Below are 144,179 nucleotides of genomic sequence, written 5' to 3' on the forward strand. Positions count from 1 at the left end.
TTTAAATCAGTGAGGAACTCATCAACTTTCCCGAATGGAAATGGGGAGGAGAAACCAGCCTGAAGCACCTTTCAATTGGCAGCTCTGTCATGACAATTGACCTTCAAACCCTCATACAACTTACCCCGCCCTTCACTGTCACTACCAGCACATACAACTGAAAGAGACCATAAAAACGAAAATTCATATCCATAACTTTCATGACACTCCTCCCTACTACTAAAAGAACATGTTAATTTTGATCCCAAAAAATTACTATGAAAGATTTACACAATATTTTCTTACTATGACAATACTCAGTACTTAATACCAACACCGAACTTTAGCTGATCTGAAATACTGCAGCACAAGTACTGACAGGAACTAGGTAAAGAGATCATATCTCTCATGTATTAACAACACTGCATTGGCTCCCTGTAAAATCCAGAATAGAATTTAAAATCCTCCTCCTCACCTATGAAGCATATCTTAAAGAGCTTATATGACCCTATTAACCCCCTAGAACACCGCGCTCCCAGGGTGCCGGCTTACTTGTTGTTCCCATGGTCTCCACAAATAGAATGGGAGACAGATGCCCTCTCTACATTCAAAACTTTCCTTTTTGATATAGCTTAAAGTAAGGGCCGGCTCAGGCTTGCCTGAACCATCCCTTAGTTATACTGCTATAGGCCTAGACTGCTGGGGGACTTCCTGTGATGCACTGAGCTCCTTTCTCCTCCTCTCCCTCTCCATCTGTACGCATTCATATCACATTAATAATTATTACTAACTTGGCTTAACTTGTGCTTTCTCTTCTTTCGCTCTCCACTGCTACAATTAGTTTTACAAGTCTCATTATTTGTCTCCTTATTATCATTATCATTATTATTATCATTATTATTATGATAATTATCATTTCTACCTATTAAAAGGGAGTTTTTCTTTGTCACTGCCACCAAGTGCTTTCTCATGGGGCAGTGTTAGGTAAATAATGTATTAAAGAGCACAGTCTAGACCTGCTTTATATGAAAAGGGCCCTGGGACTTCTCAAACCTCTATTATTATTCAATTATTCAAAGCTATATCAATAAAACTGAACTGAATTGAATTGACAAATGGGCACCAGACTTCTAAGAAGTTAATCACACTAAATAACTACATAATAATTATTATAGCTTCATCTTAATTGCACCAAGATTCTTTGATTCCTGGCAGTGTTGATGCTTTACACTCTTATTCCATCACTGCAGCTCAGAATAAGAGACTATGAGACTATGTGACAATAAATGGAAATAAAAACTACACCTCTGATGTCTTTAATGGAAATATTATCCACACACTCTTAAATATTTCTCATGATTATAAATGAACATTTCTGTCAGATAGGCCTCAGCAGACATGAGCTGCTTCTCTCTTCAACAGTCTGACATGACTTTAACTTTTTTTTATCTGCATCATATTACTCAGTAAGACACTTAATAATAATTTGTGTACTTGTTTAGAGTATAGCCTTAGCCTGACTTTATTCATTTGAAAATATTCATTTTCAATTCCAGTTATGTGATCACATTTAGTTTACGTTCCACCTTGTTGAATATGACTTTTGTCTGTGACTAGAACCAAATTTACCAGCAGGTATCACATTTCTTCTCATATCATATTAGGTGCTTTATTCGTGGTTCTGACGATGCTGCTTGTAATTAATAACTCCACCTCTTTCACGTGAACAACCTCGTAGCTGGACAGGTAAACCAGGGTAAACAGAGCCAGTTGATAACCAGCTTCATATAGAACAGGTTATCCAGGACAGCCAACGTTAGGTTCAGTGAAGCCAGATAATGAAAAGTTATCCTGGGAATGTTGAACCTGTTTCACAGTACAGGCCTCTGGTCTCCTTCCCTGCAGCTCATCCATAGCTGATTCCTTCCTACACTGCCTCACTCACTCAGATCTTCACAAGCCTAATATGGCAACTCAAAACAACAAATGAACCCACAATGTGCTCAACATTGCTCATCCTGACTGGCAACCGTGTCTTATTGTCTTTGTGTTTCTGTTGTTGTATTTGTTAGTACTTTTGATTTGTAAATAATACTTCTATACACTTCTGTTATCCATCTATAGTAAAGAATAAATGAAATAAAAAATGAATATGGTGTGATTTAAAATTTAATTTTTTTAAAAAAAAGTTTACTCATTATAAATACATTTGATTATTGTTAGTTCCCCATGTTAATTATTCAGAGATTTAAAGATTTCCCACAAATGAAATTAACTTTTCAAGGAATTATAACTATGTATGTTTTTTGTACAGTGTGCAGATTTAGGCTCAAGCTATAACTCTGATTGGTTATTCAGTCTGTGAACATATGATTAATCATGTGATCACTAAGTAGCTCTTAAAAGTTGTTTTTACACTTTGCTGTAAGCACACTCAACTTTTTACTCTTAAGCTTTACAGCATTCTCAGGCGTCATTCTCAGAAGTTTGATAAATGCAGGCCCTGTTTAAAGAACAAGCCTGTAAAGTCATATTTGTGTTTGTTTGAGACTGCTACCTGTAGAGTTGTCTGGCTTGACTTCACACAAGGAACACATTTAGAGGCCAAGCTGGGGCGTGAGGCTGCCTCGCACAGGACTGAGAAAGGTGCAGTGACTTGGATGTACACAGCTCAACAGCTTATTAGATCCAGGTGGCAAAACTTGGCTGTCTGTCATTACCTCAGTCTTATCTTTTCTGTCTCTTATAATTTTTTGTCTCACCAAACAGGAACACCATGCCAGAGTCTCACTTTAAAAAACTCTTTCTGGGGGTGTTTTTTTTTTACGTTGCATGTATCATCTGTAACAGCTGTCAGGGGGCCCATAACAAATGGTTATGTACCTTTTTAGTTCCTTAGGTTTGCTATAATGCTGTGAATTACTTTAGTGTTAGTGAATGCTTTAGACCTCCGTTCCTGATAAGTTATGGTTACCTTATTTTCTTATGGCTTTAATACATATCATTCTGATAGATGTAAAACAAAATGTCTTAACTTTGACCAGTTTAATAGCAATATCTTCAATGAAAGGTGACGAAAACTAAAAAATTGACTTGTAAGTGTATTTTACATGCCTTAATGGTTATAGTAGACTATACCATCAGATTTTGTAATCATTTATTAGTGGGCTTTTAAATAGGCTCAAATGGACTTTTTAACCAACGTATTATCAAATCCAGATACACACACCCGTTAAAAATGTCAGTGACCATTGTTTGTCTTATATGACCTTTTACAGTCCCAACAATTCCGTTGCAGTACCTGCTTAACACATTCCCTCCCACTTTTAACTGAGTTATCAAAGTATTTGCGCCCCGACAGTAAATTGACAGATCCAAATTTTCATCATTTCCATTGATCCCCTAGAAAACTTAACACCAGTATAATAATAACTTGGTGACAGCTAATGGTTTCCAATTGTACCAGCAAGAACAGAATTAGATGTGCATTGCTTAGATATAATAAGATGATGATATATTTCTTGGTAATAACATTATGATTTATTGCAACTTCCAAAGAGAATTGAAGCTCTTTGGAAAGTCTCTGTTGGAAAAAGAAAACCCTGGACAATTTGTGTGCTTGGACTAGACATGTGTTCGACTCACCTCTTTTACTTTCATTTTGATGTCTTATTTTTGTTGTGACTTTGTTTATCCTTTCTTCAAGCTCCTCAGGTGTCATGGTTTGCTATGGCAGACGCCTTTTGTTAGTTTTGTTTGGACTTTTCTCACTTCCTGTTTTATTTTGTAATTGGTTTCCTTGTGTGTCAGTGTTTTTGCTTCCTGTCTTGGTCCTGTTTCTGTGTGGTGATTGTCTGCCCCGCCCTAATGTGTTTCACCTGTGTGCAGTCACCCTTGCCTCCTGTGTCTATATAGTCTTTGTGCTCCCCTTTGTCTGTGTCGGTTCGGCTGTTTATCTCTGGGTCTGTCATCATCTGGTCGCGTTGCCTGTTCATGTCTGGTTTGTCCTTAGTCTGTTCATGTTGCCTGTTGTCATCCCCTGTGCTTCTCGTGTTTTGGCCTGCTGTTCCTTGTGGTTCCCTGTGCTTGTTTTTAAGTTCTTTTGTTTAATAAACCTGTCTGCATCGTCTCCCATGCGTTGGCTGCATTTTGGGTCCAACCCTACTTACCCCTCAAACCCTGACATCAGGTGGCTCCTCATCCCTCACTCCTCGTCTCCTCTGTGGAACAAATGGAGAATGGACCTCAGCTCACAGACAGGAGGAAAAAAGTGCTCATGGATGTATAACTTGGAAACTGAGCAGAACCCTTATGGGGCTTGGGGGAGCACTCGGGAACGGGATCAAACACACTTCATGTGAAGAAGAGTGATGAAACTATGCTATGCTCAGAACTGCATGGAGAGACCATGTGTTCTGATTCACCAACAGCACTGATCACAAATAATTTACCTTTCACTGTTTCCAAACAATAAAGGCCACACCTTTTCTCCTCTCACGCATTCTTTCATTGTGTCACTGCACATTTATGTAAATCTAAGTCATTGCCTCTGAGTTTGAGGATTGTCCCTCTGTGACATGAAGCAGCTGGAATTCCTTATTTTCCACTTTTTGTGTCAAGTATCTATCAAATCTGAACTTGGGTTAGACTTGGCACTGAGCACGAGTTCAGCTCTATCTGTGTCCAGACTGTGCTCAGTGAAATGATTTAGGAAGAGCAGATGTTCTGTGCACACTTTGATCATACTGAGCCTACGGAGAACCCTCTGTTCCTCTGTACCAGATCTTTATAATTCAAGTGGCTTCATTGAATAATGTAGAAAAACATTTTCCTTTTAATTACTAATTCTGTTCATTGTATTGTAGCGTGACCTCCTTGACTGAGGTATGCTCACATAATTCAACCACCATAGTGACACAATAGGGCATCTATGTCTGTTAAGATCACTGGGAAATCAATACAAATACTTTCTGTTTTCATCTTTGAAGCTCAGGTTCTGGCGGAGAGCAGACACCCTCCAGCTTTACAAGCCACAGGTTCTAGACGGCCACACACACACTACAGTGTGATGTCAAAAAACACTTAGTTACACATAAGGAGCCGTGTCACTGAGATCCAGATGAGGTAAAATCATTCACATTTATGGCCATGAGAAGTAGGGCTACTTCTCATGGCCATAAATGTAAATAACAGCTCTGTGATACTGTCTGCTGAGTGAAGCTTCAGCAGACATTCAGCAGGTTGGTGGTCTTGAACTGTACACATACCACAGTGTGACATAACATACAGCCTGTCAGACGTGGTGAAGACGAGCAGCACGTTTACAAGAGAAAAAACAAGCATGTGCAGTGTGTGTGTGTGTGCGTGTTTGTTTAAACAGGTGTAAGGTCAGGAAAAGTTAAGATTTTTCACAGACAGGGTGTGATGACACTGGGTGAATATTGTGCACACATCTGATTATATCTGCATTAACAAAATCACACCACATAATCTTATGAAGAATTCTCTATTTCTGTCCATCTCAGACACATGGATTCAATTTCCTCACTACTGGTTAAAAAAAATAATCCATAGTGATTGTAGGAGCCAAAATGTGCACTTTGCCTCCGTTGTTTATTTGTTTAAGTTGCAAACCACAATTATATCATCACCTCCGGCAGAGGACACAGGGGTGCTGTCCCTGTCTACCCTCTCCTGCTGGTCTTTGACTCCAACTTCGTCAGTACCTGTCACATTTGTATGGGTTCCCTGACCCTTCAGGTAATCAGTCTGGTTGAGGGTCCACAACCTGTCAATCACAAAGAAACATTTCTGAGGCCCTGTGTCTTCACTGTGCAGCAGTCTGCTCCTCCGCTTTACTCTGACAGAGCTGATGAAAATCAAAGCTTCATGGTTATATAACATTCAGGAAAGTTGCATTTGAGTTGCTTTTAATGATAAGAATATAATTAGCAGAGTAGCAGGGAAATAGAAACACAACAGTTTTCCAAACCAACAGCAGCACACCATACGTTTTCTTTTTCCCCACTATTACACATTTATAACCTTTGAACGCTTTTACTGTTCATAATACTTGAGAGATGATTCGATTCACCGCTCAAAACTGGACATCTGAAGCATAGTTGTGCTTTTGGAGGGACTGGAGCTGTCGTTTTATTGTGATTAGTATATTAAGGACTCACAGACTTACAGACCTAGAACATTTGGTTTCTGACTTTTTCTACTGAAGACTTGACATGTAAAAAACCTTTTAATTATTAAAGGAAGTGTAAAAAAACATTATTAATTTATTTTCGTTCATTTTAATTCCTTATACTTTATATACAAAAGGAAATTAAGGTCATTTTTAATTAAAAGTATACAGGCATTTTCTCACATTTTAAGAAGGTTCAAGTTGAAAATAACTAAAGTTCCCCAGCCGCCTTAAAATTAATCTGACGTTCCAGATGGTTTGTTGCACAGAACCATCTGGGAAGGCTTAGCTGGCAACTGTTTGGAAAAGGGCAGGCGCTTTAAAAAAAAAAAGAAATTGGAAAATGATTGGATAAATCTGTCTATGCATGTTTATCATGAGGTAACGTCGACCAATCGGATTCTGCATCCTTCCCATTTTTTTCTCTATTGGCGGAGCCAGTTGGTAAATCAAACTCTTTCCGAAGACCGTCGGGAGAAAAGAGAAAACATCTTTTCCTGCCCTTCTTTCAAAGAAAACATATTCTCCAGTTCCCAGTACAGTATAACAGTATCAATGCTAACCTCTTTAGAAGCCTCCATGCTTCTTGCTGTCATCACTCCTAGGACACGCCCCCCATGCCAGTACTCCCCCCCCCCCCCCCTCCATAGGACACTGATTGGTCCGAACCACTGTACTTAAGCCACAACCAAATAGCTTCAGGCTTCAAGAAATCCAGTTTCCTCGCAAGGTTTCTTAAAAATGTGTGTCAATTGAACTTAAATAATTAGTTCAACGTTGACTCATGAGTTGTGAAAATGTAAAGCCAGCTTAGCTAGAAGTCCTTCAAATGATTAGATTACAAAATATGTTGTTTGTCCTTCAGAATGACAAGCAGAAGTGTTTTCTGATGTGATGTCTCTATTGGCAGGAAAATTAAACAGTTTTATGATGTGACAAAGAAACGCTAGATCTGTTTTAGATCTTCATTGCCATGGTTACAATAATAAACACTTGGATAAAGTTCGATAATGATTGTGCCTGTGCTTAAAAAACACAAAAAAACAAACTGACTGTTGTGGGAACAGGAAACAAACAATTGTCTCCCATGTCAAAGTCTGACATGTTGTTGCTCTATAACAATAAGTGTGTTTCCATCCAAACAAATGTAGTGGACATTCTAACTGAATTTTGAGAGAATCTGCAAAAGAAAATGCAAATGAACAAGTGTGTTTCCATCCACTTCCGTGGTGCAAATATCAGGAGTTGGTTTGTGAAGAGAAGTAGCTGGTGGTGCTAATTCTCCAGCTGGAGAAAAGTTTATTCACTACGTCTTTTTAATGACACTTTGTATCATTTTGCTTTTATGGATAAACCAACTTTTTGTTGTTCACTGAAGCTGAGAAAACAATTCAGTACACAATACAGTTGAGATATCAAGCTCAGTCAACAGCTGTTTCGTCTCTCTGGCAGATTTGCTCATATTTTCGCAGTTTGAAGTCAGTTCTTCATACGACAGAAAGACCTAACAACACTGTACCAGAATTAGTACAAATACAACATGTATGGTTATTTCCACTGAACTTGTTAAATGAATTGGCATCATTGGAGCATTGGAGACTGAATTAACCGTGGTTCACATTGTTTTCATTAACATCAGGAGAAACAACCGTGCCTTATAGTCCCACAGCAAGTTTCCATCATGTCTGTGGTCTTTAAACTACAAAATCTGTTGAGAGTTTTAACTCTATGCATTGAACTTTTCAACTTGTCCCAATGGGAAATTGCAGTGAAGTTCAGTTAAAGATAAAGGGTAAAGTGCAGTTACATATAGATAACCTATAACACATTAATATGCAAAATATGTAAAAACAGATGCTAACCCACTTGAGAAGTTTAAACTCTCCACACAGAGGACAAGGAGGGCTCTCTAACACGATTGAATGAAACAGCTCTGTCTCTCTCTCTCTGAAGACGTGAGGCAGATCAGCCAGTCAGACGCCAGTGATCTTCCTGGCCAATGGAACTATAATGTGCAGCCTGTTGCCAAACCAAGTAATAACAGCAAAGTTGACAACTGACTCTGTCATGAAGGAAGAGTTTTCCACACACCGCAAACCAACGCATCCTCTGAAGAAAGTAGAGTTGTTGCTGAGCTTTTTCTTTTTTTTTTCTTTTTTTACAGATTGCAGTGGTGTTGTCAGTGAATGTCAGCTGATGATCAACTGAAGTACCCGGATATTAGCGGCAGTGAACCTGTTCAATGAGCTGTCCCTTGGTGACAGTCTCAAAAAGAGTGTTAGGCTTCCTTCTCAAATCAACACACATATTTCATTTTGGGAGGTAATATGCAAACGATGTTTCTGTAGACATTTGATCTAAATGAATGCACTACTAAGTGATCATTCAGCCCATTAAATCATCATTTCGAGTCACTGACTTCAAGTCAGAAGAACTCGTGTTTATCAGTGGTGACGGCCTGAAAATGAAAAGCAGAAAATTTAAGTTGAATTACCCTCAGATTAATAAAACATTTACAATGACTTAATGATAAAACATTAGTCGATTCCACTGAGTTGGTGTACAAGGTTTTACACTGCTGCAGCTGAGATTACTCAATTTGTCAGCAAAGCAGAGATTTAGATTGATCTTTTCATATTATAGAAATGTATGGCTTTGCTCAGTCTCAGTGTGAGGAGGTAATAACTAGAAAAAATGATAAGTCCTTATAAATGAAACAGAGGGAGCTTGAAGCAACATAATTCAGGTATGTAAGTCTGGTGGTGGTTCTTTCTTATGACACTACAAGCAGATATGTGTAATTACGCGTTGAAACGAGGGTGCAAAGGCACTGAAATGCTCTCGGTGGCCCACTGAAAACTGAAATGTGCTTGATGTATGGGTGAAGGCCACACAATACACTGTATACTGTATTCTTATGGATGCGATGTGTGTGATGACGGCCACATGGTGGCAATAATATACCATCATATACCATGATCATCTGCAGCAGCAATCATATACCATATCTCTTCACGACTACTTGGAGTTTGAGCTTATATGTTCACACAATGTTAAATTGATATCCTAAATAATTTTAATATGGGTAGGCCTAGTGGCCATGTAGTCGATATAATATCTTACTTCATTCAGTACTGGGATAACAAAGTCAGACATATCCTATAGCATCATTTGACACTCCAAAAATCTTCCCCATATGGCTATGAAGTCATTGCGCTGCTCACTTCTGCACATCCTGTAAGCAGCTGAAGGAGACCTGCTGAAGCGTGACGGGAACTGATTTTCCTGTATGCATATTTGCATTTGAACAGAACACTTGTGCATGAAAGCCAAAGAGGGCGTTAAGCACAGAAGGTTCCTGTGAGTCACCAGTGCAATACATCACCCACTTAGCCATCATTCATTCAACACGCTTCTTGCTATGCAGGGAACAATAAGACCATTTTTCTTAATGCGAAGAGATGAGTGAAAGACGCACTTCTACATGTGTCTGAATGTAAGACATGTCAGGAGTTAAAGCTAGTTGAATGTGTTATCAAACAGATGTTATGTTGGCTTAGGGAGCTCTATTGTAGCACAATCAAACAGGAAATGGACATTCATCAGAAAATGCCACAACTGGCCTCACATAAAATAATATGCGTCTCCTTTAACAATATGCCTTTTTCTCTATTTGTATCCTGTCCTACTCTGACAGGACTGACCTCCATTAGTGCAGGGGCTAAAGCCAGGAGACCCCTTTCACTCTCTTTCATTCTCTGTTGTGTTTAAGCTTGCTTTACATCACATCTTCTTTAGGCCCCAATCTACCATTATGTCAGCAACTATAAATAAAACTTTCTGTTAGTGCAAAGTCAAGAGCATTAATTTGCAATTAATGATGTCAAATGCACTTTTAATTTGGACTTTTAGTAACTGACAGGTGCATAAATGACATTTGAGGGCTTTCAGACACAGAGAGGCTGCAGGATCGTTCCTTGCTAAAAAAAACTCTGGAGCAGCAGCTCAGCAGCTCTGAGGATGTGGACACTTGAATTGTAACGTAGGTCTATGATTACACATGAAACTGATTAGATAAGAAATTGACAATCATGAAATGAAGTAGCAATTCAGGAGACGATATCTATTCAATCAAATTCTGTATCGAATAAATTACAATGAGCCTAATTAAAAGTGGGTTTAAATCTGTTCAGCTGAAACCAGGCTGCAGGTCTCTTTCTTTTTGTCAGATGCCATAAGTGCTCTACACTGTGCTCTAAAGATGACCCGAAAATCAGTAAAGCCAGTGAGGGAAGACGCTGCGTGTCATAAGCGGGAGCGGTCCTCACACATCACGCACGACGTTAGGAGTTCCCCCGCTTTCACCGTGAAAACGCCCCTCTACTCTCCTCCTAGCCCTTCCCGACCGTAAGCCATCCCTGCCGGCTTGTGCCTGTCTGTTGTCCCAGCCTGCAGGGCTACATCTCCCGTGGCAGAGTGAGGGGCTGCTCTGGGGCGGTGGCGGCGTCCGTCTTCCAGGTTCCTGCAATCTCAATGATCAGAATCTGGACTGAAGCCTGACACCCGGACCTGACAGGACAGGTATGCGTTTTATTTGTTTGTCTCATTGGGCGCCGATGAGAGCGGAACAGGTGCATGCTGCATTTGCCGGTTGCTACGAAATGACATTGTAGGTGAGGGGATGGGAAGCATCTTCGTGCCGGTGACAGGCTTTGCACAAAACCGCGCTGTGCATGCTCCGCAAAGACACTGCTTTGTGCCTCAAGTGTCATGGACGGATGGAGAGGGTGTTGCCACGGAGCTTTAATCCGACCAATATGGTCGGCAGGCTGCTTTAATAAGCTGCACACAATCAGGGCATCCTTTATTTCATGGTAATCAAGGCCCAGGCGGCAGAGTCAGCAGGTGCACCTTTCTTAGCATAGCGCCTCATCAGCTCGTTACTGTACACATCCAACCCACGTAGAATTATTAGACCTATTCTTGGACATGCAAGTGTCTGCGGAGATTGTGATTTCTCTATGTGGAGCTATAGGCTAACAGCTGATGCTCAAGATAATGAGCTAATTGAAGACGGCGTGTATTGTCGCGGGTGTGGCAGAGGGGGCAGGCGTGGGCGCCTCCACAACCACAAGGTCTCACAACTGTCTGAATTGCACTGTGAGAAAGTGAGCTATTAAACTGGAAATGCCCTGAAACTGGCACTAGATGAGTTTATTCAAAAAAAACAAACAAAAGAAAGCTACATTCATCTCACTGGATAATGAAAAGGGGCAAATGGGAATTGATCCAATTTATTCACTTGCTTTTTACTTGGAATACAGGTTTTAAAGGGAATAAGTAGCCAATGGGTAAAGGAGATTTCCTATTCAGAAAACATTACTGTGATGGTTTTGATTTGATTTGATTTCCTCAGCAACTCAAAACTGTGACCACAATCACAATGAGTAAATTAAGGATGTATTTCTTTTATGAATTATATTCTCATGTATTATAATGACTTAATTAAATTTAGATTCAGATGTGTAAACTGTGAACAAAGAAACATTTAGAGTGACATTTTGACATTTATAACAGATACGGTAATCTGCAAGAAACATACAAATATGAAGCTTACTAATACATTTTTGGAGACAGAAACAAATACCAGCTATTTTACAGCAATAAAAGTTCAGCAAAGAATGAAATGACAAAGAGAGTTTCTGAACAAATGATGTGGAATATATGAGAAATCTACATAGTTGCATCATTCAGCAAGTTTTACCTCCAGACAAGTCAGACTGCAGAAGTTACAGTTATCAGTAATGCATCCCACCGTTCACCCTCTTCCTACTCACACAGACTGTCACTCCATGTATATTTGGCTCCTTTGCAACCTCGCCACAGGCTACAGTAACTCCCAGACTCTGAATTTGTGGAGGCAGAGTCAGGGAGGGGGTAAATTAGATCTAAAATCCATCCATCTGTTTATCCATGCCTCTGTCCCTCCATGCATCCCCCAGTCTCATTTTCCTTTCTTTCACCTGCTCCACTTTCAGCCTCCCCGGTGTGCATTACAATGGTGCAACTATGAGCAGTGTGCTGCTCCTCTGTTACACCCATTTGCTAGTTCACATTAAAGGGCAAAGCCTCTTTGTGTGGATGCATGTTGTGTTAAACACCTACAGGAAAAAATATTGAATACCTGTTTTCAAGGCTGTTGAATGTGGTTCAAAGAGTCTCACTGCAGGTGATACAATAATGGAATTACATGCTAAATTTGCCACTGAGCAGTTTCTTCTTATCTTGGACATTTAAGATGTAACAGACACTCAAGCAAAGCCCTCAGTTAAAACAGGGAGGTATTAGCAAAAGTATATGGCAGATGTGCACATAGTGTTCACAGGCAGGTGATTCTGCAGTCCGTCACCAGTGCACATGTCACAAGGGCAGGGGTTAGTCTTGTGCTGTACAGCCACAGGATGCACTTTTATGTGTGTGTTTTTGTGCATGTAGATTCAGCATGCATGCTTGTTTAAGGCGGCACAGTTCGATACTATTTTCCCTTGAGTGCTATTTCAAGTCATCCCATTATTGATTTGTAATAGCTCATTGAAGCAGGGCCAGTGATCTGTTCACAGCCAAATTGGAATTCTCCACAAGATAAACTTGCGTCACTTAGAAGTGAAAGGAGCTTTCAAAGGCATATCAAAGATAACAGCCGGTATTAACCGACACTCTTTGCATTAGCATAACAGACAATATGTTGTAGGATACAATGCCTGACTCAGGAAGCTATGACTGGTAACACAGGTGTTAATCTTTTGATACGCTAAACCACATAAGATGAGCGCATTTTCTCAAGACAGTGTGTGATTGCTTACAGCTAAAGGTCATTACTTGAGAACATATAAATGTGTGAATTTATTGAGTCTGCCTGAGATTGAAAACAAGTGTCAAGGCAGTTTAAGATGTACTGTAATTTGAAAGTTCAGCTGTGGTGACCTGTTTAGTTTGAATGAGTGAAATGAATGAAAGTATGGTTAAGTCCTCAAAGCTCAAAGATGAATAGGTCTGAAGAAATAACTGAATGTTTCATTAAAGTACAAAAGTTGATTTCTTACTTATTACTTGGAAATTCTATGCTCAGTAATTTATGTTGAAGCTGTAAAAGTTTGCATCCTCCTGATTGATTTCCATAAGACCAGTAAAGGCAGACTCTTATTCTAAAATATGAGCGGATGAGAAAGTAGAGAAAGTGGTGAATTTTCCATTTACAAGTCCTACATTAGAAGACTTTTGGCTTAATCTCACATGACATTATCTGCAATCAGACTATATTGTAATCTTTTATAGTGCACTAAATAAGATTGATCTCTGTCATATATTGCAGCTAGCCTGTATTGCATATTTGATTTGAACAGTCTGGTCAGATTTTTGAGCAACAAATGATCCTCCCCAGGGTGTAAAACTAAACCTCACATAGTAAATACCGTATAATCTTTCATATTCTTGTCCCTCCACAGTGACATACACATACGTACCGCAGATCTACATCTTGTTTCTCTGACCTTTTGTGTTCGTGGCAAACCATTTTAATGGAGACTAGAAGATGGCATCCTACTTGAAACTGTTGGTCACCCTCTTCCTCCCACCACCACTGTCTCCACAGTGTCACGTCAGTGTGCTAACCTCTACATGAGCTGTCACATTCTTCAGTACAGTTCCATGTGATGCTTCACCTCTTCCTCCATCTCATGAATGTGTCAACTAGCAAAATAATGCCTACAGGCCCTCCTTTTTTTCTTTTTCTTTATCTTATTTTGATATGCTTGACAGACGATGTTAGGCAAGGGTTCCCATGGCAACTGCATTTTAAAGAGGCGCGCTTGTTGTTTCTGTGTTAACTATCGTTAGTGGCAACACTCTCCTCTGTGGTCAAATAACAAAAAATTTGAATTCTTCTGTAGGCACAGCATGGTGTCTGCCATTTTCTTGTGATTGGGGTGAGGAGTGAAGATATATATTGTGTTTTCTATTTGTCTGCCAGTAAAAATCTGCAAAAATTCATCATCATTGTGTACAGTACACTATTAGAGGAAGAATGGGAACAAGGTTTTTGTCTTTTGTTTACACGGTGTGATCACTCTGATAAAGTCTAATATAATCTTGGAGATGTAGGGCTGTATGATTATGGATCAATTACACTTGATAGGTTTTTTTCCTACCTAATTAATTATCACATAAAAAAAAAAAGTGACCAAAAATGCTTTAATGCATTGTATTGTGTTCTTCGTAACTTCCAATGAGAAACCTGGACAATGTTGTTTTACTGGAGGTCCTTTCCATACTTTCCTCTAACTCACTTTGCCCAGCTGAAGTCATGATGTTTACCAGGCTCTTTAAATACACAGGAGGTGCACACTGTAACAGCAGTGGCTATATGATGTTATGCAATCAGTGAAATAGCTTAGCAGGAAATATTCACTTTGAGAAACTCATTTCTATCGAGGCTGCGTCAAGGAGGAGGAGGGGGAGGAGGGAGTAGATTGTGATGTTGTGTTAAATTACTAGACACAACTACTAGAGAACCTTGTATAAAAACAAAGATATATATGGCCTGCAGTCTGCACTTTGCCTCACTCTGTCTCCCTGAAGTCCTGCAGCATGTGTGTCTGCCTGGACTGTACTTGTCAGAGAGTGTATCAACAGTATGTCAACATGTCTACATTTTTAGTCACCCACACTGTGGGTGTCTGTACAGTAATGGTTCTTAAAATATTCATGTTTTTTGATAGAAAAATCTAAATAGGTTAGCAGTCTGCATATTCCAATCTTGTCCTAGGAATTCCAGTTGCTTTAGACCTTTAATGTAATCGTCCCATGCCTTGTTACATATCCCAACATGACCTCCTTCACTAAATGGAAGATTACTTTGTGGCGTAGAATGGATGAGGCTGGCTCTTCCACTCGCGTAAACTGATTCATATTTAACATATTCATCTCATAAATCAAACGAAGCATTTTGACAGCTCATTTTGAGACTTTTCACTGCCTGATTTGTTCTAATCAGTGAGGATTAACTTTACAATGACCCATCCCCCTGCTCTAATAATTTTGATACGCACATTTGCCACCTTCTTTGACTCTAAGCGACAATGAAGCAGACACAGATAAATTTGCAATCACACAATCTGTCTTTTCATATCAGCTCAAAAGGTGGAATTTAACACTTCAGATGTTTAAGTGTAGAAACTGTATGAACCCCTGTAATTCCCCGTGCTGTTGTGCAGACCCTTCCCACGAGTCAGAGCTTATACTATGTCGGACATATAGCACAAGTCCCTCTGGGCTTGCTTCCTCTTGGGGAGGATGAACTTGCAGCCTCATTGGTTCGAAAGCCGTATCATTTATCTCGGTTGTAGTGTGACGTGATTTGCAGCAGACTTAACAGTGGTGCTACACAATCTGCTTCCAAGACTGCTGCGTGCCAATGGTTTGGAGAATGTGTGTATATGGCTTTCCCTGAACAAGGACATCTTGCCACTCCCTCTTCCCCAACCCCCATCGTCCTGTACCTGGTTTCTCAGAGCCAGCCTCAGCCCAGCAAGGATTGATGGACTAGCTGTGTATGCCATTAGAAGGGAAGCACTGATTACAAAGCCGAGATGTGGAGGGAGCTGCATGATGAAATGGCAAAGCTCAGAGAGGAATGTTCAGTGATTGGCTGATGCAGTGGGTGGCTTCTGAGTGTAGATACACTAAATTAGCATATACCATATAATACAATTGCCTTTTAGCAAAAGTAGCTGATTTAGATATGTCTAGATACACATTAACAACATAAAAATCATAGCTGTTTATGCTAGTTGTCATGGTAACCATTACAATGTGTGGGTGTTCGATTTAAAATGCTGCTTATTTTAACAGAAAAACTGCTCACAAAAAGTAAACAATATTACCATGTTTAACAGCCATGCTAACGGCTCTGTGATGTATTTGGTATTTTGGGCTACCATCAGCAAGCTAACATGGCTACAGTGACAATGCTAACATGCAGATGTTTTAGCAGGTTTAATGTTTACCTACTTTCATCTTAGTTTAGTGTGTTAGCATGCTGCAGGTGAGGCTGATGGCGATGTCAGTAGTGTTGGAAGTATGTCATAAACCAAAGTGTTGGCCAAATGAAAAACCAGCACTGCTATCCACTAAGCTAGCATGGTTACAAAAATTTTAAATTACAAACAATCCCCCTTACTGCAGATTCCTTTAGAATTAGTTTTTTCTTGCAACTTCCCATGAGATTTATGGATTTTATTTTCAACTAAAATGGTAAAAACAACTCACTGGTGTGTGATTCCAGTGACAACAACATCTCAGTTATTTTAAAATTAGATGTAGGGATTTGAGCCGCCGTCTGAAGACCTTCTCTTTGTGCTTGTGAATGACGTTTTTCAGATAAATGTCTAGACTTTTGTCTTCTGATGGCCACACTTTTAACAGGGACGCCATTTAAATAAGAGTACCTGAAAAATAGACAGGCAGATTTTTTTTCAATATTACCTTGAAATAATCATGTGGGCTATGACAAATTTTTTTCCCAAGAATCCTTGTGTTACTAGATGCTGGAGTATTGCCATGGCAGATCATCAGTCCTTCTGCACTGGTGCCATCAAATGATGAACACTGAGATTGCTGTTTGTGCTAGTCAAAGGCACCATGGAGAGGGATTAACCTCCAAAAAGTGCCAAAAATCCATTAGGGCAGCCAACCTGTCCAGTTTACTCTTTCCACACTTTGGAAAAAAAGAAGAGCCTTGGATCCATGTCTATTGTTAGAATTATCTCTTAAAATGTCCTGAAACAGACAGATGGTTTAGTTTGAGCAAAGTGTCTTTGTGTCTGAATGAAAGTAACATCCCTTTAAATCTCCAAATTAATTATTGGCCTAATTAACAGGAGTACAGTTCGGGGCATGCTTTGTTCATTTTTGTAAATGATGTAGTCACAAAAGACATTCTGGCAAAGGAAGAACACTCACCTGGAGATCACAGTAAGGCACATTATCTTACACAGGGAGCCCCTCTCTACAGCACACTGCACATGACTACTGCCACTACCACTACTATTGCTACCTCTACTATTACCATTGCTTTGTGAATGTAACAAAAGATTATTTATTTAGAAATAAATTTTTTTTAGGTTTGTATGAGAAAAACTGAGTTTCATAAAACCCTGTCTATAAAAATAAGCATGAAACGTATTCACCGTATTATATCCCAAATCTAAGCCTGTAAGTGAGGTTGTTGCACTCTTATGTCAAAAGACCTGATGGCCAGCTTCTTCAGTCAGAACAAGACGGTCAGAGAGCCATTGCTGGATGATAATAACTTAAAATCCAACAAGCTGAACAAAACCATTGTCTTCATTCAAAGGTCAGTTGATTAATTCCAAAAAAAAAAACCAACAAACAAACAACCTAAAAAATATTACGCCTCTTACATTTTTTTGTCCCTCTTGGCATATAGCCATGCAAATAATTAGTATTTTATTCAAATTTTATTTTATTTTTTGATATCTGCCACTGTTTCAAGTGAGGCCTTTGAATGGTTGTGATTATTATAATAAAAGCACTTTAACAATGAGAGATTCTGCTGGAATCACTGGTTTGTGTGGAAGCACATATTGCATTTGCAAATAAAGCAAACAAGAGGAAACAATAATGAAATGCAGTATGGGGTCTAAAACTCTGGGGGGGATGTTGTGAGAAATGCTTGGGGGGATGATGCTTTTCTTCCAACAACAGCAGCCTAGAATTTGTCAGAAATCAGCAGCACCAACATGCCTCTTTTACGCATTCAAGTTCAGGTCTGATCTACAGAGTTAAATACAATCAGAGGCATCCACAGTGACGGCTCAGCTCTGCTGTACTGATGACGGCTCTGAAACCTAAAACAATAGATGTGAGACGTCTTTAAAATCTCAGGGGATTATTATTTTGTAGAAATAATGCAGGTTTTCAACCTAAATTTAGGTGGGGTTAGAATGAGGATTTCCTGCAAGTTATTGTTTTTGTTTTAAACAGCAAGAGCTCAGCACAGCATCAGTTCCTCCAACCTAAACAACCATACACTGTCTGTTGTCTATCCCTATTCCCACTGGAGCATCAGGTTAAAATGGTGACACATGCGATTGCTTATGGAACGGCCATAGTTCACTTAAGTTTAGACACAAAAACAACTTGGTTAGGTGGAGGAAAAGATCATGGTTTTGGTTGAAATAAGCACTTCCTTAAAGTTAGAAAGCCATGGTTACTGTAATAAACATGCAGTTAAGAGTAGCTCACCTGGTGCCAAGGCTGAGTGCTTGCCGCGGCAGCTTAGGTTCCCTCTCCCTCTCTCCCCTGATTTTTTTGTCTATCTCCACTGTTGCTATAGAAATAAAAAAAGAAAATCAAATCAGAATTTGGATCCTGACATTTGTCTTTTTGTGAAATAATTCCACAGCAGCACACAGCTTTCTTACAAAGCTTTGATATTGTGACCAGTGGAAGTGTTGATAACACTGTCACTCTTACTTTCGTCACTGTTCTGCTCTCACACTTTTTTGTACGCGCCTTTTTTCCCCCTCCAATATACTCTGGAGGGAGGCTAACACTTTATGCTGTTAGCACATGTACAATTTCTTGACAGCATACTGTGTTTGAGGAGTTAGAGGAATCCACAAGCTGTTGTCCCTGTCTTCCTCCTGCTCTACTGTGACATATTTTGAGATGCTATATTTGACAGATTTCTCCTGCCCACCGCTGATGAAGGATGGGCCTGTGGGCAACTGACGCCTGCCTGAAGACACATCAATTTTTGTCAATTAAATTGACAGAGTATTTGTTTGACAGATGGCATGAAGACAAGGCACAGGCAGGCCATGGTGAATGGTGCACTACGGACATCATTCTGCCCTAGATGATCAGCCATTATGTCCATTACTATCTAGCAATTTATCTGAGCTGTCCAGCTGCAGACGATGAGTGTTTTGCTGTGTCACATTGTCTGCATTTTGCCTCCTTGTTGGAGAGGAGTTGATGTTCTACAGTTTGAGATTGAGTGCAGTTTTTCAGTGGATCCAAGCTTACATCGGATCAGGGCCACCGCAATGCTCCGTAATGATTACTGTGTATCTGGACGGACTCTGAAATGTAGAGCACAGAGGAGGTCATCTCCAGAGATAGGCTGACATGACGAGGCTGAGTCCTGAATGAGAGGATTCAGTGATAAGGAAGTCTGTGTGCTCATGACGACAGTGTGTCACTGAATTTTCCTTATCTGTGTTTTGTCTTAAAAGATTTTCAATAACTGTGACTGATCATCGAAACACAGCTTATCTTATTAATGCCTGCAGTGTTTTGTAACACACTTGAATAGGCAACGCTTCTCATGGCAACAAAGCACATTCATTTGAAGATACGATCTGTTCTTTTTGACAGTCAGAGATACCGCACATCACAGGCATTAGATTTATCATCTTTACTTTTCACCCAAACAGAGCAAATATATGAGACAAAGAGCCATGTGATAAAAAAAATGTTTGAAATGTGGAGGCAAATACTTTGCTGCGGAAAAATACAAGTTTACAGATGTCTCATATTTAAACACAGTCGTTGGACCATCTGTAGTCTTTTCTTGTGTTGTGACAGACAGCATACAAGCTGTAAATAAATCATGGCTCCATCCAATCCTGAATGAATTACAGGATTTGCACTGGTATTTGCTGCTTTGTTGTGTGTTTTGTGTCACAACAGCTATGATGAGGTACAGTGCACTCAGAAAGTATTCATCAATCTACACTCAGTACCCCATAATGACAAGCAAAAATCCAATTTTAGAAAGTTCTGCAAAATTATTACAAAGGAAAAACTGAAGTATCACATTGACATAAGTTTTCAGACCCTTTACTCGGGACATTGTTGACGCACCTTTGGCAGCGATTACAGCCTTTAGTTTTCTTGGGTGTGACGCAACAAGCAACAAGCTACGCACACCTGGATGTGCATATTTTCTGCTATTGTTCTCTGCAGATCCTCTCAGGTTCTGTCAGGTCACATGAGGACTGTTGGTGAACAGCCATTTTCAGTTGACTCCAGAGATGATGCATTGGGGTCAAGTCAGGGCTCTGGTTGGGCCACTCAGGGGGATTCACAGGGTTGTCCTGAAGCCACATCTGCGTTGTTTTGGCTGTGTGCTTAGGGTCATTTTCCTTTGGGAAGGTGATCCTTCCACCCCAGGTCCTGAGAACTCTGGGTCAGGTTTTCATTAAGGATCTCTCTGTACTTTGCTCCATTCAGCTTTCGATCAACCCTGACCAATCTCCCAGTCCCTGCTGCTGAAAAACACCTCCACAGCCTCCAAAGCTGCCAACCCCTTGCTTCACCAGTAGGATGTTATTATATCCACACTCGATCTCTGGAGCTCAGCTGGTGTGAACATCAGGTTCTTTGTCACCTCTCTTACCAAAGCCCTTCTCCTTCTTCTTCGCCTGCCAGTTAGAGTCCTGGTTGTTCCAAACTTCTTCCATTTAAGAATTAAGGAGACCACTGTGCTCTTGGGAACCTTCAGTGCAGCAGACATTTTTTGTAGCCTTCCCCAGATCTGTGCCTGAACACATTCCTGTCTCAGAGCTCTGCAGTCAGTTCCTTCCATCTCATGGCTTTGGTTTTTCAGAGAACATCTTCATGAATTTGACAACAGGTGCTGCAAATAATCACAACACAACAGAAGTGTTTCCAGCGGACACAAGCATGGGGGGAGGCATAATCCTAACCACAGCATCCTGGGTTCGACCTCAACCCATGGCCCAACCTGAGGCATATCATCCCACCTCTGTCTCTCTCTCTCCCTGACTTTCCTGTCTCTCTCTCACTCTTGCTATCGGAATTAAGGCAAACACCTTAAAAAGAAAAAAAGTGATGAACCTGGCTTGGATGCACTTGTTAAAAAAATTGAAGATATTTTCTGAAGTTTGTGTATTTGCATGTTTTCGTAAGTTGCATTGAGCTCTCAGGGCAACGGTAATTATCAGCTGTGAGATCAGGTCTGTCACTTTCCAAACAAACTTATGTGAAAGTTATATTTAAATATTTCCTTTTTAATAATTTTTCAAAAAAATTCAAACATTCTGTTTTTGCTTTGTATTGAGTGTAGATTAATGAGGTAAAAATTAATTCAAATGATTTTAGGCTGCAACATAACAAAAGTGAAGGGGGTCTGAATACTTTCTGGATGCACTGTAGGCCTATATAACCAGGTGAGGTCAAGTCTTCTGTATTTTGGGGGGAGTTTGAATGCTTTTCTACAATTTAAAGTTAAACGTGGAGAGATTTAAAGACTAATTCTTGTGCAATTACCTCCTATTCCAAATCCGTAAGCCTGTAAGTGAGGTTTTTGTACTCTTGTGTCAGAAGTCCTGATGGCCAGCTTCTTCAGTCAGAACATCGAGATGGTCAGAGAGCCGTTGATGGATAATAATAACTTAGAATCTAACAAGATGAACAAAAGCAGTGTCTTCATTGAAAAGTTCACTTGGTTAATACAAAAAAACATTACAAAATCCGTGTCTTACATCTTCCTCACCACCCTTGGTATCTAGCCATGCAGATAATTAGAATTTTATTTTAATATCTGCCACTGTTTCAAGTGAGGCCTGGTCTTCAGCACCACAAATGAAATTCTGTTCACATCGAGATTCTGTGTAGAATGTGTTAGAAGGTGTAGAGGGGAATTTTTTTCTTTTCTTTTTTAATTTAGGTGAACTGACCCAAAGGGTCAGTGGAGGCCAGTACTTCCCTGTGGAAAAATACAAGTTTACAGATGTCTCATATTTAAACACAGTGTTGGACTGTCTGTAGTCTCTTATTGTGTTGTGACAGTTAGCCAAGGAGTTGTAAATAAGTCAAGGCCCCATTCAATCCTGAATGAATTACAGGATTTGCACTGTTATTTGTTGTGTTGGTGCATGTTGTGTGTCACCAACAGCTAAGATGATCTATATAACTAAGCTGTAGCAGTGTGGGAAAAGCTGTGAAAAAGAATATTAGCCCTCAAGTAGCAAACTAATATCTAGAGAAAAAGGAGGGGGGAAGACTTGGTATCTCTAAAATATGTAGCGTTAACGCCATAATTTAGATTTTTCTCTCGTTGAAATGGGGCACCAGTCCTCTGGGAGGACAACAATGAATTGCTTCACTGATAAATTTATCAGTCTCATCTCAGAAGCCATGACTTCTCGATTCAATGGATCTCTAGTCTCTAGGTCAAAGGAATACAACAGGACAACAGCTGGGTGTAAATAAAGACGTTTGCCAGGAGACTTTCTGTCTCGAGCGCTTTTGATTTCTGATCGACTTCTCTGCAGGCGGTCGTGCAGATGTGTTATCTGCTGGCATCTGTTGCAGGCTCTTGCACGTGGCAAAGAAAGAATAAAGGACACGGACAAAACGATCAAGTGCAAAAATGGCTAAGAGCATGAGTTTGTGGCTAGCAGCTTAGAGCTAAGAGTTTTACATAGCTACAGAGCCGGGCTTTTGAGCCAGGACTTTTGAGCTTTGAGCAGAGTTTTTAGCAAAGTGTGAATTGATCACAACTGTTTTATCCCCTGAGGGCTGGCGCACGTTTCAGGGGCGTCATCCATCTTCTCCTGTGTTTCAATTTGGAGAAGAGAGTAATTTTCCACTGAACTTTTGAATTGTTTAATTCTACAGTTTACCTATAAACTTGCACATCCATCTTTCACCATGACCATAAAACATTAAGTGAAATAACATATAAACGTAATGGCCCTAATAATGACAGACAGGAGTATTACAAGTGTGGATTTCATATTACATCCTTCAAACCTGGAATCAATCATGATACAAGTGGTTAACTGATCAAACAACAATATAAACATTTCCCAAAGCTAATAGTCTATACATGTGGATTACACAGCAGTTCTTTGACTGTAATAATAATAATATGGACATTCTGGATGTCATGTAGTGTGTTACCTTGTGTGAAGGATGCTGACAGTATGGTCACAGGAAGGACATTGTCTTAAAATCTACATGTTACATGTCAAACATTCTATGGGATAGAAGCTTGGGGTTAAACTATTGCATAGGAACATCTCATGAGTTACAGAACAGTTAGATATTTAATTTTACATTCTTCCTCAGATCTGTGTCTGTGAAGAGAGTTCTGCTGGTCACTACCCAGGACTGGAATGTGGGTCGTAGTTTATGACTCTTATCTAGAGAGGGGCAGAGGAAGGGAGGTTGGTGTGTGTGTGTGCGTGTGTGTGTGTGTTCATGCGTGACATAGAGAGGCCAGGATTCACACCTTCCTGATAATCAGTCCTTTTGTTGTTACTTGTCCTATATAAGAAACAGTCAAATATCATTAGAGAGAGTCTTATTGTTACCAACTGGAGATTTTGCCCATGTTCTCCAGTTGCCTGGTGTCCATTGGGTTGATCCTCTGGAGCTGACCCTTTGACTCTTGGTCACATTCTCTGCCTCTCTGACATGCTAAAAAAGCATAAAAAGCATGGTCTGTTTGTGAGAGAAGGGTCCTTTGTCTCTGTTTCCTATCAATTTGTTAGTTTGATGGTGGGAAGAGTCACAAAGTGTCAATTTTGGGTCCTTAACTCTGCATGTCCTTACAATGAACTTCTTTATTGGCTTTTGACTGATGCCAGGCCAGGGATGTACGCTACATGTATATCACATCGACTTCTGTCTCTTGATACAGTTTTCTATCAGCGGTAGTTTTGTACTGCCACGACCTTTACTTTAGCTGTAGATCGGTTTTCATCAAGACAGAAACACACCTACTTACACGTACACATACACACATGCACCACAGTGCCTACACAGTTTGAGATTAATGGACTAGAGTGGAAGTAGAGTGGAAACTGTCTGGGATTATTTTGGTTGTCTATGACTCAAGCAAATGTCAAAACCTGTTGTGCACAATCACAGTGCTGTCTGAGAGTAATGGAATTTAGTTAGATAACCGTGCTAATATAAGCACTTTCCTAAATCTAGACTGAGACTGTTTTAATTTGGTCCATAGACTTCTGAAGTATTTCTGTCCTATTCAAGGAAAGAAAAGTAACTATTTTTGGAAGTCTTCAGTCCCGCACATTGTTTTCTGAACTTCACCTACAGCGATGGAGTCATACTTCAGAGACTTTCCTTACCGCTGGTTCTTTGAAATTCAAGAACCAAAGCAAGACCTTTAATGGGAGTCTGTTTGAAGACAGTGAGTGTTATAGGAATTTTGAGTCTAAGCAGCTGTAGCGCCTCATACATCTCAGTCTCCATCATCTCTCTCACACAGATGATTAGGTGTGCAGAGACCATGTGGAGCTGGAGTGATTGAATCACAAAGTGACCCAAATGAAAGAATTGATTGGCCTCACGATCATGATGTGTGTGAAATGAGTGGCCTATAGTCAGTGACACTGATCTATTAGGATTCTTCTCGAGTTTGCTTCTGATTCGCTGACACATTGTTCTGACAGCTGCTTCATGGGCTTGGCATTCACACTCTTATTACAGTGGACCGATCTGATTGTCTCATGTGAGTGTTCAGGAGAACTGATATTTACGAGAGGAATGAGATCAGATAAAAGATAGATGTAAGGGTAAAAGAATCGACTTAGACTTTGAGTCATCTTTTCTGTGCTCAGTATATACCAGTAATTGCACGAAATGTGCTTTCATAAGAATTTTAAGGCAGAAGGGAATAATTGTGGCCAAGGGGTCTAAGAAGCATACCATATAACCACAATGACCCCTATTTGAGTCGTGCACCTTTGTTGGATGTCATCCCACTTTCACTCCCCTTATGTGCCGTCTGCCTCTTTACTGTACAAATCAGTTAAATAAAATAGAAATGTAAAAAACAAAATGTAGGGCTCAGTCATATGCTTGAAATCAATATCATATTGATTTAAAAAAAAAAAAAAAAAACTCCCTCTCACCCCTGCATGGGGGTGGGGTGGGTCATCCTCAAACTCGGCTCCATCAGAAGCCTTAGAGTATCTTAGCCAGTCCTAGGATTGTACTTTTCTGGACACTGACCTCAGATGTTGTACCTGGAATCTACTGGAGCCACTCTCCAAAGTTGGGGGTCACAGTCTCTAATGCTCCTATTACCACTGGGACATTGGTATATTGCTATCAGGCTGGTGAGAAAAAGGCAAGTAACAAAGGATGACAGACTGGTTGGTCAGGGGTTCATCCTACAGCAAGATAATGACCCATACATTAGAAGAAAACTAGACAGAGGCTTCACATGATAGAAGAGCAGCACAGCCTTCAGACTCAAAGCCCATGGAGCTGGTTTAGAATGAACTGGACAGAAGGCGACAGAAAAACAAAATACAAGTTTAACAGATTTGTTGGAATTTCTGCAAAAGGGGACAAACTTTATGAACAAAGTTTAATTTCCATTGTAGAAAGAGCGTCACAGGTGTGTTCGGCTGCTGTATGAGTCAAAAATGTGGTTTAAATTTAGTTCTACTACTAGATTCCATGATTTCTTTCTTTTAAGTATCTCCAATTGTTTCTTTTTTTCTATGCTTTATTTTCAGAAACACTGAGACATTGAATTATGTGAATTTAAGAAACAGATGGAGGTGCTCTAAAACTTTTGACTGGCAGCGTCTGCCCTGATTGTTTGGTGAACTGTGTCACTGTTATGTTTTACATCAGACAAAACTCCTAACACATGTGAAACAAAAACTTTCATATCTGTGTCAAGTTCTAATCATGAATCATTCATTTTGGAGAACAGAATTAAAATTTTCTCATTAATAACATTACATGATCATATCATTAGTGGACAATTCCACCAAAAGTCAGTAAATATTAACACTGAATAATTTCCCAACCTAAACGAAATGTGCTTCGTAACTAAAGTTTGATTGTTGTTAGCATTGAACTTACACTATGACTTTGATGGCATTTTTCACTGCTTCACTAATCAGTAAGGTCCATGCAGTGTTAAAGTTTTATTTGACAGAGATTCTGCTTCTTCACACAGTACTGTGCACGTAGGCATTCATGTAAATTGGCTGCTTCCCTTGTCTGACTTTGACATTGTCTCATTGCATAAACATGAATCAGGCAAATTTACACATGGAAATTTTTTGGGAAACATATAAATCTCAATAAGTTTTTACCAGTTTAACCTGGAACACCACAAAATGTCATTACTGTCTATAATATAAGTTATAATGAGAATATCTTTTGTAATCAATTGTATTTTTATTCATTAATTAGATGAATGAAACACCTCACAGCCTCCTCAGAGTTGTAGAGGAACACTGCACGGTGTGTGACATCTGTAGCCTTCTCAGAGCCAGACTGCACTCCTCTTTGATCTGGCTTCATTATGCAGAGTGAGGCCGACCTATTATGAAAGCTGAGAGGTGCTGTCTTCCAGCATATCAAGCTGTAAACACAGAGAGGTCCTCCGACAACTGGTTGAGGAAAAAATTGTTAATTGTGGCCTCTTCTTTAAGAGAAAATACTACCATATCTTTTCCTGGTTTACAAACACTTCCATTGGTCGTTATTAGACCAAATTAGGCTAGTGTTTTGCTCGTCCCTAATGACAGTTTTCCCCAGAAGCTTTATACTTTTTATCGAAGCTTTCCATGTCCCCTCCTTACTAATCCCTTCCTCTCATTAATCTGATGCCTTAGTTTATGCTTCTTCACATTTCTCACTTTCAAGCTTCAAGGTTTGCATTACAAATGTCCTCACAAGCATGTGATGAAGTACATACTGAGGTGTTAATTATGCATTTTCAAACCTTCAAATCAACAACTTCAGAGTCTAGTATACTACTCAATGACACTTTGCTTTGAAGCAAAAATCACATTCTCTTTATGGCTGTAGTCATTAATGTAGTTGTCTAGTTCTTACACAATATTACACACGCTGTAGGCTAACACATTTCCTGGAGTTTCTTAAGAAATGATACATTCAAATGATGTGCTGGCAACAAGTGGCAGCAAATCCACATAGCTCATAGTTTTTTGCAATATATTTGTATATATTCGTAAAAAAAATTTCCGATTGATATTTTTTATTCTATGTCGTTGTTTCGTCTGACGATGAAGAAAATAATGTACACAAAAGAAGAACTCCTGGCCTTAAAGTTTACCAGATATGGAGTTAAACATCCCATACCGGCTGAGCAGAAGAAGCCATACTGTGGATGCAGAGCTAGGGCTAAGCTAAAGGCTAGGAGGTGGAGATATAAGCCTTTTCTACCGTCGATCCTCATGGTTTTCACGGAGACCTGGTTAAAGATTTACCCGGCTTCACTGCAGTACGAGCGGACAGAGATGCCAGAGCAAGTGGGAAGAATAAAGGTGGAGGACTGGTTTTGCTTGTGAACAATAGATGGTGCAACCCCGGCCACATCACAGTGAAGGAGAAGATCTGCTGTCGGGATATTGAACTGTTGGCAGTTGGTCTTAGACCATCCTATGTACCCAGGGAGTTCTCACACATCATCGCCATTGTTGTTTACATTCAACCATGAGCTGAGCCTGCAGTCGCCTGTGATGTCATTCAGGAGTCTGTTGCGAGTACAGACGCAGCACCCTGATGCATTCATTGCAATATTGGGGGATTTTAACCATGTCATTCTCACCTCTCACCTGACTGGCTTCACTCAGTATGTTGACTGTCCCACATGGGAAAATAAGACACGGGATCTGTTGTATGCAAATGTCAAGGAGGCCTACACTGCTTCAGCTCTACCACCACTTGGCAGATCAGATCATAATCTGGTTTTTCTTCAGCTTTCCTACAAGCCCTGTGTACTGAGGCAGGCTGAAACCACCCGCTCATTCAGGAACTGGACCCCGGAGGCCAGTGAACAGGACAGGCAACAGGCCTGGACGGTGTGTGTCCAAGGCTGTTAAAAAGGACTGTGCAGCCCAGCTGGCTGAGCCTCTCAAGAGGATCTTTAACTTAAACCTACAAACAGGGAGAATCCCGGTCCTGTGGAAAACACCATGTCTTGTTCCGGTACCTAAAGTAGGATGACCAGCTGAGATAAATGACTACAAATGACTGGTGGCCCTCACGTCACACATCATGAAGACCCTGGAGCGGCTGCTTCTTCACCCTCTGAGGCCACAGGTTGAACATGCACTAGACCCCCTACAGTTCACCTACAAAGAACATATTGGAGTGGATGATCACACTTATAAATACCTAGGTGTGCACCTGGACAGTAAACTGGACTGGTCCCTGAACACGGATGCCATCTACTGGAAGGGGCAGAGCCGGCTCTTTTTCCTCAGGAGGCTGAGATTCTTTGAAGTCTGCAGTGAAATGTTGCACATGTTTTATCAGTCAGCGGTGGCCAGTGTACTCTTTTAGCAGCATGTCTGACATGAACACAAAGAGACTGGAAAAGCTGGTCAAAAAGGCTGGGTCTGTGCTTGGCAGGAGTCTGGACTCACCCAGGACTGTTGTGGAGAGATGCATGCAATGTAAGATGAAAGCCATCTTGGACAATACCAACCATCCTCTCCACAACATTCTGGCAGGACAGAGAAGCAGCTACAGCTGCAGCAAACGTCTCATCTCACTGCGCTGCAGAACAGAGAGGTTCAGGAGATCCTTTGTTCCCACTGCCATCAGGCTAAACAACACCTCAGCCAAAGGAAGTGGACTATTCTAATTATTATTGTTTATTTATTATTAACTGTTTTTATTATTATTATTATCATCAACAATGAGCTAATGGACACATGAATTTGCCCTAAGGGATAAATAAAGTATGTATCTATCTATCTATCTATCTATCTATCTATCTATCTATCTATCTATCTATCTATCTATCTATCTATCTATCTATCATACACTAGAGTATGCATTTCTTGCTCACCACCTTTCTCTTGAGACTGAAAAATGGGAATATTTTAAGATAAACAATATACTCGAGGAAAGAAGGAACCTGAAAGTGTACCACTTTTTATTTTTACCACACTGGAAAAAGGAAGTATCTACTTAAAATTCTAATACTGCCCTGTCATAATGCAATATTTCTCAAAAATGGCTTCAGTAAAGAATTTCAGCAGTGGTTAAAAATTCCTCATTTTATCTTAGAAAATTTCAGCTGACATATAAGGCGTGTTAAACCTGTGACCCCGTGCTGACTTTTCATAATAAAGCTAAAGATTGACTCTGGGCTTTATCTCGGACAGTTCGTTTCTCTTAGCTGTTACACCTCCTCTGAATATCAACTACTTTACTGTATGTCACTGTGCAACAGTCCAGCTTGGTAATAGCAGTGGTCACCTTCAGATGACAAGCCTCTTCTGTCTCCAGCTCACCTTAACGTTGTATCAGCATAGCTGTATATCTCTCTCTCCAGCCCCTCTCTTTTCCTCTCCGTGGTGTCTCTCTCCTCGTAACCTCTGCCTTTTACTCTGTGCTGCTCTTTCCTTCCCCCTGTCTCATCCTCAGATTGTTGTCACGTTCCCGGTGCCCTCTCCCTCCTTGTCGTCTCCCTCCCTCTCTCATCCTCTATCTCGGTGTGTCTGCTGTCCTGTGCTGTGCCGCAGGGCTCTCTGGCTGATGTAATTTATGCTATCTCCTTTGCTAGTGTGAGAAGAGAGCGTCCTGAAGCCAACACTCTTCATGCAGAGTGCTCCTGTGGGAGGCTGTGAGCCAGCACTGACTGAGCTACTCTCTTTCTCCCTTTCACCATCCTCCTATACACAATGATCAGTCTGCATAGTGGTAGAGAATGATTAAAAATACCATAGTAGCTGTCAGCTGCAAAGGAAATTGGATGCAATGTCACCACAGGTATCAGTTCTGCGGCAGGTCATTACACCACAATGTCAGTTTAAGTGATGATTTGGTATGCTGTGTACGGACAGGGAAGTGTTCCACAGGCGAATTGGACTTTTAGCTGCAGTAAACACTCCACACTGGTTTTTGGAACAGGAAAAGATTTGATGTTGACTGAATATGTTTATGTGTGGTTGCAGGACTGCAATCCATTTCTATGACAACAGAGACGGCTTTGGCTGGGGAGATGAAGAGCGCAATGGAGGGTGACGCCAGGAGGACCAATCAGGTGGGAGCTCTGTGGAACTCACAGCAGCTGTAGATCATTTTACTCAGGGCCCTCAATCACTCAGGCACCTTCCGGTTTTCTGCTTGATATGCAAGGCAACTAGTCGCCTCTGCCTCTGCCAGCAACTTAACATCTTAACATCTTAGAGCGACAGCTCACACTACATCATGCATTTGATGATTGCTTTATGTGATCAAAGATTTTGGATTTAAATCACTTAGCAAGACAAGTACATACGGCCTCTAGAGACTCAGAATTCCACTGTTTAAATGAAGGACAAAGTACAGTGATTTGAGGCTCACTCACTTAGAAGAAGGATTTTCTCTCTCGCAGGTTCCTGAGGACCATGGGGATATGGATGATAGCTCAGAGAAGACCCCCAGCAAAGCCTCCAAATCCCCCCAGAAAAGCACCAAGCGGCCCAAGACTGTCCCTGTCAAAGTCACTCTACTCGACGGCTCAGACTATGAGACTGCAGTTGAGGTACACTACTCACTGTTTGTCAGCAAGCATGAAGAAAATGGCTTATTGAGCCATTCAGAAGAATTTGACTGTGAACTTGTTTTTAAAATTATTACAACATTTTATAGTTTTGGCCATCACTGATATCAGTAATAACAATATTTTGCTTGGCAATTTTTTTGCTGATACCTGAGACACTAAAAAGAAGCCCAACAGAGCAACATGGGAGCAGTGAGGAGTTTAATCAAAGTTATTCAGTAGAGGAAACAGGCTAACAGACTAACTTGCTGTGGTTGTGCTGTTGTGGAATTACATGAATATCAATATTAAACACATAAAGCATTGTAGTAGAGTGAGCAAAGAAGTGCCCTACAAGAATTAGATTTCCACACCTATACAACCATAAGCTGTTCAAACTCTAACATACAGTAAGAGGGCATCTCAGTGTGACAACATCTGGTTACACTTTAACATGACATCTTCACGTTCTTAAGTTACATAAATTCCAACAAGGCATAAAAATAAAGTGATGGAAGGTACATAGTAACATAACAGAGGGAACTAGAATGGCACACCTCTGCCACTGTACAAACTAGCAAACTTCCCAACACAATAAATGTCCAATTTTTTACATTGAGATCAAAACATTGTTTCCTGAAAAATTCCTGTTTCTGCCTCTTTAACGAGATCAGCAACAAATGTGTTTAATGCGTCTTCCTTGGCCCATGCCCCGTATCCTCCACCAAGTTTGGTGCAAATCATTTCAGTCATTTTTGTGTAATCCTGCTGACAAACAAACAAACAAACCAAACCTGTTTTCATTTGCAATTTCAATTTGCATAAAAGAAAACCTGAGTTGAGATGTTGGAAATTCGAAAAGAAGTCACAAAAGAATTTTTATGTTTGGTTGTTGTATCGATTAAAACAAAATGCTTTAAGACTTAAAAATGGAAACTGAATAAATTGTGACATGCACGAAGCATGTGACCTACACATTAGTCAGGCTTTCGCTTTGCTGAAGAAATGAAAAAGATGAAAAATAAATAAATAAAAATAGTCACACCATTACTGAGTGATGAGGAGACTGTGATGATGAAAATTTCACAAATAACAGTAGTGGATGGAAACATGTTTTTTTTAACCTCCAAATAAAATGATTTAGATATTTTGGCTAAAAGTTCTGCTTCCTCAGAACTCCCGAACGTTGAAGTGATAATTGGGTCATTTGACGTGGTGTTGTGTGATGTAGTCATGCATAGTCGGTGTGTTACCTGCAGTAGGATCAGATCAGCGCACTGCCAGCTGGGAGAGCCACAGGAGCACCCAGCACACCAGCAGAGCTATGTGTTGCTGTGCATGGGGCCAGCAGGAAAAACATGTTTAAGACAAATGCCCAACAAAACAATCCGATATTCGTTTAAATGTATGCTTCATGTGGAATATTTTCAGCGGTTTATCTTTTTCAACTGCTGAACTACCGTATTCCTATGCACAAGGGCACCTACAGAACAGTGCACTCTGCTAGTGTGATGGTGTTGCCTGCTACCTCTCCAAACCGGCACCGACTATGCATGACTACCTCATACAACCCCACGTCAAATAACCCAAACTATCACTTTAAAGGACTTGCTTATTGCTCTGTCAGACTTTATGGCAGGGATACTGCCATGTTCCCAGATCTCAGTTTGGTGGTTGCAAAGTTATCATTACTGATAGAAATGATTGACATAACTGCTAAAGTCAGACCCTTTCCTTTAAAGCTGCTTCCAGCTAACAGCTTACAGCTAAGCACACAGCTTCCTTCCCAAAGAGTTATCCTTTAGTAATTGATTCACCATTTGCAATTCTGCAAACATACAGAACATAATCAGAAAAAAATTACATCAAAAGGTTGTTTTGCAGGGCTATTTATCCACGGTAACATGCCCACATACTGAAAATTCATATCTTGCCATGCAGGTGACAAAAAACACAGCATTTTAACAAGGTGGTGTACGTCTCCCCTGTTTGAATGGAGTACTTGACTCAGCACAGTCCACCACAGTACACCTCAGTGGGATTTAGTCTCTCTGGGTAATACATGAGTCAGGAGATGCAGCTGTGTTGCTATTCTCACTGAGAGGGGAAGTGACGGGTAGAGGGAGGTGAGACAAGCTCTGCATTGTGGGGGATGGAAGGCTCAGATGAGCAATCCCCAGCTTTCATGAATCGTGACTCTATAGCCTTTTGTGTTTGTAAACAGACGGGTGTAGCTCTGTGAATTCCTACTGCCCCTGGTTATTTGAATTTCATAGTAGCCTACGCGCTCATCATGATTGAATACTGCGGAAAATCAATTTGCTCTCGGTCATGAAATGACTTCTGAGGTAGAGTAAGGGGTGTCGAAGGGGATGTTCCACACCAGAGGGAGATCCTGTGCAGGACTTCCATGAGCTGCCATGAAGCATATTAAAGCCAGCAGTGGAGCCCCATTGGATGCTGCTGATGATGGATTGTGATGGGAACGATCTTGTTGGCTGCTTGGCCTCATTCATGTCAACTGAATTGTTTTATGACTTACTGCCTCCCACCTGACCTCACATATTTTACTTACACTGGAGGAATATCTCGGGAGTCCAGACTGAGGCGTCACACACACATTCACCTTCAACTCCACCCCCAATCTGTCCTTCTGTCTTGGTTATGTGTATTCCCACACACATGCATACACATTTCTTCATGTCACCTGGGCAGTGACAGTAAAGATATTGGGCTTTGACAGGAAATCCATACAGCTGACAGATGAGTGCTCTCATGTTTGACCGGGTAGAAAATAGAATGGGAGAAGGAAAGGGGAGGAGGAGAGAGGAGGAGAAGATGAAAAGAGTAGGGGAGGAGGTGGAGAGTCAGACAGAGAGGAGGTAGATACCAGGAGTTGTTTGTGCACTTTACAGGAGTGTGCATATCAGTGTGTTTGCAAATGGAAAAAGGCAAGTGGGGACACAATGATGAATGCAGTGAAATCATCACTTTAATTACAGTGATGATGTGCACTGAACAAGCAGACTGTGATGATAAAAACACAGGGAAGCAGTCTGAGCGTCCTATTGATGTTTGGCTCGTGACATTATAGATATTGATTAAATTGCCCAGTGGTTAACCTAAAGCCATAACTGCAAATTCACCACCTGCTGACATTACTTTAAGCCTTCAAGCTGACACAGAAAACTGTTTATTACTGTTTTTAAGAGACATTTTGAATGAAACATCTGACTTTTTAAACAGAAATCCTGCAGAAACCATTCTACCCTTATTTTAACCACTTAAACTTTGGCTGAATGGAGGTCCAATTCATGAAATACTAATGGCCATTGTCACAGTTAACCACAGGCCCATGCGATTGTTGACTTCACTATAGAGACGGAGCTGCTTGGGTTTTTCCTGAATTCAGTGCTTTCAGTGCTACTGATATGTCAGCGCTCAGCTGCTGGTCAGCCAGATTACTGAAGAGGCACCTTGAAAAGGTGACAGAATTGATTAAAAAAACAAAATACCTTTCATATGTATCATATACTGGCCCTTTTGAAATGTGTTACTTTTTCACATTACGAGCATGAATTGTAACACAAAACTTAAATATCGTAACTTGGAGGCCACAGTAGCAGCAAGCATAGAGTAAAAAGTGGGACAACAGATACATCTACAGTATGCATGCACAGGATTAAACTTAGAGTCTGGAGTGCACAACATAATTAAATTTAAAGGGCCTCCTCAAAGAAAACCACCAGCTCCATAAAGCTGAGGTTCATGTGATCATGTTAAAACCAAATGAAAGATACATGACACTTGAAAAAGCTGAAAGGATGATAAAATCAGTTCATCTATAATCGCTATCATTCCCTCCTGTTCTAGCAAGACCAATCTAAAATGCATCCCCACACAACCCCTCTCTGCCTCCTCTGCACAGTCAGCTGCAAAAGCTCTGAGGGTTCAGCATTTTGCTCAAGGGAACCTCGGAACATATACCTACCAATACTGTAGCTCAACCTGAAGGGCAGTTTTTCCATGTTCTACAGTGCTTGACATCTTAAGAAGCAGCCTGTCTACACTGTGCTTTGAGCCACTACAGGGAAAAATTCACAGATAAATAGGTACATGTTGGAAATCTGGGGTTCTTCACTCCAAATATCAAATCATTTTGCCAGTGCTTGAAATGTTTAGGAACTCGAACAAATCTAACATATTTTTGAAGCTTTTGGAGCAGCTGTGGCTCAGGAGGTAGAGTGGCTCATCCAGGGTGAATGAGAGGCAAATTGTTAAGCAATGTGGATAAAACCGCTGTATTTGTGCAGCCATTTACTTTTTTTCCGTCACAAATGTTCATGAGTAAAACTTGGTAAAGCGTTTACTAAAATGACTCTGGAACTAGACGACATTTGATATATACCTTCAAGTGTTTCAGTTTTAATGATTTTTGCATTCCACCATATGGAAGCCCTGGATGTGATGCTGCTATATTCAGTGTGAAGTACAACACTCTCATGTTTGTTTACTTCAGCTCAACTGTACTTAAAAAAGCGCCATAATTGTGGAATCAAGAACATCTCTCGATTGATTCTTGATTTACATTACTCATCATGAGTCCGACTACTCAGCCTGGGAAAACAGTATAGTCATCTGTGGCTCCGCAGGGAGCTAAAAAAATAACCTGCTGATGTAATAGGCGTTTCTCAATGAAAGCTTTTTAAAGCATTTTAGAGGATATAGGTTTTAAATTTTTTCAAGCTTCAACCATAATAGGGATTAAAAGTCAGGAAATTTTGCTCCCTACTTGACCATTTATAAAAAATCTCTCCACCAGAGGTGGAAACCAGAGTTCACTAATGGGTGGACCATCGTCCAGATCTGGATCCAGACGCAGTCCTGTTCGACCCCGGAGATATAACTTATGAATTATTGAGAATTATTAAATTTTGACAGAGCGTTTCTATTTTGAGCAGCACAGATTTTCTAGCCTTTACAGCACTGGTCACATGATGCTACTCAGCTAATCACTACACCTGGAGTAAGAGAGTAAGATACACACATCGGGAGAGACAAGATGATAGACAACGACAAATAATGGGGAAAGTGGGAGGGAGGGAAAGGGGGAGAAAATGGAGTATTAAAGCTGTTCAATCGTAAAGATGTGTTGAAATAGTTGCACTTTTTAGGCCTATTTCACTTTTGTGAAACGAAGCACTTTATTTTAGCCCTAAACTTTATGGACACCCAATATCAAATCGCTATGTTAGTACTCTTTAACTGCTCCTGTGGTAGGATTGTTTGTCAAAATTTGTTAACATAGAACATAATTTTGACATTGATTTGTGCAGGTAAATGAAGTTGTACAATTCATTTATCTTTCACGCAGGTCCAGAATGCAGAGGCCACTGAGCACAAAATCGTGGAGGCTCCCACAGCCCCTCATTCTCCACACACGCAGCAATCCAAGTTTTCAATTATAGGTTCTCAGCAGAGGCCACTATCTGTTTGAAACACCTGTAGCTTATACAGGATTTACTCTGACAGTCTACAGCCTATGATCACAACCTGAAGGACAATATCAACACCTGTACATATATTCTATCATACACGATTTACACCACACGATTGCAACAATACTTTCCGGGTCCAGCAGCAACAATATCAACACATTAGCCTCGAGTGTGTAGCTGAATGCCTTACACAAGCACATACTGTCCCACCTTCACCAATACAGCTCTATGATTCTGATTCTTCCATCAATCTCTCTCTCTCTCTCTCTCTCACACACACACACACACATACACACACACAGTGCATTAATCATACTGCAATGTTACAATAGCAAAATAAATAATAATAGCGAAATACAAAAATGCTTTTCTGCCAGAGAAAAGCTATATGGACATTGTGTTGTTGTTATTTAGCCATGCCATTAAATCAGTGAACTTCATTTTGTGAGGAAAAATGCCCCCTATCAATTTTACCACCTCCCTCAGTCACTTCATCCTGGGCCCTGGCCTGAATGGTTGAAATAGTTAGCTAAAAGTAAGTTGTGACTGAAATAGGTAAAAAGTAATAGACTGTGGGCAAAACTGCTAACATACCCATAAACGGGTCTTTGTGGTCTGCATTGGTGTGGGGCTCCAGTGGAAATGAGGGTTGGGCAGTCGAACAGGTGAGTGTGGCAGGGCTGTGGCTCTCTGTTTCCTGCTGAGCGGAACTGACGTCAGTGGCTGCTGCGCGTGTCCTCCTCTTAGACGTTAGCATTTTCCTCTCCAGGCTCTTTTCTAATGCTAGCAAGTCCACTTTTCAAAAAAGTCGATAGAGGGTATGTTGTTTTTCCGAATGTCTGTTTATTTCCTCCTTCGCCTTTCTCTTTGCTACACCACTGTTCCCGCGTTAGTTTTGCATGAAGTTTTAAAAAGCTCTTTCTCATCCACCGGCTTTGCTTTGCCGCTAAATTCGCACGGCCATCACCTGACCTGACACGTCATCATCACGTCACAGGCCGGAAACAAAGATTTGCCAAATTAACTCCTAAATTTTCCTCTTTATCCGATAACTATATTTTCTTATCAAATCAATCGGTCTAATAAACAACAATAAAGTAATAAATGTTTGACAATTATATAATCTTTTTCGGTTTTACCTCAGACTTACTATTTATGTATCTATTCATGTACTCCTGTGTTATTTTTTATTTATTTAATTTTTTCTTTAAAAATGATTTATGATTTTTATGTGCTGTGGTATGTTGTAAAGTCAAGACTAGAAACTAAAAGAGCTACATTGCATTTTAGAAGCTACACCAATTTTGCCACATCTTTACAGTGTTTGTATAGCTGTTTGATTCTAGTGATAGCTTTCCACTTGAATTAGTTAAAGTGACTAAGTTCAATAGATTTACTTTCCCCTCGGCCTGCCATTAACCCATTCACTGGCACGCTGTCTCTCCTCATCTTGTTTGCATGGGTGAGGCTATCAGCAAAATGGATTTCTAGGATTACACCAAATGGCTGCTAACACAATCAGACCACAGAACTAGTTACAGAAATGTGATTGGAGCCAGTTGGAGCGACAACAGAATCTCATCAGCAGCTCCTGAATTGGTTGCCATGCTTGGGGGACCACCTGCGATGTGTGTTGCAATTTCATTTTGTTGGAAAATCGAATAAATGCGCCACTCCCCAAAAAATCTCTGACTGCAGGCTCTGCCTGTTAGTCAGCAATATTCTGTCATATACTTTGCCTATCACAGCCTCAGTACAGCAGGGTATAAATTATTATTTATTTGATTGAGAGACAGATGACTTTATAATGGTTAATTAATTAGCCCTTCTTAAATTTTTTAAAGATATGCTGACTGTACTGCCAGCTTTTCTTACAAGGGCTGAACAAAGCTGTGTGATGGCCTTGTAGAAACCAGTGATAAAGAAGTGAGATGGCACACGCACACACAGAAGGGACCTATTACTTCTGTTTCCATGGTAACAGTTGCTTGGTTGCTTTGTCGCTATAGGGGCCAGGTTTCCCTTGGAGATGAAGCTGCCGTGTGTGCCTGTGTGTCTGAGCATGTTTGTGTGTGTGGAAACAGCATTTTGCCAAGGCCGTCTGTGCAACCCACAGAGGCCTGTGTTCAGCCCTGAAGGGCAGGGTAGAAAATAGGTGTGGTCTGCTGAAACGCCACTGATGTGAAATGCAATTCCTCCCCTTATATAGGCATACAGAGTGTAGCTCCTCCTACTCAACAGGGGCGAGGGCAGGCTGGAAGCATCTCTCAGACCACAGTTGGGCTGGATTTTTGTGTGTCACTGATATTTTTGTCTCCTTTGTGTTGAGAAATATGAATAAAGAAAAGATTTTATTGTCCAATAATAAAGCAATTATTTTTACTAGATAACCAACCACTTAATTATATAATAAATGCAATATCTTTTCAGTTTCACAAATCTTTTTTTTTTTTTTCAAGATTATTTTTTGCATTTTGTGTTCGTGCCAGCTGATCGTATAGATGCAGACAGGAAGAAGTGTATGACATGCAACCAAGGTTCCTGGCTGGAATCAAACCAGGTGTGTTGCAGTTATATGGTATGGGTTTCAAGCATTAGGCTAGCAGATGCCCCACAGTCACACACATCTTTGTAAATGTGCATTATTGCACTCGCATCTGTCCTCTTCTTTCGTCTTTTACAATACCTATTACAACCTGAACCTGTCACCTGCCCACTTGCTGTGTGTTCTTATGCTACATATTTGTGTGTGTGTGTGTGTGTGTGTGTGTGTGTGTGTGTGTGTGTGTGTGTGTGTGCGCGCGTGTGTGTGAGAAACAGAAATTTGCCAAGGGCCAGACCCTGCTGGACATGGTGTGTGGCCATCTGAACCTGCTGGAAAGGGACTACTTTGGCTTGACTTTCCAGGACACGGACAACTCCAAGGTCAGAAACACAAACACACATACATTAAGATAGCTTACATTTACTTTTTTTCATTTTAAAATCTGTGACTGACTAATATAACTCTGCAATTAAAGCTAACATAGGACACCCAGTCAGAAACTATCCTGGGTCTTAGTTACACTAGATTTTATGTTTTTCCCTTAACCTTTACCCTTATTACCCTTAAAACAATTTACAGTTTTTATTTATAGCTGCTAATTAATAGATTATTTTGGTATTGTTTTGGTTGGATTATGTCAGCGATTTCAGAGCAAATATCAGACCACAGTTTTTCCTGCTGTTATAAAGCATTGAGTCCCTGGTTGCCCTTCAAACTGCTCAACCACTTACAGCTTGAGACTGGCATACATGGCCTTTAACCTTCTAAAATGTGATTAGACAGTATGGCCTTTTAAAAATGGTACACAGGGTCTGCAGTGCACCATGAAAGCTTTAGTGACATTAGGTGGACGGAGTGGGATCCATCTGGCATTTATATGCCCAATATTGATGCTTTCAGTGTTTGAAGAAGCTTTCATCCATTTTCTTGTAGTATGAATATATTTGCAGCCAGCGAGGTACAGTACTTAAAAGGGGCTCTTAAAAATGGATGATTTTGCTGAGGTTGAATTTCTCCAAAGGGTTGTGTCTTTCTTTCTTTGTCAGAATTGGTTGGATCCCTCCAAAGAGATTAAGAAGCAAATTCGGGGTAAGTGAAGCAGACACACACACAGGCACACACACACACACACACACACACACACACACACACACACACACACACACACACACACACACACACACACGCACACACACACACACATACACTCACACAGTCCACAGTATTTTCCTCCACAAAACCTTGCTGGTGGTTTGTTCACAGTTGGTTCCTGGATTTTTGGATTTTCTGTCAAGTTCTACCCCCCAGACCCATCTGTGCTCATTGAAGACATCACCAGGTATGTGTGAACGCAACAACAGGGACTTTTGAACTCACAGTTAAAGAACGCTGATTTGTTTTAGTTGCCTAAAGCTAATATACTGAGTTCTTCAGAGGACATTTTTGTTTTGGCAGGATTTACAAAAGAACATAATTACTAAGACCAGTACCCAGGCAAACTGAACACACTTCAAGTGAAGGTTGAAGACAAGGAGTTGACTTTAGTAGTCTTCGGGGCAACTATGAAACTGTGAAAACAGACAAGGACAACAAATTAAATGATAGTGATCACAAAGCACTCTAGCGTCTAGAGTGTCTATGTATGTACTTTATGTTCTCCACACAGACATAGAAGGATATGGTATATTTTTAGGCTCTGCTCAAGACGCAGCATCATAATCAACCCTACATCAGAGCAAACTACATATGTACACTGCAAATGTCATATATCACATTTAAGTAACTTAGTTACTGAGGTGTTTTGTGGTATTAAGCTATAGAGATACTGCACTTGAACTCTAATGTGCCAAGTGAGATACAAGTATTTCAGTGGAGTTTGGGGGTTGTGGTGCTTAAACTTTATGTAAAACGTTCCCAAACCGGTCTCTGAGTTACTCTTTATAATTCTCAGAGCTGTTATTAGAACTGTAGCCTCAATGAAAACTGTTGGCACTATTACCATTTTGAAGTTTTCCTTAGGACCCATTTTGATAACTTATGTTGTGAATTGGCGCTATACAAATAAAAACTGACTTGATTTGACTTGAATTTCCTGCTGGAGAGAGCTTAGAGCTAACTGTTGAGATTTGAGATTTGTGGATTATCATAAATACCTGGGAATTAAACTTAACTGTAGGATAGGCAAAGATTTCATGTCAGGAGCTGTGTCCTCCATCCGTCATTGTTAGCTGATTAATGCATAGAAACCCTACTCAATTAGTGTATAGAAGCTTGAGGATAATTACTATACCCAGCTGTATACTGTGACAGTATTTTGTTTTGCTGGAGTGAAACTAAATGTAAGAAGAAATCTATCTTTTAAAAATGTTCATATGAAGAAGAGCACCGGTTTACAGCTATGCTAGTAGCTCTGTGAGACTGCACTCAGACACAGCACAGATAAATGCCAATGTCAGTATGCTAACATCCTCATAATGACAATGCTTAACTTTAGCACATTAAATGTTTACCACATTCTCCATCTTAGCACTGGCTAATTAGCACTAACCACAAAGTACCATTGATGCTGACCGGAATGTCATTAGTTTTTCTGGAATTTAATTGTACAACAAAGTGTTGAAAAAAAGTTAAATGTTGATATGACGATGATACATTAAAGTCAGGGGATCACCAAAGTGATTAAGATTCATCCTCTGAGCTCCATGAATGTCTGTACAAAATTTCATAGCAATCTATCCTATAGTTGAGATACTTCAGGTTAGTGAAGCGGCTCACAGACACCTGGAAAGATCAACGCTGCTAGCATGGCTAAAAACCTGAAGGACTGAGACTGAGAACATTTCCAGTGTTTCTTCCAGGTGTTTCCTGATAAAATAGACACATAACTCTTGAAGACAAATATTAGCAGCATTTCTGTGTTTCTTCAGGTACTACCTGTGCCTGCAGTTGAGGGACGACATCCTGTCCGGTCGTCTGCCCTGCTCGTTCGTCACCCACGCTCTTTTGGGCTCCTACACTGTCCAGGCTGAACTGGGAGACTATGAGCCGGAGGAACATGGCCCCGACTATGTTAACGACTTCCGCTTTGCCCCCAATCAGACACGTGAACTGGAGGAGAGAGTGATGGAGCTTCACCGTAACTACAGGTCAGAGGAAATATGGCTGCGTTAATTTAATTGAATAGCACAAGGATAATGGAAGATGCTGGGCTTTTTGATTTGTAGGATGAATATGAAGGAAGTGATGAATCGTGTGTGGCATTTGTGTTGTAGGGGAATGACTCCGGCGGATGCAGAGGTGAACTTTCTAGAAAATGCCAAGAAGCTGTCGATGTATGGAGTGGACCTGCATCATGCTAAGGTACAGAGATAGTACACCCAGACTTTTCAACTGTCTATGCACTTTCGTATGAGGTTTTTTGATGCTCTATGCCTGTGTTCACCAGGATTCAGAAGGAATTGACATAATGCTCGGGGTGAGCGCCAATGGCCTGCTCATCTACCGAGACCGCCTCAGGATAAACCGGTTTGCCTGGCCAAAAATCCTCAAGATCTCCTACAAAAGAAGCAACTTCTACATCAAGATCCGCCCCGGAGAGGTAAATACAAATTATAATGGTCTTGCCTTTTGCATCTTGCTTGACTTAGCAGGAGTTCACTGCACAATTACTGCTTGCACACCCCCACTAGAACAGCTCATGACAGTCACTCTGCCTCAAAGCCGAGGCAACTGGAATGATCATTTGGTAAAGAGCCAACCCCATATTTCTATTTCATGGTTTCACAGTTGTTAAAATTACATCATTGTCTCTCCTGACTTTTCCCAAGCAGCATAAATAGTCATTTCATGGTTTGATAAAAGAGTTATTTCTGAGATTTATCTGCTGCAAACCACGTGACAACTGACGAGGAGTATTTTTTCAGACAGTATTTATAGCCCTCAGAGATACTGTTCTTAAATATTAGGCTGATAGGTCATGTTTTTATTCTTTTCCTCCTTCTCCCAGTCTTTATAGTGACTTTAAAGCCTGATTAGCCAGTCGTGAGGATTTGCACTTTCATCAAGGATTTTACTTGCAAGTGTTTGAGCCACATTATGCTCGCTCTGGTTTTCAACTCCCTAAAATTATTATGATTTACTGTTTTTTTTCCCTTCATTCTTTGGCCTTCAGGGTATGTGGAGTGCGCTTTATATCCACTGTTAAACTGCCATTGACATCTTCATAGTGAAAACCAAGACCATTCTTTGCATAGGCTTTGTTCTGCGGATCTATCCTCTTAAATCAGCTGTCACTTCAAATTTGCCTGGAGGGTAGTCATTGGTGTTTAAAGCCCTTTTACTCTAAACAGAATTTTTGTGTGGAACAAAAGTTGGCTTCTTCCTGTAAAGACTCCTCCTAATGTTTAAAGACCTGTTATATTGCTAATAACCTATTGATCTGTAAGCGTATTCTTTCTGTTCACTCCACTGAACATCTGATGGAGCGAGTGCAAGAATGGCTAATTTGTAGGTTGGTTAGAGATGGAAAATTTACCTGACATGGCAGATGTGAGAATATATTTCTAGTACAAGTAAACAGAAAAACAACATTGATTTTTCCATTACTGCGGAGTAAACACATTTCACCCTGCCACCACCCTTCCGTCTTTCCCCACCACTCACTCCCTTCACTCTCCTCTTCTTCTTCACCTCCCTTCCTTCTCCTCCTCCTCCTCCTCCCCCATCCTCCACCACCTCCACCCCTTCCCCTCACCTCTCAGTATGAACAGTTTGAGAGCACCATAGGCTTCAAGCTGCCCAACCATCGGGCCTCAAAGCGATTGTGGAAGGTCTGCATTGAGCACCACACCTTCTTCAGGTAGGACTTGATATTCACAGATGCACAGAGAGACTCACCTTTTCAGCACTGTAGCTTTTGAACCCTGCATGAACTGTTAGCACAGTAGGGCTATCCTTCATGTGAAACTCATTATACAGATGTGTTGATTCTTTAACTTTTCATGGTAACACTGTTTTTACAGGTCACATTGCTCTGTAGAATTTCCTTGATAGGAACTGATATGTAACTGTACATTTACAGTAAGGTTGCTGAGGAGGACTAGGTCATTTGTTACTAATTACTGTATATGGAAAATGCAGACAGTGATCAGTTGGTACTAATTAATGAATTCAATAATTCCAATTCATTGGAGAGTCTTGTTAAATTTGTCTATGGGCAAACATACAAATCATAGAAATAAGTCCAAAAATAAATGATTATTTCCTTGGGTTTGAATGGGCCTTTCTCAGTTTTGTCATTCAACTGAAATGGGAAGAACTTGGTCTGTCCGAAGGTAACAAAATCTGCATACAACCTTGTATCTCATCTGTCTGTACAAAAATCAGTGTAAAAATGACACATGTTGTGGTTTTAGGGAGGCCAGACTATTTCTTGGCTTAGCACAGCAACTTCCTGTGGTCTCCGCTAACTACCTGGCACAGCCTCACGACTTGAGGAAGTTTTAGAGATGCTGGCTGGGGGGTGGGGGTTGTTAACATGGGCAGAGCCAGGCAAGCTGTCTCCCCCCTGTTTCCACTCCTTGTGGTTAGAGTGCTTTTTTTGATTAACTCTGCAAGAAAGCAAATAAGCGAATATCCAACTGAAATATTTTAGCTGATCCTCCTCTGGAAATCAGCACCTGCTTTTAAAGTCAACACAGCTAACTAAACTGAAATAGCTCTATTAGACAATTGTCTTTATTTTCCCTATAATTGGTGCTGAGTCACTTAATGTAGTTCTTTTCAGGAAACATCACAGGAAGTTATTAGGAAATGAGGGACCAGGAAAATAATCGATACCACCTTCTTTTTTCTTCTTGATCAAATTCTAAATTGTGTAATTAAGTAAAAGATAACAAGGCGCAGAGTCTGAGTATTTTATGGTGGACACACAAACTGAATCTTCCTGCAGGTTGGTTTCTCCAGAGCCGCCTCCCAAGGGCTTCCTGGTGATTGGCTCCAAGTTCCGCTACAGCGGGCGAACCCAGGCCCAGACCAGACAGGCCAGCGCTCTGATTGACAGGCCTGCCCCACAATTCGATCGCTCCGTTAGCAAGAGATACCTGCTGCCTCGAAGCATTGATGGAGGTGAGTACCCTGACTATGTCTACCCTGAAGTTCACTCGTGCTTCCTGTGAGGCAGTAACCCTCAGCTTTAGAAAATGGATCGATGGATGGATAGCAATACATACATGAAAACACTTCCACTCTCACACAGTGTAAATATTTCATTAACAGGACTTATTGATTTTTTTTACACACATGTATTTGTATTATGGCCCTCAGAGTGAAGAGAGCGCCTGCCAAATCTCCAAAATAAAGGCAGTTTTTAACTTGCCTCATTATAAAACCTGATTTGATAATGCACTGCTTACTATACTAGATCGTGTCATGTAAAAGTCCATGTGGTTGATTGTTACCCTCCTCTTATCACTTCACCAGCCTCAGCTCTGGGTGATAGCATGGACCAGCTGTCCCAGCGAAGCTCCAGTGAACGCACACAGTTCATGTCCAGAGAAGACCTGGACCAAGAGGGCAGCCTGGATCTGGAACATGATCATTACCACTATCACGACCAAGACCAGGACCAGTACACAGATCAAGAGCTGGAGCAGTATGAAGGCCAAGATCAGAGGCAGACACGGGGCGACCACTTCTCCACACCCACCAAGAATTATGAGCTCAAGGTATGAGATGAGAAGAAAACAACACTGTTCATAGACACAGAAACCTGATTTCAATCGCAGCTCTTGTTGCCTTGGTGTTATAGCTGTTGTACATTTTATTGTAAACAATATGAAAGAATGGCATGCCGTCATTTAGAAGGGGAGAGGTTTTATGGAGCTGCAGCTTTATCAGATAACAATGTAAATGAAATCAACGTATGGAGTATTGCAAGCATGAAAAACTAAATCAGAGTTTTGAGGACAGTACAGAGGAACATTCAAAAGTTTGACCTTCCTTTGGCTCATCTGAAAAAGCACATAGCGCTTGCTGTGTCCTGAGTCAGAAAATCACTCATGAACTTTTGACTAACATCCCTCATCTTTCTCTTCCACATCCCCTTTCATTTAAAACTGTAATCAACATCCTGATTCTTCTCTCCTTGGCCTTATTTCCCGTTTTCTGCTCTCCAGACTTATAAGACTTCTCAGTATGAGTTCTCTCTATTTCTTAAATCGACTCCCAAAATCTATTTTGACCTCTTTGCTGCAGACGTTACTTTTTTAACCCAGCTTCCTGCCTCTAACAGGTCTTCTCTTCTTGCTGCTGTAATATTAACTCTCTTTGCTAACCTCTGCTCTCTTCCTCTGACCCTTCTGTCCTCCACTTCATCCTCTCCTGCAGAGTGAGGAGGCAGGCTCGCCTGTAGACTCAAAGCCAGAGGTATTTTGGCCTTGGTCCTTAGTTTTTTTGTCTGTGTGGTTTTGGTTGTTGTAGGTCATGCACCCGTACTCTGTGTTTGTTAAGCATGACCTGTCCATTTCTTTTGATTGTTTGTCTCTGGAGGGAATGTTATTTCTCCTCATGTCATGATTTCCAGGATTCCACTGAGTATAATCCATGGAAACCGCATGAATTGATCTTCAAATGAATGGAGACAAAATGTTTAAATATACATTTATTCAGGCTCTTCCTTTTCTTTTTTCCTGTCTGCCCACTGGGAAATGGTTTCAGTGGAAATTCAGATTACATTTTCTTCATAAGCATTTAGCTCTTATTTAGAGTGACTTAAACAATTTAACTCTAGTGGAAAAGGCCTCTTGTTTTTCAGTTGTCAACACATGTTCAGGAGCGCACATCTTTAACAGTGTCCCTGTGTGTTATTAGCAGAATGAGCAGATGGCGCTTAAGCACTGGGATGGATTCAGTGAATCAGTGTTGTTAAAAAATCTGTTTGTACTCCTGCTGAGATAATCATTATTTGATTTAATTAATAATTCTTCTTAAATGATTCTTTGTTGTAAAGATACACACATTTGCATTGTTTTTATTTATTTGCTAAAGATTATTCCGATGTATCTAGTCAGTATTATTTTATTCCTGTGCAGGTGTGTGTATTATTAAGTACTGTAGGAAATATTGGCGTTGCAGAAGTCACCAAAGGGTCTGTTCATTTGTGGTTTCGTAATGTCCTCTCACCAAATCTCTGGATGAAGAAGTATGGGAATAATCTCCCTGCCCAAGCACTTAAGTTGAATCGATACGTGACTGCATTAATTATCAGTTGGCCCACACTGAGATTGATTGTCTCTGTCTTCTTGGCAGAACATTAAATGGGTTAATAGTCTTATAGTCCAAAGCCCCGATGGTGTCAGCTGTTTCTGTTACTCTGTGTCTGTCTGGCCGCCTGCCTTTTTGACTCACCTGCAGCACTTTACCTCTTTGTCTCTGCACGCATCTGTTCTCCAACCCCCCCCCCCCCCCCCCCCTCCCCTCCTTCAACCTCCTGCTTTGCTCAAAAACCCTGCACTTCATCTCACTTGCCCCACCTTGGGCTCCCTCATCCGTTGGACAAGGATCTGGCCATCCCTCGGCCCAAACAGGAGGTACTGCTTGTCCTCTCTTTTTGGCACGTGCTGTGTGTGACCTCCACCAGGTGTGCTGTGTTTTCTCATACCCATACCTGTGCCTGTCAAATACTTTTAGAACATAGTCAACAGCAAACAGCGTTAAAACGTTCAGATTATTTTTTTCTACAGCACACATAATTGTTTGGTGCATCCCTGTCTGTGTATTCTGTAGTATCATTTCTGTGCATGTCGCTCTTGTATTTTCGGAGCATTATTATTGGTTAAAAACATTTGTTATCTGTCTTGATTAGTGAATGAACACGAACCTAAATCAGTTTGGGTTTTGTGTGGTGCTCACTAAGGCAGAGTGCAAATGGTCATTTATGATAATGTTTAAGGTGTATCTTTGGAAGCATTACGATATTTTTAAACTTCTCCTTTCGATTAAAATGCAAGATAAAAGAAAAATGTTGATAAGACTTGATCTGAGTGAGCTATAATGAGGTCTGTATCTGTTTCTAGTCATCATTAACACCTCTATTGTCTGAGGCACAGCACAGTTACAAAACAGAAAACAGCCAATCCTGGACCACGTCCTAATCAGAGCAGATTTAGAGTATAGATTTTAAAATCTCTCTATTCATTTTTTTTTTTTTTTTTTCAGTTGCAGAAATGACTGTCAGCATCTAATAGACTTGGAGCTAGGATTTTTACCATGTTAATTCGTCTCCTTGATGTGCCCTTCACTTTGTGAGCAGCAGTTCTTGGATAAGCCAGAGGATGTTCTACAAAAGCACCAGGCCAGCATCAATGAGCTGAAGAGGGCTTTGAGGCAGCCGAACAGCAAGATGGCCCAGAGAGAGAAGCGCCTCTCCTCAGCTACTCCCCCTGGAGGAACCCCTGAGCGGAAATCAGTAAGAACAACTTCCTGTTCCCAAGTCATTGTACTTAATGTACTTAAATTTTGTATTGAGTTGTATTGATCAGCCTTTTCCCAACCTGTTTACCCTTTAACATTCTCTGATCCCACCGAGCCAAAACACAGAAACTTAGAAGAAAAGCACTCATTTACAGAATTTATGTGGGGTCGCTATGATTTCACAAATGGTAGAGCAGTGTATCTAGCTAGGCTAATGCAACTGTCTACTCTATGTCAACATAGGCGACCGGTGATGGCAAATTGATTGACAAGCAGGATGCTTATGAAGGAGCGCTGGATACTTACTCTAAAGTGGAAAAGAGTAAGACTTCCTCTATGGGTATAAACACGTTTGCGGTGACATCGTGGACTGAAGCGAATATGAAAAATTGTCAAACACCCTGGGACTCTTTGAGAGCTAGACCCGGAACGTCTCCGAAACAGGAAACAGACTTTACAGCAACAGGGCTGACAGATGTGAACCTCATGGATGATACCTTAGCATCTAACAGGCATCATGATTCTCTATTAGCAAGGAATGCCATTCAAGAAAATGGATATGGATCTCCACCGGACAAACAGAGGAGCGCAATGAACAACTTTGATGTGAGGCATTGTCAGTATGAGCACAACATTCGCCGAGAGAGACCAAGGAACTTTGAGAGTCCGGTGGCCGTGGATTCTCTCCCAAAGGGCAACGGAGCCAGAGCTGAGAACGATGCTAGGCATTGTGAGACTTGGAAGATGAAAGACCCGAGCCCCATGGGAGCGAAAGACTGCAACAAAATTGGGAACTCAGAACGCACCAAAATAGTCCCTCTCAAGCCGCAGCGATCAAAGAAGTCTTTGAATAAAGACAACAAAGGTGACGTAAACCCTCAAACTCAAAGCCAGCCAAAAGACGGATCCTGTGAGGCAGGAAGGAGACCAGATGATAATACTGCACTGCAATCTGCCACGGATTCTGTCAAGGAAAACACAACAGCCAGCAAATACCACAGTGAAGCCGCGATGTCGTATCAGCAGCAAGCTCAACTACATCACCAGATAAAGAATGAGTGGTCTGGACAACAGGAGCTCAGAGACTGCAGAGATGCAACAGGGCAAAGTCAGTGGACGAGAGGAGGAGGCGTGCTACATGAAGATCATTCTCAGTACAGCTCAGAGTTTAAAGAGAATGTCTTTTCTAGCTATCGATTTCAAACAGCCCCCCCTCGAAGTCTTCCTCTGAAAACGCAGTGGTCCCGAGACAGACAGAGCAACATGGACAACAGCCACATCCACTACAGGACGCCCAGTCAGGAAACAGCCAAGAGGAAGCAAGCGGTAAACCTCCTGCCCCCTAACCTGTTTGTCAAACATGGGGAAAGTAAAGCATTGCATGAGCTTCAAGCGATGTCGTGCAAATCTTGTTTTTTAACCATCTGAAAAACAAAAACCAAAACAAAAAAAAAAAAAAAAAAATCACCCACATACTTCAGAACTCATGTGGCTGTGTATGAGAAAGCAAAAGTCCACGTTCCTTCGCATCGCATCATTGACCGACTCAGTTCACGTCCATGGTCCAGGGAGCTCTTTGCTTTCCCTTGTTCCCCCCCCAGCAAAGCTTGACATCTGCTTGGCCATTTCAGAACCCTGCGGGCCTTTAAGCAAAAACTCCCATTGCTTAAGCTTCAGGTGTCCCCCTTTTATCCCACCTTAACTTGTCACGTTAACACCTGGTCTCTCCTTCCAACATCCTCACAGAACAAAGGTGGCTGCTGTTGCAAGGAGCGCAAGACCTTTCCACCATTTTTTCTGTTTTAATTTAAATCCTTCTCTAGAAAATGGCTGAGAAGGGCATTTGAACCAAATGTTCTGCCTTGGCAACTCTGTAGCAATAGCAGAAAATGAAAAAGGTGATTAGATGTAATCACAGGCTGCAGAGCTGCCAAACCTCTTCAGGGCTCAGGCATTCATATGCCACATTTACGAATATGAATACCTTTTTCCTGAAAGGGATTTTGAAGAACCTAACCTTTCAGTGCATGGCATTACCATTGCACTTGCAGTCATTTTTTAATGACGTCAGCCTGTGAAATACACCCTATGTGCATGCTTCTGACAGTAGCCTTAAGCTTTAGAGTCTCTCTGGGAATTCTCATGTGTGTTTATTGTGCAAGTTTAACATAAGCCCTGAAGTTGACAGATGAATGAAGTGTTAATATTTCACAAATAGAAAGGCAGTGAAAGCCAGTAGCTCGGAAAATGAGAAGAGTACATGGCAAATGTGGTTTCTCTAAATATAACAATGCTATTACAATGCTAACCTCCTAACTCTCTGTTTCTGCTCCTTTTCTGATGCAGCTACACACCTTAGTTACAGTATAGATAGGTATTATGGTCTGTGGCTGTCATTTCTATGAACTGATACATGCTTTATTAGTTTTATATGAACCATTTCTTGTTGTTTGTTTCTCTTCTATAGGAGACACCTCCCACACCTGCTATTCATGAGGAGCCTCTCAGCGAAGCATCAGTGAGTCATCCCTCCGCTCCACCAGTCTCTTGTTTGTTTTTTCCCATTTTTTTTTTGTTTTAGCCAATATTTTGAAAAAGGGGTAAACGAGCATTCTTCTTTCATTTGCGTGTTTGTTTTTTATGCAAAATGTGTAAATGGTCTCTGTTGTTTGGTTTCCTTAAAAGTGTAGTATGTAAATTCATAGCTAGACAAAACTAATAAAACTCAGTTCTTTTTCCTTGGATTACATCCTTTAATTACATAAGTAAATGTCCCTGTAGTATGACATTCTGATGGGTTGTTAAAGTTCTCCATATTAATGCATGTTGGTCTGTTCTGCAGAGGGAACCATGGGAAAGGCGTCTGGGCTCTGTATCAGAGGATGACCAGGACCACGAGATCCTGTACCTGAAGGAGACCCACCTGGGCATCGAGCGCAAATGCTCCAGCATCACTGTCAGCTCTACGTCCAGCCTGGAGGCCGAAGTAGACTTCACCGTCCTCACAGACCTGCAGACAGGCATGGAGGAGTTCTCCAGGGGCATGTCAGAGCTGGGGGAAAGGGATCTGTCACCTGATGTGGGTCTGTGCCTGGGTATTGACTTACTTCAGCAGCAGGGCCCTTCTGAACCATCTCCTCCGTTAGTATCAGCTCCTCTGTCCAGAGGAGCCAGCAGCAGCCCGCCGGCCAAACATATCCCGGCTGAAGAAGTCCGAGCAGAGGTCAAACGGCCCGACGTTCAGGTACACCAAACTTTTTCATATCAGGTGTGTTTGTAGCTCTAAGAGGCATCTGCTCCTTTCATTTGGTTTGTTCAGGCAGGTGAGAGGAACAAAACTATTTTTAGCCACCAAAAAAAAAAAAAGCAATATGGGTGTGAATATAATCTGTAACACAAAATGGCTAGAAATCATAATTTACCTGCCTCTTTGCGTTTAAAGAAAAGAGTGCAGACAAAAACAATACAAAGCGGCACTGGATTTCCATCCTCCCCACCCCCCTCCTGTGACACCATCATATCACCATCTTAGTGCTTTCCAAGTTTCCTGCAAAGTGTGATGACAGGCTACCAAAGCGAGCTGTTGATGAGTTCATGCAAGTTTTATTTACAAGCCCCAGTTTGCCTGTGCTGCTGTTGGTCAATGTGAATGAAAAATACAGAAATAGAGCCGTGCCACTGTGGCTGAAATGAAGAAAAACAAATCGTGGTGTAATCACACCTGAAGTGTTTGTCACAGATTTCACAGAAATTAGATTTTTCTCAGCTTGTCCAGGTTCATGGTTTGAATCAACAAAAAGCTGCACAACACAAAGGTCCAGAGCTAAAATATAAACATTGAACATGCAGAATACTGATGCTGCTGATGAAAGACAATGAAACATGCAGACAGGCAGCATGTTTTGAGTTTAATGATCTTGATTAAGCAGCTCTGAAGGGTAATGAAGAAAGAGCCCTCCATCTATTCCTTTTCATGTCTTCATTACCTCGGCCACAGAGGTTAAGTTTTCACCCGTGTCTGTTAATTTGTCATCAGGATTAGACAAAAAGTACTGAACCCATTTGCACCGAACATGGTGGAGGAATGGGGCCTGGACCAGGGAGGAAGCCATTCAATTTTGGGGCAGATCCGGATCATTTATTATGAATTGCTCTCTGAAGTCTAGTTTCTTCTTTACTTTACTTCTAAGATGAAACATCTCTGAGCTTGAAACACAATGCAACACAATCTGCATGTCACATTACAGTCACTTACGTTTGTCTTGTGCTCTTTTGTTTATACCTGTTCATCAGAAACGTCAGTGAATAGTCTCCTTTTTGCAAGCAAAGCGCTTCCAGCTCTCCGCCTTTTTTGAAGCCGTGTTTTACCACTGAATGTTAGTAAAAAATAAAACATGCTAAAACTGAAACTTGTTTTTTTTTTCTGCTCTTAAGCCTGTAGTTCCCAAAAAACCAAAGAGGTCAGTGCCAGTGTCATCGTCAGTGGACAGAGAGCAGTCGTACAGAGAAGCGGGTCGCGGCCCTGCCGTCGCACCGCTGAGCAGGGAGGCCAGTGATGTCATGCCCACGCCGACAGTGAGGAAGACAGACGTCAGGACGGAGACTCAGCCCAACGGGTCGGAGGTCACCACAACCATCGTGGAGTTCACAGATCAGGTTAATAACATATGTAGTAAGAAGAACAATATTTGAAGAACACTGGAGCTGAAAACAGTGATCATGTCATTTTATTATCCCACTACCTGTTATGAAGCTGAATGCCAGATGTTCCGAATAAAACAAGTCGTATAATGAATTTGTCTGTTTCAGGATCACGGTATCACTGGCCTCAGTGAAGTTTCTTACTCTACGAGACAGAGTGTTTCCCCTGTGAGTACAAACAGAAGGACCTCTCCAATTTTAACTCAACCTGCAGCGCGCTCAGTCCTGCTCTCCAGGGTTTAAACCTACTTGCAATGACCAGAATTCATGAACACATGCCTGAATGGATGTCCTAAAATATCAAAAAAGCACGACTGTTTGTCTTACCTGCAAGGATGAAGGCACATGTGTGTGTTGACAGTATTCGTACTTATTGCTGCTGACTGTTGCTTTCTCAGGTGCACATGGGCAGCCTTGGAAGAGAGACAGCAGGGTCGCCCATCCTGGTCACTGAAAACGTTACCTCGGCAACCACTCATGTCACCAAGGTAGAGAAGCTTGAATCAAAATTACAAAGCTTAAATTTGGGTGTGTAACTCCTGATAGAGCAGATTTTTCAGCATGATGAGGTGCAGGCCTTTTAAAATACACCGTCCCACCTGTGAGACTCTTGGCCTCTAGGTCTGTACTGGACTCAGTCCTCACACAACTTCACAAATTATACATTGTTTGTTTGATCCTCATCTCACTGCAACAGCTGTTGACATAGAATTGGTTCAGACATGCTGCTATGGCTCAAAGTGTTTTCGACCCAAATCATGTCAAACATATTACAAAAACATGTGTTTCTGCCACGTTTGTTTCCTCTGCAACTTTGGTTCAGAATCTTTTATCCTCATTACGACTGTTTTGGTTGTAAAATTTGAAAGACTCACATTTCAAATGAGACCAGGGTTATAACCGTAATGAAAAGGGTTGAAGAACAGTAACCTCTTTATTTTGGGTACACTGTTTTCCGGCCTGTGCACAGAAATGTGTGTGTGCGGTAACAGGGTATAAGAACACATTGTGTGTTGCAGACGGTGAAAGGAGGATATTCAGAGACCAGGATCGAGAAGAGGATCATAATCACAGGAGACGATGATGTAGACCAGGAACAGGTGAGCTGAAGTGGACAAATGAAATGCGGATGAAACAGTGAAGTCAAAAGAACCATGTGCACTGTAGTGAGCAGCTGTCGGGTTTTAGATTTGTTGGATCTTTGTAGTTCTTATCTATAGTTATTATTTTGGTGCTGGAAGTAATTACCGTGTAATCTGTATTTTATGTAAAACCTTAATATCCTTAAATTGAGACACTGATATGACAAAAAGTCAAGGTTTAATTTGATTTTGATTTGATCTCTTGCATTCAATCTGTCATGCACATATATTTAAAAACACAAGCTCACGTCAGATCAGATCAACATTAGCTTACTTCACTCATCTCAGACACTGAGCAAATACATTAATTCAATAAATGAAATATGAAAAAACAAACAAGCAAACCAAAAAACAATTGTTCTTTTCCAGTAGTCCAGCTAATGATTATTTTCATTAATTTAATTTTAATCTGGTTTTTACTTTCTTTAGATTAATTCTTAGAATATAAAAACAACAACATTGTTTGTTTTCCAGCAGTGCAAAGCCCAATTATTTAAAATAGTATAAGACAAAGAGAAGCTGCAAATTCTCACATTTCAGAGGATGGAACTAGAGATGATTTGGAATTTTTCACTTTTTTAACATTTCTGCTCAAAATTAATGAATAATTTGAAATTATTGAAATGATATATCGATTATTGAAATGGGCTGATTCTTTTTCTGTTGATAGATTAATCACTTATTGTCTATTTATAAGCACAACAATCTTGGCTCAAATTTGTACTGGAATTCAGTCTGGAGCTGGAAAACACCGAAATCAACAGAAGTATTTAGAAAAGTTGCATGAAGTCCTCGAGGTATAAACACAGTTCACTCTTTCCTTGCAGGCTCTGGCTATTGCAATACAGGAAGCCAAGCAGCAGCATCCAGACATGCAGGTGACCAAGGCAGTCGTTGTCAGGGAAACAGAATCGTCCACTGAGGACCGACACGGTGTATCAGAGGTATAGGTGCCATCTTGACTCCAGAGGATAATATCTGGCCAGGTTTTAGCCTCACAACCTCCTTTGAAGTGCAGGGATTTAAGGTCGACTGTCTCTTCTCTTTTATCTGCAGTCCTGATTTGCTGAGACGAGAGTGCCCCCCTTTGGACCAGATGTGTCAGTGCCAGACCTGAAATTGCCACCCACCATCCCTACTGATAGACTACTGCCAGTGGTGCTCAAATGGAGGCTCTTGTACATGTTCACACACACACATATACACACACACACACACACACACACACACACACACACATGCACAAAGCTGAACCAGGACTCCTTTCCAATCCTTCTGTTATGTTTTTATTCAAGCATTTCACTGTTGAAATCGTTCACTTTTAGTGGAGCAGTTTGGCGGTGATGTTGCAAAAAAAAAACAAAAAAAAAAAAACATCATTCATGGTCTTTGATCGGTCGACATTTATACCACCAAAATAATTCCAAACGTCTGGAACAATTAAAGAGATAATCCAACTAAATTCCCTGCAAAGCTCTCAGGGCCTCTATATTCAAACCACTTGCTTCAGTACTCCTCAAAGGTCAAAGGGAATTAGCGTAGAAGGGGCTTGTTTAGATAATCTGTGCACTCATTCACACTGTGGAATAATCAAAGGTCACGTGTCATATTGGTCCCCATCCCAAGCAGAAAGTATCATTTGGAAAATTAGGAATATGTGAAAAAAAAAGTGGCCATGAAAAGTGTCTTTTACATGTCTGTCATGCTGTACTTAATAATAGGAAATCATCAGACTCCTGCTGTGTGTGCTGAAAAAAAAAAAACTACTGCGTGTGCTTACAGTTTCTTAATAAGTCAAAGAATCCATTACATGTAGCTCCAGTACTGTTGAAGCATCTAGTGAAGCAGGGTTTAGTGAGAGCAGAAGAAATTCAATGTTCATTTTTCCCTCCTGCGTCGCCTGTCAAATGAACAAATGAGCGCCGTCCCACGTCCATTACACTGACAGATGAGGATGCACTGATTAGCCAGGCTCATGCTGTGCCCATAGGGTCCTCTGTTGGTGTTTGTTCAAGTGTTTGTTAAGGAATAAAGTTGGAGCTAGTCTGATCCCCACACCCCCCTCTATCTGTCTCACTTGTAAGACTTTACTGTAAAATGTATTTCTCCACGAGGTGTGCAAGGGCAAGGTTCAAGCTGCTGCATCGTGCTGGACTTTGATTGGACGTTTTGAGAGTTTCTGCATATGTCTCTGGACAGCAGGAGCTGTTAATACACACAGTGTACCTGTTGTATTTATTCAAATGGTGGCAATGTAGTTTCTGAGCATGCTGATGTTCCAGGGTGAGCCCAGTTTCTCTCCTCCCCCAGCCTTTAGACGTGCTTTGAGAATTCAGCAGGATAGATACCACTATGGCCATTTTGTATAGTAAGTACATAGAGTAGACTCACACCCTTGTTCAAGTCGCAGAACGGGCTGCTGCATCACTAAAGCTAGTATTTGAGATAATATTTGCATGATCATTTCTTGCATTATTGGATTGTAATTGAGTAATATGGATATGGACTCATAAGAAGGACGGATCGCGATATCCAGGATCATGAAGGAAACACAGTGGTAAATCACAAAAGATGTAAAGGCCGAAGTATTCTCAATCTGAAGTCAGATCTGAGCTCTGACACGTAAGAAAGGAAATGAAGCTTCCTGACAGGAAATGAAGAGTATTCATCATAGAAAGTGGGAAATATCAAGCACACAATGCGCTCGGTTGTTTGTTAATCGCCACATCCAGCGACGGCACAGTGGCGACAGTTTGTTCGATCAGTTACAACCTTTTTTAACTCATTCCCAGCCACCGGTGCTGTTTCATATACTTTTGCCCATCAGTTTGCTTTTAACTAAATTTCCCCATGAAGGAATGTAAAGTAGGCTATATATTTTCAGTTGTGGTGACGGATGTTTTTCATAGCTGGTTATTCTACAGCAAATTTTCTTCATGGTTTAAGATTCTCTGCTGAAATGGTGTCATGCATCAGAGCCCTTCCAATACTCTTTCAAACAAAGTGCAGTGTTAGAAATAAATTAAAATAAACAGTAGGGGCATCATCTTTGAACTTTTAGTTGTGTGTGATTTGGTACATGAATGTTAGAGGGATGCCATAGACATGTAATGTGCCAAGTAAGGTAGCAGTCAAATTGTACAAACTCTGATTTTGTATGAAATAACTTTATATGAACAAGCTACTTTTAATTACACAAGTGCCAGAAAGTCAAACACATAAACTTGACATGGCAAAGTTTTCCTTTAACTATGGAGTCTTTAATATTACCTCTGTGCAAAAGGCATTTTTTTATACAAAAGTCATGTACTTCAGTAAATCAGTACATGCAGCAGCAAAATCATTCAACTGAGAAAAGACGATGTTAAAAACTGTCATGTCAGGTTTATGAAAGTATTACTGAGGTGTAAATTTGGCTTTCAGACACTAAACTTTACAGTTAATATTTCACATGTGCAGTGTAACTCCTGTTGTGTTTCATATTTTGGTTCCAAATCCTTTAGAGTGATGGTGATCTCATGGATATGGGTGTCAAACTGGAAGGTGCAAAAAAAAAAAAAAAAAAAAAAGACAAAAAATAATAGAAAAAAAAGAAAACAATGCAGCCATGCATAATACCTTGTACTGTATTTTTGGTGGCGTTTGGTGGATTGTGACGATGTCAAATAGTTAATGGCCATGGGTTCCATGTACACTAGGGGGCACCAGTTACCTAAAAGAAGAGAGCTTTGCAACAACATTAAGCATTACCCAGCTGAAATCCTTCTCACTATCGTTCACTAGAGGCAAAATTATCCAAATCATCCTTGGATCAACCTGGAAGGTCAAACTTACCTCCCTGCTCAAGGAAATCTGACAAGTAATAACCAGACTGTGATAAATGGCAGCCACTTGGCTGTAGCTGAGACACTTGGTGCCAAAGTCTGATTGGACGACCTCTGGCTGACCCTTAAACCTAGCCCACTCCTCTCTGTACAGAGCCCTCCTCCTGCTCCTCCTCCTCCTCCTCCTCCACAGCAGCTTCATCTCCTCTGCTCTGCTGCTCTCCATTGCTCGGTGCTGTGTCTTTGCTGTACATTGTATTTGCGTTCCTTCGAAATGAATAAAGAGGAGAGAAAAAAAAAAAAGAAGAAAAAGATGAGAGGAGAATCTCTCTGTTTGATCTCTACCGAATATCTGTGTCTTATTATGGCTGGAATGTGCATATTGTCGTCTAGGCCCAATAATGGAGTACAGCTACGTTTTTTTCAGTAACGGAAAACAATGCAATATAAAATTAAGTTTTACGTTTATATATCAATAGTTTATTTTAGTTTAGTTTATTTAAGATGAGTGCAATGAATGCACACAGGGTTTCTTTTTCAGATGCTGCTAATGCATCCTACAGCTCAGATAAAGTGTTAGTATCTGACGTGTATAAACCCCATCTGCTTTAAAACTGACACACACAACATTCTCACTGGTGTTTGAATGTCTAGGAAAATGATTGCTATGATAGGGGGAGTTATATAATCTATTTAGTGGGGTGATATTCAGATGTAGGGCATTGATATCCTGCCCTTTCAAGCTTCTTCTCTTCACAACAGATGACTGCTGATTGTTATAGCTCACTGTCATGCAGACACAGCACAGAGTACGGAACAAACTGATGAGGCCAGTGGGTGGAAAGATCACTGCGACAGCACCAAACAAATCTCAAGAAGGTGACAAACTCAGTTTATAGGTATGGATCCGCAGATATTGATTGCACCTATGAGTATCTGTTTTCACAATATTGATCAGGAGCTTCCATGGAGGGATAACACTAACAGGCTCGTGTGATTTGAAAACGGAGATGGGCCCCACAGTGTAACGATGACCCTATGCACAGAAATAAAGCTACAGCAGAGGGGCTTAAAGAGATTAACATTCACTAAATTGAACTGGCAATTCACACTCTGAAATTGCCAAGTCAAGCCCTGATCTTTTAATTGAATGGAATAGGCTTCATGCAAGAAACTCCAAATTTAACAAAGAATTTCAAGTGTTCTTGAACAGAGAAATGGACTGGAAGGCTTTTCACACACAGCTACAGAAAAAAAACGTTTGGTTAAACCGATTTCTGGTGCAGAGTTGATGACAGTTTAACTTCCACAAAGACATGAAGACATTAGCTGCATGTTCACACTCTACATTATCTATTATCATGATGACTTAGATAAAATAAGGACTATAATATAATCTGACAAACCTTGACATACAACTGTGAGTCGGGTTAGGGTGATACATTAATATAAACTGACTCCGGCTGGTAATTTTTCAGCGTGACCTTGATGTCAAGTTAATGAAAGATGTAAAGGTTTATTCATGATCTTAGAAAAAGCAGTTTGACAAAGATAAAAATCATCAAAGTCAAGGTCCACTTGTTGGCTTTTTCCAGAGCAAACTCCATCCGCTGAGGTGGACCATAAGTGCTTTTTACTTCCCACTGCCTGGCCTGATGACGAAGGAGCTCTAACATTTGAAACAAAGGACGTGTTGCTCTTCTATGACATCAAAGAAGTAAATGGAGGAAAATGGCATTATGTTTATTAAAAGCAGGTTGATCCATTCAGACATCCTAAGCAAACGTAGGTACGTACACTGACCAATCTCATGCCAAACAGCAGCTGACAGTAAAATACCATCCCTACTAAGTAATAAGCTGCCACTTGTACTGTATTACAGTGCTCATCATGAAAGACATAGGAGAAAGGCATGTTGTTTCTGAGCCCAAAACGCCCAAAAATATGATCTACAAAGTAACAAAAGTGAAAAAATCTGGAACATACTCAGGGTACAGTAAGGTCAGTTATTCATAAATTATAGCATGAGTGAGCCAAAACACAATGTGGATAAAAACAGAGGAGGAAAATAAATAAAAATTTCCTTGAATAATAAAAACATGGATAATAATCATAAGACTTAAGGCTCATTTGGGACCTGAGGATTTCATACATACAGTGTACAACAATGTGGCTCACACAATGCTCAGCGTGCCTTTGTTACACACTTATCATGGATGAGGGAGACATCGATTCAATCAACACAAGCCGATGGAAGCCATATTGGGGGGGGGGGGTGTACGCGCTGCATTTTCTCACAATGATACAACAGGTGGAACTGAACCTTGTTGGCTCAATACCTTTGGTTCCAGTCAGTTTCATGGCAACTCTGAGGTTTCGATGTAACGTGGTATAACATAAAAGCATGAATAAAATCCAGGCAAAGTTACAAAGGTCCCAAATTCTGGTTTGTCATAAAGCAATGAGGCTTAGCTCCCTGTTTTCTTTTTTTTTTTTCTTGCAAGGATTAGTAACAGTTGGTTTTTCTTTTGAGAAAGTTCAGCAAGTTTCTCAAAAACAGTCCAAAGAGAGAGGAGGAAAATGACTTCAATCCATTTTTTGTCTTAAGTCAAGCTTAAATATAACTTCACTCATTTGAGAATGAGTTGCTTTAGCTCTCCTCCATCCCCAGTTAAGATACAATCCCATCATCCGAGAAAAGTCCAGTGTTACATACATATCCATTTAACAAAACCTGCACAGTCCCACAGAGAAAGCATATACACATCCTACTGTGCATCACACAACATCGGGCCTCCATGGTGAAATCCATTTGAGAATCCCATTGGTTAGAACGGAGCATTGAAAAAAAAAAACATCTTCAAAGAAACTGCAGTCAAGTCACGGTGTCCTTTCAGTTCCATAAACACAACTTCTGAAAGAGCCACTTCCTTTCAGTAACTCCTTTAGAAAGGTAGAGGAAAAGAATCTTCCTCACAAAGAGATCTTTGTAGTCGGAAGAGGAAAGACACAGTAGGGTAGGGTAGGGAGCAGGTGGAAATGCTGCTGTCAGTCTCTTCTTGTCTTTGACCTGCTGTTTCACCTCTTAATAAGCAGCTGTAGTGCCTGGGTCCTGCACACGTTTGTCATAGCACAGTCCTGGCTGTGAGGATTAGGGCTGCGAGGTTAACCAAGGGATATGCAGAGGCCTCTGGGGCTGCTCCTATGGGTGTGGAGCCTGAAATACATAAACAAATCTTATTCTTAATGTGTGGTGAGATCAAAAAATGCATGAAAAAAAAACAACAAAAAAAACAGTTCTTTAAACATGTGTTAAACATGAACTCCATGGTTTCACATAAATCGTCACAGTACAAAACATGACCAACTATAGCTTAAGAAACACATTCATGCAGAGAACCCTGTGGTGTGAGTCCATCATTACATCAATAGATGGCACTGGTGCGCTACACTCAATTATAGGACAACCTGACTTTCAAAGAGCTCGACCAGTGAGGGGGGCACAGCAACAGCCATAGTTTGATTAAAAGGAATAATCCACTTTTAACATTCAGCTTCTGGCAAAATTCTTTGCATGTCTGAGTCCATTTTGTTGTTTTATGATATATACTTCTCAGTCTGTGGATAAGAGACTGTGTTTTACTGCTAAAGATAAAAGAGAGAAATGGCTTATTTGAAGACTCACTATTTTGCGCCAACATTTAATGGTAAAAAAATACCTCATAAATATCAGAGATACCAACTTATCTACTGACAGCAGCCTCAAAAGACCATAATACTAGCAGCTGCAGAATGTGTTGTGTTTAGAGTACTGGAGTATATTTTTACACTTGCACACTGGTCTTTGATGAATACCAACAATGTCACAGTCTTTCTCTGGGATTTCTTGGAAATCATCTCCAATAGAATAAATCAGATTAGAGAGACACCAAATAATTCCTTACATGCTCTACACAACAGTGTACTGGTATCTGCAGGTAGATTTTTTTTTTTTTAACACAGCTGAATACATAGCGTCTTTGCAGTGACGTCTCACAAACGGAAGACAGACATCATTTTCATGTTTCATGTGTCAGGATAGTCCCACCTGCTATCTTGGGGATAGTTATCTGGCGGCTGCTGCTGCCTTCCCCGCCCTCACTGAAGGGTTTAATCTGGATGACGTAGTCCTGGTTGACTGGCAGCGACAACTCCAAGGAGGTGGTGTTGGTCTCCACCACACTGGGCCGGCTGTGTTTGTCCTGGCTGTACATCACCTACAGGAAGCAGAGAGGGAAAGATGATGATAATGTGAGGCATGACACAAAGACATAACTCTCCTCTCCTAGCATGACGTATCGTGTGAGTGGTTTCAGAGTGCTCTTGTCGATGCGCTGACAAGTAAATCTAGCTTGTGTTTCTTTCAGAGACATCCATGAGATGTAATGTGCTGCCTCTGAAACCAACACGGATGAATCTAAGTAGGTATCTACACATGACTGTGTTGGATCACCAGAGGAGAGAGTGCAGGAGGGATACACTTAGAGCAGAGATGCATCAGTCCATATGTTTCAGCTGCAGCTTGACTCTGGGCTGTGGAAGCAGTAAGGCCCGCTTTAAGGTGACGCCTTTGGTGAGATGAAAACAATGTGCACAACTGCAGGTGAGTAAGACAGAGACCCACATTTTCACATTCTAAATGTAGGAGGCTGCAAATTAATATATGTACATATATTATTTGTTTGTCTTATCTTATTATGGATAAGACAAAAGTCACTGCAGAAGGATTCATAACAACCTGAAATTCACTCCCTGAAGTAATTATCAAAACATATATTGTGTAAATGAAGCTGCTTTGACAAGTCAAATGTCACAATGTGGGAAGATGACAATCAATCAACTGTTAACATGTATAAATATTTCCTGCTTGGACTCCCCCGTGAGCAACAATTTAAAAAAATTGTAGATATTGTGAATATATGTGTAAATATAAAAGGTTGTAGGGATTGGGGTTATCAAGGATTTGTTATTTTAAGGAAAGGAGGCAATTTGTGGAGGACATCAAAAATGTAATTAATATGCAGCGGCATATTATACCAAAACAAGTTCAGGATGAAATAGGGCTTCGTGTACTTCCAAATTAACTGCAATTAACAATAGTGTGAAGTTTAGACGCTTTCTTACTTCAGTGTATTCATAAATATGAGTGCAGTCAAAACCAGCAAAAAAACAAAACAAAACACTGTGCTTATATGGAGTAAATGGACCAAGTGACAGTCTGTCAGTCTCTGTTATGTTGCAATCTATAAAACCACTCATTCATCAGAGCTGCAGTCGGTTCAGTTTCAGCCCTCTCTACTGGAGGAGTGTAAATCTTTTTACCTTATATCCTGTGACTTCTGACTCGTTCTCCAGAGCATGTACTTTGTCCCACCTCAGGATGACCTTGGAGTTGGAAGTGTTCCACATTATTTTGACCGGGGCTTGACTAGGCGCTGGAGAAAGACAACAAGCTTCCCAGTCAATAAACAGTAACACTCAGCATGAAGGAGATTTCTCCTCATCAGTTTATCATCTGAGAGCGGTGACTCTCAGAATACACTGTGTGTGATGAGACACGCGAGGAGTGTGTAACATTAGAACTGTGTTGACAGTAAAAACGATTGTCCTACACAATCATAAGAAGCTACACATCTGCCTGAAAGTTCAAGGTTCCCTGTGAAGTTTTTTCCCACTAGCGGCTCCATGGAGGGCCGTTCTGATTACGTGGCCCCTGTTTTATTTGCATCTTGTTTTCTTCGAGCGTGTGCATGAGAATGCCGATGGCATGATACACACACACACACACACACACACACACACACACAAGGGTGGTAAAGTGTTTAGCCATAAAAGAAGAAGGAGAAGAGCAACGGGTGAAAATGAGATGCAGAGGAGAGTTGGCTGTTGTTTTTAGGGAATCCTGCCTCAGCTGGAAAACGTCTCATCATTTGCCAGCTTGGCCTGTATGTCAAATCACCCATTGTGACCCTGTTCACATTGGTGCAGTGCCAAGAAACAAAGCAATGTGCTCGCAGAAGGAAAAGGAGGTAAGAGGAAGACTGCTAGCTGATGTAAACTAAAATAAAATATTAAACAAAATGTCTCTGTAAATGATTTATGAGAGAGTAAATACTTTTAACACATTTTTAGGCCTCAGCGATACACAGTGTATTTTGGTGAGAAACACAGAATGTAAAAGCACAGACAAAAACTCCACATGGCACCTTTAAGGTTTCTCTTCTTATAGTGAATATTCAGTTCTTCCACTCTAATTGGGGAAACATTATTAGTGAAATATATATATACACCAAATGGACCATGAACCCATAATCAAAGAAAAAGAAGAAGGAAAACAATGCACAAACACACACACACACATACACACAGTCAGTCCCCACAATATGTTGTGTGTCCTTACGTGGTTTCTTGGTTGTGACATTGACTATGACACTCTGTGGACCCACTCCAGCGCTGTTATAGGCCCGGAGGGACATGTAATAGGTACTGCTGCCCTCCAGATCCCTGATGAGTACTGAAGTTTTATTCCCCACTGTCCTGATCAGACTGGCTGTGTCCTGCTTTTCCCTCTCGCCCCAGTACTGCAACTAAAAACATAGAAAAAAATACCCAGGTTATTCTTGATCAGATTTCACCTCATTTGTAACTGAATATCTCCATCTGTAACTGTGCAGTTGTGGGCATGAACCCTGCATATATCTATACAGTATGTCATGCTCATATACCGCGGTTCACTTCATGAATGAATAGTCGTACAAAACACTAATACAAAAAGGTTGTCGGCACTATCCACTATGTTCTGTCCTGCTGTGTGGGCATGTGTTGACCTCATAGCCCAGGATGCGTCTGCGGTTGTTGCTCCAGGCCAGCGGCCTCCAGGTGACCTCTACCTCGGACGCTGATACACTCCTCGCCCTCAGCCTCCCCGGAGCTCTGCTGGGCTCTGAAAAACACACATAATAGTACGAAGACATGGATTCAGTACACCCACATCCACAATATAACTTATTGAATGTACTGTAGCTCTATCAAATATAGCCGCACTCGTGTGTAGGGAGGAGTGAGCGCTCCAACACTCACTCAAATAGTGTGATATAACGTTACCTGGTTGTTTACGGGATAACAATCCCCTGTGTAATGTAGTAATGTAACTGTAGAGGGATTAGCATAAATTGAGAGGACTGTATGTTTATGATGGATATGATGGAAAGGATACCTGTGCATAGTCATCTTCTTTTTAGGTATCCTGTGAACATGTGTACATGGATCACATGTAGAGAAATACTGTTTCTGTTAAATAACTGAGGGGGTTTTAAACTCTTCTAAATTATCTCACAGCTCAAAAACTATTTTAATTACTTAGCCAGACAAAAAAGCGTTCATGTACATGTAATATCTTTCAGGTTCTGTGGCTATGTGTTTTACAATAAACAAACCTTGGGCAGGAAAAATAATTACCTTTCACTTTCCTGATAAACAGACTTTTTTCTGTTGTTTGTGTTAGCGACAAACCGAAACCTGCTAACGCCACCACTGCCTGCAAGTGGATGCAAGGCATTAGTCTATCCACTTAAGAAGGTGTCGCAGCTCCTGAAAACGCGTGTTCATCTTAAGTAGTTCTCTGTAATATTGCAAACATTCATGAACTCAGCTGACCCGCTTAATCAGAGCTGAGTGGATGTGGTTGATCTAATGAAATTGACAGTTGTTTCTCAACATAAGCAGACCACCCACCGGCTGTCACCACAGTTTGATTCAAATAATGCTAAACCCCAACTTGTTCACGGCAGTGTGTGACATCACCTTCTGAGATCAAACAAACAGCAAACTGCTGAGATGAGCAGACGAAAAAACACATATATAGAAATCTCCCCTGTGAAATAACCAAAACTGTTTTAACTTTGGCAGAAAGTTTTGTTTTCATGTGGGACTGCATCAATATTAGTAAGAAGCTGATCGAGGAAATATGTTTCCATGGCCTCCAAGTCTCTGGAATCCAGGATTTTAGATCCAGTTCATGCAACACAGAAGATCTTCATTGATTGGTACATGGCAGTGGGTGTTTAAAATGACATTATGACAGTTATTAAAACTGAATTAAAAATAAACCTGATAGAAATCAGACTAAGACTAACCTGATGCTGCATTGTTGCGGACACAGTGTTAGAGTTGTTGTACATTCACAGAGTGAAATTAAGACATGCTTTGCTTTTAGTTGTAATAGTACCCACCTTCCTCCGCTGAGTGGATGGTGGTAACTGGACTAAAAGGGCCTTCCCCCTTGTTGTTGTAAACCCCGACTTTGACTTGGTAGGGGGAGAAGGGAGGGATGCTCTCATTCTTGAAGACATATCTAGAGGCATCTGGGGACGTGACAGCGGCCTGCATCCAGCCTTGTGCCCCAAGTGGGCGGAAAGCTACCACGTAGCCAAAGCCTGGACCGCTCTGCAGCTCCTCAGGAACAGGCTAAGGAGGTATGAGATGACTCAGAGGGATGACTCAAGATGACTGATATTAAAGATATTAATACCTAAAAGTACTGCAGCTATGCATGGATTAGGGCACTTAGGAGAATAGTGCTGAGAGTGGTACTGTACTTGCAAGCCTTGCATGAATTTATCACTGTCTGGTTAAGTGGTTTTATACTGAGGTGAAATATAACAGAGCTATAAGAGAGTTAATCTTTGTATATTCCAGTTTCACATTGAAATGACTGAATGACAAAAGTGATGCGAGAGATCCAAGTCAATGTAAAACTAAAGTGGTACAAACATTTACCCAAGTCAATATGTCATTACTGTTGTGTTTGATTGATTTGATCAATATCAATTGGTTGGTATTGTACATTTAATATATTGTACAAAAATAAAATACACACACACACACGCGCACGCGCACACACACACACACAAACACACACGCACACACACAAACAATTTAATGTATGCCTGTTTACCTCCCATGTGATGACCAGCTCTGAACGCCCACCACCACCACCATTCACTCTGGCTGGGGTCACCCTGGGAACTAACAGATGAACACAGTGGTTGTATGTAGCAGTTTGTTTATTCATGTATCTGTCATTTGAAATGAAAATATGAAAAGTTATTATGATTAGTGTGAGACCTTTCTTGAATTCATACTTAAATGTGCAGCATATTGGAATATATGCTATATATGGAATATAATATGAAAAGTCCACACCTTATGAAACCATTAAGTTCTGTATTTAGTTAGAGGGTGTTTTAATGGGGTGGCCATTGTGAGACAGCATGCTTCTTTATGTTTTTGTGTTAATGCATAGAAATATTCATGTGTGTATGTGAAGGGAACTAATTGCCACCCTGAAGCAGAATCTCTCTACATAAAATGTGCATAATTTGCAAGCGATTTGTGTCACTGTTGTCAAAAGAGAAAATATAAGAAACTTGAGATCCATACGCATTTCTTTGGTGCGGGCCTTTTTGGAGGGTTTGCTGGGCTCTCCTGTTCCTATGCTGTTGGTTGCCAGGACTCTGAACTCATACTCCACCCAGGGACTCAAGTCAGTGACAGTGGCTGACAGCTGCTTCCCCCCGAGCAGCTCAGGAACTGAAAGACATCACAGAAATAACCTTTCATCAAAGCCCTGCAAGATCTGCCACTGAAACTAAGCCAAGCTGGTGATGTGTTATTTACTGTCATTTTACGTGTGGTGTTTGAAAAGGATACCAGTCACACCCCCCTCACTCTTTTTTTTTTATCTACTCAGTGAACTTCACACTCACATAACCTAAACCACACTGTCGGATGAAACCAGCCTACCAGTGGTGACGGCTTGCCACCCGAGAGAAAAGGGCGTTCTGGCCTGGATGGTGTAGCTGAGGATGGGGCTGTGGTTATCCATGCCCAGTCCCCAGGACAGCGAGGCAGTGGTCTCTGTCATCTCAGTCACCTGACAGTCTACAGGGGGGCCAGGGGGACCTGGAAGGAGAATTTGTCACAGTTCACTCACAAGGGATGATATATACTGTAGAGACTAATGAAGAGAAGAGGAACCAAGGCACAGAGGGTGGATAACAGCTGCTAACACCTGCTGAAGCTTGAGTGCAACACTGAACTACAACCAGTCCGAACTCAATGTTTGTTACATCGATGGTGATGTAGAGAAAAGTCGACAAATCGAGACAAATTCTGCAGCATGATTTGTTTTAACAAATGTAGTCTATCTTATCTCATTGTCTTTATTCCTAAAGAGCAGTATTTTCACTATTACAGATCATGACACGCTGTACAGAAATGGTTCCCAACGTGGGAGTCAGAGTCAAGTGTTTGCAAGGTAAATGCCAGGGGTCGCGAGATGATTAACAGAATAGGAGAGAAGAAAAACATGAAGTTATTTTCTGAAATTATATAAATTTTTCTCTAATCTTTGCTTTTTTGAGAATAACCAGATGGTTTGACCTCTTCTTCAGATGACTGAAATGAAACAATCTTTTTTATAAAGAAAAATCACTCTTCCCTACAACTCAATGAACAATGAACATACTGCACTGTATGTAACCTGTGATGAAGGGTCATGGTTTTTATTTCAATTTTAAGGGGTCAGGAGTCAAAAAGGTTGTGAACCACTGCCATACAGGGGTTTTATGTGGGAAGACAAAGGTGGAATGACACGTCTGCATCGCGGTGCACAACATGTGCCTCCCACATAGAACTACATAGATACGGTGTTCATTGTCAGGCCATAGCTTTTTAATTAGATACCTCACAGTAACTTCGTTCACATGCTTCCATTAATGTTGTGTTATAGCATATTAATGGGCAAATTATGGCTATACATTCAGCTATAGTACTTTTATGGCATTGCATTAACATGCTTTCACCCAGTGGGGAAAAGAGTGAGATTCCTGGCTAGCAGAGAGTTTGTTTCAGAAATGGCTGTGCTAAATGTGTTACTGCACAAGATGAAAGATAGTGGATAACTGAGCTTTTCTCTGGGATCTCCATAGCTGCCGTAGCCCTGACGTATAGTTACATTTTTCAGGTGTATGTCATCTAGGCGTAGCAACAGTGGCGATGTGTATGCACTCTGTCATTATAACCTTTTAACAAAGGCTAAGCTAGTATATATACTACAAAAATATCTGTCTTCATATCTGTACTTGGGTCCTACTTCCATCCATACGCATCATACATGCTGTTAAGCAGCCAAAACAATAACATAATGCTTTAATCATGTTACTGAGCAAATCAAATAATAAAACAGGAAGTCTAAACTGAGTCTAAAAAAGCTTTAACTATAACTGTTAATGGTCCAGGTGGAAATCAATAATGGAAATATAGTGGGAGGGTTAGTGCAAAAATACAAGTCAGAATTGCAGTGCATATTGCATGATTTTCATTACAAGCTGGAGGTTTCATGTATAAAGCCCAGGTGAAAAAAAAATTGGTTTGACATGTCTATGATAAAAAAAAAATAAGAAAGCTATTGAAAAAAACTGGCCATAATAGCTCCTTGGGTTATACTGCACATTTCTTTTTTTTTTAAAAAGGACACATGGGAGGAGGTCCACAATAAATTTAGTATCTATGAAAAAAAAGACAAGTCACATTGGGTGCCAGGCTCCAATATCAGATCATGAGGTAGAAATATTACTACAAAAATTTGGTCGTTGAAGTTTGATTTATTACCTCTGTGAAGGAGGTTATGCTTCCACCCATGTCTGTTTGTTGGTTGTTTGTTTTTGTTTGTTTGTTTGTTTGTTTGTTTGTAAACAGGATTACGCAAAAAAGTACTGAACCGATTTGCACCGAACCTGGTGGAGTGACGGGCTAGAGAAGAACCCATTAATGATCTGGGCAGATCATTTACTACTAATCAGATTTTTTTTTCTCTTAAATCTGGTGTGTGCTGTTTGACATTGGTTTTTGGCGGAGGTTTTATATGTGGCGTGTTGGGCATCCTTACCTCTGACGACCACATCCGTGGCAATAGAGACACTGTCCACCTTGGTCTGAACGGCACACGTGTATTTCCCAGCATGCCTCAGTTGAATGTTTCGGATCATGATGTCACCAGCTGAGCGCTGTCAGTGCAGAAGTTAGGAAAGAAACAACAAGACGAGTAAGGTAAAACTAGTAAAAGAAAAAAAATCCTGAAATTTAGTTTTGATCAACTAAAAGGACTGTAGAAACAAGTGCAATGTCAGAGTGATTTCTTTTGGCATTCAGTTTATTACATTATGGAAGAAAAAGGTACAAGACAAATCCAGGGCCACGCCAAATGACTGAGTGCAGGTTTTCATGATCATTTATGAAGACGGTTCTTTGTGGGGAATTAAAAAGCTTCTTTCAGCTCTATCCCTTTTATTCACTCTGATTCCATTTACTCTGCAGACATCCATTCAATGCCAAATGCATTATTAGCTTTTAACTTTAAAGTTAGTGCTAATGTTAAGTTGATGTCTTATCTTTGAAAATAAGGGACTGTGAAACAGGATGAGGCTCAGTAATTACTTTGATGTATAATCAGGGACATTTTATACGGATAAAAATTCAGTTGCTTCAAGTAATTCACTCTTTGAAACTCCCTGCCATCATTAAAATAATAAAACTAGGGATGGAATGGGTCACAGATCTCTCACTTTTGCAAATTTTATATACAGCAGGAAAAAGGAACCTCCTAGCTTGCTTATTAAATTAAGTTAAAGTTTAAGAAGTCCTACAAAATACAGTAATCATATAGTAGATGACATTCTCTGTCCATTGCACATCACACCTGTATCTACAAGGCAATGTGATGTGATGATTGTGATGATTTATTGGGTGAAGAGTTACATGAAAACACTGAGCAAAATACTAACTGCAATATCAGATAATTACAAAATGTACAAACATATTCTGGTATTTGATATTTACAATATTTGAGAAGCCAGTACTGAAAATGCTGACTGTGTTTCACTGGGGTTTGGCATTGCATCCTTCAGTCAGCCTTTTCAACTCCCTTTCATCTTAAGTAATACAAGCACACTATATATTCAACGTAAGGTATTTAGTGTCTTACCTAAGATGGAAAGTTTATTTCTTTTTCTTAAATACCGTTGTGCTTAAACTTTTCTCTCCCACATAGACACCACAACTCCCATAATCTTATGACAGTGGTGTGACTACAGCTCTGGCAGCAACAATTAGCCCTATAAAATGTGAAGAACATGTTTCTATTTAAAGCTGTACAAGAGAGAGGGGTTGTAGCCAGCAGTGAGGTTGGTGTCAATACTGCTAGAGGCTCATAGTTTTCATATTGTTAAACATTTGCAGGAAACAGTATGTTCTTTACCAGCTGACTTAAAGGATGCTGCTGCAGGGTTTTATCTTTTTGATAGTAAAAGTGAAAATAACCACAGCTCTCAATTTAGAATTGCACAAAATCAAGTCTGTTGATTCTTCCCATTTCTGAGCTGTAAAGCAGTACTCAAGCAGCTTGTGGCTTTATGTTTAGTCCAGGTGTAACATTACAGCCTTAAGCTATAGCAACCCTTATAGCGTATAGCTTTTATTACCCTAAAAGCTCTATGATACATTCAGGTTTTAATCTCCTTGAGTTCACAGCAGACTATCAGTATAGAAAAGCATGTCATAGCCTGCTCTTACAGAAGTTCTCTTTCCATATAGATATATATTTATATAGTGGAAGAAAAGACCTGATAGAGACCAGAGTTAACTGGAGACAGCTCTTAGTGAATAGCTCCTTTAAGTAATGTGATCATCCACCGTTAATATGTGACTAGTGTCTTCACCACAACATGCGAGGGTGAGGTACGATGGAGTCAAGTGTTAAAAGGAACCGCAGGGCTACATGCAATTATAAAGCTCTTGTTGTTGTTCATGATCATGTTGGATGAAAAAAAACAAGAGGTGATAAAGAAGCCAAGACCTCATAATTTCATTTCCTAATTAAAAGAAAAATATATTTGGTGTTAGATAATCAAACGTAACGCACGGCTGAGCATTGCATAATGAATTTCTTAGTTGCTGCTTTTGTCAGTGGAGGAGGAGTTATTAACAAGCAGAACAGGCAGCACAGAGCCCTCTTGTTCAGTCAAAAAAAAAAAATCTCATCTGTCTGATTCATCATGAGCAAGCATTCAATATATTGCTCCTTAAAAGATGTAACAGAAATTCAGCTTTAGAGAAATGAGACATAAATGTGTTAATGATCATTTTAATGGACTCCAAATAACTCCTAACTTCCTTATGAGTCACTGTAAACTACTGCATGTGTGTAAATTTCATCTGTATCAAAAAGTGAGAATGTGGAACAAGAGATTCTGATTATTATAAAAAGTGAAACCACTCACATAGCTCATTCACGCGGCTTTTATCTAAGCCGAGCTTCAGATGCTTTTTAAAGTTGTAGATAAAGTTGTAACTACACGGTCAACATGTTCAAACGCGAACATACAGGATGCCATGGAGATACTGACGTTCTTCTTTTTTTACCTCAGGAAATGTTACTTGGCCAACACAAGTATCTGGTGCTTCTAATATAATATATATAAATATATATGCCTGTAGCTCTGCCATAAAGAAGATTCCAAAGTTCATTTAAAGAACTCGACATAGAAACTTGAACGATGGTGATCTGAAGGAGATGTTCATGTGCAGCTTCTAGGTGGCAACATATCCTATTTCCTTCATGTTGTACCCTGGAGACATGGAAACACAGAGGATGCAAATATATGGATGAACTTACCCCACCAACTTTTTCAAAATAAGCCCCGTGGCTTCCAAAGTGGATGAGCTGCTCGTTGAAGAACCAGGTGAACTTGAGGTCCAGCGTGGGGTCATGAGATACCTGGCAGGGCAGCACAATGCTCTCACCTACGGTAACGTCCAGATGACCCGCTGGACTGGTGATCACAGTCGGCTCTAGAAACACAGAGCACCAAGTTAGAAATACCCTTTTCCAGACTGTCTGCAATATAGATGGATACACACATTCAGCTAGCTTGTTTTCATTTCCTTATGTTCTTTATGTTATCAGAAATAATTGCAAAAATATGCCACACTCTAAAACAAATCCCGTCCCAGATGTTAACCGAACAAAATAAATTACTTTTCAGTCCGCCAGTGAGCTTATATTGCATCTCTTTCTGTGAGTTTCATAAATCAGAGCATGGTCTTGCGCAGCAACTAAACAACAACAGAGGCAAAGTAAAGGAAACAAACAAAAGGAAAAACTCAGCCATTATGGCAGGTCAGAAGTGAGGCGATAATTTGGCTTTGTTTGTGCAGAGACAAAAAGCCATCCTGTTCCATCCTCAGCGTGGTGTGCATCAACATAATCTGTGGTCCTTCTCAGCCGGGTGTCTCATTCAGCAGCAGTACAGTGCACCACAGGCTGAGAGGCCCGTACACCCGTCCACTGTGAATTATGCATGCATGTCATAAGCATCTAATGGACAGGCAAGCCGATGCAGCATGTCAGGGGGAGTAAAGGTCTATATTCAGCTCTGTCAAAACAGGCCAGCTTGTTTATCTCATTTATCTCTAAGGAGAACTGAGCGGTCAGAGCGGTGCATTCCAGGTGAGTCTTAGGAAAACTTTGGCACCAGATGCAAAATGAGAAGAGCAAGACTTTCTGCTCGCAAAGCTGTCATTGCCTGATGCTGATTTCTTGTTATGGACTAGAAGGCAACATCACAAATTGGCTCCCTCATTCCCCATAGTTTGCGCTGCGCATGGCGATTCTCATTCTTCCGATGGCCTAATGACAGTATATTTCAAACAACCATAATGAGCAGATTTTATTGTATAGACCAGGGACAGAAAAGACTGGATTTTAATGTTTCCATTTGAATTTGCATAGGAATTGCTGGAATGTGTTGCTATGTCTGAATATCCCCAGTGCGTCTGCGGTTCATTCAAAAAGTTGAAATAATGGGATGAAGTGGCGGCTGACATCAACTCCTGGTGAAATCTGAGGAACCATTTATAAACCCCTGCTGTTTACAGCAACTGATGATAGAAACATTAATTTAGTTGTAGCCCTCATCAACAGCAAAAATATATTTTGAATTTAACGTACGCTTGTAAAAATCTCCTTCTCCAAGTACTTATGCTTGTGCAGTTGAGTTTGTACTTGAGTAGGTACTTTAATAAATCCTTCCACCACACACCAACATTCGAAACACACACATAAATGTACAGTATATAGCGAATAACAGCTGCGTTCGTACATGTAAAAAGGCTGAGGCAGAAAAAAAAAAAAAAGAAAGCAAATTGGGCTTCTATGCAAGCCAATTTGCAATTCAAAAAACTTGTGAAGAGGAATCACCAAAAGGCATTTTAATAGAGCACTGTTGTTGACGCTGCTCTTTAGAAAGACCTAGAAAATTCATTGCACTGCAGAAGTGTGTGATTTAAATGGATTGAAATCTTAAACAAACCGAGCATGGCTATGAGCCACTGTGCAAAAAAAGTATGAATTAAACATCGAGGAGCATGAATGCAATAAGCCTCTTGTCTCACTTCCTCCAGCCACTGCCACTCAACCAATTGGACTGTATATGTGTCAGGTAAGAAATCTTAATAGCAACTCTGCCTCACTGTTTGTTCATCAAGTGTGCAGTGAAGTCAGTGTTAGTAAATTTAATTCCTTTGCTTTGTGTTCCTCCAATAATACTGTCAACCGTAAATGATGTGTTAGTTTATTACAAGAGCTGGATAAGAAAACCTGCAGGGGGCATGGTGTTCAAATGGATCACACAAAAGGGTTTTAACAATTAACCACTGTATCAAAGCCAGTCCTAAAATACACAACAAAAAGCTAATGTTTTGTATATTATATGTTTGGTGTTAACGCATTCGTATTGCTTGGTATAATAGAGATATCATCTTAATAAATGTAGATTTTTGTTGTTCTGTATTATGTGCTGTATCGCAGAAGACCACTAGTTGCCAAGGTAACAGCTAATGGGGATAAAATAAATAATACACGAGCAACATCCAGCTGCCATTTACAGTACATCAACAAGGGGCTGAAGCCAAATCAAGAAAATAACACCTTACCTTTAACCAAAAGGCTTCCGGCACTGCTCGCCACTCCAAACTGGTTTCTGGCCACACACGTGTAGAGTCCAGCGTCCATTTTACTAACATTGGAAATCCGAAGGCTGCCATTATCCAACACTGTAACTCTGTGGGGGGGTTAAAAACAGTATTTAGGTATATATACATGTATGTCACCATATTCAGCGAGGTGACAGTGCATCAGTATTAGATTAATAAAGCACAGTGCAGCCCTGCTCTTGTGGAAGCCTGCGTGGTGGTCATTTTATATTCAAAGGCGCATGAAAATCTATTCTAAATGAGCAAGTCCTGTGTCCCGCAGCATTTAACTTCAGCCTGGAGTTTATCTCACTGAATTTTAATTGGCTTCTTGCGCTTCAGAGTGACAGAAGGAGAAGCTCAGTGTGAGGAGTTACAGTTTGATTTCTCAGCACTGACTTGATAAGAACAGTGTAAGATCACTGTATGAGAAGAAAGTCTCATTTTCACTTCATTGTTTCTTTTCACAGCAACAATTAAATTCATCTACGACGCACCTAGTTTTCTTCATTTTGTTCACCTGCTCATATTTAATCCAGATAATCACAGTATTATATTATTTGTGCTTTTTAACTATGAAGCAGAACTGCAACAGTAAATACTGTATGTTTTGTAGGAAACGGAATGGAGACCGGATTATGATTTCTATTAATGTAATGAAGATATTTTGCTAATTTAAGTCCCAAATAGTTGATACTGAACATATCAGTAATGTTTAGATGCTCACAGCACTTGGTTAAAGTCTGGGGAGAGATCGTGGTCTGGTTTTATACAGAAAAAAATCCACAGTGACTTTGAACACAAAAAACATAGCCTTTTCTTAACCTTAACCAAAGTGCGTTTGTTCTCTCAACCTCACCACAGATGGGACTGCAAATCCCAGTCTCTAGTGTGATAGTTGTGTGGTTTGTACACCCACCATCCACCCAAACCACCTCCTGGTGACTCTGCTGTTCTTCAGAAATGCAAGCACTTCATTTTATCCAAAAAAAAAAAAAAAAAAAAAAAAGAAAGACATGAAAAACAAAAAATGTTGACTCTGAACATAATCCAGCCTTGGGTTCAGGTTTCCTAAAAGACATATTTGCTGGCACCAGTTTAGTCACATAAAAATTTAATTTCTAGAAGAGTTGTTTGTCTGTTATCTAGAGTGCTGGAAGAGTAACATGAGGGCACAAATTTCTAAGATGAAAAACTAAACTAAAGAAATGTTGATGTCCCCTCCAGGAGCACTGAAAAGATTTGTGGGGGATGAGTCCTTAAAAGCATGTCAGTGTCAACAAGGCCTTGAATACTGTGTGTACAGAAAAAACGCACAAAGAACTTATGAGGAAATATACATAACTCCTATCATTTTGCCCCATTTTGAGCAAAGTCAAGGCTAGAGGATAAAGAAAGAAAGAACGCATTTGAGAGGGAAACTTGTTTGATGAGATGCACCCAAATACTTTATAAAATTGAAATGAACGACAGGGTCACAGGTGATTGAGGCATACAACGAAAAAACATCAAATGTTTGATTGATTCTATTTAGCATGATGCTAAAAAAGCATTCCTTTACTTAAGTGACAAACTGGCTACACGCTGCACAGAGTACTCAAAGCTGAGAGGGATTTATTCATGTTTTCAGCATGCACACAAAACATTATTTCATCAAAACATTATCAGATATCACCAGTACTAGCTTGGTATAATGTATCACTAAATAATTCATTTTTAATACCTACTGTTCATGTTTGATCCTTTTGTCTTTCCTGTTAACAAGGCATTCCAGCTGATTCAGACAAAATCTTTTTCTTGTTCTCTCTCCTTTGATCTCTGTAATTACTGGAGGTAATCTATCATAGCCCGTTGAAGACAGTGTGACTGAAGTTTTTGCTTACTTCCTGGATTCTCCTTCTGTTTCACATCACTGAAAAATGTTTCCCAGCACTTTCAGGGGATGCTATTTGCTTTCTTTGACTTAACTTGGTTCTCAAAGTAAATAGTCTGAAATAAATGCAGCTTCAATACAGTGTCAGCAATAAGTTTTACATTGACTAACTACATTTTCTGTGTTAATTCTATTAATTATAACTCAGGTAGTTGTTGATTTGGCTTTCAACCTAATAAGGTTTGTAATCTACATTGTCGTGTTATCTATTAGTTAAAACATCTTTTTTTTTGGAAATGAAATGGAAAAATCAAACGAGAATAAATTACGCGCCCCCTCCCATCTTTTGCCACTTATTGGGGTGTCAATTGGACCTGTTGTCACAATTTAATTGTAATTGTTCTGTGATGAGACAAATGTGAAAAAACTTGCTGAAATCCAGGAGATTTAGAAAAGGCAAAGACGAAGAACTTCTTAATCCTTGTTAATTAGTAAAGGGATGAACAATGTAATGTAATAACTTCAGAAATTATTCAGACACCTTCACTTTTTGCACACTTTATTAGTTGTAGATGTAATTTTAAATTGATAGAATTATCTCATTTTTTCCCCTTTAGTCTACTATCAATAACCATTGATGATAAAATGAAAATATGTTTTAAGAATTTCTTCCATATTTATTAAAAATTAAAAAGTGAAATCTGAATATCTGTTGTGTAACTTTAGAGAAACAAAAGGACAGGAGTTCTGTCTCTATTGTTGGCAAACTGGAGTCAAGAATCTGCTGAGATGTCCCTCAGCAACTCTATCAGCGTCTCTATCAGCTCTGATCTCCCCACAGGGGGCACGCATGAAGATAAAATCCCTACAGGGATCAATAAAATATCACACTGTTAAAAATAAGTTCCCTTGAGTTAACAAGACAGCCACTGCTGGTTGAACTAATAATTAATTTGGCCTGGTTATTACAAAGTTATTACAGTCCATTAAGCCTCATGAGCACAGATTAATATTTCATGACGTGAAACAGTCGTTAGACTTAGATTCTGATGCCACGGCTTAACCGACTAAAGGAGGATATTTATGATAATTCCCCTGTGCTGGGATTTCTTCCTTGAAGAGTAATTTGTCAAAGAAAGAAACTAAACACTGGGTAAACATTGAATGCTTGTGGGAGAAATATGTTATTGACATTTCTGATGGATGCAAAGCAGAAAATGCTACAGCTTCACCTCTTTTATAAATTCAAGCTCCTGTAGAAAATCTATCAACAATTCATTCCCTCAGTCAGAAAGGTCATGCCAATTTGATCAAATTATATCCCACAAATTTTTGATACTGCCTTTCAACCATGGTTGTAGAACAATTTCCTGACCACATTTGAAATGAATTACCCCACTTATAAATGCCATGCCTTGCAAATCCTCACTGGAAGCTCCCATCTTATCTTCTAAACTGCACATGACGGTGTAATGGGGTTGAGCCAGTGTCTCAAAGAAAGACTTGAACACTCCTTTCTAAAAGATCCCTTGAAGGCAGCCAGGACCTCCCAAAATGATCAAAAATGACCTGTATCGCCTTAAAGACTTCAAGAATTCAAATACATTAGCCTCCTTGACAGAGTCCATTCCCCATGGTTATAGGGGTATATTCTCCTAACTGAACTGAGGCCTTCCTTTGTAATGGACTATAACAAAGAGTTATGGATATGAGATGTCACAGAGATAAGACTTGCCATTAAACTGTGCAGTAGCCTATGTCAGGCTTCCTCCTCACCAACGCTACAAAGCAACGGTTCAGGATAAAGATGTAGGGAGCATTATCTGTCTGAAACGCTTTCCCTTCTTTCCCTTCTTTCCCTTCTTTCCCTTCTTTCCCTCTCCTCTCAAATGTTGCCCTGGAGCAATTAAGGTATAGGGGAAAATTTGTGGGGCACATAAAATCTTGAGCAGTGTGATATAGTAAACAGGCACTTTACCTCAACCTTATTGGTTGGTGTTAAAGTGAGCTACTGGCTGTAATCTAAAAGCCTGCTGTGTCTCTCTCTGGTGTAACAAAAACTAAGAGACTGTAAATGAAAAACATTATTTTAACCACTTAAGTAGGATTGCATAATTAAGTCAGTACATTACTTGGAACTTGCAGTCTTCTCAAGTCGTGCTTAATTAATTCACTAGCGATGCACATTATGTTTTGGCAACACATCCGGGAAGATCTTTCTGTTTTAGAAGCAGGATTATAAATGAATTCACATTACTTGATAAAGCAATATATGTCATTTAGCATAACAATCTCAAACACAGTGGTTCAATCTAAAGGTAATATTCCTAAGAGCTGTTTCCTATATCCGTTTCACAGTTGCTGGCAGTGGTCAGCTGTGAAATTAAATTAGGGTAAGCCCTTTATCGTTAACCTCATAGCTTCCTTTGTGAGTGCACTGCAACCCTGTTATAAGGCTATCTTGTTATGCAAGCCTGGGATATGAGCTGATGTAGGTATCACCATTTCATGATTTCATTAACTAATCAGATCCTGCCTGTGTTCTTAGTTGATTTGTTCTCCCCTGCTCCAGATCCTTGAAAACATTATCCCTGGAAGATTAGAAGGAATTATGGGTATTTTAGTTGAGCCAGTGGGATGGATTAGTGATATGCCACTGCTGTAATAGCATTGCTAGCCGCCCCATTTCGATATGGAGGAAAGTGAATGCTAACGAGCCAGGACCCGGGGAATAGGTTTGCGAGAGATGCTGCAATAATGTCAAAGCCTAACATCTTGTATGCAGCTCACCCACTTCAGGGCGAGGCTGTAACGTTAAATCTCAAATGGGAAATCTTGCCTTTATGGGCGCGACTGATATTGCACATTGCACTATGGATGCATTTTCCTTTCAGTACTTAAGAGGATGATAAATCTGCAAGCTGAGTCCAACATTTAGCAGGCCTTTGCAACCAATAATCTTGGTGCTGGTTCTGCTGCTCCCCCTCAAATAAAACATCTCTCTCCTGTAACCGTGATGTCTCAGCCTGGTATTATCATCTGCATTAACAAACATCTTAGTTTCCCCAGCATACTGTCTGATAGGGGGAAGGTGAGACATGACTAAATGTGCTGCACTCCCACTGTGGTGAGGATGAATATCCCAGAGGTTGGGTGTGGAAAAAGCTGCTGAGCCAGTTGAACAATTAATCCCATATCAAATGAGAAATCTGAACCCCCACTATGTCACTGCATGTGCCAGCAGGTGTGCTCTTTTTCCTGCTGGCACATCCCTGCAAAAAAAAATCAAGATCTTATCAAACGGTGGAAATGCACTATTGAGTCATTTGTGTAGCTCACATACAATGACAGATTTTCCTCTCAGAGCAAAAATTAAAAGTGCAGCAGCACATCAGGGTGTCTTGGTTCTTCCTTATGTAATCTCCATCAACGTTTCAAGGTTGTGAGACCCGCAATAGTGCAATTATCACCAAAATGTATATGTTTCCTGTGACTGCCTGCTTGTGCAGATGAAACAGATAAAGTGCGTGTTCACTTCACTACCAACGGGCTTGTAGTTTAAAGCTGCCTTCTACCATATCTGCATATCTCCCTGTTTGCTATCACGTGAGAAGAAGCAGTACGAATCCTGACCGGCCACTGATTATGCTGTACATCCTACTGCTACCTTGACCAGCGTTATTTCTTCAGGGGGAGAGGCGTTTCTTTTTCAGGTCTGATTAACATTTATTTTCTTTCTTCTTCTCCTCTGCAGCACACACACGTATTGCATTGATCTGCACTTAACCCGATTTCTAATAAAACAAGGTGTCCAGCTGGTTCCCCTGGTGTCACCACTTCTATCACAGAAGAATGTATGTTGTTCAGCAGCTAGTCACTGATCAGTCCTTCTGGGTATTTCATCTGCTTCCTGTGCGTCTCAGTGGTACTCTGGATCATCCTCTGCCTTGCGCTTTAATGACCCTCCAGGCCTTACATGCTGCTAATGAGCTGATGGATCAGCACATCGATCCAAGTGCCGCAGTCTAGGAACGACCAATTACCTTAAGTAAACAGTGCAGAGACCAGCTCTGAGCACAGCTGGGAGAGCAAAGTAAAATGGAGTTCAGTGAAGAAATGTAGATAGCAGGGGGAAAGTGGCGGAGTGCAGAACGTGTTATGCAGTTCAGATTGTATTGTGTCACACTGTGTGTTCTTTGCAGTTTGTCACCATGAATATCAAGTAGGGAAAAATAAAATAAGTCAATGAAAGACTATTCTGCAGGTAAAGCAGACAAACTGAACAACTGTGGTCCCATTCACAATGCACTTACTGCTCTACACAAAGAAACCTGGTACCTGTGGCTCTCTCTCAGGGCTTCCTTCCCTTTCCTCCAGGAAATCACGCCACGGGGAGACATCCTGGGCTTGCATTCGATCAGAATGTCGCCACCCTGTCGGGCCAGAGTTTGGGCCTTCAGCAAATTCTGGGAGAAGTCCGGAGCGATGGCTGATGGGGAGAGTGGAGAGAGAGGAATGTAAGTATTCCTGTGAGTGAGACAGCAGCAGAAAAATAAAAAAGACGAGGAAGTTTAATTTATTGTCAGAAAGACGGAGAGAGAGAGAGAGAGAGAGAGAGAGAGAGAGAGAGAGAGAGAGAGGGGAGCAAAAGGGGTAGAAGCTATTGAGGAAACGACAGTAGAGAAACATCCTAAAGCTTGCAGGTCACTCCATCCATTAGGTAGGTCAGCTCTCTCATCCTTTTCCTTTCCTCACCCGTATACACGTGTTTGCACACACACAGGCAGGCCCGCATGCTCACATAAATGCAGGGGAACAGACATGGTACATCCTTTTAAAGAAGACGTTTTATTTGAAAGAAAGTGGGTTTTCCAATTCCATGAATTTTCCTTAGAAGGATATTATGCATTAAGAATTAAGCCGTGGGGCTCTGAAGCAAAAACGAGAGAATGTAAAACGAGAGGGAGGCTTTGTTGCTGCTCCTTTAGGCCTTAATTACTAAGGCGCCGTCGTCTGGAGCTGTTTTGTATGCGCACCGACTCAGCAGAAAGCTCTTCAAAGTGAACACACAGCCTGGCGCCAGTGACATGGCTGAGCACCTGCCAACGCATGCCGGTGTGCGTGCATACCCAGCAATACACACAATGAAATGCATGTATTTATACACACAGAGCACCTCACAATTATTTCTTGACACTAAGTGCGAAATGCCAGCGTCTCCTTCAACAGCAGAATAGATATTTGTCGTACTTGTCTTCTCATAACACATGGGTGGAATTTATATGTACTCTTGGAGGAACTAGAGGAGTTACAGTTTTCATTCAAATCTGTTTATCCTCATGTTTTAAATAAATGTAACAAGTACAACAAATACAGCAGGTATGACAAAATATAAACAGATCTTCTTGGCTGTAGGGGGACCGTGTTAAGTAAGGAAGTATTTTTGGCCAGCCATATGATTGCAAATGTCCGTGACTGACTGACTGAATGACTGACTGATGGAGTTACGCCATTGGTCGATTGATGAGTTTGTCCATTGCTCTTTCAAACTGAATTGGTACAAACAGTTTGTATTAGGTGGGCGTTTTAAAGCCCGCTGTGATGCCAACTGTGCATCTGTCGCAAGATTGAGATACTTTTTTTCAAAAGTACCTCGCGACAAATATAGCGACATTTTGGACAAACCTTGGCTACTTTCCATAGAAGAGAGTCACCAGTGGGGGTAAAGTCAGCCAGAACTGCATTCGATTCGATTAATTAATGAACCAATGTGAGTGTCTAAACCGAGAGTGAGACAGACGAGCCCTTCCTGGCAGATCATCACACGAGCCGATGGGCCTTTTAACTTCATTGTTGCAGAAGAAGCAACATCCCACTTATTCACGGACAGATAAAAAAGCTCTATGTTATAAATTCATGGCGTTATTGTAAAGATCAGCTCTACGTGTGATTGAAAAGGAGCAGACGAGCAGAATAGCTTGTTCAGTCGGACTGGTAACCAGCTTTATTCGGAATTTGGCTGTATTAAAATACAGTACTTAATATTGTATATAATATTATATAATACATGATATTGTGAGCAAAGAGAACAGGAGAGAACCAAACAAATAAAGCCGACACAAGGCAGAACGTAAATACGACGCAATGATGTCAGCTGTTTACAGTGTTTCCACAACAGGTTTCAGATACTGTATGTCCCCAATTCTGCACACTGACCATATGTGGCCCAGAAATATGCTAGGTTTGGCCCTAGTTGTTTTTGTGTTAGTTTGACAAACAGACATTATTATAGATGAAAATTACAATAGCTTAACAAATATTACACTGCCAATAAGAAACTATACATCTATCAAAGGTGTGAACTATTAAATTATTAATCAAAAAAAATTGTCAGATTAATCAATAATGAAAGTAATTGTTGTTGTTGCCCGGACTGTAGTGTGTATAGATTTATCAGGTATGGCTAACCATGTTTGGAAAATGTTTTCTTTCTCTGGAGTGACTGCAAAAAAGAAAGAAAAGTGGATTTTTTAAACAATTATTGTTGCAAAATTATCCTTTAATAAAGAGGCGCAGAATACAAAGTGTAGATTCTTTTGTTCCCACTAAAGGGCAGGGAGACTCTCAGATAAGTCCCCTGTCTTCTATTAAAGAACAGGACATCATGTTTAGGAAGTGCACATCAGTAAACCCTAAGAAATAGTATCGTAGTGGCCAATATGGTCTCATGACATTTTGTGGATGAGAAGGATGAGAATTGTTTGTACAGGCTTTTCATTACCACACTTACTGATCTGTTTTGGACATATGTGTTTATATTAGAGTCATCTGTGGCTTTGACGGACTTAATTACTTTTTTTTACTTTGCACTTGATTTCTACAGTAAACCAGACACATAGAAGCTTTACTCTAAGTACATATAAACTCAATTCACAACTCTTCTCTCCCAGATAATTATATATTCTCAGTCTTTAATGATACCTGCATTTGTCTGACTACTGTTGCCAACTACCTGTCTGCCTTTTAAGCCTGAAGGACCTTGAACATACTAAACTTTTACTTTTAGCCAGTGCGTGTTCTTGTGTCAGTTATATAAACGGTGGCATGAAGTTCATGTTCCGTGATGAGATGGCCTCTACAGTTAGAAACTAACTAAAACAACAAACAGACTAAATAAAAGACATTTAATTTCCTTCACAGCAGACATAGGAGCTTCACTGCAGCTGAAGATTTTCTGCTGCCAACTATTACAACCAAGCAAAGTGTTGCTCTCTTCTCCCTGCTATTCTCAGTGCACACAGCTGATCTTCCCCAGTCACTTCAACTTTCCCACCTGAGGGCGGACCAGCATCCCGTGTGGTTATTTGATTATAAGAGACAGACTATTGTGCACTTTTAGCAAGAACAGAAAAAAAATGTTTTTATGTGCTCAACTTTAATTTAAATGGATGAATTTCCCCTCAAGATCCTGTACATCATTTTTTGAAAATGTTGTCCGTAAAAGAAAAAAGTAACAGAGCACTGATTGAAAAAACAGAGCGATAGGGGAAAAAATTGTACAATTATTTCGGTGATCCAATTGGCAAAAGACATTTACTACACATCTCCAGACATATGTAGTGAATGTTCTGCCAATACGACTGTGAGCGTAGGAGATATGGCCTCAAATATACACCTTTAATTATAGTGCTCGTAGTTATTTTGGCACATTAATCATCTTGCCAAAAAAAAAGTGTCTACCATCTAAAAGTGATTAGGAAGAGAAGATGACATGAGCACAACTCCACTAAATGAATTCGGAGTCTTGTGTGTTTGGTCTTACCTATGACTCGTAGCTCAGCGTTGGTGAAAATTCGGCCATGCTTGTTCTCCGCCACACACTGGTACATGGCGATGTCAGCCAGACTCAGGCTACTGATCGTCAGCACTCCATTATTCGTCTGAACTCTGTCCTGCTAAAGACACACACACACACACACACACACACGCATGCATGCATTTAACACAATGTGACTTGAAATGGAGGCCGCTGTGCTACCCTGACAGAAAACACTAAACAGGTTTAGACAGGATGAACAGTCAGCAGAAGGTTTTGAGTGGTTGCCCCTGGCATAAAAATAAGACCCAACATCCAATTATGACCTGGGACTGTTGTATGCTCCTTCAAATACTTATGCCCTTGGTTAATGAATATGTGATGAAAGCACTGTTATCAAAATCATACCGTGTCTCTGCTTTTTCCTATTGTTCGTGTTTCTGGACGCCAACGTCCAATATTCACCATCATTTTGCCTCTTTGGTCTCCACCAGCTCCTGGAAAAATATCTTTGGCTCCAGCTTGTCACTAACTGTGTGTGTCTGTTGTTGCTGGGAAAGGTACAGTGTGTGACAATTCATTGTGGTTGTGTCACCACAGTAACCCCTTTCGCATTACACATGCAGTCATTTGATCCATTGTTAATTTATAAAAATATTGATTAGTAGAGCCCAGAAAAAAAGTCTGTTGAGAGAGGAAGATAAAATCCTCACAGTGTGCTAAGACATTACAGTAACTGACCGCAGATTCACATGAACCATTCTGGTCCTAAAAATGCTAAGACACCTCCCTGGATGATCCTCCAACAAATCTGACATTAATCCCTCAGATGTACTGACACCTGTTTATATAAAACCACTGTTATATAAAAAGAACAAAGAGTACAAGCGCACTAGACTCAGGGTTTGCTGACATATGAGCAAGTTCAAGTTTATTTGTAAAGCACAATATGCAAAAGAAATTCCAAGTGCTCTACAGAGAGATACAATAATAGAGAATAGGTTATAACATTCACAAACAGCCTTCAAACCTCAATTCAGCAGGTAAGATGCTCTACACTTTAGGTGCATAAACACTGGGAGCTCTGTTGGCAGATTTTGTATACACTCTTGGAATCGTGAGGAAATGTCTGTCCTGTGACCTGAGAGATCTGGTGGGTAGACAAACTGATAGCATGTCAGATATGTAATCCGGAGCCAGACTATTCACTGCTTTGTAGACCGGGAGAAAAACTTTAAAGTCAATCCCTGTAATGAACAGATAGAAAGCGGGGTTGTTTGAGAATTGGGGTGACAGTGGTCAAATTTTTTTGGTCCTACTCAGAATACTGGCAGCTGTGTTTTTGAATGAGCGAAAAGCTGTTGGATGGCTTTTATACAGGACGACCAATGAAATGGGTGTTACCATAATCTATTCTGCAGGTTGGAAAAAAGCAAGGACAAATCCACAAGCCTGTCATGTGTAAAGTTCCTACAAAAACATATCTATCTAAAGAATGGGCGTTTTACACTCATGTCAATACAGTGATCAAACCATACACTTTTAGGATGATGATGGTTACAAGCAATTAAATAGTAATTACAGCAGTGACACACACTTAGCAAACCAGCAATATTAAGACCATTACTTTTTTTATTTTAGCACACTATGTTTCTTTACTTGGCACAGTAGAACGTCTTTACACTGTGTTTGTGTGGTTTACTTAATAGCTTCTACAATTATTGTTCTGTTGTTTCCTGTGGGTCAATAAATAAGTAATAAAAGGTCACTGTAAATTCTATTACTTTCCACGTGTTATGGGAGCTGTGTTCTCCCAGTAGTACTTTCAAAGAAGTATTTATCTTAATTTAGACTAACCTACCATCCATGGCTAATGTAATAATCTAAAGTCAACAACCGCTTAACAGAGAAACAACATCATTTTTTGTTGACCGCAAAATCTATACTGTCACACTGTTTCAAGACTGACCTTTCACTTTGTATAAGAAATGTGTGAAGTGTAAGGAAAATTCTAAACAGTCTAATTAGTGCCATAACAGTATGACATACTAGGTGTTCATATGAGAATCCTGATCTAAAACTGCTTTGAGGTGGGTAATTAGGGCTATATATGGGCATTTTAAGTACTACGATCCCAACTGTGTTCATTCTGAAGAATGTCCTGATCTAATTCAAGCTTTAGCCACACTTTTTCTCTCCTTGGGGGGCTGATAATTGAAATGCTGCTAATTTTCTGTGGTCTTAATAGGCCCGCAGTGACTACATAACCCCTCGCTGCTTAACATAGCACTGAGACACCATCAAACGGCGGCTGAAATCAAACCTCTGAGGAATTAGTCAGGATGCAGGTTGTTTTGTACTCAACCAGGTATCATACAGTGTTAGGTGTCAGAGAAAAAAAAAATGCGCAGCAGGTGATGCTGTTTGTTAAAAAACTTCTACACAGAGTATAGACAGTAATAACAACACCTGAATAAAGCTCTTCCCACTGCTCCTTTTGACCTTTACAAGGCTTGGCACTGCTTTCTGCTCCCTTTTTATAGTTGTGTCAATTTAAGTATGGCGGCACTCATTGTTCTTGCCCTTGATCTTTCCCATTGAGTGTAGCTGGACCTTTTAATGTCACTGACAAAGTAGTCCAGAGGGTCCTGCCGCCAGTCTGTCGTCTAGAATCATTACAGCACTGCCACTTGAAAAGACAAGGACTCTCCCTTAACATTAGTCGGTGACACTGCTGACGATCTTCAAATAGGGCTCTTTCCGAGGCCCCCGCCACACAATGGACACACGGCTGACCTGGCGCTAAAGCCACCGCCAGATCCTGGGGGTCCTGGGTGAGTGTGGATGCCACGGAGTCCAAGTGAAACACAAGTCCCTGGGTTTTTTGGCCGGGACTGGATGCTTATATGTGTGTTCAAGGGATAAAGGATGAGAGAGAGGGAGAGAAAGAGAGAGAGGGAGAGAGAGAGAGAGAGAGAGAGAGAGAGAGAGAGAGAGAGAGAGAGAAAGCCATAGCGACTTTGAATAGATAATAGATGGTCCTTTTTAGGTTACACAGTGCAAGGGCCCAGGGGGATGAAAGAGATGAAAGAGATCTGTGTAAGTGCATGGGTTGGTGCCACACTACGCTGTACCCGTTGCCCTGTTAGAAAACCCTCAGAGACTCAGCGGTGTCTCTATCACAATCTCTTTAGCACTGGAGACAAATGGTGCATTGGCCTGCTTTATGGCCGTCATTAATTATGCTTGACTCTTCTCTGATACCAGCACTGTTTCAAGTTGAGCTGTAAAAAGTCAAATCATGGACACAGTAACTCCTCAGAAGGCAGGTCCCGGACTTTAGAGGTCAAAGGTAGAAATGTCTCAAAAACATACACGCACACGCACACGCACACACACACACACACACACACACACACACACACACACACACACACACGTATCTGACTATAGGGGGAGCTGGTGTTGGTGTGGAAAAATACAAGCGTGAGTAGGTCCTTGTTTCACCAGGGTGACATTTTGAAGTGACAGCCCTCCTCTGCGCCATTTAATTCCCTTGGAGGGGGCCCAAAATGAGATGGAGAGAGAGACAGGAAAAAGTGGGAGGAAAAAAAGCTTAAAAGAGAGCGTAAGAAAGAGAGAGCGAGCACCAGAGATGCTGAGATAAAGAGAGGGAGAGGGAGAGGAGGACTGATCCATTCTAATGAGGAATAACAAATGGCCCCTTTGGCCTTCCTCTCCTTCTACCTCTCTCTCTACATCGCTGACCTTTGGGTTTGGAAATTGATTTACTGTTGCCGCTGTTGACGATGGCATTTTGAAAATGGTAACACCCCACCTCATTAATATAGCCACATGTACAGAGAATAAGTTACCTTGGTCCCACGCCAAAGGATTTTTTTTCATGTTATTTACAAAGCAATAGTAGAGATGCACAGGTGGAGTGATAAGTGTTTCCTATGGTTAAGGACGTGTGGAAAAATAAGGGAAGTGACCTTTGTCAGTCAAAATTAACAAAATAACAGAGAGCCACTGATGACGGATGATGCCTATTTATACAGATTTAATTTTTATTTACTCGACATACAGAATTTGCAGATAACTACTTCTGTGTCATAATGACAACCCATTTTGGTGCAACACTGTAATCTTCTTCGGTGTGTGTGCTTCAACATTCAGCTCTCTAATCTAAGTGCCCAGCTCTCAATCCAAGTTACAGAAAACCAAACCCACCTGCCCCCTTAAAAGACATGTCCGACAAAAAGACAACAGGCCGTTCTTGGGCTCATTACCCAATCCAAACACTGACTATCAGTGACCGGGATTTACCAGAGCTGTTCTTTTTCGGCAGGAAACACACTCACTCCGGCAGCACAATAACACAAAATAAGGCAAACTGCCTAAATGTGAAATGTATTTTGGATGATGAGGCATTTTCCACCCTCCCCAGAGAGAAGAGACTTAATGACAAAATTGAGAGTAGCAGATAGGAGAGATTGAGCGATAAATTGTCGAGTCCCTGGTTGATGACAGGCAGAAAATGGCCTCACTTTGGCTTCTTTGCAAAACACATACAAACGCCCTCCCCCAACACATACGCACACACTTTTGATGCCAAATTTAGTCAAAAGCAAATACAGCCATATCAAAGTGACATGTTCTTGCCAAGTACAAGCCTATGAGTTGGAAACCATTATGTGCTTCTGAGCAAAATGAATCCGGCACACAGCGCAGTAACACATAGTGCATCCTTTAAGTAAAATGGTTCTGAATACCATAATCTTATCAGCTTTCATCTTACACATTACATTATGCTCGTCACCACTCCCTGAACTCCTTAACGGCTGTTGTAATAACAAAAAATACTGACATAATACCATGTAAATACAAGCCTGTTAAATTGAGCCTCGCAGCTTTCATAGCATGTTTGTTGACATAAGTGTGTTACACACCTTGATAAGACGGAGTGTTGATTAAAGCTGGAAAGCACAAATTAGCACTGCTCATCTGATGTGCTCTGTTCCAAACTGAACGTGTGGCACCACTTTGCATTTTTTCATATTATTTGTTTTTCTTTGTTTGTTGTTTTTTTTCATTTAAGTTTGTCCAGCCTTCTATATCGCAGGGAATTTACGAATCGATCTCGTGTTCATGTTTTTACCATTAAAAGCAATAAAAGAATGTGCAGAAGAGAAATCCCTGACCTCCATGGGGTCCAGAGGTTCTCCGTTCTTCAGCCAGCGGTACGAAGGTTTGGGCTTGGCGCTGGCTTTGCATTCCCACACCAGAGTGTCATCAATGGTCTTCTGAACGTCCTGAGGCTTCTCGGTCAAGTGAGGTGGAGCTGAAAGGTCACAAACCACATACTGTAAATTAACACCTTAATGCCACACAGATGCTTGAACATTACCAGAATGCAGCACTTTTACAATAAATCAATGGACCAACCAAGCGCGCAATTAGTTCATTAAAGAAGCATCCATGTGCACAAATCATAAAGCCACTTCCAGTTAACCCAAAGCTGACCTCCACTTGAAAAATTACATAAATAAAAACAACTGTACAAGCTTAAATTGTGGAAGATCGAATGGTTGAGAATATTCGCTTTAAAGTTAAAAGGTAAAAGATAAACTATTAGGTTTGCTACATTCAGCTTGAATTAGCAATATTAATGCAAATTATTTACAAGAATCATGTTTACTGACCATGTCATTTTTTTTTAGCAATGCACTTAATAACACAGACTACGTTGCATTCTGGTCTTTTGAAACTTCAGAAATTCAGAGAGAAAATGCCTCTATATTTACGATAGTGCTCCTACTGTCATATAAATGACTAGCACCTTATCTCTGGCAACAGTGTAAGGAGATTTATGGCCCTTGTGAGGCACCCACATAAATACAGGACGCCCCGCCAGGGTCAAGGGGAACGAGGTAGTTAGTCTACTTGCCTAGCTGTGTGACTTTGATAATGTAATAATTTTAATAATGATAATGCCATTATTTTTTCTTGATTAAAAAAGCCCTTATCTTATTTCTTTCCGGGAACATGAGAGTACAGTCTCAGCTAGAACTGTATCTGCAGAGCAATCCATGACATGGACTTTTTAGGAGGGCAAATACTCGCCCACACACAGGGACTTTAAATTGGTCACAATGTGCTCTGTGGATTCCACAAGGCTTGTTCTGGTCAGAAGTTGACTGTCACATCCTGTCCAGAACAGTTGGCGTTTTGAAACTGTGTGCCTAACAACTTAAAAGGCAAAATCATGGCACCCGCAGATGACAGAAAAACGCCTGGTAACGTAAAGACGACAACAGTATGTTTCAAAATTAATGAAGGAGTTTCTTGCTTATTATTTCCCTTTGTATTTCCTATCTTTGGTAACAGTGCTGCATGCATTGCCTGAAGAGCATTTCACTTGGTAAGAACAAATTCTCATTTAAGTAATATTTAAAAAGCCTAGAGAGAAAAAGAGAGCAGCTCCATATGCTAATTGAGATAATATTTTGTTATCAAAAATATGCTCTCTCTATGTTCTTTTCACAAAAATAAATTGCATAATAAATATATTTGGAGAAGAGCAAGCAGTACTGAATTGAAAATGCATCACTGTACAGCAACAAATAGTATGTGACAACCTGTTAACAATATTACAAATGAGACCGTCAGATATATCATAACGGAAGCGAAGGCATGACGCAACCAGTCGCTATACAAAATCAATCTGATCGTGTGTGAGCCCATTCAAATGCAGTCAACTGCTAAACCATGATCTAATTTCATAAATCCCCTGGAACTACAGAAGGACAATTAAGTGGGAAATCGAAAGAGAAGTCACCCCTTATTGTTCCTGTGCCCGCATTGGTTGGGTGTCGCAAACACGACATCCCAATATTGATTCTTCTATTCTTCTATAGAGTTGATGGATGTCCCACAAGCGCCTGTCTATGGGAGCTTAAAATGAGATTACAGATTTTTATCACCTGGCGGCCGGCCAGTCTGCGAGGCTTTGAGATAAGACAAGACCTAAATCTTACGAGTGGAAACACGATTTCCACACAGCTACAGTAGAGGAAAGGTTTAGAGGCCATGCAACAATGCACCAAGACAGTGATAGTTACAAGTTGTTGAAACATCACGACTTTGTTTACAAAATGACCGTAACACAATCATACCATTGTCCCCAGTATTTGGACCTCTAACTCGTCAAGATCCAGTGTCTATGAACTGGAGCTTCTCTTTAAAGTAAAGCATTTTTAATCCCCAGCCTACCTACAGGTACTGTGAGCATTTCATCTTACCCACAGGTGCTGAAAAAACCCTGTATTATCATATCAAAGGCATCCTCCTTCACAGGAAAGAAAAATCTGGATTTGATGATTTCAGTCAAGCACATCCCTACAGGGCCTTGTGGGCAGACATCATCAATGCATAAACTGCAAAATAATGGAGAGAGAAACTATAAAAATCCTTCATCAAGGGCCATTAAAAGCTTTCTCAGAATATGGGCCATAAGTCCAGTGTTGGTGAGGGAAAAATCACCTCTCCCTGAAAGGTGGTATAAATCTGTGTGCACTACTGCCCATGTTAGCCGCTGGCACAATAAAGATCTTGTCAGAAATGAACTACTGGTAATAGGTTAATTTACTACCACATTCCACTATATGATGCCGTTATATATGAGTTCTAATAAAAGCTACAGATTGCATGACAACAAATAAAACTTTTTTGTTAGACTCACACCAAAGCTCCCCTTTGATTCTGCAACATTTTCGATCAGGCCCAGTATTAGTGAACCTTTGAGGCCATGAATCACTGGGTAGAAGATTTGGTAAAAGCCCATAAATGCACATGATATGTTAGGGAGACAACTGACAGGTTGAAAGCATAAGATATTTTCTTGTTCCCTAGACAAGAAGTGTGAAGTAAGTTAAGTTTTAGATCAAAGTCAGCGAAACCATCCTCCTACTCACCATAGAAAGACAGCTTTCCTTTCACCGAGTTTCTTCCTCTGCTGTTTTCAGCTACACACTCATATATCCCTGCATCCTCCTGCTGGAAGTATGGGATCTCTAAAACTCCGCTGGCTTTATTTATGTCCACCTTCCTGCCAAAAGAGGCTCCATCCACTCTTCTCCAACTGATGGTTGGCACTGGGCTAAAGGTATGAAAATATAACACACACATCAAGTGCTGTGAAATGAAAAGTACTCCTCAAGATTGTTTTATCTAGGGATTTAGCTTAGCTGAAGACACATACAGCATATGATAACAATGAAATATTGGAAAACACTGACAAACTATGTCAATGTTTTCCAAATATGTCAATGTTAAATTAATCTGAAACCATGGAGCGTTTCTGCTCTGCATATTCTGGGTACACAGAACAAGAAAAAGTCATTAACATGTGAAATCTGCTGTTCTCTAAATCACTTCACAAGGGTTTCCATGCATTACCACGCAGCTTAAGATTGCTACAGTAAACAACAAATGGCACAGATATGACTCTGGCATAATATTACACAGTGGGACGTACTTTCCGAGTGCAAAACATTCCAGTTTGACAGTTGAGCTCTTAGCGACAGGAACAATTTCAGGGAACTGGACTTCGATTTTTGGCTCGTATTCACCCATCACACCTGGAGTTACAAAGAGAAACATAGAGTTGATGCCACACCAGTCTGAGGGGATTGTTTTCAGTTTAAGGCCTGAAAAGGTCACAAAGAAACAAAATCAAAACAAAGCTTAGGACATGACTGTGTTAGCAAAAAGAAATTATGACTCAGTTTCTTTCAACACTTTGTACTGTGTGGCTTAGGGGGGGAATGTCTGCTTGTGACATTTCTGACCACTGTCGGGCTTGTGATTTCAAATACCAACTATAAATCATACTCTGAGCCTATATTGGTGGTCTACATAGCATCAAACATCTGCCAAGCATAATTACAAGCCTATCTTGTTTCAACATGAAAAGAAAAAAGATGAAATGGTGCAGTAGCTTGTTGCCTCATGAGGTTGACACCAGTCCACTCAGGGTTCTCGTTTTTACAAACTGGTCAGATTCAAAGAAAAAAAACTTTGATGATCCGATCGGCCAGAGTGTTTTACCAAGAGACTCACCACTCTTTTGGGCATACTGGGCGGCAAAAGCATGCAGTCTGCTTACTTTTCAACTCGGAGTAGTGTGTAATTTCGCAAACTATCTATCTTGAACATGCTAAGCAGGCAGTAAACAGTTTCGTTTTGTAAGCCAAGTCACGGACATAAATGAGCAACAGATGATTCCGTTTGCTGGCAACAGTTAACCAGCAGCTGGCAAAATCTATGTTTGCCAGCTAAAACTTTCACCTTTTAAAACTTGTTATCTTGCCAGGCTATAGCTAATTAAAGTCACTACATTTGCAATTTGAAAGTTGCACAGGCTCAAATTTTTTAGTGTAAAAACAAAAAGTAAATCATCATTCTGCCTCTCCTTTGTGCTCTCTGTAGAGTTCAGTAAGGGTGGCACCGTCGTACCGTCAACCCGCAGCACCAGGGGAGTCGGTGGTCCTTGCACACTGCTTTTGGTGACTGTGTTGGTGACTACACAAGTGTAGTTGCCCACATCAGAGGGCTCCACTTTGGCGATGTAGAGGTTGCCTGTCTTCTGGGACACGAATCGCCGAGTGTCCTGGATGACAAACGACGGGTACTCATTGAAGATCCACGTGAAGGTGAGCTCTGTGAACAAAGTCAAGGCATAATGGATGTGAGACATGAGGGATGCAAGTCGAAAAACACACTCTGCATTCATTCATCATCTGTACACATATACAGATAATGTGCGCTTCAACGGAAGTCTCATCACTCCAGTTTGGGTGCATGCCTTTAGGTATAAAACAATTAGTGAATCACACTGGTTGCCTTCCATGATTAAAAACACAATTCATAATTTAATAACAAGAACTCTTACTCACTGTGGAATGGATACCCTTAATATGGTAAATGTGGTAATATGGTTTCACAGGTCGACTTTGTTGTATGATCACGCTGAGAGTTTGAATGACTGGCTTTACAGGGGCATTCAAGTAGATATTTACATGCTCGACTTAAAGGCTGGAGTGGGTTGGTGGTTATATGACTAAGCAGGCGCTCAGACCAATAACGGACCCTGTGTTGAGACAGCGGAGAAGCCTGCGCTGGTGGGGGCATGCTGCCTCAGGTACCGCTGAGACGAGAAATACAATACAAGGATCCCAGTTTGAAATATAGATCTGTGGCTCTGAAGGTTTATCAAAAACACACCAAAACACTGCACAGCTGTTTATAAAAAATATGAGACAGGACTTTAAAAGAGGAAAGACTCGAAATGATCATCAGACTCTATTTACCAGGAATGTGTGCTTGCATGTATCTAACTGGCCGCCACAGCACCTTGCCAAATTAGGCTGTGTTGCATTTTGGCAAAATTTGCTGAAAAAACACCATTTGCCTTTCTTGCCAGAGTCCTCTGCATTAAGATCAAATAAGTGAGTAATTGTATTATCATTGTATTTCATCTCATTGTTCGTTATTTTATCCATTCTCATACCTCTTCTTGGGATTTATTTCTTAATAAGACTGTATTTAAAAATACAGAGACAGAGATTGTACATAAAAAAATAACAACAAGCATCTCCCTTTGTGGCTGTCGTGCAGCAGCAGAGGACCTTAAATCAACCCTGAAGCTGCATCTCCTGCATAAAAAAACTGTATAATGCCCAATAAAACCAATGTATCACAGCTCATGTTATTCAGTATGATAACACCAAGTCTACTATTCATCATCCATGATAACAAGTTTCTGTGAAAGACTCCCAGTACTATCAACCAAATGGAGTGCAGTCAGAGAAGCTTTGCACTAACAATCAGCAGCATTATAAAAACGAATGATGGTGTTTTGACATATTGACACAAGGATAGATTGCTTTGGACCATATTGCATCCCTGTCCCAAAAGCAATCTTGGCCGTTGGTAAAAACTTGTCTAAGCGATGACTCGGCACTACAGTACAGGGAATAATTGAGACGTGAGTTGGACACTCATCTACTGACTCAGTATTCTTCACTTCTACTCTTTAGGGGGCTCGAGGACGTGTGGGCTCTGACATATTACTGCAAACCTTGCAAATCATGATGTGACACAGAATCTTCAGGATCTTATGTGAGGATGCTCCTTTTTTTTTTTTTTTTTTTTTACCAAGTACAGCATGGGTGTTTTTATGTTGGTTGGACCTGTAGAGGACAAACTAACCTTGTGATCATCCCAAGAGCACAACACGAGATCGCAACTTGGACCACACAGTGTAATCACACCTGTCCCCTTTTTTGTGCCAACGGTGCCCGTGGTTCCTCCTTTCCAGTGTGTCACATTTTAAATTCGATAATGTTTAGAAACTTTAAAGTAAATGAAATCTTCTAAACACACTCTTTATATGTCTGCTAACAATCAGATGTGCTTCAAAGGGAACGCTTTGACATTTTGAAAAAATACACTTATTCACTTTCTTTCCAAGAGTTAGATGATGAGATCAATACCTCTTTTATGTCTGTACAGTAAATACCAACGACTTAGCTTAGCACAAAGCCTGGAAACAGGGATACATATCTTGTAGTTTGACTTCTTCCAAAGCTAAAGAATCTGCCTAATAAAACCTCTAAAGCTCACTAATTAGCACGCAATATCTTGTTTGTTTAATAAGTAGTGTTTAATACATTTAATCCATATGAAAAAAATCACAATCCAGTTTTACAGGAGGTTGTGTGCCACACTACTTCATAAATGGGAGCAGTCATATCCCTGAGTCTTGTAAGCAGCTTGAGTTGTAATTTTTTCCACTTCAGTCTTTTTAGAGATTAGACAAATGAGACAAAACACATTAATTAGTGAGTTTTAGAGGTGCTGGCATGTGAATTGTTTTGGTCAGAGCCGGTCTAGGTGCGTTTCCAGTCTATATGCTGACACAAATTTACCATCTCCTGGCTGTAGCTTTGTATTTAAAGAACAGATATGAGATCGGCATCAATCTTCTCATCTAATTCCCGACAAGGAAGAGAGTGTGAAAAAAGGTGTATTTCCCAAATTGTAGGCTAATCATTTAATGACTTTCATAGACTGGTTTGAGTCACATAATAAGAGGAGTCGCGTCACCCCCCGCAGTTTCTCCTGCCGTGAACTTGATCCTAGCCTCTGTATCAACCGTGACTTCTTGGCTTGATCCATCCAAACAGCTGTAATATCCTCCTCTCCCCTAAATAATATATCCCAGCTCTCATCCTCACAAGGTTATTCATATTTAATGTCTGTTTATGAAACAATACCTTCTAAAGCTGCAGGGCACGACAAACTGGAACAACAGCAAATAAGAGGTTACTAATTGGTTAGTTAAAGATTCATGGTGAGAAACAGGAAGCAGGAAATAGGAAGTGGAAAGCATCATTGGCTGTACTTGATGAGTTGACTTGAGAGCCTTCTGCGGATGGACGGTAATGGAATAATGCAATCATGAGTGACAGTGAGTGGCAGATTTTCATTGTGGTTCCATTTAGCCCTTGTATAATGAACAGGCAGCATCAATTCCCCCTTAATGATCTGAGAGGAGGAAAGAGAAATGGAACATGACAGGCCAAGGACATATTGAATCCAGAGTGGGTTTTTTGCACAAGTGTGTATTGTATCAAAGAAAAGTATATGCACAACTTGTGTCAAAGTTTGTACTCCCAAGTCTGTTCCCTAGACAGTAACAGCCATTAACCAGGGGTACCTATCTGTATTCATCACACACAACAAGTTCACTCTATGAAATGGCTTAGGTCACGCACATGGGAGAAATGCCTGCGAGCTATATGTGTTGTTACTAGCCAGCGAGCAGCCCCTGTTTTGGGGTAGATGCACTGGATGGAGAGAACAAGAGATTTCAGCCTTGAGTAAATCTAAAAGGCCTGTTTCCATTAGTGAAAGGAGGTCAGATGCATTAGGTCCTGGGCGAACCACAGTCATTCAGACCCTCTCAGAGCAAAAGACAACACATACCGACATCTGATGCAAATACAGTACGGCGCAGTGAAGGAATGCTGCTGGAACTCCTCTTGGATACTTGACAATATTTTGGTCATTCTTTAAGTGCAACTTCAACCTGCCTTACAGTTTTAGAGCATCCTGGGCCGCACCAAACTACTTCCTGCTGCCTGTCTTGAGGGTTTTCAGGCATCGTTAAAATGAAATAATGGCTTCCTGAATCATGCATGGGATATTGAAATCCTTTAAAGGGGAGATGAGGCAGATCCTTGTCTAAGGCTGCATTGTGCTGATCATGAATTGTGTCCTGTCACCCTTTATGGGAGCATGTTTCTCACTTTTCCAACACTGTCTATTTAAATGCCAGTCAGGATTTTCTTTTTTTTCAAACGTGCAACAATACAGTCATAGTGCTGTAAATATAATACAGAACCCCATTATTTATCTTTGCACATTAATGTATTTGTCACACCTTCCTAATGTATTCATATAATTCCCATTTGACAAGATCTTTCAAGTCTTTTTATACTTGTTTTTCAGTCTTTTTAATCTTTGTCTACAAGTGAAAATATTCTGCAATATTTCTCTGCTAAACCTAATCCAACTTAAAGTCAAATGACATTTATCATAATACATCCACAGCTAGATTTCAAAATCTTCTCTTTTAAATGAAGACGGAATTTCGTTATTACTCTTAAAATATCTGGAGACCAGTTCAGCTGCCTATCGATACTTGAACTTCAAAGTATTGCACTGGTTCACACATTGTTTTCTCCTTTTTCTTTCTGCTAGTACATATATCAAATGATTTACTTTTCATCACAGTTTTCTCTTCAGTAGATAAAGCAGTATATCCATTCATATTTGTAGTCAAATGCAGGGCTGAATGAGGACAAGAGAATGTGACTGTATAGTGTGTGGGTGTTTGTCTATGTATAAATGTGTGAGCGTGTAACCAAATCTAGATGGATGCCTCCCAACCATAGCAGATATGGTCAGGCTGGCCTTTCAGCAAAGATGTTAGAAAATTGCACATGAGTCATCGTAAAGCACATCTCAACGTCCTCAGCATCCTCAACATCCTCAACATCTCCATTGATAGGCATAATCTGCAGTGGCAGTTGCTGAAAATATTGTCAGAAAATGGATCATTCCAAACACTGCGCTAGGTCTCAAGAGAACAGATATGATCCATCACAACAAGAAGGAATGAAGGGGCTGCTGGTGTAAACAAAAGCAGTCGGTACGTTACTGGTCGGCCGGACAAAAGCAGACTCCGGCTGTGCATATTTGATATGAGGAAAACAGCAGGGAGGCGAACTGACCCAGTTTGAATGAATTTGAACAAGATTTGCAATTACTCACCCCTCACCCAAATACAATTATTGTTGACAGTTAGAGAGCACTGATAAAACATGTTATCATATCACATGTCTTGCATTATATTTGACTGTGTAATTTGTCTGAACAAAATCTGTATCTGCCTCTTTATTGTACCTCTGTTGCACTTCTTGGTGTCACCAAGTCTATCGCATTGTTTTTAATCATTTCAACAGTATGTTGAACACTATGTTAAAATAACTACACGAAGAAAATGTTGAAAAAAATAATTGCGGCTGTCAGTTGATGGTGCACTGTCACAGATTGTCTCTGGAAAAAAAACAGATGCATACTTTTGATATGCTCATAAAACTGACTTTTAAAACTTATTTTGGCAAAAAAACTTTGGCTTCTTGGTTATTGTTCAGTCAGGAGAGGAATGTCTGTGAGCAAATGTAATGCTGATTTCAGTTTTCCTCAATTATCCAAGTTTGTTATTTAGTTAGTTTGCTGTTGTTTTTTTTATTGTGAATTTACAGTTGTACTTTGACACACTGTGTAAATAAAACGTAATAAAAAAGATAATGTAAGAAGAATAAAATAAGCCTGCCTCCTACTACCTTCCCAGTCCCCCTGGAGAGGCTTCCTCACAGTGTCCTTAAATGAATGGCCCAACATTTATATACTTTACTTTATAAGACTGAAAAGTCGGAGGAGAACTGTAGCTAATCGAGTAATGGAACAAGCAGGAAATGCAAATGTTACCCATTGTGCATAAACATAAATCTGCACAACAGTTATCAAATCTAAAATCATAATACAATATTTACATCTAATGAGAGGAGGCATTCACTCTAATGGCAATGTGAGACAATGTGGCATTAAAAGTATTATGTTTGTGTTCTCACTGCATCTTAGATAATGAAATAATGATGGGCCTACAGATTTAATGTTGGTGTGGATGTAGTTCTCATTCCTCTGTAAGAGCAGGTAGAGGCTTTGTATCAGACTGGATGTGACAGATATGGGCCAGGTGCAATGTAACAGTGTAGGTTACTGACAGCAACCCCTCCAGGACTCTAGTCCAAAATCATCAGTGTCATGTCAGAGGGTACTCCAAAGGGAGTTTGGAGCCTCAATAAAAAGAACCAAGTTTTTGTAACAAATGACAGACAAGATGAACATGAATTATTGAATAGAATTATTGAATAAATCTATTAACATTTCCCTGAAGATCAGAACATCAAGACCCAGATATCATATCTCCAATGACTTAGTCAAATTTTTACCCAAACACAGTGTGCCACATCTTGGTAAACATTTGTGATTTTGTCAAATATGCAAGATCACAGTTACAACAAAGCAGCTGAAGTTCTTGAACACAGTCCAGCATCAGACGCATGGGGAATATCCTGAGTCTTATGAATATTAGTTTATATAGAAAGAGATTACATTTTTGTCCTAATTTAAACAAAATGGTGTCCTCAAATCCCCTTACTGCATGAGAGTACAAAGAGTATAGACACCCGGGTGGTTTAACCATCTGTTAGTTAAAAGGTAAAACAACACATTTCATCAGTGATGAAAGAAAAAGAATAACAGAGAGGATTCACATGATTAGGAAGTGAGTTACAAAGGTTTTTAAATGACACACACACTGTCAGGTTTCTCACAGGGGTGAAACTCCCACCTGCTGTTCATGTAAATAAATTGTTATGACACTATGAGCCTTATGAACTCTGGACAAGGTCATTTCCTTTCCAGAGCCAAGCGGCAACACTCCTGAATAATGCTTGAGGAATTTTTTTTTGAAAATGTGAGAATAAGTAGGTGCCTTAAGTCAAAACCTTCCTCGTCCTTGTTCCTCTATGTAATACAAAATCTGTCAATCTGTCACTTTTGGATTTTTCTCTCGTATCTGTCGGGTAACACCCTGCTGTACTGGAGCTATGCTGTATATGTTTGTCTGGCACATCTTGATAATATTAGTACTTAAATCAGATTAAATCACATTTTAATTTATATGCCTCACTTTGCCAAAAATATTTGGATTGTTCTCAATAGGAAAAAAACGAAATTAACAAATTAATCATTTGCTCTCAATAAAAATGGTTACCACCTGTAAATATTGATGATTTGTGCACCAGTACCTCCACCATGCATGACTGACTAACTAACTAACTAAACAATGCTGAAACAACAATATATACAGCATTTAAATTGCTTATAACATACAGTGCGTAACCACAGTATACATAAATGCAATGACTTACAACGACTTCAGTATTCATTAAACATGTAAACAATCCATACTGTTTTCTTCACTCAAAGGTGATTTAAAGGTGACTCATTAAACTACATCAATACATTTCCAAGTGAATAAATAATGGCTGTTTACTCTATCGCACCTCCTCCTCCTCTTCTCTGACGAGCTTACAAACAAATCACCCACAAGAATTTGGCAAATGTAATCTATCCAAGGAGAGGTCAGTCAATGTCAACTCAATTCTGTGCCCATCGCTAAAAAGATGGCCAACCCAAAAGGTTGTCCAGGGAGTGCTACATGCTTTGTCAATGCTCTTACATAAAGGAAGCAATCTTCCTCTTCCAAATTGTAAACATTAGCCTGGTGCATGCAGGATTGCCTTCACAGCAGAGAATACATTATGATTCTAGAAAGAAACTCGACACAAATTTTGCAGACGGGACATCATCCTGACTAAACTGGTGTTTTTTTTTTCTTGGGAATAATGAATAAACTATTGAATTTAAATGGCTGTGCCCAGATTTTTCAAAATATTTTTGGACACTGTCATGACACTGCTACTACAGCCAAACACTCCTGACAATGCTGCTGTTTTGTTTTTAGCTGGCTAGAATGTGTTTTGGCATTTGGACACCTTTCACCAGGGGATGTGTCTTAAAAAAAAAAAAAGGCTGCCTACGAGGCTGCCAAACGTAAGCATATGGCTCATTGTTCCAGCTTTTCTTGTCAACACAAGGTGAGATGTCAAATTATAACGCATACAGAACAAAGCACTACAAATTTAGGCCTACTATTAGGTTTGCAAGTGACTGTGTGATAAAAACACTTCATACTATTCTCATTGCAGCAGCTAAAAATAACATGGTTTCACATAAAGCAAATTAATTAGTTGACTAAGTTCACTCAAAATGACACGTAACACTGGTTTGTGCTCAGTATGTGAATACATATACATATAACATCCAGCAGCCAAAGCTTTAGCTAAGTACACATTTTTCAGTTTGTTAGCTGATTCTCAGTGACATTCTGTAAAACTATTTAACAATAAAGTTGCTTCACTTGTTTTCATATGACATAAAATTGGATTAGAATGATTAGTTTCAGGTGTGCCATTAGTGAGACTGAGAAAAAAGGCCAAAATCACATCACACATGAACATTTTTACTATCATGTTAAATGTGTAAACTCTTACACATTACATGAGGTAAAACCAATACCTAACTATTTTAGTAACTACTCAGCTAGTTTTTAAATTCAAATTGCTTGCAATCATTAATATGGGACATGGAACTCAGCAAAATTATAACACAATATGATCAAATCATAATGAAATTATTCCACCAAAAGTTGATAAGAATAAGAATGAGAATAAGAATAACCATTATCATCATCACAGCTTTTGTAATCCTCAGACCTTATTTTATTCCCTGGTTCTACATTCAATACAAGTGAATAGTTACAGTAAAAACACTTTCACTAAACTCTTTAAAAGGGATCTTTAAAAAATAATGACAGTATTTTACGACGGAGGATTACTTTCTGTCTTGCTGGCTGACAGAGCAAAAGCCAATCTTCAGACCCCTGTGTAGAGGTTAATAGCACTGGATGCTAACTCCCATTGATAATGTCGTGGAAGCAAAGGGCTGATGTGAAGCAAACAAAGCACCTTCAGAGAGAAGCTCCATTACTCAGCCTGGCAGGGCCCCAGCCACAGACAGCCTCTCCAGTCTGCATGCCAAAGTTTTTCCTCGCCCCCATTGAAAATCAGGCTCACAGGCCAGAATGTCCCAAAGTAAAAATGACTCACTCCACTGATCTCAACAACACAAACAAACAGCCAGGAGATCTGAGGGGGAGAGCACAAACATGACTTCCACTTTGTCCAGATAAACACGGAGCAGATGAGGAATGAGAGAAGTCATACCACACTATGTCCACATTTCTGTATAAAACCGATAGTGACTCTTCACTGATACTGAGTGTTTGTTGAGCTGCAGCACAAACGACGGACTGGTACAGAATAAAATTTATGCCTTCACATAAGAAAAAAACCTACCTCCAGAGTGGGGCGGCGGGCCACACAGTAAGACCACTCCTTGACCTTCTCGAACCCTCACTGGACTTCTTCTCTGCGTCTTGAAGTTCTCCAAGTCTGTTTACCACAACACAAAAGCAATAAAGCGAAAACAATCAATTCATTCTGAAGCCATAAGCACACAGGAAGCAAACAGGACCTGCCGCGCTGTTTACGCTGAGATAAAAATGCACTACAAGTCATATCTGTGGTTACTCAATAATTTCATATCTAGTTGGAGCACAGCTACTGACCAGCGTTTAACAGCGAGACATGATGCAGAACTTTTGCATATTTTATTGAAACATTCATGCTATGTTTGCATAAATGCAGACATGGTGCTGTAAAGTCCTGAACACTTCTGACTGGAGCAGAAAGCAATTCCTCAAGTATAAGTCACACATGAGTGAATTTAATTGGAACGGCGTATTGTTATCACTTTCCATGTTTCATCCACTGCACATAGACCAGCAACAATTAAATGACTAAGACTGAAACATCATTTGTATGGAGACCGATTACTTGTTGACAACCTGCTGAGAGAAGGCACATAGAGACGGCAATCCTTGAACACTCTGGCTTTTCACGCCTGCTGTGGCTCTCTGAGCATATTTGGCTGCAGGCAGTGCAGCCAAATATGCGGCTGCCATATAATGACATAATCAAGACTGAATTCAAAAACAGAGAGAAAGAATGCAAAACTGACACACCAACTGCTGTACAAGCACAGCAGGATGACCCTCTGCATAATAAATAAAGTACATGATCTTTGCAGACCTTGTGAGTAATGGAAAATTACATCCAGCAGAACAGTGTTACATTATCACGATTGAAAGCAGCATTTTTTTTCTTTGGTTATGATTAAGTGTAAAGTCCTTGTATGATTTCACAAATTAATTAGTTCTTTTTCATATTCGGTGCAGACAGATTGAGTGGATGCTTCAGTGGCCAATTCTAAATCTGTGGCTAATTCATGGGTGAAGCAAAATAACATACAGCCTGTCTGTGCATGATCAGAATCTATAGATCCCTCGAGAGCTAATGAAGCTCCTCAGTAAATGTGAGAAATCTATTAATTTACTGTTATCTCTTTTTATGTTGTGTATTCCTGAAAGGAGGCTACAGTTAGTCACTATCGGATGTAAGTGATGAGATGGGCCAGAGCTAGCTGGTTAGCATGCTAACCTCAGTGAAAGAAAAGATGTGAGAGACAAGAGTTAACATTAGCATCATAATGAATGAAGTTTGATCCTGAACTCACAGCATTTCCATGCTATGTAGCAATAGCGAAATATATAGCTCCAAAAGATTAAAAACAAGAGAAATGTCCCTGTGAGCCATGGCAGTGTGACAGTGAGCCGGCAGGAACAACACCAGGACCCTGACTCGGAGGCAGCTGAAAAGAATTTAGCCATCATTATTTTGATTATTTACACCTCTTGTGTTTCCTTTTGTTACGTGTCAAAAGGGCTTATAGCTGTTCTTCATTCAGAACTACAAGTGTCTGGGGACCATAAATGTCTGCACCAAATTTCACAGCAATCCGTCCAATAGTTCTTTAAATATTTACAAAGTGATGAACTGACAGACCGAGCAACATTGCCATCCCTTGAGCCGTGCCGCTAGTACAGCTAAAAACAAGTCTCTTCTGAAGTCGCTTCATTTTTTCCACCTGCCTCAACATACAGTACTGGCTTAGTGAGCAGAATAACCAGGTATCTGATAACGTATTAAACTATAGCTGCTCTGGCAGGGCCACTACCTGCTGAGTCAGATGGTACATTCCAGTTACTGCAGTGGCAAGGATTTTGAATGGTTTGATGCTGTGAATTGTTTGGTTTCACTTAATATTCTGCACACTTTTGTCATCCAAAGGGGCCATCCATAGTTTCAGGCTCACTGCAGAAAATATTTGGCCTACTGTTGAACAACGAACCATTTTGTGTGTATAGTACGAATGAATGACAGAAAATAGGTCTGCACATGCCTGAATACTTCCCTGTCTCTTTAACATCTTCAGAGTCTGTCCTTGGCATGGCTCTAGTAGTCTGCTTCCTGGTTCATGGTTTTCCAACAACTGGATAACTCTGATGAAAAGGATTGGCCTTTTCAATACAGCTTTTTTTCCTCCTTAAAAAAAAACTGTACACAGGGCAGCATTTTTCCAGATAGTGACAGTTTTTGGTCAGTTTGGACAGTTTTGCTTGTTGTCTACTTCATCATATTAGGATAGCCAGGTAGGACCTTTTCTACAGATATCGTGTTTGAGAAAAAAATACCTGAAATTTATATTGGACTTAAAAATGGGCAGAATATGGTGGATAGCTGAAAAACTTTTTTCAGATATTCAGATATTTTTTTAAACTACTATCTTATCTAGATATTTTTTTAAACTACTATCTTATCTATCTATCTCTCTCTCTCTCTCTCTCTCTCTCTCTCTCTCTCTCTCTCTCTATATATATATATATATATACATATATATGTATGGATGGTATATATTTTGAACTGCAAAACTATTTCCTATCACATGCATAGGGTATCACACTTTGTTTTAAAATCATATAAACTGAGTATATCATTTAATCAACTGTTTACCAACTGCATGGGTGAACGAGGGTCTCAGCTCTGAATCACTACAAAACAACTGTGAAGCAGCTTATGTGAGACATCTGCCCTACATAAGTGTCTGCGTATGGGGTTGCCTAAGAGTGCACAAGCAGTGTCTGAAAAACAGTATATCAAATCAAAATTTTAATGGAGGGCCAGACATCCCTTCCTAATTGGGTGTTTTTGTCCCCATACCCTTTCTCTCAGCAGGTACTATACACAACATACAGGATCAAATTTGACTCTTTTCTACCAAACCAGGCTCACACATTAGAAAATATCAGAGTTGCTCAACTCACACCGAAAGAGAAGCCCTCCTGATCAATATTCCTTTGGAGTATGGTGGGGCGTAAATGAGCTAGACACACTAAAAGCCAACAATGCCTGACAACCCAAGCTGTTCTGCACCCTGTGGATCATCTTATCAAGCCTATCATGGCTCTGCACTTCCATGTGCTTCTCCATGGCTGGGTTCAGGCTATTTTGAGTGTTTTCAGATCCATGAAATTGGATGTGAATTTGCATTTTTGGGCTTGCTTCTCCAATGTGACCCATTGTATTGAATGAGTGGCGATTGCTGAAAAGGAAGAATTGAAGCCATACTGTTGAAGTGTGAGCTCGAGGACAATTTGTGATGTCATTACTTTTGTCACCTAGCCATTGTACAAAAGGAATAAAGACTTTTAAAAACTTTCTTTATTTGAAGTTCTCTGGCTATGGTTCATTTGCCTCCATTAAGCTTCTGTCTTTTAATGAAACAAGACTAGGTCAAAACCTAGTACACGGCTCGACCACGTCGTAGGCTATTTGCTTTCTGCCTAGTGTCAGCCGGTTTCAGCCCTTTATCTATTTGCTTCTCTCCCGAACTGCTGCTCTGCACTGTTAAAACCCTGATTTCATAAGTGCGACATTGTCTGACAAAATCACCGTACATATAAGTTAAAGATAACGGCTGTTCTGTGATTTACTCGTACAATGATCTCTCAGAGAGAATGGTAGAAGCTCATTCACGTCAGCTGCCGTGCAGTCAGTAATTCACGATCATAGGCCTGGCCCTGCTGTTGCGTCCAGACAAAAGGCTGGTTCTGATGTCAGCTGACCAGTTGCAGAAGGTTTGAATAGAATATATTTGTATAAACTTCTAACATTTAGGATTTTATGCCCCAAAAAAAAAAAAATAATGATAATAAATAAATAATATTAGATCTGACAGAAAATAGAACAGTGGTATAAATTGCAATTAACATCTGATAAATGGCGGATGGTGTCTCCATCACTACCTTCAATACCACGCAAAGTAAACTTTGTTACTTTATAGTTGAGTCTGGCAGGTATTTGGTCATTAGTTTTAATGTAATTTGTGATTAACTTCAGTGTTGAAGAAGTATAACTTTTAACCAGCTGGTAGCTCCAGATTAAATGCCTGGGTGTTATCAAATCGTATCAATCCAAAGTCATTAGGATTCATTCTCTTGGGATCATGAATGTCTGCAGCAAATGTTATGCGAATTCATCCAAGAGTTATAGACAAAAGTGTTGGTCGGCAGGCCGACTAACAATGCCATCCCGTGAGGAATGAATAAAAAGAAACTACACAAAAAGACTGAAAGGTCATAAAGGCTTTAGTGGAGGTTTCAAAAGATCCTTTCTCTTTTCTCACCATACCAAAGCCATGTCTTTTTTAGAGCTTCATAGTTGAAACAGCCATGGCTGTTGATTGCTGAGTTAGTCACCTCCCACCAGTCATAGTCAAACAGCAGAGGGAAGAGCCTTGTAATCAGTTTTGAAAGGATGACATTCACAGATTTTTTTTCTTCACCCCCCCATGCTATCATTCTTAAGCTTTTTCACCTATTTACTTTTTCTGAATTACTTAAAAAGGTGTGTTTAAAAGTGCATTTTAATCCATCCAAAACTAAAGGTTGTTGTGTTTTAAGGAGATTCTGAATGTCACTACTGAATTAACTTATACTTGCACTCATGACAACTTCAATTCTTAGAATAACTTGCCTTCTTGTCTGACCACTAAACCTCCATATTTCCATATTTCCATAAAACAGCTTTCTTGCGTCACCACCAGATTTATGTTTCTACTCTTCTTGATTGTTTATTTTGTTTGTTTGTCTTTTAATCATATATACCTTATATCCTTTAATGCAGCTGCTTTTATGTGTGATTGTCTTTTCATGCCTTCCCCATGTACCTGAAAGCCGTTTTTGCTCCTCGGTAATTATGATTATTATTATGAGTAATACCTTTTGTGTGGGAGTAACAGTGAAGTGCCTAGAGGAAATCTACACGAACCCTCAAAAGTTTGAGAAAAATGATTATGATGTGTGGCTATTTTGGAAAGCATGAATCTACTTTTTACAGTTATAGTTTACAGCCAGCCATTTTTTTCACGCAATACCTGTCAATACTCTTACCATGTAGTATGTAGTCTTTTGTTGGATACTTGCTTGGAGCGAATGTGATTGTACAGGAGGGTTTTTTCAACACTATTTAAAATATTGTAAACATAAAATACTGACTAAATACTGAGTTTCAAAAAGGTATCAGTGAAGTGCAAGTTACCAAAAAACTGCAATAAACATGTTATGAAGGTAAAAAATATAAATGAATAACTGCACTGAACATTACTGATAGATGAAGAAAAACCTTCATCTGCTCTCATCTTTGTCTGCCTCTCTTCTTCCCTCCCCTCCCCTCTCCTCTCCTCTGTTCTCGGAGAAGCATCATGCAGTGAACCCCTAACAGTGAGTGACACATGACATTTGAGGAGTGATAAACATCAAAGGGGCCTAATTCTTACAGAGCGCTACTGCTGGAGTCTCCTGTCAATTACAACACTGTTGCAAAGTGTAGCATTCAAAAAAATGCCCACTACTCTCCACCCTAAAAGATGATTTGAAACCGAGATGGAGCACTTAGCAACACAGTGTTGATGAGAAATATTATTGTCCCTTCCTCAGATGCTCTCCAGCTCAAAACAGACTTAATTTTCACCTGAGGCAACAGCAATGAATAAAGAGTACAGGGCTAATGGAAATGAGAGAAGAAGAAAAAAACAAGATATAGAAATCTTGCAAAGTAATTATACAGATAAGGCAGTTAGGTTAGACTGGAGCCAGTAAGGGAAAAAATGCAAATGAAGTGCAATTACAGGATTGAATTTGATAGGAGAAATCATGAGCGCCAAGATACAAGGGAGTCGCATCCTGCATTTCTTTTATAAATACAACGATTTCACCCTTCATTAAACACTGTGTTACCATTGTGGCTCTATAAGCAGCACAGTGTCTAGGCTGTAGCATGTTCTCCAGGACAGGCATCCAATACACTTTGCTTATATTGCACGCCTTGCAATCTGTTGTATAATGTTGCATCTTGCATCAGTGAAAATCCTTTCACTTACACCAAAAATATCCCTTGGAGATTAGGAAACTCAATCTGGTTTGATAACCAAATAGATTATTCCTTCCCACACTCCCAGCAGGCGAGCAGAACCTTTTAAACATTTAAGTCTGTATTGTCAACAGGATCAACAACCTTTATACTTTTAGAGGTTTAAGCTCCTAACAGATGGTAGAAACTGTTATATCATCCATCTTTCAGAGGATTAAAAATGTAGGCTATCTTGACTCTTATGTGTGCACTACACATTCATGCAATTCATGCATGCACAAAGTTAATGTTATGGGACAGCATCAATTAGCACAAATCTAAGACATTGATCTTCAGTCTTTCATCAATAAATTGCCAAACATAGCTTACATTGTTAAAGAGGGTACAATAGTGTTTTTAATAATAGAATGCCATAATAGCTGTTCTAAAAGTGTTGGTTTTAGGCTTCCAGACCTGATAAGATTACAAGCTGGACATTATTGTAGATCCTATTCTCTTTATTAATGTCCTTTACCTGCGTTTTTGTCTCAACGAGTTATTACAAGCCAGAGACAGGCACAATCCCCATGGTGTTTGAAAGAGCATATTGAGCTACTCTCAGTCAGACGCTGTTACAAATGACATGATACTGACTCATAACAGGCTGCTCCTCCAATGAATTATTCCCTTGACCTGAGACCTACTCAATCACACAGCAGACTTAATTAAGTTAAACCAAGAGCAATAAATAAGATGTATGGCACATCAGCACTGATGCTTGTCCTCGTCCGTTGACAAAAGCAGCAGGTTCCAGGTCAGGCCCAGGCGATGGATGAGACCAATAACAGTGACATACAGTACCAGTCAGGACTCAAAAACTGGTAGGAAATGTGGATATGATCAACAGCCTGCTAGAAACTCAGGACGCAGATTTGCCCTATATGCTGAAGATTCAATGCTGCTTTATGACAAAGAAGCACCAAACAATACTGAGATGGATACCTCTGGTGCTCTCTCTGCCAAGGATCATCTCTGCGTCTGCTATGGCAGAGAAACAGACATCAGAATTTAATCAAGCTGCACCGTCTGTTCACAGATATAAGGGCTGTCACTTGATATGGGCTGCCCATCAAGAGTGGAGGCCTCAAGTTCACCTTGCCATCAGAGATGCCTTAGACTCTGGTCTTATAAAATGTGATGGATGAAGGCTGTAAAGCATCAACTATATGGGGGTCTGTCAAGGCCCACCACACAATCACACACTCTTTATCACAGGGATGTGAGAAATTTAGAACCACCAGGTAGAGTAAACACCAGCAGTGGAGTTTTAACCAGGGTTAAAGGATAAAAAGATACCAAGATATTAATATGACTGGTTAATCTGTGTTTTCTCTTTAATAACCTTAAAGAGGCTATGTATAGGAATCAGCAAACAGTCAAATTCATACTCCAAATAAAAAGGGGGTATGAATCAAGGAAATTCACTCTTTTCTCCTCCCACCTCCCCTTCCTCAGTGCCATAGTCGGACTGGCTCATAGTCGGACTGGCATACGATGAGTTGCCACATTGATGGGCCGGTAGACATTCAAAGCGTTAATAAAGTTTTCACCGTCCCTCTATGTGTCTGTCATTCAGGGTGCACATGAGAGCATGCTGCACGCATGTACTGGGACTGGGCTCACTAGCCAAACACAACGAATTTTCAACCCTCACACATCAGGCAGTTGTTTACATGTTGACATCCTGCATGGATTGGGGAATAATGTTTTCCACACAGGTTTACCTTGAAATCTCATTATATAACTGGTGGGTTGTTCTAATTGGTTATTGTCTGACCACAACAATGTCACACCCAGTTTGTCCAGTCGAAGACACAGGGAAGATGTAGTGGTGGCAGGAATAGAGGACGAACCACTAGAAGTTAAGGAACACGAGAGAGAGGAAGAGCAGCTGCAGCACCAGCATCATGTCGGGCTGAGGGCAGACTGGACACTACAGTGACTCACTATCACCTCTTGAGGTACAAGGTACAAATTAACCCATTACAAGACAGGACAGGCAGGGGCTAGCTGGTTAGCATGATAACTTCAGTAGATATCACTGCAACTGAATATATTGACGTATTTGATATATCGTCAAAACTGTTATTTCTTCACATTCGGTTGATATTCTCAGTTAATTTTCTACGGTTTTAAAATGAAATACTTATGGGGGCTCATACCATTAGGGCTCAGTCCTGCCCGCAGGCGCCACAGGTTTTAATGGGACACGTGGCATGTTGCTTTCAGTGCAACCACAATGTCTGATGCTCAATGAAACTTTTACTTTCTAAGGCAAACAAAGACTGAACTGAATTCAAAAGAAATGAACTTCAACTGAGGTTAACTAAACTTAACTGAGGTGATATAATATAACTGAAGATGAATGCCGAATTTAAGAGTTTTATTTTTTCACTGAATTGAATTAAAACAGAGTTATAACTAATAAACATAGAATTATTCTGAAATAAAAAACAGTATACTGCAGTTTACACTCCTATAACATTTCGTACTCACAATGAACAATTAAAAAAAGGATCATAATCGATACAGCAAAACCAGAGATTTCTTCATCAGTCAGCTTACCAGACCTCTGGTCACCTCACTTCTTTGTAACGCCTCACTCTCAGATCTTTTTCATTTTCAAATTTGTAGCTTTCAGTCCCTGCTTACGCTGACTCAAGTGACATCACTTGAGGTGATTTTTACCATAAACATAGCATGAACTTACATGCAATGTGCAGACTGGCCTCTCTGCTGACGATGGTGCCAAAGGAGTTTGATGCCAGGCACTGATAGATGCCAACATCTTCCTCTTTATTCAGATGGCTGATGTGTAAGTTTCCTCCCATGAGAGAGTAACGTGACCCTGGTCTGGGCAGGATGAAAGACTCATTTAGCTTCCACCTGTGAATGCAAGCACATGACACACAACAAAAAACCTTAATAGAAAGTTTAGGTGCGCTGTTTTTTGTCATGGGTATGACAAAATACAGGAACAGATGGATGTTGATACAAAAACACTCAGATTCATCACATGGAGTTCACATGGAGTGAGATAGAGACTGCCCAGTAGCCTGAACTATAGCTTACCAGACCTTATTCTGGCTAAAGCAGGCATTAACAGAGATGACACAGTCTGAAGTGTGCTGCAGCAAAAACTAAAATGAATACAACTGAAATGAGAGGCAATCAGCAACAGACATTTCACAACACTGTTTTATTTCTATTCAGGCTTTTATTCACAATGCACAAATCCAATTCTGTAGATTCCTCTGACATTTCCTTTTTTCTTTTCAGTCTGTTTGTCCGTCAACCTCAACCCCATGAGGGCGGCCCTTTCCACAAGAATCAAAATCCTCCCCTCCAATCATAGTGTTTATCACATGGGAGGACCAACAACCAGCACTGCTCAAACAAAATGGCTACATGCAACACACAGAATACTGCTGCCTGATTAAACCCCTTGTTTAGAGTAAGACAGCAGTCCAACAAGTGTGTATGTGAAAGAGAGAGAGAGACTAGCAAGATGAAATTGCCAGCAATCAACTTTTAACTGTACAAGATATTTGTGTGGCTGGGATCTGGGAGGCGTATTGTTGTTCTCTTTGCATAATTAAAGCTCATGTTTCAAGAAAACCTGCTGAGCTGATGATGTCAGTTCAACCAAATTCAGCATGTGACCGTAACCGCCTAAATAGTTACTTAAGACTACAAGGTTCCGTTTCTACTAACTGTGAACAGTAAAAGGTTTATAATACGACATACAAAAAGGATTAAACTCCTCCATTTTGTTTAGCAGAAAACTTTCTAAATGTATTCAGATACATTTAATCAATTTAGCATTGTTTGTCGGTATTACACTCAGGCAAAGTTAGTGTGCAAATAACACTTTCATTCACAAACCAAATCACAGTCACAGGGAAAGAAAATGAGAAAATAAGGGCATAAACACAGACTGACAGGAAAAGTGACACTTGCAAAAGGAGACTCTCAAGAAATAGCTTTTCATCAAGGAAATGAGCCACAATTAGGTGATTGTTAGCTCCTTGCTCTTAATTAGATTTTCACAGCTCTCTGAGAAAAAGGAAGCTTGAGGTTTCTATTGCACCTCTCTTCCTCTTTCTTCTATGGGAAATATTCAGAGAAAGGGAGCGGGAGGCAGGGTTGAAGAAGGAAGGGGATGGGGGGGACATATGCAGCGGAGTGGTGCTCAACAGCAGATTGGCTGATTAGATTGATTTAGTGATTCGGTGTTGCAGCTGGAACTGGTCCAACAGCTCCAGATGAGACAAATCAAGGGGCCATGGTGACAACTTGGAGTGGGAGCTCTATGTGGCAGTGATCGTTGGGTAGTCTTGGACAAATTAATTTGTCCTTGGCGCCCCTGAAATAGACCTGCCAACATTCACAGCAGTGAAGAGCCACTCAGCATATGGTGTCCTGCTGCTGAACCTCACAAGGACCCAGAACCCTTTCAAAACTCATTTCCAACACTGGCACAAGTGACCTCTGCTACAAAAGGAAATTGTCAAGTCGATGACAGCACTATGATGTCAGCTGAATGAACCAACATCACAGCAATATGTCCATCTGAATATCAGTCCCATCATTAGAAGTGATAAAAGAATGATATCATAACAGCTTGTGATCAATCTGAAAATCACTTCTTAATGTGGTATATAAACTGCCACAGTTGGTGGCACTTGCTGTAATTAAAGAGCTAATTAGAGCAAAATTTGATTTGATATGGAGCTGTGCACACTCTCAGAACTTGAACTCAAAAGGGCAAAAAAACTTGCAGATTTGAACTCATGAATTGGTTTTCCTTTGAAAAACTAGGTCTATCTAGACAGTGAAATAGTGACTGATTGCTTAATAAGTATCCCTGCCGATCCAAGTGATAAGATCTTGTACATTCATTTCAATTTGTGCCCATTAGGCATAACACCAAGGATCTTCAAGCTACATTAACGGCTGCATATGCTGATGTTATGAGAGATCGTTTCAACCTATTACACATTAAATGCTTGGCTTTGCAATTTGCATTTAATTACACTGACAGAAGTACAACAGCTATGTGGCCCCATTTGATGGATTATGAATAAACAGCGTATGTGCTTGATGCACTTTAAAGCAAATCATTGTTTGTCATTTTTTTTCATTTGTCATCATTTTAGCAGCAGAAGAACTAGGCATCAATTTGTTTCTAACACAGTCCCTGGAGGACCGCTCAACCACACGGCCCGTGTGCTGAACAAGAACAGCCGCTGTTTTTCTGTACCTAGGTCAATCAAGTGATTTTTATCGTGTAATGATAACCTCCAAATCAGATGGGTTTGTGCAGTCTTTGGCAGTGATTCTGTATATTAAACATTAACTGTAGCAGGCCTGAAGCAGAGCTATAGAACGAGATCTTCTCCCATCACGGCGTTTCTGGTATGTGAAATAGACTCCACTAGAGCCTTTTTTTCTTCACTCAATCTCTGTCATGATAGCAGCCAAGTCTGGGTGTGTGATTCTCTTGGGTTACTTGATCTTTTCTATGGCCACTGACACAGATGACAGGAAACTCTGAAAGTGAATTCTACCGCAGATCCATGTTCATCTGACAATGTGAATATACGATAAGACCAGCAACTATGGCCAATTAATTCATCATTCTCAAATTAACCATGACTGACAGTAAAGCTAAACACTGTAGGCAGCGAGCAGCAATGAGCCATAAGGTCGACAAATCCCCAGTTTTCCCAAGGCAATAAATCCAAGTCTCACTTGGTTTTTAGTGCAAATGTTGCACTTGAAAGCTCCGGGGTGTTGCCTGAAGGTTCTGCGTAACAAAAACTGAACAGTGTGCATAAAGGTATGCCTCCAAGTGTTACCTGTAGAAGGGCGGTGGGTGTCCCTGTGCCTCACAGCTAAACACCACCTCTCTGCGATTCTCACCAGGCTGAAGGGGAAACACCACACTGCCAGGTTGTTTGGTGAACACGGGCCTCAGCAGGACTCCACTTCCTGTGTCGGGAACCAAAAAAAAAAAACTACATCAGCTTTGATGTCCTGGTGAACCTGAAAACCATGTTTAACATTTACAGGGAGCAAGTGGGAAACAGGGCTGCACAAGAGAGGGTTGACTCACTGTATATATCTCTGTTTGGCATAGATCCGCATTTTTCATATTAGTCGTAAAAAAAAAAATTTGCTAGATCCCTGAGGTACTGCATAATCAGCTGGTAACCTTCATAAAACTTTAATGCAAACATCTGAATGTACAGACTTGTCAGAGGCCACCGCACTTCAGCACAATTTCATATAAACCCTTCAAACTTATCACCGACTTCCCAAGGGATGTCATCCCGTAAGAAACCTGAAACAACAAATTTTGAGAGTAATACGGTCTCATTTTAAATCAGCCCTCATTTGAACCATCAAAATGGTGCCCTTGAGAAATAGACAAAGAAAAAAGCCTATAATTTTCAGAGCAATTTTCCAAATATTGAGAAAGGGGTTGTTTTGTATTTTTGTGTCTTGTGCTCTTTCAACACAGTTTGGTTTTTTGTTCCGCGGAAGTGGAACAAAAAATAGCTTTTATTTCAAATATCATCCAAACTACCCATTATTACTTATAATGCAATCTTGCCATGATACAACAAATCACAGGTGCTGCCTGAAGATTGCTTTGAATTGCACTTTTCCAGTGTAATTCATTGTGCACATATGCGTAGTAGACACTGACTATTGTTATCATTATTATCACTATCATTATCATAATTATTCATCATGTGGTGTTCTGCAAGGACGAAAAACTTGTAAATATACAATACATACAGCACAGCACATATATTTGTACAATAGCTCTAAATTCCCTGAGTGATATTACAGCATTGTTGATTCATTGTTTTTGTAAGAACAAAGACACAGACAACAGCATGTTGTGCAGGCAAAACCCACAGTGACCCATGGGGTAGTCAACACTCCACTGGAATAAACATTTCTTTCTGTGATGGAAGGGGAATTCATTTGGATTTGTCAGAATATATTTGCATTTCTGTAATGGTACAGAAGTGGGAAGATTCTATAGGCAGGGTAACTAATTTGTATGAGAGACAGGTAGCGTTTTCAAGTCCCTGAAGCCCAGGGAGTACAGGTTTATTCTCAAGACTCAAAATAACTCTCTGAGAGGGTGGGAATGTTTGACAAGGGACCTTGTACACTGATTGTTCCTCTCCACAAGGATAAACCTCTCAGAAAGTTACACAGAATAAAAGGGCTCCTAATTATAATCTTTGTTAGATGAAGCGTGTCCTTCGCTGCAGCGTTGAGAGATGATTGATTACCAGAAGACACTTCTTGTACAGCACATATTCAAACACAAATCCTCACACTTGTTGTACACAAACTTGCCAGGATGATAAAGCGTGCAGTAAACATGATTTGAATTGCGTTGCCGTATTAAATTGATGAATGATTTCTGTTATCAAGTAACAAACATTTATATTCAGCATATTTTTTGAAAAATGCTTAAATTGGGGTTATTCAGCTGGCAGCCCTGAAACCCTATCCAGCCTTTTAGTTATTAATTAGCACTTTGACTCGCAGCAATTCAGAAATCAGAAAGAAATGACAAAGCATTGGATTAAAATTAATTAAGTAATGTATACATACTTTATATATACATACAGTATGTATATACATTCATCCAATATTAACTTGTGTAATTCTGCATAAACACAACAGCAAAAAAAAATGTAAAAACCTTTTGCTTGAACGCACTGCAAGTCAGTGTTTCTATACTGTTAAATAGTATTATTATTAATTACGTAGCCCGTGATGTAAAAAAACTGTCGGTGCTACTAAAAACAATTCCAGACAATGTAGTTAAGGCTTTAACATTCATTCACATGTTTGAAGGAGTTGTATTGTTTATTTTACTGATGTTACCCTGCGACAGAACAACTTGCATTACCCCGCCTGCAAACACCCTAAACGCACTGAGCCATGCCTGTCAGTACGGTTTTACATAGCCTTGGTGTGTATTGCACTCTTACTCAATCCCTAAGTGGACTGCAGTACACAAACATAACTCAATATTCAATTAATGGGAAATTAATCAACATAGATATTTGGTTGCAGCCTGTACTCTCGATTATGGCAGTGCTGAAGTGACCTGATCTTTGGCAGCACCATGGCAACTGTTATTATTATGGTGAGTGAGTGTCAGGATAATGAGAAGGGATTGAGCTCCGCGGGCTGTGCCTGGGGGCTCAGTTCAAACTGATGCAAACTCTCTGAAACTCTTTCGTTGCCCTAACGGGAATGAATGTAAGATGTGGTAGGGAAAGCGGAATAATTTTTCTGGTTTGCTTTCTGGTAATCAAACACTGAGGTGCTACACACAAACAGGCCCGCTCCAGAGTGAGCTCCACAGACATTGAGGGATTTATAATTTTTTCCCAGGAAGATCTCATTTTTGGTGGAATACTTATTGGCTTGACCAGGCCATTGGTGCATACAGGAAATATGAGTTATGTAAGTAATGAAAGTTTCAAATTTTTAAATCAACGCTGGCAATTACAGTTGACAGACTGTTACCTATTTTAAGATCATGTCAAAACCAGAATGTCAAAATCTGACTGCAGGTCCACCCCAGAGCACCCCCGAGCACACCGAGTAGAATGATGAAAAAGTGCTCTATCAGAGAGGTGCACTGATCCAGAATCCCAACAGGAAGTTGACTGCACAATGCCGCGTGACAGAGATGGAGGTCATTATGAAAGGATCTTTAAAAAAAAATGCGCCGCCTCCCCTCATATCTGTCACCTGCTGCCAGATGGTGATATGTGCAGCCATTTTCGAAGGCTCCTCAGACAACACAAGACTCAGCATCGAAGCAGAAGTGGAAGGCAGAGGGAGCTGTTTTGGAGGCTGAAATAAAAACTAATCTCAAATTCAATACTAGCTGACAGCAAATGAATTCCTCCAGCTTACCTCAGCATGAATAAACAGGCACATGGGGAGTCGGCTGTGGGGGAGGTATCGGTCGTTTGTGAGGTCCCAAATCCATTCGTTTCAGCTCAGGGTTTTATGCATCAAATAAAAAAAGCCAATCTTGCTTTTTAAAGCATCTTTCCCCTCTGTTCAGGCCGATAAGGTACACCTTTAAGGTCTCTCATTCAGGGGCAGCAAATGCTACTCCAGACCAGAAGGAAGGTTTTGGGGTGCTTCAACCAACATGTAGATTCCAATCACATCTTGTCCAAATGTTTGAAATATCTGTCGTACTTGTTTCTCAAGGTTCTTGAAAAAAAACAAAAAAAACATTGAACTGTACCTACTAAAACAATTAATAATTTATCATTTCACCAGTAAAATAGTGGAGATGGAAAAAATGTGAGTGGACATAGCCACATTCACATGATTCCAGTACTATAGATGTAGAGAGAAAGCATTAGAAACCAATGGAAAGAAACAGAGTCAAATTTATACAATATTTTACCGCTGTGACTATACGCTAGGGTGTACTGTACTGTACAGCAGACTCTCGCTAATTAAACTAATTACAAAGTCAGTGGCACACTCTGTAAAGAGAGGAATGCGGCCAACACATTCCCAACCAATATCCAACTATGTCACACCATTCTCTACTTAATCAAAGCTAGCGCAACTGAAATTCAATAACACCCCTTGTATCAGGAGTATCCAATGCCATGTTCACTGGGGAAACACAGAAATTGATTAGGTCCAACTCCATATGTGGGAAAGGCAAATTAAAGCTATTTTTTTGTTGTTGCTCTCTCTATTGAATGTCTACATAAACCCAGGAACATACTGCTTCTGAGAATGCCATTTGTCATCTAATTGTAGTAATATCCCTTCCTATTCCTCTCCAAGATTGGTTAGAAGGTTATTTGTCACTTACAAGCTGCTGTGCTACACACTAATGGAAACATTCATCATGGTATAAAACTGTACCATAATGTTCCTAACCATAGTAAACTTATATAATTGTGAATTTTGAACATTAGTGGTTTTCATTTTCTAACAAAGCAGAATATGGAGTGAATTCTTGTACATTATCAATATTTCTTACATAATGTCACATGAACCTCATGAATACTGCTAATAAGATGTAAAAAAAAAAAAAAATCAAAAATGTGACATACATTTTTTACACCCTCTAATTAAACTTCTGTATGTGTTAGAGATTAGTGCTGAAAATAAATGTTTGATTCTTCCTTATAAATATAAAAATCTTACGGCAACTAATTACTGTCATGTCTTTGCTGTTATGTAAAATGTTCAGATCAACATAGAGTAATGTTAACAGACTCATAACTTAAGCATCAGGGGACAGTGACACATACATATAATAGATGTATAAAACATCCCGATGGATCCATCCTGTCAAAATATATGTTGCTGTTTGACTGACAGTGATGCGTTTAAAAGAAATAATACACAGTACAGGCTAATTATTGTGGATCTATAATTAACTCTACACTGCAAACACATTCAAACTGGATGATTTTTCATTCCTTGATGAAGAAAATACAGCTGGCTATGGGAGGAAGAATCACTGGGGAATATTCCACATCTTCCACATATGCAGAACTTCAAAGATGCAATAAAATCCTTGCTTAAGGATTCGTAAAAGGCTTTGCCATGTTCTGATGAATCAATGAAGTAAGTCAATATTTGAAACTCCAGTCATCCCTGGAATGCACACATAGGGATACAGAGCAAAGTAAAAGTAGTTCTAGAAGATTATACTGCTGGCCAGAAGCAGCCCTTCATTTTCACTCACTATCATCACTAGGAACCTGCTTTAAATGCACAGGAGTGGGCATAAAATTGTAAGATTTGTCTGGTACTGTAAGTACAAGTAAGTGAACTTAATTGGGGCGACCTCCTAATGCAATTTCAGTGTAATAGATTTTCCAAAGTTGGTCTTTTTAGTACAAATTTTCTATTTTTGTTCGTCTGTCTGTCCAAAGTAACAAAGATTTTTCACTAAAATTAGGGCTGAATTATGTGCAAAAAAAAATCGTATTGAAATTATTTTGGTATATATTGTGATTGCGATATATATAGATAGATAGATAGATAGATAGATAGATAGATAGATAGATAGATAGATAGATAAATAGATAGATAGATAGATAGATAGATAGATAGATAGTCAGAGTTGAAATGAAATTCAGTTGAAATGGTCATTTTTGCATTTCCATAAAATGTAAGCTGGGGCATCTCTGTAGCACCACAATGCTATGGTCTGTTATGAGACATTTTACCTTTATCAAAAAAATAGCAGCTTCGGCAATTTGGATATTGCACTTGGCCATATTGCAAATTTCAATATTATTTCGATTAATTGGGCAGCCCTAACTAACTAACTAATGACACTAAAATGATGGAAGGCACCCACTTGATTCAACCAGCTCAGACTGCTGAAGCCTCATACTACCTTCAAAATCCATGTATTTACTAAGAATGAGGATTTTTTTTTCCTTTATCAGTTACACTGAAATAACAGGAGGAACAATTTCAGTGACTAATTACGCTTGTATTCTTTATATGAGCATGTCAAAAGATAGAGACAAAAATCTGAACTTCTCCTTTAATGGTTTACAGGTTTGTAGTAGCACAACCACAGCCTCCTGTAATTTAACATAACTGTCACGACTGCTGTGTCAAAGCACTTCAGCAGCTAAATGAAGACTCATTGTTGAATGCTTAGTTCTGATTGGCCTATAAAAACAGTCTGAGATGAGTGATTTCTGAACACTAGACATTTAATCATATCACTTCACTTTCAACAAGTCCTGGAGATTTTGTTGATTTTTCATCAAATTAAACATCAACACCATTTGCCAAAAATGCATCACTCCTCTAAAATTGTACATACCCACTCACCTAACCATGGGTTTCTCTGATGTTAATTCTGAATTATTCTCTGAGCACAAAACATTTGATTACTGGTTAGAGCCTCAACAGCAGTTTTACTGGATATGTTCATATTTCTGTATCTAGTGCTTCTAAATTGTAGCCTTGAAATGCCAACTACAGATGTTTCTGTGAGTGCACTGCTGCCAATTATGTTTCAGCTTGTGGTGAAATGTTTGGAAATTAATATTGTGTATCAAATGATGTATGTTTTTGGCAAGTGGCTGTGAAGTAGGGGAGAATACATACAGCGAGCGTCACAGCTGGGTCTTTATTTCCCTCCCTGGTGCTTATTTTTCCCTAATAACCAGACATTGTACATTATCTCTTTGATATATTTGAGTGTTTTTGAATATTATATTGTGTCAACTCAATAGAGTTCCATCTCCTCTGTTCAGTCCTTACAGAATCATCATCAGTTACTTTATAAGAGGTGTCCTGGTAAAAAAAATCTTTGTGAACACACTCTGCCAATGATGAAACCCCTTCTGTCTGATGAAGACTGCTGATCCCTGGCTGGAAGTGGCTTGCAGTGGTGAAGGTTAGCTGTACCCATGTGGGGCAAACCACATCCAGCTCTACCTATACGTCTCTTTTTATGCTCCCGTGCTCTCTCTCACTCATTCACACAAACACGCATACTGTACAGCACACGCCCCTGCCTCAGGCCATTCAGACCCCCGGGGGGAGGGATGGAGGGGAGGCTGGTTAACTCCAGATGAACTCACTATGGGAATGACTCCCCCTTGGCCCCACTGCTCTCCCACACAGCCGATGCCTACTGTTTTAAGAAAAACGCTTCCAAGTCTGGATAAATAACCTACCTAGCAGCACCTATCTAACAACCTCACACTGGGCTGTTTCTACACAGTATTGCGTGTCTGCATACTAAAATGCTTATTATGTCTTTCTCAGAACACAGAGGCTTTGGAGGTCTATCGTTATATTGTGCCATAGTTGTCTTGCAAGCAGAGCATATGTAATGTAAGACCATACTGAATATTAATGCTCAGTTACTCTGTGTTACCAACTGTGAGCGTGAGCCTCAAGAGTGAGGCAAGGGCTGTGCAACACAATGCTTTTCAGAAACGATTTGCCTTCTGCTTCCTTGTTAAGCACTAATTTGCCTTGAATAGATAACTCTGAATGCATTTTCTGCACCTCATCATTGCAAGAGTAAAGTTTGAGGCTGGGATCTAGTGTGCAGCACAAGGAGTCAAGTCTGCGGACTTGAACTGTCTCCTTGAAGCTGTTTATCTGAGATCAAGAGGTTTATGGCAGGATTCCCACCAATGCCAAAGACATTCACTCCTCTGTATATTTAACAGAATGCCTAAGTAGGACATAATATGTGATCCAGACTTGTGGTGTAGATCCTAATCCCACAGTGACTCACAGTTCCCTGAGGAAAGCCTCATTAGACATCAACTGATGTGTATTGGATTTAGTGATAAGTGGTGCTAATTGCCATGTAGGCAAATTTAGGTGCCGACATGCTGTTGTGCCTTTGAAAAGAGACGCTCATGCACAAACAAATACACACAGCGACATTCACGAGCAAACACACACACACGCACGCACACTAATTATTTTAGGTCCCAGCTGCGAGGAGGGGCTGCTGATTTGGAGCAAGGCAACATGAAAGATTACTCATTCCTCAAGATACCGTGCTCATGCAACAAAGCCCTTATTCATCTTGTTCTCAGCCCCAGACTCTGACATTCTGAAGAGAACTAACATTTGACCCTGAACATTTTAAAAGAGAGGACAATTAGGTCTCTCATTAAAGGCAAGATCAATGACAAGATTTCTGTACTACTACCAGTGCAATCTCAATTAGAGTAACAATTGAGGTGCTCTTTAAAATGAATGACTGCACATTCAATAGCTAGATAGGGCCTGTCTTTCAGAGATAGAAACCTGGCTTTTTCTTTTCCGAAAGAATTCACTGCCTGGAAAAAACAGAGATAGCTGCTATGTGCATCTGAAAGAATGTTAATTTGCTGCCTTGAGCTGCCTATGAAAACACAACAACATGAATCTGTCCTACCATTTATAAATTTGGTAGAAAGCTTCGGGTGCGCTATGCCATAAAACCTGTTCGTTTTCCATTTGACTTTTAAGTGCCATCTGTTCTGTATGTTAAGGCGCCATCAGAAAATAAAATCTGGAAATAACAATTCAAAGCCCCAATGCTAAAAACTTAAAAAAAGTGTATGTTTGGGAGGCTTACCTGTCAGACAGTCCACCAATGACAGCAGCAGTATAAGTTTCCATAGCAACTCCATTTCAATGGTCTCAGGTCAACACAAGCTCACATCCAATCACAAGTGTGTAGAATCCTGGCTTTGTCTTTTCCAGCACTTTCACCGTTCGTCTGTCAAATGAAAAGGAAAGGGAGGGGAAATCCATTAGACGTTCACATACAGTAGTTGTCCACGTTTGCTGGGCAGTGACTTTTATGATATAAAACACAAGAGCATGGTAAAACCAATTATCAATCATATCGTGACCCAAAAAAATCATCAACCAAAAAAAAAAATCTAAGCTAATTACATTTAATTTCTGCAAACACTTTGCAGGTCTAGGTGAAATTAAGTAGCAGCTCTATTTTGAATTGCAGATACTGTGACAGCCTTGGTATAATGTATCTGTGAGAATAATCAAGAAGCTGCGCTGCCTTGTGCAAACTCAGAAAATGATTTGTCCAACCAAAGCACTTACAAAGCACTTGTGCACACTTGTGCTGTGCAGTTTGCTTCAGTGTTCTTAACATTGCATAATAGGGATTGTGTCTGCAAGAGAAACATAAAGGGATTGCTTGCTTGTACTCAAACCTGCTGAGACAAAACAAAAAGCAAGCTGGTTGTCAGACACATCCCTGGCAAGTAATAAAGCACTGTCCTGGCTCCTCGAATTCGTCTGAGCTGGGGGGATTATGTATTTCTGACATAAAGAGCTGACTGTACGCAGCGCAAAACCATTTTCTGTCCCCACGGGAGACTCACACAATTGATTTTCTCAAGGACTAAACCGTAATTTATCCCTGCTTAGACTCAAATGAAGTCTCAAAAAAAAAAAAGTTGTGACATCATAATGAGATGTATTCCTCCTGTCACTGATAAATGGTGATGTATTTATTCGTCTAAATACACCCCCAACATGTTGATAGCTGTGACACTCACTGGTACAGCAGCAGACAAATGGGATGCATGTTATAGGCTGGTTATGGAGTGAAGAAGGATGAAGAGAGGAAATTAGCCATTGTCTTTGCTCGAACTGACTCTCCCTGGTACATTTAACTGACTGATGGCACAGTTTCCTCTGACTACACACCACCAGCATGCTGAAATAAACGAGAGGAAAAATTAATAAGAACATACAGTATAGTCTATCAAGAGGGAAGTGCCAAAAAAGCAGAGACAACTGAATGATTACAGTTTCATAGTTTCTCACTATCTGTATGCCTCTTATCTTTGCACCACTGGAAGGCATGACAGAGCATACTGATGCTTATATGAATATATCAACTGCGTCCCTGACACATTCGCCTACACTACTCTTCCTTCTGCGTGTACTAAACCATTAAAGGCAATACTTTTCCCCTATAAATCTCATTATGGAGATTGGGTTTAGAGTGTCATCTTAGTTCCAACTTATCTTGCAGTTATTAGGATGCAAATGTCATGAGTAAATGTTGGCTTTTAATAATAAAACAGAGAGACTTCAAATTCCCTTCTTGTGCTCCTGGATATTTTTGGAGTGCTCCTCCTTTGAGGGAATAATTGTGAGAGATGCGCTGAATAAATTACTCCACACAATGTCTTTAAAAGACTCAAGAGGAGCCCTCCAACAAAACTTTATATTCTAACTTCACACCTATGCCATGTTATTTAAATGTTTGGACAACATCTGACATGTTTATGTGGAATAATTATCAAATTATCAAGTTTTATTTTTAACAATTTAACATTCGTGCACTTGTGACAAATGCTTGACATCTTCAAAAAAATGTTCAAGTAATTGTTTTGTCAGCCATGTAAGTGTTTGAGACTGTGGTCATCTAAAATTAATTTATCCTGTCGCTCCAGCACCACAAGCCAACATGACCAGAACGTGTGAACTACGGCGACACCCCATTCATAAAAGCAGGTATCTGTCGGCCTCTAACTGCCATCTCTTGATCTCTATTACTCACAGGCCCTGAGACAGGAGACATCAGACAGCAGGGTTAGTGGGGGGGATAAAAGACAGCCTTTTGATCCAAAGAAGCGCAGCACTAAGATGATGGCTAGGGGAGTTAGGAGTGTCCATGGCAGTATTTGACTTCCTCTTCAGTACAAATTAATTACCCTTGTGACCTTAAGAGGTAGTGACAAGGCCATTGACTTACTTTCATCCCAAACCGAATCTCTCATTTGTTTGCTGTATGAGATGAAAGTTAATGATAGGAAAGGCTTTCAAACTTTTTACTTTCAAGTTCCGCTCTCTTTCATGTCTTTGGAAAAAGCCAGTGGTTGAAAAATGGAAAATGACCAAGGTTGGAGTGACAGTCATGGCCTAAACATTTCAACAATTTGTATAAATCTCACTGCATTTAAATGTAACACGACAGTGATGACTCCAGCCCCTCATTCTACTAATGCAGATGGCATAAATGGAGGAAAACATATGGACACGGATTTACATACTTTCTTTCAGTCTGACTAATAATTTAACTAGTGCTGACCTTGACATGGGGGAAGCTGCATATAGCAAAATCCATCAAGAGCCTCATATTCCTCACTCTGAAACTGACATTTCAACTCAAGTACTTACAAAACATACTTGTACAACTTGTCAATATCAAGAGGAAATAAGTTGTGTCTGCCAAATTCAAATGATTTGACATTAGTTTAATAAAAAATAAAAAAAACTCTGTGCCAAAACACAGGTGATTGATGCTGTGAGATCAAAACATTTTAATTAGAAGCAAGTCATGATGAGAAGATCTGAAAGAGTTGTCGTCTCTGACTTCGTGATCTGGAGGTAAAATTTCCATAAATATTTCCCGATTGAAGGAATAATGTGTAAATTGCCCAAATGTCACATTATCATAATAAGCAACATCTCAGATGATGTCTAGTCTTAAGTAAAGACATGAATATTACATCACCTTTTTTTTTTTCCTTTGAAGATCCATCAACACATATACACAGCAGCCAAGATGCCCAGTGTTTGCTTATTCAGGCTTTGCCACTTTTCTCTGTTTTATTCAACTACAAATCAAACAGCTTTAGGTTTTGGACGCAAGAGGAGAACAGGCGGACTCCACACAGAAAGGCGCCAACTGCAAAGTTCAAACCCTGAAACTTCTTGCTGTGAGGTGACAGTGCTAACCACTGCAGCGCCACGCCACCCATGGCTTCAACAATTAATCATAATAGTTGCTGATTAATTTCCTGTCAATTGACAAATCAAATAATGGACGAATCATTGCAGCTCTAGTCCGTTCCCCGGTGCAGCAATACTAGAATGACATCTAATCACATGGAATCAACGCTATGTACTGCAACAGCAGAAAGCTTGGGTGTGAAACTGAGCGCTTCATTTTATTTGACGTTTGAGGAAATGCAGCTGCTTTGAGGCAGGTTTCAGATTTGTGGAGACAAAGTGCTCCTCCAAATTTCAGTGTTGTCAAAGTGACACCTCTGTTCCTCGTCTCCTCTGACAGCGCCAGCTGGAGTTGATAAACCACAGATTTTAGTTCAGTCAGCCGCAGAAGATGACAGTGATGGCAGCTGATTCGACCCTCTCCGCTACATCCGATCTTCCCGCTGCCATCAATTTTTCAGGGCTCAAAAATGTATTAATAGAAGGGTACTCCAGGTCCCTTTGGTTAAAGAGTCCAGATGAAGATAAAATTCACACTAAAATGCACGAGCAGCCCACACACACACACTCACTCACACCCCTCCACCCCCTCAACCCCCCCCCACCCCCACCCGAGCTCTGAATCATGAATGAGACCAGACTCCCACACTCTGCAGGAACGAGACGAGACCAGGAAAAATGGCATACAATGCTGCATCTTTAATCACCTGAGCTGTGACTTCACTTGATCTGCAGACACCAGCTCGATCAGTGTTTTCCTGCATGTGAGGCTCATCTCACGGCTCTGAGTGCCTCCAGTCATCTAAAATTCATTTTCTGGTGGTGCTGGCGTTGAGACTAGTAGTAGTAGGGAACGTGAAATTTCTCCCTAATCCTGCATACTTTGATTCACCACACACATGAATCAAAGATTTACCAAGCAGCTCTGTGGAAGAGTGGCAGTGATAATGATATCAAGTCCTTAGCAGATGATATTATCTTGCAGTTCCAGTACAGGTTCTTTTACACTAAATATTCCATGATTAAAATATACTGTACACTGTACACAGTTTTAAGACAGCAATTACGATTTTCTCAGTTTGCTTTTTGACAGTGGTGCCTGTTATACACTTGACCAAGACTATACTTTTGTTCTTTAAAGGTTTACAGATTTTGCAGATATTTTTCTTTCATCGTAGAACTGACACGACCGTTGCTATGTGTTAAGTAGGTGTCATATCTGTTGGATCCATAAAACATGTTTGTAGCCTCCTGTACAATTTTAACATGAAAAGATTGAGTGTACTTTCAAGTACTTTCAAGTACTTTCAAAGGTGTTTTGAAGGTGCTTTTGCCTGTACTGACTCCCACAGAGTTCCACAAGTTCCACAGAGATAAAAAAAAAAAGTCAGAAAAAAAACTTAACTTCCCCCTGCCAATCTTGCTTTTTAAGAACCTATGCAGCTATAACCAATAAGCTCAAAACTTTTGAGTTGATGCTTTTATATGTGCCAACCCCATTTTTTTTTTTTCCTTCCTCACAAATGGCAAACCACAGGAGTCACGGAAGTGCCAACATATTCCCCAGCCAAGATTCTACCTCAAATAGTGGCACAAGACAAAGAGACTAATGGTGTTTTGATCTAAGCACACAAGCCGGAGGCATGACATAACACATGCCAGCTTCTTCATTTCTCCAGACCGCACCAGGGGCACTCCACGAAAACGCTCATCCCATTCTCCCCTGTGACAAGACCAACTGAGTGTGTTGAAAAGGTTCTTCCTGCTCACACGCATGCTCCAAGCTCCAAGTATTAATATAATGATACACACATAATATAATTTACACATCATTTTAGATGTATGTATCAAAATTTAGTTTCTGAACATCCTTTACTATTTTATTCTTATTATTATTCATTATTGATTGAATGGTTAAACCTCAAGCAATGTCCTCATTGTATGCTCACTAAAATAACAAACAGATATGAGTGAAGTGACAAATGGATGTCACTTACTTGTTTATTAGTAAAAACCTACATGTGACTGGGATGGCCCAGATTTTAATCACTCTAATTGGGCACTTGCAGCAAACATACTGTCTATTTGTCTTAGAGCTGATGCGAGCTCAGACTAATTCTGTTTTTATTTAGGCACAAGTGGTTGACAATGCCAGTGCACCTGCCTTTCTAAGGTAGTAATTAAGGATCCCATTAGGATTTAAGAGCCTGCCAGTTAATAGCTCCTTAAATACACAGATTTGGGTCTTTGGTGAAAAACTGGTAGCAGTTATCATGGGAGGCAATTTGAAGTCCATGACAGAGAAATGCATGCTGTTATTACCGTTACGGATAAAAAACATCCTCTTACAGACAAAAAACCTGAAGTGACTGTGAGCATGGTGGCTTCAGGCATCTATCCCAACTGGTAGCACTATGACTGCCACAAACCTGAAAGACTGTACTGTATTGTAAAAAAAACAGCACATAAAGTATAAGGTGTAATGTTACACTACATTGTTTTGGCGGTTACTACACAACATGTGAACATGTATTTCTTTTTTCATAGGAGACGTGCAGTGATTATCAACCAAACTAGAACTTTGGAATAGCAAGTAGATATGTCTTTCCTATATCTATTGTCTTACTTTAATGTGTTCTCAGCTGTCCCCGGAGACATCCAGCTGTGGTGTCCATCAACATCACACTCCAAAATTGAGAGATTTTGTCTGCGTGGTTGCATTTTTTATGTATAACATACGTTGTTTTTTTCCCAGTATAAACACACTACATACTCAATGCACACTGAGAAATAGTACATAATGTGCAGCTGAAAACAGAGCTGTAGACAGTCATTATTCCATGGTATTTCATCGTAAAATCTGAGCATTAGACAAAAAATTCAAAAACAGAAAATAATTTGCACAGAAGCATATCACAGATATACATTTCAGACATTTCGTGAGCAGAGAAAATCATTTTTACTGATATTTCTCTGCCAGCAGAAAATTATGTTTATGGATGGACACGTCTCTGAGGATGCCACTGACTCAAAAAGGAGGAGGAGGTTGAAACATGAACTTTAGAGTTCCCCCACTGAGCGGTGCCTGGTGTGCATGACAAAATGCAAAAACAACGTGTGTAAATACTTAAGTATTCGGACGCAGGGGGAAATTATCTGCATTCTGATTCATACAAATCAGGGTAGTTGATTTTAAACCCTTTAAGGCAATAGGTAAGCATATGGCCACAGTTTTGTATTGCTGCTGTTCAGCTAACAGACTGTATATTACTGCAAAGAGTCACAGGAGATATACTGTAGAATTTACTAGGTTCCCTTGAACCGTAACTGTTACTGTTCCAGTTGTACTTAAATTGAATAAAAGATTATAGCCTACAGTTTAACTCTGCAGTTCAAATGTTGGTGGTCCGCTACATTCCTTTGTTTTGACATGAAGGAACAGAAATCCTGTGGATCACCCTTCTACCAATGCTTACCAGTTGTGATAAAATCCTAGAACACAACAATCCCTGCCTGAACACATTATAATGCACATGATTTTGTCTGCATCAGCCTTCCGCGGTGCATGTGCATTTCTCCAGTTCTCATGCAGAGCAGGCTCCACTTAGTGTGGTGCTATGAACTTCATGTTCCACCCTCCTCCTCTTCCTGACCCAGTGACATCATCAGAAAGGTGTCCTGCCATAAACACACTTCCCCAAGGAGATGTGTAGTAGCTCTACTATTCCAGACACTTGAATAGAAAAGGTAAGAGGAGTAACTGCACTCCAGAGCAGCGTTTACTGGAAGCAACTAAACCTTACCTTTGGGTAGAAACAGTTATGCCCAAAGAACATCCAGCTGGCACACTTTCAACATGAAACTAAAGACAGTGAGATTTCCCTGCAAACAGGGGGTGAAATGAGGCAAAACACATTTTGCCACAGGTAAGAGTTAACTATAGAAAGAACCACGTCTAATTCCTAAGCCACAAATAATTTACTTAATAGCAGAATCATAATGTGCAAAGCAGCTCCCTCTCTGACATATGGACACATGAGAATAACTATTTCCAACTGAGTCATGCGCTAAAGGACTTCAGACAATCTGAACTGCAATCAAGCTCGGTGCTCGGTGCAATCAAAGACAGTCCGGGATGATGTGACTGGACTGAGTCCAATCCCCTGTTGATCACTGAAGTCAAATGAGGTCTGCCAGAGGTTTTAAATGAGCAAGAATTGTTAGGTGGATTTGTTTCCCCGTACAGAAGAGATACATGGATTAAGTGATGACCATGGCAATTAGAGGACATAGAGAATGTTATTATGTTTAATACAGAAATTGTACAACTCAAGTGAGAACTGGACAACTGGGGTTTTTTTTTTTCTAATTGACGTGTGGTCATAAAGGCATGAGCACAAATATGGCATGTGCAATTACACGCCGAATATGTTTTAACAACGGTGTGCTGCCTACTATTGTCTGTGAGAGAGAGAAAAAACATAATCATAGTCCAATAACCCAAACATGACAGTCGGCATGCTGATAGTTTTATTGAATGTCTAAAATATGAGGTTTTGCACTGTAATTATCTTCGATGGCATAAGTGGAAGTTTGTGTTGACTGACAGCCTGATGATTGTACTGACCGAAAACAAGCAATAATGGGTCGGGGGGAGAATGAAAATAAGATTTTACACAGAATACAGAGAAAGCAAAACAGTTGTAATTGTTTACCTGAGAAAGTCCCCTGCGGTGTTTGCTGATGTTTATCCCTTCTCGGATATCCATGTTACACCGCGCATCTCCTCACTCCTGCCTCAGCCCAGTAGCTCCCAGCATCGAGTCGACGGCGGCGACAGTTAAGTTCGGTTCCCCAACTCGTTCCCGTAGAAATGGAGCCAAACTCCTCTCGTGTCTTTACCCTCTTGTTAGGACGGGCTACCCAACACGTTAGCGTTCACTCTTTCCACCCTCAGTCCCTTCGGTGTTTTTAGAGTCGGGGTTAGTTGCTAGCAGCCTGCTCCTCCGCTCCCCACACTCTCCGTTCTCCGGTACGTTCATTGAGGGTACCGTGGCTCTCCTGCCCGCACCGCTGATACTAACCAAACCCCGCAGCGGTGGCTTCTTCTAACGGAATTGTGCGGTGTGAAGGTTTTTAAATTTCACAGAAGAATGTTTTTTTTTTGTTTGTTTTTTTTTTTGGGAGGGGGCCGGGCAGAAAAAAAGTGTTCACGGTCTGGTTGCGTCGGTGTTCAGTCTCAGCGTCCGGCTCGTCCACAGGAGGAGGACTGTGGCTGCCTGCGCGCGCGGCGGCAGTGGCACATGGGACATCAGAGGTGGATATGAAGGATAGTTGTTATTTATTTATTTATTTATTTATTTATTTATTTATTTATTTATTTATCTATTTATTTATTTATTTCCACGCTGCAGGTTTGCACCACCTTCTCCTCATCGCCCTGTCCTCACGAGGACTCACGAGCCTGTAAATGATCTTTCTTATCTGAAGATGCTGTTTATTTATTTATTTATTTATTTATTTATCCATGCCATGTGCCAAGCTCTACTTAGCCTACGCAAAAGAAAGAAAAAACACTTTAAGTATAGGCTATTATCAAAATGATGTGGATCTTGTGTATTTCACCATACTATACTATTACTAAATACATATACAATTGTATATACTATACTACTGATGCATTGAAGTGCAGCATTTTAATGGTAGGTTAAGGTAGAGCGAATTGTATCTACTTATTGTAATCTTTGATAGTTTTGTTACTTATGACTGCATCATATTTTATGAATGATCATATATTTTGTATGTACAATCGTAAAGCCCCCTCCACACCCACACACAGGTGTTTTCGCTTACCTTTCCTAATGAGAGCTCCTCTCTGTGTAGACCTGTCCAGACTCTGCTTGATTGACATGTCCCTCACCCTTCTGTTGATTTAGTTGCTCCTGTGAGGGTTTTGGTAACATCACTTATTTAGCAGCATAGCACCACCCAACATACTGCAAAGTATTTGAAAAATATACCTTGCAGATAAATGTAGCCTATAGTGGAGTAAGCAGTACAATTATTCCTTCTGAAGTGAAGTAGCCCTATAAAGTAGCAAAACTTGGAAGTACTTAAGTAAAGTACAAGTACTTCAAAAGTGTACAGTAAAAAACATGAATAAGAGTCAAAACTTTGTGAAGGGAAACTTGAGATTGTTTTATTGTCTCGGGCTGCTGTCAACAACGGTAACACACACAGGCCTGGCAAAACAATGCAGAATTAGCACTTATTGAAAAAGAGCTAAAACTCTAGAGTAACTCATTACAGAGGTAACAGTTGCCTGTACACAGCCCACAGTAATGTCAGCCCTGTGTACTGTAAGTTCATCACAGTGATGGGAAGTAACTAAGTACATTTACTCAAGTATTTTTGAAGTTTTCTATACTGAGGTGCTTGTACTTTAGAATTTCAACTTTATATGTTACTTACATGTTCATGTAATAACCCAAAAATATAATATAACGTAATATAAATCTCAGAACTGAAACTGACAATTCTGCGTAATGGCTTAGTGACACAATGAAAAGATTGCTTTTGATACTTGCTTCTAATGCTTCTGTACTTTTATTTGAGAAAAATCCTAAACATGACTTTAACTAATGTGTATTTTGAATTATGGTACCACTGTCTCCTAAGAAAAGGATGGGAGTAGCATGCTTCTTCCACAACTGGTTCAACTTGTGGTCAAGTTACAGTTGGTTATACTGCTTTTGTGTAAATTAAAGACAACTTGGTAAGAGATGATGTTGCTTGTTGCTTGTCTCCTGGTGCTTTAAAGGCATATAAAAAAGTCATTACAGTGTCAATAAAAAAAGCATAAATGCCAAAAAAAAAAAAAAGTTGATTAAGGCATTGCACCTTCAATAGCAGCAGTAGCAACTGTGATAAAATTATTCATGGTTGCATCAATTTTTAATGAGGTGTTAACATTATTTTTTCACCCCTTGTATATGGTATAACAAATTAACACAAAATTTTAGAAAAAACACAAAAAGCAAAAAAAAGCAAAAGAGCTGCGCCCGTAGTGACACATCTTTGTCAGTTAATATGAGATATGATCATGCACTTGTTTCTCATCATTACTTCTACAGAAAACAGGAAAGACTGCCAGCTCATAAAGTTTAAACAGTCAGAACTTGTATGCCTCTGGCTCATAATACACTCATAATGTTGAGTGGGATTTAAGAGAATCTACTTCTGTTTGAGCCAATGGGAGAGTGATAATTACAGAAGAAATTAATGAATGCCCTGCTGAGTCTTGGAAAGGCAAAAAGAAAAAAAAATATTTGAATTAACCTACTGAATCCTTAGCCACCCGTGCACACAGCTAATAATGGCACATGAGAGCTCTAAGGAACACTTAATAGTATAGCCACCCTAAACACAAATATCTGCAAACAGAATTGAATATCTCTTAACGTAATAATTCTTACGGCCGGAGGGAAATTTTCTTATCATTCCACTGTGATGATTTCTTCCGAAGAAAAACGAACTGAATTTTATGTCATGTAGTTTTTACTAATTTCTCTCTCCTCTCAATGGGGACGAATGCTGCATGTGACCAGGCTTGTGTGACAATGAGCTTTTCATTGTTATTTGGAAGATGTCAATTAAATACACGAATTATGTTTGTCCTGTGGCAGTAAATGAGTTGCTGTAATGAGCAACTTAGAGCTGCCAGGGGTCAGAGGGACGAGCAGTTTCAGGGCTGTCTCTGTGAGAGCAAGAAAAAGGAAAATTATTCTGCCACACACTCTTCTAGACACATGATGTTAATATTGTCTATAATTACAAACATTTCCACTGATTTGTACTTGTCTTACTGTGAGGTATCAAGCTCCTCTTATCTGCCACTGATTCTCCACTCTGCTTACCTAAAGATCTATAATAGCTCATATGTTATCTTTTGAATCTCTTCCTCGATGTTTAACTTGATGAAATGAACTGCCTGTGACTCTAGGAGAGTAAATCACATATTAAATCTTGTTGAAAAGTTAAGTCAAACAACAGAATGGCTCCAAAAAATTAGGTCTTATGTTGTATCGCCACACTATGAAAGTAGCAAATTACCTGTGTTCTCGTTGCCCTTAATAGGTACTTTCTTTGTGGAGGCTATTTTGGAGACAGAAACTAATCATTAGCCAAAAAGCCATCTACAAAAAGCCAGCTACAGCCAGTATCTAGTTTGTAAATCAACAGACTGTATATGAAAAGATTGCAGCTAAATCAATTCAACATTGCACACACTCCGTGTTCTTGTCACACAGATCCTCACAACCTTGTTTTTACTTTAGAATTTTTCTCCTCAACCTGCATTTTAGGTGAAACTGGTTTCATTGGTGTTCTGGAGAAGTAACTAAGTTGAAGAGGGATTTTATACTGACCCTCTAACATCTGTTAAAGCACAGTTTCTGGCGCAGTTTCTGGTGGACTGGGTGTGCATTGACTGAGTTGGGGCAAATCCTCGCTGCACTTGTCTCTGCATGATGCCAGTCCGTTTTAATCAAATCAAGCACAGTCAGCAGCTCAGTCACCTGCTCAGTGTTGCAGATAACACACTGGAGTTTATCCTTAGGACAGAAGGATGTGCAGCTAAATGCAGGACTGATGCCTGATGTGAGATTCTCTCTGTTACTGACCTGCAGCACTGGGCCAGGAAAGATTGTGTGATTGTGTTTTTCATATTTCTTTGTTCATTTAATGCTGCTAATGACAACTGAACCTTTGAGCCCAATAAGCCAGTGGACTGACTATACTATAGATTTTCTATGTGAAAAAAAGTAGGCCTATACAGGTTTTTGCCACAGAATCACACTTGACTTAGCTTTGCCTATACAGTGAACACATAAGCCTATGACTGCATCTTTATTAATCATTTTATCAGCTGCATCGGGCTCCACAAGATTTCTTTGCACACATTTTCAAATATAAAATACTACTTATATCATGGCTTGGCTCAATACATGATGGCTATTATTTACTGATGAGATGTACATCCATATTAATCCAGCATGCCCAGCATATCAACATTTTAAATTCAATATTCAATCAACAGCCAATGTCAATCCATCTTGCTAAATGTCCAGAGTTGTAATACCTTGGCTGAGAGACTACATACTAACTGTCTTGTTTTAAATGATGTGTGCCATATAGGCTTCTGCCTTGACTGGTCCCCACAGAGGTGGCTGCTGGAAAAAGCGAGTTTCAGTTGGTGGACATGTGCAAGAATAGCGTAGGATCATGGGAGTTGTTGTATTCACCACCATTTCCGTGAGTTTCTCCAAGTTTGGATTCCATCAGTGTCAGTGGTTCAGGAAATCAAACACACCTGGTGATTATAACCTTTAAAAGCACTGAATAAAGCAGTTTCACAGTTCGGTGTATCACCAACGCTGTGCAGAAGACCCAAGATGGCAGGGAAGAGTTGGGAGCTGAGATTGCTGCTAACCTTTGTTTTGATTGTTTTCTTTGATAACTTATGAACCAGACGTGTAGGAGGTTATTACCAGCAGCTGAATTATCACAGAGGTGTCCTCCTCTCCACAACAAATGGACCAAGGCATTAAAACCGGTAGAGACACCCATAAAGCAAGTTCCAGCGGCTCATCTGGTAGAGCACGTACCACAAAGGCTTAGTCCAAGCCGCAGTGACAGAGGTTCGAGTCCGACCCGTGGCCCATATGTCACCCTTCTCTCTCTCCCTGACTTTCCCGTCTCTCTCACTGTAGCAATCTAAATAAAGGCAAAAATAACCTTAAAAAAATCAGTAATTTGCCAACACATGACGTGTCAGAGCAGCTGGAAACTGAGACGGCTTACCTTTGTTTTTTAATAATTCTGAACCAGACATTCAGCAGATTTTTATCAGCAGATAAATTATCCACAGAGGTGTCCTCCTCTCCATAAGAAACTGACCAGTGGATTAAGACTGGTAAAGAAATAAAGCAGTTTCACTTTAAAAATCAGCGATTTGACGACGCTCTTCGGTAGACACAGGACAGGACGTCTGCAGCAGCTGGGAGCTGAATCTGTCATTTCAACATTTCCTCAGCTTGTTTCTCTGGTAACTTCAGATCCAGACGTCGGACAACTAAAATCCTTCATCTTGTTCAAATATATAGTTGAAGACCTCCAAGGTGTAAAAAGTGTATGTGGCTTAAAACTGGATAAAAGTCCATTTTGAGCTTCTGGCAGGAAACCATAACGTTGATGTATGTGTATAGAGGATATGATGTCATTGACAGGTGACAAAATGACACGTACCATTACTATGATTAAAATTACGCATTTCTCTTGGTCTGCTGGAAACATTTGGGATAGCGTAAGTACACAACTCAAAAAATATATATAACAGGTGTACTCATTTTTAGACATTTTTAATGTGGAAAACTTACATATTATAACTTTAAGCTGTACATGTAAACATTTAAATACTGTCTACCAAAGAGAATAATACAAGAGAAAAAAAATTATAATCCCCAAATTTAATGTAAACTCTGGGTAACATTTAATTGCATCCATGTTATGGAGTAAGAAGGGTTAGGAGCCATACTATGTATTTAGAGTACAACGTTTAATATCAAAGTAAGGCAGGGATGTCTACAAGGTTTATCCATTAACCTAATCCACAAGACAAAAGAGAAAAACTTTGAAGTTGATATGGCAAACTTGTTCACATCCAACAGATAAAGAACAACATTAACATTAGTTCGGAATCCTGTTTGTGTCCATCCGATGAATGTAAGTCCAATATTAACTCTTAACTCTGGCCAACCCCTGAGGGAAATACCAGGCCCTTTAACTGCTAAATGCTCCACTGTGTTCACCAGCTAGTCACTAACTTTATCTGCTTTTGGGCACTTGTGCAGGTTTTGTGTACCTTAGGTTTATCTGAGCTTTTTTGCTGAAAAAAAGGATGAAATGAGAGTGGAGAAAGTGAAACAAAACCGTCAAGCTGCAGGCCATGTCACCAAAACACTTAGCTGAAAGTCACTGCTCACTGGAGCTGAGAGACACTGCAGACTCAGGTGATAATTATCACTAGGCGTCTTGTACTGTTAGTCACAACACACAAGCAATATCAACATATGTCATGATGAAAATTCAGTATTCAGTTCAGTGAATTCTGATCTCCACAGTTTCATCTCCCCGTTATTGATCGAACAGTATGATGCAAGAATGTTCCCCCCTCTTTCCGGCTCAAAGGGCTGAAGCTCACAAGACAAGCGTTGCTCACAAACTGAAAAAAAAGCTTGATGGACAAATTAAGACATACCATCACAGATGTACAGTGAGAGTAGGAGAGGAAAAAAAAAAAACACACATCCCAGTGGTACATCCGTGCTTGCAGCCTGGTGTTTGACAGGTAGCTGCCTTCGATTTGTCAGGAAGTCTGATATCTGCTCACTCATTGAGGGATTAATGTGTATAGCTGCAGGATAATAATGTTGAAAGCACAGGTTAAGTTCACAGATGGGATCCAGGAGGAGAAACAAAGAGGGCTTGTGTTGACTTCATATTTCATATAATGTAGGCATAGGGGAATTCAAAAGAACAGATTTGTATCAGGCTTCATTCTGATTAAGGTGAAAATAATATAAAGCAGCAATTAGAAATAGAAATATCATATGCCACCACCGAATATATTTTGAAGGAAGCACAATAGCTGTGTGATTTACATTCACTGGCTGTATTTTTTTCCAATCCAGTTGTCAAAAAGTAGGACAATGGGGTCACAAGACATTGGCCCCAATTTTCCAATGACACACTTTGAGTTTTGAGTTTGCTTTGAGAAGCCTACATACTGTATATGAGGAGTGGATAGAAAATAATTTAAATATGTTGGCAGTTAAAAATTTTTTAGATGCATTTAGTATGAACATTTCCTTGTAATGTCTATTCATGTTTATATAGTTTTTTATGTATCTGAATATAATTTTCAGAGTTGGAAATGTGGTCATCTTACATTCTCAGATTACTTGCTCTGGAAAGATTTTTGCCTTACCCAAGCGGAGGTGACATTATTAAACAGCTGATGAAAAGAGAGTGGGATGTGAACCTTTAATGCTATAGAGCCTAATGGTCTAGTACTGGATGAGTCTATTTTTAAGACAAAAAAAAACATCTTGTTTTTATACCTACAGGTAATTCTCCTTTATAAAATAAGAGCTGAGGCACAGCAGATCCCCCCTCGTCCAACCACACAATGTTCTGTCAGTATTTGATTTTGCATAGGCTGTATACTGCCATGTCATCTGCCCATGTTCGTTTATGATTTATGCTCTGATATTGTTTTGAATTTGTGATCCTCCTAGCGTGTTCTACCTGAAGTTGCTATTTGTATATACTGTACATCCATATTTGTACATATACAGTTTCTACTTTGTACTGTATATCAAACTTTAGTAACTATATCACCTTGTTCATCTGTTGCTGATCATATGAGCAAACCGTAAGAAACCACAAAGTCTGCAAGTTTTTAAAAACTGAATAAATGCAGTTTTTTCAATTTCTGTGGCAGTCTTCATGAGTGCAGCTGAACTGACAAACAGTATTTTGACAGAGATACTCATTATCTAATGATGTATGTCTAATACCAAGCAAGCGCTCAGAATTACTTCCACGAGAAGAGTTGACTATTTCTTGCTAATTAGTCATGTTAGTTTGAAATAGTGTAACTCAAGGGCTTTGATATTGATTTGTGACTCCTGGCTCCATGGGCCAAATTGTCTGGGTGGGAGATATCTCACAGAAAATCAAGAGGTTGAGGTTTTCAGCCTTCACTTGCTGCACACTAATGACTGTCTTGCCAAAGCATTTAACCTTGAGCCAATCTGTCTTCTCACTTAGAAAAGCAGAGTTCTTGAACCATGAAATAGAGGTAGTTGTCCCTCTGAAAGGAGGTTACAACCCACACTACTTCAAGATTAATCAATTACTGGCATTTCAAATGTCATGAAGTCATTGGCTGGAATCATTATCAGAACCTCCTTATTTGAGTCTGGTTTTTGTTATGTTTACTTTCACAATCATTTCCTTACGAATAAGAAACTCAAGTGCCTATGTACCCAGCTGTCTCAATGCAGCCAGGGAGATATGTGAAAGGGGATGAAAGAAGGTGGCAAATCACCCACTGAATGTAACACAATCAAAGCAAAACCTTTATGCAGAAAATTCCCTCTGCAATTTTATTTGTGTGTGTGTGTGTGTGTGTGTGTGTGTGTGTGTGTGTGGTGTGTGTTGTGTGTGTATGGGCGGGGTGGGGGTTGGGGGGTGGGGGTGGGGAGGGGGGTGGGTGGGAAGGAACACAGAGGACGAGACACGTGTACATACACTCATTATTATTTAGTAAAAGACTCACTTCTGTATGTATGTGCATCTGTGTGTGATTAGTGCAACTCAGCAGCCATGCACTCGCATGTGCATGTCCATGTGCACGTGAAAAAATAATGTTTAATGTGTCTAAAGCAGGAAAGTCAGTAAATCAGTCTGCATTGATCTATGACTGAATGTGGTTCTCACAGTATCTGCTGTCCACAGCTACTTTATATCGTATGAAAAGTTTCTCCTTCAGGTCATTAAAACTGTACAGCATGTGAATAAGTGCAGAGTGCAGTGCCATTGCGCACAGCCATTCACTGTGTTTGCTCATATTAAATCGCCTTAAAACCACACTAGGCCTGAGGCATAAGCATACAGACCTCTGCACACATAAGATCAGTCTGTTATAACTAGATGTTCTGCTTTTTTATGAGCCTATCGTGAGCTCTGGAAACATCTCCCTTTTAAAAACACACCAGACTCCACTGACAAAAACAATAATTTTATCCTGCAGTACGGCATTATTGTGTGACTTTCAGTGGTGGCAGAAGTATTCAGATCCTTTACTTGAGTAAAAGTATCTTGCGATAAAGAAAAAATAAACTACAATTAATTGAGGCAGAGACCCAACAGCAAATTCGTGTTCTGTGATATAAAATCACTATGTTTGTCAATGGACGCTGGTGGCTTTGAACATGGTGATAAAACAGCTGTTTCTACTTAAATAAAAAAGGATCTTACTCTTTAACAAAATGGTCTGTTGTTGTAAGATTCTTACCTGTAATGTAGTCAGACACGTATTATACCAATATGGACCTGTCAGTGGCAAAAAACAAGCAATGTAGTGGACATACTTTGGCAAGAGTCATGCATGCACATATGCATGCATATGCAAGTGCAGTCGCAGGATGCTCACACAAACACACCAAAACATGCATGCCTGTGTTTTAGGTGTCACATGTGCGCACGTATGTGTAATCGCACACAGACACACATACATACGTACACACATACATACACATATGGGACTTTTAGTAAATAATCACACGTATGTATGTGCGTTTCGTCCTCTATGTCCCTTATCACCCCCCATAGTGTGTATGTGTGTGTGTGTGTGTGTGTGTGTGTGTGTGTGTGTGTGTGTGTGTTTGTGTGTGTGTGTTTGTGTGTGTGGACACCTGTGGAAATTACATTTTTTATCACATTTCTGAAAGAGAGTCTGAAATGCACCAAAGAGGATTTATGTGATACCCATCCCCTCGAGCTTCTAGTTTCTGTGGTGGCTAGGGAAATATGCCAGATTTGAAGTGACAGCTACCTCTTCGAAGTACAAACTGACAGTGACAAAAAGACAGTTTCAAACATTGTTAAGCATAAAAACTGGAAAAAGGTAAAAGGTATTCTCTATCTGTGTGTGTGTGTGTGTGTGCGTGCACACGCATGCACGTATGGGCTTGTTTTGCTATCCTGAAAATGCCCCATGATGATGTACTAAACTGTGCCCCACTGTTGAGGTCCAGCCAATAAGAGTGTGTGTGTGTGTGTCAATGTTTATAATTTTCTGTACTGCTTTGGCAATACAGGTTTCTGATCTGTCATGCCAATAAAGCTTATTTGAATATTTGAATATGAATTTGTGTTTGTGTACGTTGCAGGGTGGCCGTGCAAATGTGTGTGAAATGCATGCCCTTGAGGTGTTTTCACTAATTTGTATGTGAGAGGTACAGTGCTAGTCAAAAGTTTTAGAACACCCCATATTCCTCCAGTTTTTATTGAAATTGAAGCAGTTCAACTCCAGTGAAAAGGTAAGTGGTAAACTGCCCAAGGTAAATAAAAAAGAAAAAAAACATTTAAGCCTCCAAAAACTGAAATCATGTAGAAAACACATCCCTTTTTCAGGGTTTAATAATTGGTTAACTTACAGCTTTCCTGCAGGTGCCCCACATTTAGTTGATGACCTATAAACCCTCTGTCTGTATAAAAGCAGTGCTGAAATAAACCGTAGTACTATATCCTCTGATGCATTATTAGGACAATACTGTACTGCAGGAAGTAGTACTGTACTTCGATGGTAAAAATGGTGAGGAACAGACAAATAACTAAGGAAGACAGACTGGTTGGTCAGGGGTTCATCCCACAGCAAGATAATGGCCCAAAACATTAGAGGAAAAGAAGCAGATGGTGGCCTCTCATGATCGAAGAGCAGCACAGCCTTCAGATTTAAACCCCATGGATCTGGTTTAGGATGAACTGGACAGAAGGTGAAAGTAAAGCAAACTACAAGTGCAACACATTTGTGGGAGCTTCTGTAACAGTTGGGACAAACTTTCGGGAACAATCTTTCAAAGAACGTCTCGAGTGTGTTCAGCTGCTGGATGAGTCACAGATTTAGATTAAATTTAAGATTCCATGATGCCTTTCTTTATTTTTATCTTTATTTATTTGCTCTGTGCTTTAATTTCTAAAACACATACATTGAATTATGTAAATTTAAACAATAGCAGGAAAAATGGAGGAGGTGTTTTGACCAATAGTAGATATGGGAGATTTATGTGTTTATTTTTATTTTATGTATTCTATATTTTTTCCTACATATTTACGTGCAAGCCAATCTCTTAGAGCATACAAAGACCACGCACTTTGAGGTACATTTTGTGTGGGAGTGGCATTCAGATATTTAGCCTGAACCTATCAGTATCAGTGTCAGTGATTATAATTACACAATAGACATTAGCTTTTATCCTTACTATGTTAAGCCAGAAAACCCTGCAGGCCCACAGAAAAGGCCTTACCCTTGTTTCTATTTCAAATAGGTTTACAACATCATCAGAAGCTGTGTTGTAGCTGCCCGTTCGGAGAGGGAGCGAGAGAAAGCTACACACCAGGAATTGCGGTTCTTCTGCTCTGAGATTTAGGGAGCGATGTGGTGTAGCTTTCATATTCTTCGTCTCCACTACACCTCTGCAGTGGCAGCAATTGTGACTGTGTGTCTCTCCTGTCTAATGAATAATGCACACTAAGACACCCTGAGTTATCCAAAACCAAGCCCCTCTTATCCCTGTTTGAGTGCATTGATTTCCTTGCTCTCACTAGCATCTGCAGAGGCTCTAAGGCTGCTCCTGTGTGCAGGATAGAGGGATAAAAGAACAACAACAAGGCAAGCATTAGGCTTGTAGTGCAGTCGTGGATTCTCTGGAGTTCACTACCTGGTGCTCAGATGAGAGCAGAGGCCATGTCATCACAGTCCTTGCAATATCTGCAATTAGAAAAATCAGTTGAACGGATCTGTGGTGACTATGTGTCAACTTTGCTGTGATTATCTTCAAAACAGGTAACTGACATTTAGCCCTGATGAGGCTTGCTGTATTTCAAGGTGAGGGCCTGTAGTAAATCGTTTGTAATTATCTACTGGCACATGGAGACAGCTTTTAATGAGCTGTGGACAAGCATGTTGAAACAGCCTCTGTTTTACAGCTGAAACAGATTCTCATTTTTCACTATCAGTAACATCCATCACACAAGAGAAATGATTATATGCACCGTCTATTGTGATTATGGCAACATATAGTGAGGACGAGAGCCGCAATGCTTTATTCATTTGTAAAATATTAGAGCTAGGAAAACAATGTGCATTTACCCTGACTGTCATTTAAGATAATTCAGTCATCCAGCTTTTTTACTGTAGCGCTACTGAGTGCTAGCCTTTTAGTTTATAATGAATTGATCTGGGTACATTTCGAAAGAATTTTTGCAGGAGTAGCAAATGGATCCTAAATATTGTCAGAAATTTGAATGTTGGATGAGATGTTATTGTTATCGATGAAGAGGCCACAGAAATGCACAACTATGGTTATTTCTCACAAAAATGTTGCTTAGTCACCTGAAGAACACTTTAATAATCTACAGATGGCTTGTCTTTATACAGAATAGACGAAAGACCAAGAGAACACAATGTATTTAGACGACCGTTTCAGAATTCAAGGTCTTG

General features: G+C 40.1%; 2 protein-coding genes across 2 annotated transcripts; one reads left to right on the top strand and one right to left on the bottom strand.

Annotated features, from left to right (window-relative positions):
- Positions 1-10,686: 10,686 nt before the first annotated feature.
- Positions 10,687-55,421, top strand: LOC111219054 (band 4.1-like protein 1). The gene is made up of 25 exons (XM_022741633.1): positions 10,687-10,753; positions 30,214-30,302; positions 30,636-30,785; positions 39,101-39,205; positions 39,872-39,914; positions 40,089-40,164; positions 41,753-41,971; positions 42,098-42,185; positions 42,271-42,423; positions 43,586-43,683; positions 44,776-44,951; positions 45,306-45,550; positions 46,212-46,250; positions 47,384-47,413; positions 48,136-48,291; positions 48,540-49,354; positions 49,457-49,622; positions 50,764-50,814; positions 51,139-51,540; positions 52,731-52,952; positions 53,106-53,165; positions 53,396-53,485; positions 54,017-54,097; positions 54,967-55,083; positions 55,196-55,421. The coding sequence occupies exons 2-25, from the start codon at positions 30,231-30,233 to the stop codon at positions 55,199-55,201; spliced, it is 3,660 nt and encodes a 1,219-aa protein (XP_022597354.1). The 5' UTR covers positions 10,687-10,753; positions 30,214-30,230; the 3' UTR covers positions 55,202-55,421.
- Positions 55,422-59,721: 4,300 nt separating this feature from the next.
- Positions 59,722-115,674, bottom strand: LOC111219202 (contactin-4-like). Its single transcript, XM_022741815.1, has 22 exons — positions 115,653-115,674; positions 115,396-115,528; positions 112,245-112,420; positions 103,463-103,558; positions 94,302-94,505; positions 93,322-93,424; positions 92,759-92,943; positions 89,987-90,126; positions 84,789-84,921; positions 81,305-81,455; positions 75,055-75,182; positions 72,737-72,912; positions 69,953-70,070; positions 67,807-67,965; positions 67,444-67,593; positions 66,959-67,029; positions 66,234-66,468; positions 64,830-64,945; positions 64,403-64,589; positions 63,325-63,437; positions 62,051-62,219; positions 59,722-61,180 (listed from the first exon to the last, which is right to left on the bottom strand). The coding sequence occupies exons 1-22, from the start codon at positions 115,672-115,674 to the stop codon at positions 61,089-61,091; spliced, it is 3,057 nt and encodes a 1,018-aa protein (XP_022597536.1). The 3' UTR covers positions 59,722-61,088.
- Between the last annotated feature and the right edge of the window lie 28,505 nt (positions 115,675-144,179).

Source organism: Seriola dumerili, unplaced genomic scaffold (genome assembly GCF_002260705.1).
Source record: "Seriola dumerili isolate Sdu_G_001 unplaced genomic scaffold, Sdu_1.0 BDQW01000056.1, whole genome shotgun sequence".
Classification (NCBI taxonomy): Eukaryota; Metazoa; Chordata; class Actinopteri; order Carangiformes; family Carangidae; genus Seriola; species Seriola dumerili.

Coding starts and splice junctions, on each gene's coding strand:
- LOC111219054 (XM_022741633.1), top strand. CDS start 30,231: ATGACAACAGAGACGGCTTTGGCTGGGGAGATGAAGAGCGCAATGGAG. Junction 42,424..43,585: donor TCAAGATCCGCCCCGGAGAG/GTAAATACAAAT, acceptor CTCACCTCTCAG/TATGAACAGTTTGAGAGCAC. Junction 43,684..44,775: donor GAGCACCACACCTTCTTCAG/GTAGGACTTGAT, acceptor ATCTTCCTGCAG/GTTGGTTTCTCCAGAGCCGC.
- LOC111219202 (XM_022741815.1), bottom strand. CDS start 115,674: ATGCCAAACAGAGATATATACA. Junction 94,506..103,462: donor CCCGCCGCCCCACTCTGGAG/GTAGGTTTTTTT, acceptor CTTTGTTCACAG/AGCTCACCTTCACGTGGATC. Junction 66,469..66,958: donor AGCTGGTCATCACATGGGAG/GTAAACAGGCAT, acceptor ATACCTCCTTAG/CCTGTTCCTGAGGAGCTGCA.